Below are 144179 nucleotides of genomic sequence, written 5' to 3'. Positions count from 1 at the left end.
ATATAAAAGTCAAAGCTGTCTTCCAGCTTTCTCTGTTCTGTACACCAGATAACTTCTTTATGCCATTTCGATAGGGATGCATGGTTGTGGCAGTTTGATTATGAAAGATCAAGGAATACATATGTATATATATATATATATATATATATATATATATATATATATGCTATCCCCTTTTATCACGTCAGAAATGTATGTACATTTAGAAATCTGATGGTAGGCCAAAATCACAGTTCTGTATATACCTTAGTTTTAAGGTCATAGCTTTTTGTTTGTTTGTTTGTTTGTTTGTTTGTTTTTGTTTGTTTGTTTTGTTTTGTTTTGTTTTGTTTTTTTAATGTTGAGGGCACACATACAAAACTTAACACTGCTTACCTATGGTGTACACATGAACATGTTTAAAGAAATTTAAAATTAGACCAAGAACAAAAAAGAAAACTGCTTGCAGTAAATTCTCCAATAAAAGGACCTAAACAGATGTATATATATATATATATACAAATATTAATTTAATCTTCAGTTCCATGTTTTCTTTTAAAAGTTAAACTTCAATTGCATGTATGGTTTTTAAAGCTAAAGTTTGGATAATAAAACAATAGTTTGCCTGAGCACACCTTTTTAAGATAAAGTCTGTGTTCAAAGTAAAAACCTTTAAACCATTTTCAATGCTTTTTTACATGATTATCACTTTAGTTGTAATAACCAGTTCAATATTACATAAAATCAGGACCCTAGAAAGTATATAACTGATTTTTGCCGCTCTTTTCCAGTGTCCCTGCCTGGCCCCCTATCAAACTTTTTCTATCTAGACCCACCCCTGTATATCTAAAGTATAGATCCGTTCTACAATCTGTGAGCTACTTTTTTTTTTTAGAAAGGACAGCTCTTATGATTTGTATTTTAGACCCTGTTAATAATTTCTCTCACCACTTTCATGACCCATAAATGATCAGCCCTGTCTCTCCAACATCTTTGTAGCACCAATGATTTTGAGAAGACATCCCCTTGCTTCCATTTTGCTGTTTCACTCTCCCTAGATATCTAAACCTGATCTATCTTCATGGATGTGTGCATAGATGTCTGATGACTAGTAGATTTTACAGCTGTGTCACTAGCTAACTGCTGTTATTAACAGTTTTCATTATTCAGCTTCACGTGACAGCGACATGGGTCTGTTAGACACAAGACTGATACATTTTGCTTACTAGTGCTCGCATGTCCAAAAACAATACTTTAACTCCTAGTTTCTTCCTTCTCAGCTGAACGATAAAAAAATGTAAGAAGAGAGACGGAAAAGCTGGTCAGCTGATCACTGACAGTCGTCATGATTCACAACAGGGAAAAGAAGGAGGAAAGGAAAAGGCTACCACACTGGGCAGGACCAGAATAGTGACACTTTTGCAAAACTAAGTGAACAGTTTTATACATATATATATATATATATGTACATATACATATACAATAAGCGAAAAGTGCGGCCGTTGAACCCTATCACCAGGAAAAAGTGTGGGTGTCACCCCCCACGGGTATGACGCCCTCAAATCCACCCACAGAGCCAGCCGATTCACCTTGCCTCTAGACTCCTCCATGTGTCAGCATCATAAATGATGTATGCTGTACATATATGTATGTATATATATATATATATATATATATATATATATATATATATATGTGTGTGTGTGTGTGTGTGTGTGTGTGTGTTATTCCCTTTTATCATGTCAGAAAAATAAAGTCAAGAGTGCTAATTAGCAAAAGCTAAACCTACTATTGGTTGGCTCTTATTCACATTCTTCTTCATCCCAAGAAAAGTATAGATGTCATCATGCTGGTGTCGATCGATACTGATACTCACTTTGGTAAAAATATTATCGATATTTGGATCGATGCTCCGAGCCCTAATATATATGTGTGTGTGTATTTCCTTTCCATATGTGTTTAAGTGTGGCATTTAGCATGTTCCTGTCCTCAGATCACACATTTAAGAAAACAGCATTTTTTTCTAATTTCAGTTAGAAGACCCAGTCATGATTCAAGCTGTTAGGTGCTTTCCTTCTGGAGTTGCTGTACAGTGTAGGCGAGTGGGTCTAATAAATAGTGTTCAGTGTAAAGTTACTAGGCAGTCAGAGTTCTTTGGCTACTCACCAGACATAAAGCTGTAAATCAGAGGGAGTCAGCAGATTACTGAAGCATGGCATGTGGTTAGATGCTGACTGCAGGTGTGCGTTCTCAACACGAGCAACAGTGGGAGAGAGGAAAAGAGGGAAAACCAGAGCAGAACTGAGAGCGTATTTGGTAGATATGCCCACTTCCCTCAACTCTCCAGGTGCAGGATCTTACTGCAGAGAAACAACAGCTTCCTTCTATTTTTTGCAGATACATGTTCTTTGCCTATATGAGAAATAGAGAACTAATTGTATTGTTTATGCGAATGCGAATGTTAAAACTAACTTCCAAACGTGGTTGCTGTTTTATTTTTTTTCCTTCTTAAACTGATTAGGGTGCAACAATGAGTAGTCTGTTTTTCTTTCTTTTTTTTTTTTTTTATTCTGGGTGTGGGTGTTCGTGCGTGCATGCGTGTGTGTGTGTGTGTGTGTTTAATCTATGTTTATGAAAATGTCCCAGAGGGTACATAATCTTCTATGTTCCATAGTGTTTCATCCCTCATTGTATGTGACTCAAAGACTACTGTTCCCTCCCCCTGATTGAAGCAAACAGAGCCTCATTAGATACAAACACTCACTCATACACACAAATACACAATCACATACATGGATAAAACATAATAAACAGAGGGCCTGAAAGAAGGATGGCATTCTCTCTTCTCTGAGCTCTGAAGGTAAAATTTGACAAAAGTAGTGAGAAATTTCAAGCTCCATCCACTGTCAGCCTTCACATATCACTAAATACTCAAAGGATAATTCAGCTTAGATGACTGAATAGAGTTGCATGTGCTCTAGAATGGAGCACCCTTGTGAGCTGGCTAAAATGTTATTTAATGCACACCTGTACAAAGCAGCACACAAACTTGCAGCCATGTGACTTTCACCTGCACTAGACATAAGCAAACATCTGCTTGGATCTTATAGATTTGCAAGTATTCAGAAAGCTGGTGTTTTCTCAACTTTATCTGAAAGAAGACAGAGTTAAAAAAAAAAGAAAAAAAATCAACACCACCACCATGAACCCATTGGGTTTAAAGAAAGGGTGGGGGAGAGCTTGAAGAGACTGTAGAGGTGAACAGGTGAAAAAGAAAAGCAAGATAGTGCAGCTTTGCCTGCCACCTCTCTGCCCTTCATTGCTCCCCCCATCCCTGCATCACCTTGCCTCAGGGGTTTTAACAACTACACTTGATGGGGGGGCAAGTGTTCTTTCTGTTCTCTCTCAGTGCCTCTGGGTGTACTACCAACTCTCACTACCCTGGCGATCTCCTGCCGCCTCACACTCTCAGAGTTTCACAAACATGGAAACACAAACACGTACAAACACGCAAGCTCTGTGCAACATCTGAACCCTCTTCACTCTCTGCTCCCTCTCATCTTCCTATGTGGGGCTCTTTGTAGCTGCTGTGCTTGAGCTTGCTGAGGAGAACAAGGAGAACAAAGCGAGCGAAAAAACAAGGATGGAGAAAAGAGAACTAAGGTGTTGGAGAGGAGAGGAGAAAATGGGAGGGGATGGATGAGAAAGAGGGGGAAGGAGATAATGTTCAAATCGTTCTGAGACTGCTGTCTGATGTTGCTCACAAAACATCGGTCGGTGTGTGTTTGTGCACCGCAGCTTGATTTGGGGGGTTGTCCCCAGCTGTGTTAGGAGACAGCAGTAAGGAGATGTGCAGAGACTCTAATTAGACGGGCCTAAGTGTGCTGAACTGGGGGAGAACCCTGGAGCGCAAGCAAATGCTGCTCAGCCCCCCTGCAAATATAGCAGGAGGAGACCCCCAGCAGTAATTACAACGTTTCACAAACCAAGCAAGACATCACCAGGAACTTTTCAATAAGAGAAATCCTCACCCACTCACCAGGGAGCTGGAAAGAAGTTGTAGTTTATTAGCCTTCACCACAGGCTCCTTTAAAAGGAAGGGTTGCTGGGTAAGCTTTAAATGGCATGGCCATTCTGATAGGTATGCAGCAATGCACTCAGAATTGTTTGTGAAAATATAGTACACAAAGCATCTTCAGGGGGAATTGTAACATCTTGACAATATCCATAATTTGAAATTAGTTCTTTATTTAATTCTTGCAAAACATGTTTGAGTGAACACTGACATCATGCATGAAAAGTTGTGTTAAAAGAGGCAACTTCCATAAATTCTGGGAAATTAGTGACTATCAACCATTTTGAGTTTTGTTCAGTTCTAGTAACTAATGTTTTCTTCACTTGTCCCTCCCCAGCACTTCTGCTGTCAGTGCCTGTTCTGCTCAACTCTGATGAAGGTTTCTTCTTAATCTAACACACAGCTCCATGTCTTTTATATTGAGCAAAGGAATGCTGCTTGTCAGCTGTGCAGACATGAGCATATATGTAAGTGAAACTGTTTTGAAGAGAGCAGCAATACAACATTGTAAGAACTTCTACAGCATCAGAGACTCTTTAGCAAGCCTCACTGAACTCGAATGAAACAAGTAAATATAGAAAATATGAGCCTTTGGCTATACTACACTGGCTAACAGCTAACAACTTCTTGCTAAATGCCAATCAGTAAAATGTTCAATAAAATGAATGCTAGCCATCAAGCTAGCACCACTTTAGAATTCATACTTGGAAAATTTGTTGGTTTAATCAATCAGTTATTAAGTAGAAATATGTGGAAAAAATGTAATACACAGTTTTAAGTGTCATTAAAAGATAATTTTTAAATGAACTATTTATTAATTTATTGCATATTTTTGCAATAAATAAATTTCTGTCTTTGCAAACCGGTTTTGCTTAATTTGTGTTATTGGATTCTAAACTTTCAATAACATGGGAGGGAATTTTCTTCAATCCTTTGCATGTTTGTTCTTAGCACTATAAATTTAAACTAGGTAAAAGTGCTGTTAATGATGAATTAACCTGATATTTCTTTTTTTCCCAACACTAGTTGTGTCCACACTAATGTCCAATCTGTATTGCTAGATACTGAATAATATAATGTAAGAGCCCTTAATATTAGAAAATAGTTTTTTATTTACACAATAGAGTTTGCCACTGCACTGCCACTGCACTCAGTGTGTGTACTGAGTATGTGAGGATGTTTTTGTATGTGACAAAAATACAACTGCAAAAAAAGGTGTGAAGGCACTCTCACCTGTCTCAAGTCAAAAGCATGCCAAACCTGTGCACAGCAATACACAGATGATTATACACACTGTGTCATGTATCACAAGAAACAGATGTGTGAGGAACAATACTTCATCAATTATACCACCAACCTCACAGAGTCATTTGGAAAGGGATAATTACGTCATACTTATTTTTCCACCGTGTCTATCGCTTTTACTTATTTGGTTTTGGCATGTGTAGTAGCAGATATCATAGAGTGCATGTAAAATCATCTGTGCAGGTAGAAAATGTGTGATCTATGCTTTTCCTGTTGGGATTAGCAAGGAATGTTGTGCTATGGCTGTCACAAATTATTAAGGCAGGAGAAACAGGAACATGAGCAATATGGTACTCAATCATCTTTAAAAAAATAAAAAACTAATAATATATATATATATATATATATATATATATATATATATATATATATATATATATTTGTGTGTGTATGTGTAAAAAAGTCTCTTCAAAAACTAGTTTGAAGTGCATTTTATATTGTGTTGATAATTATTATACAAATTAACATATACTATGCAAGTGCAGCAAATGCAATACTAATGCTCTTTAACATTTTTGTTTGTCATCTAACACTTGAAATATAAATATTTATTAGCTTTATCTTTCCTTCCTCACTAAAATCCACATGCTGTTACTTCACTGCAGACATGATAATTACAATTGCACTAAATAGGCTTGAACCGAATCAAAAATTAATTAATACCACATTTATTTGGGTTATACATTGCTAAAACACTTGGTTTTGGCATGTTAATGCAACATATTTTGAAAGATTTCTGCAATTCAATTACTTGGGAATATCATTAAAGGCACCAAAATTACAGTTTAATTTGTGTGGACTATTTAAGTCGCACCAGAGCTACAGAATCCTCTTCCTCTGTAAGTGGATTAATTAATTTGAATCAATAAAGTCTCTTAGTTGGGTTGTACCACTCCCTTCAAAAAATAACTAACTCCACACAAAGCCTTATCAGCTGTAGCGGAGGTCCAAACCCTCGCTTTTCAGCTCAAGAAGGAAGTTTTACTGAATTACTAGCAGAGGGGTTTTTGCCCTGTCGTGTTGGTCTTTCAGGTTTCTTTTTTTTTTTTTTTGTACAGTAAGTTTGTTCATGTGCAAGTCAAAGAATATTTGCATAGAAACTATTTATATTTAAACTTCTTTTTTCACATTTTGTATGAATTTCAACACATCATTTTAAAACCAGAATCTTGAACCTCTAGTTACTTAAGACTAAATCAATAAATTACCACAATGACAAAACATCAAATTAACCTTAAACCTTAAAAACAGCCAAGATACACACATAAAAAAAAAAAAAAAACATTGGGTAGTAAGCCCTATTTCTTTCATTCACTATTTCATTTTACAGTTAGTGGCATGATCTAAAGGAACTATGGGTAATTATTTAAATTATAATGAACCTTATTAAAGTATTTTTTAATACTTTGGTTTTCATCATATTTGATTTTTTTTTTTTATTTTTATTTATTTTTGTGTGTGTGTGTGTGTGCGTGCGTGTGTGTGTTTAAATGACGCATTTCTGTTTTGATTGGACATTCGACCGGATCAAAAGTGCTCCATGTAAACATAGCTATTGAAAGGGGGTTGTTCAAACCTTTTCATAATCGGATCAGCAGGGAAAAAAATAACCATGTATCCCCTCACTGTGATAGTGGTATGCTTGAACCATATGGGGTTATGTGAGTTTCAGGGAAGACTTTGAAAATGGGGCAGCAAAAAAATAATTAGGTTGTGCTGAGTATCTCAATGGTCAAAAGGTTAAAAAAAAAAAAAATAATAATAATATTCTTCCAAATAGGTACGCATTTTGCATAGTAAATGCATTATAATTGTATACATTTTTTCATCATGTAAACACATCACTGGATTACTATCTAGCGTCTTAGTTAACACGTCAGTTGGAATCTCTGATCAGACTGAATTCAATCAGATAGATTCAGTATTTGTCCATGTAAAAGCAGCTATTGTTATACTAATGACAAGCATGTTTTCTGCTCTATGTCTGGAATATAAGGTAGAAAATGTATCTATGAACAGGAAACAGATCTATGGTGACATAGTAGTTCTAAAATAGATTATAAAATAGATACTGCATTATACAAACCATGCATTGTAGAGATTATACTATTTGTAATTGATTTGTGCTACTTTCTAATTATATAAACCATGACAGCAGAGCTGAAGCTATGATGACCTTACAAAAAAAAAGCAAACTAACAAACAAAAAACATCTTGCCAAAAGTTTGGATAGCCATTTATGCATAAGTTATCTTTATTTTGAGTGGTCTTAGCGCTATCAAGACATAAACTGAGATCTGAATAAAACATTGTAAAAGAATTAATTAAAAAATAAAATAAAATAAATTAAAATAAAAAACTGTTTAAATTGTTTACAGATGTCCCCTTTTGCTTTTCTTACAACTTTGCTAATTCTTGCTATTCTCTCATCCAGCATCATGTGGTGGTAAAGTGTAAAAAACATATTAAAATATGTTAAACATTGTTAAGCCTTAAAGCTAAGTAATGCTATGCTAGGCCTACCTAAAATCAGAATTTCATCGTGTGAATGATTGGTCCAATTCTAAAAGTCTTAAAAACAAAGTGAACATCTATATACATACACAGTTACAATAAGTAAAGGAAATAAGCAAAAAAATTAAACTTTTGATTTGACTGAATGAGAAAAAGAACATTATTTTGCCAATGAATTGAAGTGCAAGTAAGTACGAATGGATTTAAAAAAACTCCCCATTTGTGCTTATCAGCAGGAGACCGAGTTGCTTGATGAGTCAGTATGGCTACACTGCAGTGTAAGATTCATGTAAAGAACAAGATTCAGCCTCCACATGTCAGTGTTAAACATTAGTTTTGCTGTTTTAGTGTCAGTTTACATTATTGGAAGAGCATTAAAGTTCTTTGCTATCATTGAACACAAAAAAACAACCTCAGTGGATTACTTCACGTAGTGCACTTATAAAGGAGCTAATTCATGGTACATTTGATTCCTACTTTCAGTTATGGATTTAGTACAGCTATTTTATGTGATTTCTGCCGACTTTTTGTCCTGGTTTTAAAGAGGAAAGCTCAGTTTAGTTTTGATACTCATTGGACAGTCAGTATGAAAATAAGTTCAGTCATGTTGGTGAGGAATCTGATGCTAAGGTGTTGCATTTTTGTTTGTGTAAGTGTCTGTCAGAAGTCCAGTTGGGACAGCTACACATGTCCTCAAACAGAAAACTGTGTAACATGCTGAACTTACAATATATAACTTTTAACTTTTTTTAAAACAAGAAAAATATGTTTAAATGTGTATTTGATCACTTAATTTGAGCACAAAAGCCATAGAGTGCTACTTTGCGTCATTGTGTTTCCACAGCTGTGAAACATCTACATTGTAAATACGTTGGCAGTTCTTCATTTTAATTTCAGTTTTCTTTTTTAAGAAAAAAAAGAGAAAAGATCCAAATGAAAAGATTTCCTTAGCTGTCTTACATGCTTTTTCCCTTCAAGCAGGACTTTAGGGAAATTACAGTGCCATTCAGAAACATCACAACATTTCTGAGAAAAAAGGAAAATGAGGACAATAAGTATCACATGAAGCACTTGTTTTAAAGACTCTAAACAGATGGTTACAAAAGAAGAGCTGTTCTCTGTTTCTTGCCTTATTAAATTGCCACATCTGTGCTATAAAGCTGCAGCCATCACTATTCTTTGGAATTTAATCAAACTCACAAGGAAATTGAGTTCAGAGAGAGAGTAAAAAAATGCTGTGATGCTGAGATGAGAAGAAATGTTAAGTTCCCTAAAACAATTCCAGTTTTATTGCCTACTTAAATCTGCTTAATTAATCACACACTGAATTTGTTTTATTTATTATCATATATGCTTAATTCCTTATTATCTCTGACAAGACAAATGTATTTGACTCAGTTATAAATGTCTACATATGAGGTGTTACATCAGTTTCTTGCTGAAAGCTTATTGTGGAGGCCTGGGGATATGATTAAACTGTCAACTTTTAAGTTTGGCAAATGTTTTAACACATGGATACAGGGCTATGTGGTTGTTTTTTTATTTATTTTATAATGTATGGAATGTGTGGAGTATTTTGCAGTGGTACAGGGGAATGAAAGATTTTGGCAAACAGACGGTTGTGAATACAGAATTACATTTGCAGGAAATGGCAGAACAAGCAGTAATTAAAATCTTTCTTAATTTATTATTTCTTGAATCAATAATTATGATTGTTAAACATAAATTAAATTAGTCATTGTCTTACCTGCAGTATAGAGGTCAGAGTGCTCTGAGTTTAGAGAATCAGGGAGGAATTCTGGCTGGGGAGCTGAAGTCTGGTTCACATTACAAGATTTAATATCAGGGTACAATGTAGGAACTACAGTATGTATAAGAAACCCAGCAGATTATGGTGAATTGTTGATGAGCGCATTACTGCCTCCTTGATGTTTCCAGTGTGTAATAAATCTTGTAGCTTTTAAGGTCTTGCCTCAGGCCAGCTGCCTAACATGAATGTTACAGAGGAAACATGTCATGTAGTATGTGCAATAAAATGATCTGACAACTCTGAAAATCTTGAAGTCTTGGCTTTACTTAACAGCTACTCCGAAGGAATCTGCAGAATAGAATATTTTCATCGTCCACAGCAACCCAAAGCTCTGTTTACACAAATGCTTTGTATACTGATTTTAAATCCACCTCACTATTAAAGTGTTTGCCTTGTCACAATTTTCTCAACTTTACATCTGTGTTGCCTTGTGTCATTACATGTACAGCTGTTCTGTACTGTATCTCCACTAGAGGTGCTGCTTCATCAAGAATCACTGAAGGCGGGGACAAAACAAACAACAAAGAAAAAAACTGGCTCATCTATTGGACTGTCACCCCCTTTGCGTTGTAGTCTGATTGTAGTTGTAGTTGTAATTTGATTTACTTGAAGCAGACCGAGGCCTGTGATTGTAGGGGGATCAGAGTTTGCATCTTTGGTCCATGTCAGAGTTCATTTGCGCATTCACACCTCCCCAATCAGAACTTCTGTTGTGAATGTGCCCATACGCTGCTGTGATAACTGTGGCCACATGAGAAAAACATGATAAATAAAGCATATTTACATTTATCATCTGCATCACCAAGTGGAAATAAGGTTTAATGAATCCCCATTTCTTGGAAAAGATAGTTTGGTTTGATAAACCCTGACATTTCATGTGTTTCCACAGCCAACTGCATCTTTACCTGATAGGTTGGTTAATAGTCAAATAGTGATAAATCAGAGATGTGCAGAAGTTCTTTTTTTGCAAGTCTAAGTCAAGTATCAAGTCTTATGGCTCAAGTCTCAGACAAGTCACTTTCAGGTGTAATGAGTAATCTGCCATGTGACGCCTGCCATCTGCCATCTGGTCTGCTTAGAGGATTGCATCATGACATCCAAGGAATTTAAAATCTGTAGTCACCCTTTATCTACCAGCTTTTTGTTACAACATTGATCTTTAGCTTTAACTGAGAGATGTTTTGTCCCTCGCCTCTGAACAATTTCTTTACTGAATTTGGAAAACCTATAGATGAACATGGAAATCAGTGTTTTCTCCAGGGTGGGAAACAACACCGACCTATATCCATCCATCAACAAGTAACAGTTAGTCTGTTTCGACTCTTTAGATTCATAGGTGTAACTTGGATACAGGCTTAATGAACAGGGTGTAAACCTCTTCAAATCACCTCTGATGAATCATGTATTTGTGAATTCTGTTGCTATAACAGGTAACCTGCCTGTTAGTGGGAATAAGACACACAATAATAACAAAAGAGCTAAATTTAAACATCATGTGACAGCTAGACTCAGCTGTGTAGTCACGTTTTCAAACTTTATTGCGGACCAATATTCGATAAATGAACAAAAGGCGGGGATAAAAACAAAAATAAAACAAACAAAAAAAGAAAAAACACTCGGCACAGAAAACGATTAAACTTTTTAAATGTCCTGACAGATTGTTTCATTCAGAAGAGCTGGTTTAAATATTCTGTCATGTTCTCTGTCCTGCCTTGGCTCATCAGCTGATTCAGATCACCTGGGCTTAATTGCTACTCTGCCTCTGTTCCTGCTCTGACAGTCTTCCAGCCTAATTCAGCCCACCTGGTTTTTCCCTGATTGCTGCTTGGTTTCTCTGCACTACTTAATCCCTCTTCAGTCTCTCCTTCTCTGCCAGATTATCATTGCCAGCACCTCGCCAAGTTGATATCCAGCATTCAGTTGTTTTCAGATTACCTACTACTTTTGGCCTTGGATTACCCCTCTCGCCTTGCCCTTGTCGGATACCTCTTGCCTGGTTTCTTGGATTTCTGGATTCTGACCCATGCTTTGTTTTTGGACCCCGAGCTTCACCTGACGTCTTGGATTAGTACCCCATCTGTCTCTGTGTGCTGACCATTGCCTGCCTTCTGACCCTGATTTTGGACTTTTTCAGCATTCCTCCTTCCCCCCTCCAGGACTAGATCGCTTCTTCCAGCCTTGCCGGACTCTTGCCCCTTTGCTGAATAAACCTGTGTTTTGTTTTTTTTTTTGTTTTTTTTTTAATACAATCCATCTGCTGTGTGTGGTTGAATTTCTGGGTCCTCAGTCATGCATTACATATTCTTAAAGTTCAGATCATGTGATGATGTAAATAAAACTATAAAAAATATTGGACCTTTGTAGTAATACAACACAGAAATCACAATAATGGTGGTAGAATCAGCTTGATCAGCTGGGCATGACATGAAGTTCTCGACCAAAAACCTGAGTAGGAGAAATACTCCAGTTACACACTAAAAATTTAGTCTGATTTTCAGCTGGCATGTTTTCCAACATTCCTAAATTATCAACAGCTGTACTCTAACAGACTCAGTAAAACCATGTTGCTTACCGTGGGTCTGATCCCACTTTGGTCCCAGTTTGTCATCATGGCAAAGCCAGTTTATGGAAACCGTGTTCATTAAATGTTTCATTCTTCTTCTAAACACATTCAATGAATGCCAGTCTGACGGAGTTGACGTTGGTTAGCCCCTTTAGCTCTGGCCCTGCCTGCCACTGATTATGTGTCTGTCAGGCATGTGTTATACTTGGTATGGATATACTGATACCATTTTTTTCTGTCTAACAAATTCAATATTAAAGTCTAGATCTTAAACGAAAGGTTTCGTTTGTGCCCCCCTTTTCCTGGCCAGTACCCCTTACTGACCCCCCCATCAAAGCTTTTCTAGACTTGCCCCTGGATAGCTGAAGTATAAATCATTTCTACCACCTGTTAACTACTTTGTTAGAGATGGGTCCTGCTCTGATTTGTATCTCATAACCTGTTCATAATTTCTATTATCACCGTTATGGCCCCTAAATAATCAAACATATGTCTCCAGCATCTGCACATTACCAATGACTTAAACCAAAGACATCACCTTGCTTAGTTTTTTGGCTGTGTAACTATCACTAGATAATTGAAACTGATCTGTCTTCATAGATGTGTGCATGGCTGTGTGATGGCTAGTAGATTTTATAGCTGTGTCACTAGCAAACCTCATTAATACTGAAAAGTAAAATAAGCAGTGTTGGGAGTACTTTTTTGGGTAACAAAGTAAAGTAATGCATTACACTTAAAATATCGGTAACAAAATTACTTTACTGGACTACAGTAACATGTTTTTCTGTGTTACTTGAGCCGTGTTTGCCTATGTGAAAAAGTTCTGATCTGTATTAAGTGGTGCGTGCATGATGTTGCTTGCGTGTGTGCTTGCCTGGGCAAGTTGCCATAGAGATCGATTTGCGTAAGGTAGTTGCACCAACTAAGGAAAAAGAAAAATGGAGCTGGAGACAGAGACGGAGACAGGCTTTTGGTCAGTGGCAATATTTGCATTATTTTCAGTTCAGTCCATTTTCAGTCCAAACTTGTGGCGAAAGATCCTGCCCATCGGTCAGTGGAAGGAGTCCTTCAGCAGCATACCCGCCTGAACAAGCTAAGCTTTAACATTTCCTGGAGCGCAGCAGCCAGTAAGACAGAACTTAACAAGCTAGTTGCAGGGTTCATTATAGGAGACATGCTCCCCTTATCGACGATTCCTGGAATCGTCCAGGTTTAGAAAAATACTAGATAAAATAATTATCAGACAAGTGTGCCCATTTCTTCCCACAGACAGGGATGTTGTTTTGGTTTTGAAGCCATTTTGTTTACAATATACAATAAATACTATACAGACAGGTAGTGATGATTCGGCTATGATGTTTGCCCATGTCTACATGGTGAATTAATTAATGGTAAAGTAAAGTAATAAGTAGTGAAGTTACTTTTGAAACACTAAAGTAATTTAACACTGAAACAAAGTAATTTCATTACAGTTTACAGAAGTAACAAGTAACTAGCTAATTACTTTTTTTAGAGTAACTACCCCAACACTGAATATAAGACAGTGACATGGATCTGAATAACAAACTTTTGCTATTGCTAGCGCATCCAATAACAATACTTTGGGGTAGAGATGAAACCACTAGTTTCCTTCTTCTCAGATTAACGATAAATAAGTGCAGAAAAGCCGATCATCTGGCCACGAAACAACAGGAAAAGTGGAGAAGGCGACATATTAGTACAGAACTGTAGGAAAAGTTTTTTTTTCTTCTTCTTCTTCTTTAAATGAAGGAGTGCGAGTGTTGAACCCTCTCACAGGGAGGGGGATGAAAGAGCATTAATTCCGTTTAAAAAAAGAACGCAATTAATTAATATTAATTAATAACAATTAATTACATCAATTAGTTACCACCGTTAATTCATTCTTTTTGATAGGCTTAATATTTATTTATGTAATTCATGTTTTATTAACACATAAAACCATGATTGCCACATGACTTTTTTGACTATTGAGTAAATAAACTCGGATCAAAGAATTTCTGTTAACTATCTGGAAATTAGACCTACTGTGAATGTTTTCCACAAAGAACAGGGGCTGCTAATCAAGGACAATAAATTCTAAAACGTCTGTTACTGCGGTGGCTTTCTGGCTTTCTTCTCCAAAGTCCTCACATTTTTTAAAAGCATTGGACTTTTCCTCCCAGTTTTTCATGGGTTGGGCTTTAAAATGTTACGTTAATGTCTGATGCAAACGTGACATGACATAAAGTTCAATATAAACATGCTTATTGTACAAACTGCTATAAAACTTTTGAGGTTTGAGTCGTTCAGATGACTAGCTTCTGGTGTCCCTGTTAGCTGTTAGCTTCTCTCAGCTGTGGGCAGTGTTGGGCACGTTACTTTAAAAAGTAATTAATTATTGTGATGTCTGTGGCTGCGCACACTGACTTACCAAAGTCAGCCATGAAATTTTACTCATCAATCAAGCATCGCCACTTAGGCTCTGTAGTTGTTTTCCCCTCTAAGCCCCCAGTCAGATGAAGTGAGCCTCAGTGTGTAGTGTAACGATATATGCATCTTCAGCGTTAGCTATTAACTGAATTAGGTAGTAAAAATAATTCAGGGACAACTTCTGGCTCGAATATATGATGCTGCTTCATTCTTAGCTTGCACACCGTCACAACAGATCACAGCTACTCTTCTACTCAAACATTGAGTTTATTCTCCAGTTTTAACCCTATCACTCCGCCTTCACTCAAGCAGAAGAACACTATAGTTCAAACAGATGGGAAACTTCTGTTCACCCAAAACAAAAATGAATCTCATCTCATAATAGTAAGGTGCTGTCAGTAATGTTTTAGAATGATGTAATGATGGAAAAAGTCATTAATTATTTGTAATTACCTGTAACTGAAAAAAAGTAACGCCATCAGTAACATTGTTTATTTTAACACTGTTACTCCCATCACTGGCTGACATCTCAATTCTTGATATCTTATATTCTCCTCTGCCACTGATATAGCGTGGATATTTCTACAACCACATACAATTATGAAAGTGTGCTTTGTGTTGAAATATGCAGATGTGAACTCTATGTTAAACTACAAATAAAAGTGTAATTAGAAATGAAATTTGTATTCATCTGCAGGCCAAAGGTAGTGCTAGAAGCATTATGGTCTGTTTATCCCTTTCCTGTGAACATGACATCTCAGGAAACCCATGTGTAAAAAAATAACAAACACACTGACCCCGTGATGAATTGTCAAGAAAAGAAGATTAATGTAAACTGCAGCTCAGCTGGTTGGTTGCCTAAAGCTTTAGGATAGTAATGCTGTTGGCGTTTTTTGTTTAGTTTTTTTTTTTTTTAATTCACGTTCAGAATAAATCATTTAAACAAATAAATAAAACAGCATTAATCACTAAAGATGGGTGCATTTTGACCAGTTTCTGTCAACATAGAAGTATTTTTGTGATTGAAAGTCAGTCACACTCATATAATCATTTCTCTATTTCTCTAAGGATGTTTCTGAAAGTGTAACTATTTAATGAAATACCTGATTCTCTTGAAAGATGCACGTTCTCTCCATTTGTTTAATTCTATTAATTGTATTTGTCTTGAAAATTGAAGTACTGATAAAACTGATGGATGTATAAATCTATTTGCTATTCATAGTAAGTGAAAACTGTCTTAAAATCAATCCATGCTGTTTATGTTTTAGTTCTATAACTCCATAATTTCAGTTCAATAAATATATAAATAAATAGAAAGCAGGTGGTACATTGCATTCACCGTCCTTTTAGGGGCTTTTTTTCCAGATAGAAGAGTGGTGGGCAGTTGTGCACTTTAATCCAAAAGTACTGTAATGGGTGACGACTCAGGTTATGCCTGCACTCCACATCTATCTACTCAAAACAGCACTACCAGATTCTAAGCTCAACCAAAAGCTACCCTTTCAAAATGCTTTTACCCCCTTACTAGCTTTACACAAAGGTAGTGAGTTATGGACTTGTAAAATGACAGAAAATCAATACTGCAGGCACCAATCATAAATTAGACTGTAATAACTAGTCTGTCTTCACAATCTAAAATACTGTTTAACTTAGTTAACAAATAATTACCAGTCAATATGTACTGTACAAACTAATGGTATATTTTTCTTCCATCTTCTCTTTCATTTCAACTAGTTATAGTAGTCAAATGCAACTGTATTCCACCAGCAGTGTCAGGGCATAGGGGGGAGACATGCTTCTCTATCAATTAGGATCGGCCTTTCAGTCTTTGCTGCTACTTTGCTGCTTTCTCTGGCACATTTGACAACCCCACGCCTCAACTAGATTAGAAAATTACACAAATGTAAGGTTGGAAAGGTGTAATTGAAGATGGCAAAAGGGCTGATTGGGAGACATTTAAATGATTATTCTTCAGCACTCAGCATAGAGGGCGTGTGGCAGAAGCACTGCAGAAAGAACACTTTGAAATTATTACTGCCCCTGACAGGTGGATGACAAGTCTCACTCTCTCTCTCTCTTTGCTTCGGTAATGCATAGAACATACATTTACCGTAGGTGTGCCTGTACTGATTATGTGTGGGGCTATAAGTGTGCTGCATAAAGGTCTATGCATGTCTTCGCAAGCATGCACTCATCAGGATGTGTGAAGCTGCATGTGATATAGCTGGCAGGCATGCCCTGTGGAGTTTCTTAGTCAGAGCCACTACAAAGCAGAGGGTATTTACGTCACACTTGTTACAGCATGGCAATGACAGTATCTAATGGAAGAAATATGACACATTTTAATGAAGATGCTTATTTAAGAAATATCACACCCATCTAAGAAATATAAATCAGAAACACCAATATAAATCAGACAAACAAGCAACAGTAAATGAATTGTGTTTAATATAAGAATGTATCTAATGATGTTCCACTTCATCTATCAAATTATTGCTAAAAATAACAAAAAGGGACGTTTCCTAAATATATAAACAAACATATAATCATTGGGAATTTCACCATATCTCTAGCTAAATATAGGCAAAAGGTGTAATCAGTTGTAATTAGTTGCAATGTGTGCTTCTACAAACTTGTGAACTTACTGTTAAAATAATTACCTCTCATCATGTTCTACAGTCACGTTTGTTCAGTCTACATAATCAACATAATTAACCACGATGGTTTTTTGTTTTGGTTGTGAATACTGCAAATAACCAGGATTTAATCAATGCATTACATAGTTTTTGTAAATTTCAACAAAAACTTTCTTGAAATGTTGTATTCTTTAGCCCGATCATGCCTACCACTCCACTGCTTGCGTGGCATATAATGTATGCCACAGTGAAACAACTGGCATATCATTTTTTCCCTTAACATAGTAAAAGGCTTTCTATCTATGTGGTCTGCATCAGAGTTGTGTTCTGTCATGTTAAATGCAGTTGACAGAGTAGCTGGGCAACACCCTAAACCTCTGGGCTGAGTCTTTGTTTTCCCTGGGCACCAAAGCACTACACTCCCTCAGGCTTTTGTCAGCAAGCTGAAGACTGTGGCTTTTCAACTGCAGTCTCTCATGTCATACATGTTACATAACCTCAAAGGGTGTAGCAAAGTATGGATCTACCTCAGTGAGATTAGTGTAAATACAATAAATACAATACAATACTTTCCTGAAATTTACACAGGCAGTGTTATTACCTCTGCCAAGGGTGATATGTTTTTAGTGGTGTTGATTTGTCTGTCTGTCTTTCTGTCTGTATGTCTGTTAGCAACATAACTCAAAAACTAATGGGCAGATTTACATACAATTTTCATTTCATTTTCATTTTTTATTTTGAACATTAAAAGAATGATTTCAGCAAATGAGAGAAAAAATCTTGAATCTGTTCTTTTTTTTACAATTTCCAAACACCATAATTTTTGTTTTATATAAGTTTAATGTCAGTATATTTCTGTCAAACCATATTTCAATTTTTTCCATTTCTTTTATAACTAAATTTAATAATTCATATTATTTTTCACCAGAACAAAAATGTTGGTGTCATCCGCAAACAACACCATCTTCATTACTTGTGATACAGAACAAATATCGTTAATAAACACAATAAACAATTTTGGTCATAAGACCGACCCTTGTGGGACTCCACAAACTATGTCCTGTTTAGAAGAACAAACATCACCCAGCTTAACATATTACTGTCTAACAGTTAAGTAGCTTTTAATCCATTTTAGTTTGCAATGTCCGGTCCAACATTGACAAAAAAAAATTATTTAATTTGTCAGCCATATCACATCTGTCAGACACCACCTATCAATAAAGCACTCTGGTATGTCAGTATGTTTTGAATTGTTTCTGGTAATACTATTTAAAATGTCCCATGTACGTTTAATATTATTTTTATTATCCTAAAGTATTTTTCTGTAATACTCTTTGTTGCTGATCCTTATGAGTTAACTTATTTTTATACTTTTAATACCTGTTTTCATTCTCTTTACTTCTACATCGTATGTATTCTTTATAAAGACAATTCTTCTTTTTACAGACATTTTGTAATCCTTTTGTTATCCATGCACAATTACTATGTTTCAGTTTCTTAGTGTATTCTTTGATTGGACAATGTTTCTCATATATTATTATAAACACTTCTAAAAATAACTCATAAGCATCATCCACATTATTTTCTTCAAAAGTTGCTTCCCAATTCTGTGCCAGTAATTCCTCCTTAAATTTGTTTATTAAGTCCTCTGTTCTTATTCTTTTGTTTATCCTATGTGTAGTTGTTTTTTGCCTCATAATTATAGTCATAGTTAATAAAAATAGGTAAATGATTTGAGGTTTTAATGTTCTTATTGAAGTCGTCTTCATTATAATAACAACAACAAACAAAAAAATTAATATCAGGGTCTATGTTTTGTTCCAACTCATGTTCATTATAATCAGTGACTTCAAAAGTCCTCATTTGACAGTCATGGTAATGATTATTCCGTTCGTTGAAATCTTCAGAAGTGTTGGATAAGTCAGCTTCATAGATGTGCATCATGTTTGTGTGTAAATGTTTACCTCAAGGCCAGACCATTTCGTTCACTGATATTTTTGCAGCTCCTCCAACTTTCTGATAACCAAAACTTTTTCTTGTGGCCCATACAACTTGATAAAGATTTTGCAATTTGATGTCCACATGCTCAATATTTTCTCCTGCTTTTTCAATTGCCGTGCCTTTTTGGCTATTTCGGCATTTTGTTAAGTAAGATGGTCGTTCATGAAGACATCTGATCCTTTTAGCTTTCTTCCCTGCCTCAGAAGCGCAACCTTATGCTTCCTGTTTATAAATCTCAGAATTATGGCCAGTTTATCAGTTGTGCTTTTCTTGGGCAATGGATGACATGTCTCATTGTTGTTGCAGTCAAGCTATATCCCTTTGGTCTCCAGGAACGCCGCCACTTGCTCCTCGTTCGGCTCCTCTCCTCCGTTACCGCTCACCGCCTTGGCGTATGAACGCGGCTTAATCCGTAGCCCCGTAACGATCACATCATTCAGCCTGGTGTATTGCTCCAGCTCCGCCACTCAGGTATCCAAAAACTGCAGCTTCTTATTCTTCTCTTTACTTTGAATCCGGAGTATCTTCCCCTCCTCAACCAGCTCGAGGATACTTTGTTGCTGTTTGCTAATGATAGATATTTCCTCAGTGAGGAAATCGAGCGACTTTTTGATGTCCTCGACTTCATCAGACATTGGGGATTTCTCTGGTTTCTTTGGTCCCATTGCGCCAGCAATGCAGCTCAAACAACTGTTAGCAGTTAGCTTAGCCACTTGAGCGCTGCGACAACTTGTCAGTAATGTTGTCTGCTAATCTTAGTCTTTGTACTTATTTAAGCAAAGTTCAAACTGTAAATTATAGCTGTCGATCCCATAACCAAAAATCCTATTTCATTGTCAAAATCCAAACTTAGAGATTCTAACTTAGAGCAGCAAAATTCAGCAACAAGTACCGGAAGTCGTCAATTTTATATTATTATCATTAGATTTCATTTGAAGTGATTCAATTTTGGGATGATCGTGATCACTGCCTGGATCCACAATTTTTTTTTTAAATGATTCTTTACAGGCACAGGGCAGGTGCAGACATCTGGGAACATTGGTAAACTTTTTCACAACCAAGTCTTTTGCCAGAAAAAAACAAAAGGTTGCTAACACCATTGGATTTTCAGTGTGGATTGTCATAGATTTATCTTTGATTTTCATAGTGTTTGCTTCAAATATGCCAAAATGTAGAGCTGCCGTTGGCTGCCATGAATGTAGATCCACAGATAAAAAGCTAACTGCTAGTTTGCCAATGGTATTTTCCATAGATATTAGCCTTAGGGTAACTCATCGGTTTTTATACATTTTGATGTGTATTGTTATGTGATTTCACTGAAGCTGCATTGATGTAGAATCGTCCATGTCTGCATTGCGATGCATTGTAGAAACGATTAAATTCAATACCCCTAGATATTACAGTTTGACATTTATGTAGCAATAACAAACATCTGTTGGTGGTTTTTCTGAAGTTCTCTGTGTTTCTTGTCAGCAGCTCCTTCACAAAGTGACGTCCAATAGACATAAAGGCATTTGTTCAGTCCTACTGCCACTAGCTTCACCTCATATAGTTTTCTAGCCTTGACACTGAGGGTATCAATATAACTCTGTGACTTTATGGACAATTTTCATTCAAAAACAGATGGAGAAAACTTAAAACTATGAAAACAAGTTGCACAAGCTCTTCATGGTCACATGATGACCAGGTTGTGATGTAAATCTTCACATGCCCCTTTAGGAGATAGAGATAATTTTGCCATTAGAGCTTCTAACTGTAAAACTAATGCCCACAATGACTGGAAAAATAAATAAATAAATAAAAAATAAAAACAATACAATTTCCTGGCACTCTCTGAGTGCTTCTACTTAAAGAGTGAAAATTTACCAAACCTCATTTTGATTTGTTAATATGCAAATGCTAATTTATGCTAGTTAAAAAGTCTGATTAAATGTTTTAATAAGTCACTTCTTTACAGTTCAACACTGTAGGTGCGTTTCCATCACCCCTAGAATTGTGCAAAAGCTAAATATCGCAATAAAAACCAGGTAATGGAAACACCTACATTTCAAAAAACTCTCAAATATTGCTAAAAAGTTTTTACACTCTCATGAGGTGGTTTTTCAGACGTGCCGATATAGAAGTATACCGCAAAAGTGTAATGGAAACACTTTTCTCGCATTCACGCTTCACCGGAGGTGACGTAGCAGGTCATGTGACCAGTTCATTTCAAATAGAGATGGTGCAGTCTGAGTAGACGCAGGAGGAGACAGAAATCTTTTTACAAATAATTACAGAAAAAAATAAAATCGTCATCCTTGATAGCAAATAAAGACGAAATGCAAGAGTTTTACAAAGATGTAGAAATCTCTATCCTCCGCAAAGTGGAGTCTCACGGGACGAGATTTTACGAGAATAACGGCTTATGCGCTAAACACCATTCAATGGAAACAAATGCAAATCGCAATTACACTTTATCAAAATCTTAGAAATATCGCTTTTATTTTGCAAAATACTGTAGTGGAAACGCAGCTTATGACTAAAAATGATATGTTTTCATAGAATTTGTAGGTAGTAGAATGTCATACTTAATCAAATCAATTAGTTTTTACACATCTTCTTATTTCTCAGATTTGTGTAATGTTTCATGCCACAGCTGGGTTTTGGTCAAGAGAATATGTCTCAATCATATGGAAAAGTTAAGTTGAAATAAAACCACAAAGTTGAGATATGTGTTCAAGAAAGCAGCAATATACAAGCACATATCTTAGAAGTTTATAATGACAAAATATCCCAGCATTTTTTTTTTTTTTTTGTATTGTTATCATACATATTGATAAATTGAAAATGATCTATCAAATTGTTACTGTATATTACAGGAAACTGCAGGTTGGAAAAACTTATAGAGTGTGAATTTCTTGCAAGATGTGTAATAAGGCAGAATATCCAGAGCAAATGATGCAAATGAAAGGAATTCAAAGATTGAAATAGATGGAAGTGATGCAGCACTGATAGATTACCCTATTCCACAAAAGCTATGAGAGCTTTAAAGAAAATAAAAATATTTTCTATGAAATCTAAGATGCGTTGACAGACAAGACACTATTTGTTATTTCTGCAATATTTTTGCCAGTACATGGAAAGACATTCTTGTCCACAGAAGTTGTGTCTATTAATTAATTGTGAAAATAACGTATGTGTAATTGAATGTGACTTTTATTGCTGTTTAAATTTTATGTAACATAAGTCATGATATAAAAGAATCTCCATATATTTTAGAAATTTTAATGTTTCCAATGTCTTCCAACAAACACATTAATCTGTACGGTGCCATAATTGCATGAAAAGTGTAATATATTTTTATGTTACATACATCTAAATCTAAAATAACAGTGCATTTATTTTACTTGAGTTTTGTGAACTCATGCTAAATGTTTGTCAAAATAAATCTATTTTTGACAAACATTTAGCCTGAGTTCATAAATGTTTTTTTTTAAAACAGTCATGTCAACATATATATATATATATATATATATATATATATATATATATATATATATATATATATACACACATAAAGATTTAAAGATTTTTTTGTGTAGTTAAATACATTAATGAAATCTGCCAGTAGCAGAGTATTTAATACTCTAATACAACAAGCTGAGATTCTTTTCTTGCATTAATGTTAAATATAGCCTTACTTAGAATAATGCACTAATAGGCAATTTCTTGCTTGGCATGTTTTCAAAGCAAGTCTTGATCATATACTGAGTTGATATGGTATTATTGGATGGGGTGCAGTGTATAGTTAAGATGGTTTTAAATGCCATCACAAGTTCATCACAGTCTGTTCTTATTGGTTTTGAAGTCAAAACATCTGCCACAGAGATTTAGGGAAGAGGGAAAACACTTAAAGACTAATATGAGAAGAAAATGAGAATATTGAGATTTAATTGAATGATGTGGCTGCACTATGTCAACGATTAATACTTGAAGCGTGAATATTAATCAAGTGCTAATTTGTGATACTTTGAGTTTCATCCAATCTGGTTGCAAAAGCCTTTGAAATGTTGCTAATCAAGAAGTCATTCTCTTTTTTCCTCCCCCTTACTTGATCTTTTGCTAATGCTTTTGACGTTTCTCCCTAAAATGCAGATATGGGCCTAACATTTTAGTTGGACTACATGTCACATAGAAAAATTATGCCTTTAGCTAATTTTATTCACAGTATACAGCAAGGGAGTGAGACCATCTGGTGCCATTTACAGTCATGTTACAAGTTTAGAAAACACCACATTACCTTCTTTTCTTTACTGTTTTTGCAAATAACTGAGCACCATGTGTATGTATATAGGCTGCAGTCATAGGAAAAGAAAAGATAAAGAAAGAACTCTATCCTAATTTGCACCCAGACTATTGGAAACTGGGTGAGAGAAAGGTGTAGGAGCTTGATGTGGAAGTTAAAGCAAATACAGAACATTAAGTGCAAAGGAAATTGCTTCATTTTGTTACCATGGCCACCTAAAAATGCTTTCTGTTATTCTCCAGCACAAGAGAAGATGAACAAGCAGGGAAACTGGCACAAAAGATTTTTTTTTTTTATATACAGCTCTACATGTTAGTTGATTTAATTCTGGATTACTTAGATTATGCACAATATATCTTAATAAATTTTGGGGGATTTTAACATTTTATATTTAAATTTATGCCAGTCATTAATTAATTGATTATACATGGTGTGTGTGTGTGTGTGTGTGTGTGTGTGTGTGTGTGTGTGTGTGTGTGTGTGTGTGTGTGTGTGTGTGTGAGTGAGAGAGAGAGGGACAAATAATTTGAATTCCTTACAGTAGTAACAAGGCTCATATTTATTACCTTAACAACTACCCTTTTGGAAAAATGTCATACTGGACCTACAGAAGGAACAGTGGGGCTAAGGAGTTAGCCATGGCACTAGTCATAATCCACCCTTCAAAAGAGCCAGATGGAAAGGGTAAGGTTTCAGTGAAAATATTGGTTTTGGATGTAGGTGTGTACTCGCTCTCTCTCAGTCTCTGTGTCCTTGTCTATCTCAATCTTTATCCTTTTTTCTCTTTCAAACCCTCCTTCTGCTCCTTTATCAGATCCTGTAATACTGGGACTCCTATAAAACCAACAAAGCTCATCAGGACAAAGCACCCAGAGGACCAGTTAGGTCAAACATTGTTAATCCACTTAGGCCCCGATCGGGTGAGGGTCGAAGCTCATATTTACCAAAAATATCAGATTTGAAGTGCTAATTTTAAGTCAGCACTTCAAATATTTTATATAGAAGAGTGATTTATGCTGAAAGCAAACAGTCCATAGCTTCGTGTCTGAGCTGGAGGGCTGTGGGACAGAAAGGTATGTGCTCAGTAGTGATTGTGTGCTACGGCCTCCCATCGTTCTACAAAGCTGAACACACACAGAGCGGCCTTGTGTGGAGCAGAGGTGGGGGCAGACACGTTGAAGTCAGTTCATTTCTTGCACTGTACTGTTTGGTAAAAGAATAGGTTATCCATTTTGTGCCATTTTGTTCTTACACCCCTCTACATTCCTGAGAAAAATATATCATTTCTATTCCACTACATTTAAAAAAAATATATAGTTGCTGAGGCAGTTAACAGCATCTAAAATTACTGCACATTGTTACAGATTAAACCAAGGATTTCTGATTGGCCTCGAACATATTTCAAAGAGCCGACTGAAGGTATCGTCACATAACAGATATCTGTTACTTAATGGATTTCCCTGTCGTAGTCTTGCATGATTTAATTTAAGTAACTGTAAGAAGAAAGTTCACAAACTGAAAAAAATGCATCAGTAATTTCTGTTTCATTAATCTTTTCATAACCTGTATGATTTACTTGGTGTCCATGTGTATGTGTAAAGTAATTATTAAGTATAATTAAGTAATTATAGTAGTGAAAAAGTTCAATAATAGTGCAATAATATCTCTGGTTGTCCACAATGGTCACCAGCTGAGGGTAGTGACCAAAAGAACTAGATTGTGAATGCATGCAGCCGAAATGAGTTTTATCCGCAGAGTCACCGGGCTGTACCTTAGAGATAGAGAGAGAAGCTCGGTGATCCGGGAGGGCTCAGAGTAGAGTCGCTGCTCCTTCACATCGAGGTGAGTCAGGTGAGGTGGCTCGGGTATCCGGTCAGGATGCCTCCCGGACACCTCCCTGGTGAGGTGTTCTGAGTACGTTCCACTGGGAGGAGGCCCCGGGGAAGACCCAGGACATGCTGGACAGACTACATCTCTCGGCTGACTTGGGAATGCCTCGGGATCCCCATCGGATGATCTGGTGAATGTTGCTGGGGAGAGGGAAGTCTGGGTTTTACTGCTTAGCCCCAGCCCAACCCTGGATAAGTGGCAGAAAATGGATGGATGGATGGATATTAGTAAAAAAAAAAAAAAAAATGACTACAAACATGCAAAATGGCTAGAAGTCACTTTAAAATGCAAAACTCTAAAAAAAAAAAAAAAAAACTTAAGCTTGTTAATTCACATGAAAGCTGCAGTTTTGCTGGTAAAGATGTGAGGGAGGGAACAAAGTGCTTTCTACATGCACTCATGAGGCTGTCCTGGTGATATTTGTCTGCAGAATTTAGTCAAGTTTTGTCCAGTAAATTGTTACATATAAGGCTTATTGCTTGCAGATGTCTTCACTCTTCACCTGCTCAAAATGCAGAGACAAGAAAAAAGCTTGCTCTGTTAAGTTGTCAAAACAGTTTTTGCTGTAATGAAAAGCTTGAGCTTATGCAACCTGGATGCACACAACAGTGATGGAAATCATTAAAAAGATCAATTAAATGACCACTATCACTGCACAGAGAATCGAAGTAGAGATGACTTCTGTATGTGACATAATGTGAATAAAACATTATTTTTTGAAGGACATCTAAGATTGCTTACTTCTTCCTTTTTCCTAATACTGTATTTGTGTTTTATAAAGTGTATTGGATTTTTGAATACATTTTAACAAAATATCATAAATATGCTTTTTGAATAACAAAATATGCTAATTATGTTTACTTGACCTGGATAAAAACTCTACCCTTTCTTAGCACCCCAGAAATGACATTTTGCCTCATCAGGTCCATGACTTTTTCGTTGAAAATTACCATTGGTCCAAATGAAATTTGTAGCCATACCCATAAAACTCCCAGTGAGGTTATAACCACACTCAAACTCACTTAAGTCTCTAGCAAAAGCTTCAGTTCCTCTACAGTCTCCTGTGTTTTTACTTTTACAAATCTAAAAAACTAACATACCAGGACACATGCATGCATTCATACATGATTCTCATAATCAGCAGTTCTGAGCCAGACTGTAGTGCTGTCCCAGACTACTGTGGAGTTGTTATACAAGCACTCATAAATCCACCCAAAGTTACATAAACCTGTCAGTGGGTTCATTATTATAATTATTTTTAATTTTCTGTTGATGATTTAATGATAAACCAACAGAAAAAAAGAAAACAGAGCGCAAGCAGTTTATAGAGGACACGTCACGCCACGTTTCCTGTGGAACTCTTGTCACCTTTTAGCTGACAACACTTTGTGTTGTACCACTGGCATAGCTCACAGTGTTGTGAGCAAGAAGGATACAAAATCTCACCCTGAGTGACACACTTATTTGAAAATACATCCATACTGCAAAATTAAAAAACAACTAAATGGAAGTTATTATACAAGTGTTTCATTATAAAACAAAGATTTTTCTTAATATTTTTCTCTGGTAGGTTTGCAGTTTTGACTGTACTGTTATTGGACTTTTCAAAACCCTATTATTTCTCTCCGTTTGCAACAAACCAGACTATAGTTTTCCTCTCATACTGAGAGCATTTTTCAAAAGGAGCACAATGTCAGTATCCAAGGATGTGAGTTGGAAATGGTCTCAGATTAAAGTTAGATCAATTTAACTAAAATCTACTTTATATTAACAAGATTGCATCACATTTTAAATAGTTCTACTCAGCAAGACCTTCTATCAAAACCAGCAATAAATTCCATAATTGCTTACAGACATCCTCATGTCATGCTTACTGCTAGCAGTTACACATATTAAACCCACATATTAACCACTTATAGAATCAAAAAGATAAAGAAGCATCACTAAGGTAATCAGTGACAGCCAATACACACTTTGAAAGTGTTTTACAGACTTCTGTGGTTCATACATAATAATTCAGTTGAATAGATATTTATTTTCTAGGAGGCATATTTGGGTTGGGTTTGGCTTGATTGGTGTGTCTGAGTTTTTGGTGGCAACTAATTGAAAATCATTTAGGAGATCTAAGCCAACGTCTATTCAAAAACTGCATGCACAATGAGTTGATTCAGGATTGTGAGTGTGTGATCACTTGTCGATGAATTGTCAAAGCACACAGACATTTTTGTTGTTTTTATTGGCTAGGGTTTATCAGGTTTTTTCCACAAAAACTATGACTTGTTTTCGGTTAATTGGACAAACAAATACTTAAGAGACTTTAAAATGTGTTGTTTTCTAAGCAAGGGCAATGGAGACACCTGATGTAGATGCACAAGCTCTGTGGTGTAACAGTAAAACCGAGATACTGGATATTTATTTATATTAAATTTGGTTAGTAGTGACATTCTATGTATATTCTCAGTTCTAGTCTAATGTATGTCATTCTCAGTACACTTCTCATCACTACTTTCCTGGTCCCACAACACTGACATGGACTTTGGTAATCCAGCCAACATCCAAGTCAGCTTAGCTCCTTTTCTGTCTCTCACACACATATTAATATGAGCATTGCTGAAGGGATGCCCTGTCTGGGAATCCAACCACTGAGCTACTTTGCCAGTGGTGATGAAAATATAGCTCATGCCAAATACCAGCTAACGAACAGCAATACAGGTTGAGGTCTACCACTACATTGCAAGTAGGTTCGACATGCATCAAGTGCCAAAACTAAGTGGCTGGTATAGTTTATTGGAGCATCTGCACCAAGTATGGGATGGAAAAACTAAAGTCAAAAGTGGGAGAGATCTCAAAAGGTGGTGGAGAATGACAAATCCAAGATCATGTTGTACTTTGAGATCCAGAATAATAAACTGGCAATGTCTAACCAACTGGACATGGTGGCTGACAAACTACAGAAGAAGGCAGAAGAAGAAGGTGTTGAAAAGTTGTGGTGAGTGAAGGCAACGGTGGTTCCAAAGGTAATCAAAGCACTCAGATTTGTGACCCCCAAACCAGGATAGTGGCAACAATAAACCCCAGATCTCTGCAGTTCAAGAAACAGCTAAGATACTGCATAAAGCCTCCAAATTTCGAACTGGAAGCACCTAAGAGCACAGACCTCCACCAAGCCATAGTAATTTTTTTTTTTTTTTTTTTTTTTTTTGCCAGTGATTGTGGGGGGAATTAGTTTTTGAATTAGAAGCTCTAATGGCAAAATTATCCCTATCTCCCCATAGGCAGGCAACAACCTCTGTCACAACCCAGTGGTCATGTGACCATGAACAGCTTGACCGAAAACAAACCCTGCATCATACCAGTATCCGTGTATGATGGAGTTTTCTCCATAAGTTTTTGATGAACGAATGCCTATATAGTCTACACTCACATCGTGAAGGATCTACTAACAAGAAACATAGAGAACTTCACAAAAACCACCGAAAAAACAACCATAAGTTTTAAACAGCAATATCATAATAAATTTTACTCATCAGCCATAAAATGATCTGAACAAACAGTGAAATGTTTTGAAGGACTCCACGGTGTATCATCACCATTGACACGCTTGATAGCCACTAGCCAGTTATCAGACTTTTCTCAGCTTTTGTGTCTTTTCAGTAGTTTAAAGAACAATCTCTTGTTGTCCGTGGAATAACTATGTATATGGCAACAAACCACAACGCAACTTTCGGCCTATTTAAAGGAAACACAAAGAAAAATCTGTGAGGATCAACACGTAAAATCTAATGGTGTTACGCCTTAGCAACCTGTTGTTTTTACTGTTGAAAGACCCAGTTGTGACAAAGTCCACTGATGTTCCCTGATGTGTACGCCTGCCCTCAGCCTATTAAGATCCAGATCACCCCCAAATCTAATCAGTTGTTTCTTGTTCCATTTCTGAGATTGCCTGTATATTTCATCACAATCCGTCCATAACTTTTTTATTTTTTGTTGCTAACAGACAGACAAACCAACACTGCTGAAAACATAAACTCTGCCATGGCAGAGGTAAAAATTAGAGATATACCAATATCATATTTTTATTATTATTATTTTTTTTTTTATCATGTTTTTTTCTAAATAACATCTAGGTTGTGTATTTCTATGCAGGGTAAAGAAAAGAAGGAAGGTTAATACAGCATGGTATGTGCAAGTCTTATCTGAGTATGCAAGTCATCGGGCATCAGCTAAAATCAGATAATGAAATGTTCACTATCACTACCATCAATAACTGTATTTAGTTATGCAAATGTAAAGCTGATACCTTTCATGCAAATAAACAACCTTTCATTCAAAATAAATTAATAAATATATCCATATCCATAATAAATTCCAAGGCATTCTACAGACCACACTGACATAAGTTTCGTATAAATACATTCCATGATTTTTAACCTTTTTGAATCTTTTTTAGCTGAACCTCTATTTAATCCCTGCCATTACATTTCTGCTGTGAAGTTGCAGATGAACTCTGATCTGGTCAGGCCGCCACTAGAAATGCAATTTATGGATTCAGCATTGCAGTATCACCATGCATGATCAAGACACTGAATCCCTCCCTCATCTAGGTTTGAGATAATTAAATAAACCCTTACCAACATCCATTGATCCAACTCCATTCCCCCCAAAAAGATTAGTGAATTCCTGTCCATGAGGTCATTGTAAATACCAGACAGGGCAAACACTAATTCCTCAGTGTATGGCCTACAGGTAGTCATGGTGACAGAAATTACCCTAAATAAACAGATTAGTTGATTATCTTTGCCCAGAAACATGTAAACAATACAACCAGATCAATACAAAGCATATTTCACTGTCAGCAGTGTGAATACCTATCATCCAGGGCCACTGACACCAATGTTTTATGTCCTCCCTAAGAGGATCCACTCATTTAGATGTATTCTGGGAAAATACCAATCCATATTTTACTCATCTTTCCTTAATATCAACAATATCCACTTAAGTAAATCAGCTGACTTAAGGGGGATATATAAAACACTAATTTGGGTGTATCATACAGTGTCATTATATTAGATTTTGGCATTAGATATATGAGCATGACTGGAAAATATTTAATAAAATTACAGTTACCCCTTTGCCACCCCCACAAAACTCTGCTAAAGTACAAATACTCCCTGAAGATATTATGATTTAAACTTGTTGATTCGTGCACTGTGCTGAATGTATCATTTAGAAGGAAAATGACTTACAGTCATGATGCCAGCAGCTTGGGAAACAGAAGTTTTCCTTTAGATGGATTTTTTTTTATTTTTTTTTTTTTATCATGTATTAAGGACAAAACAACATTTCCTGCTATGGTTGTTTGAAAAAATATAAGACTGTAGGTGGATTCTAGTCATGGATATACAAAAAAAAAAAGAGCTCATAATTACCAAATTATAGGTGTATACTACTGCACCTGGTACATTTGACAAGATGCTATCATTGCTGGATAATTTCTTCCTGTGGCTGATATATTTATGATTCACATAGAGTCCACTGATTCTGGTTATGAAAAGTGTGGGATTATTTGTTACAGCCAGGTTAAGTTATTTTTAATATGTTTTTCAGCTATGATATGATATCCTAGATCTTGAATCTGAAGGGAAAAAGGTTTTGTTTAAATAAGCTCTGACTCAGAGATCTTAGGGTTCTCTCAGTTAATTTACTGTGGCATTTCTTGCTAGTTAACTATGAAAGTTAACTTGCAAGTGAAATAAATATGCAAAATTGCTTCAAAAGAAATACATTTGTTTAAAAAATATAAATGGACACCTAATGAGAAGAATTGTAACCATATAGATGTCAGTTGTCAATGTATAGGGAGAAGGTTAGTCTTTTTTTGCCAGTGTGAAGGTGGCAACATTCTTTCATTGGGGGGTAGCACATATGCCAGTGGTGACAAGGGTCTGGCGCATGTGTGTGTGTGTGTGTGTGTGTGTGTGCGGGTTCGTGATGGAGAGGGTGACACTGATCCCTTGGAAGGCTAAATTTACTCAAGAGTGATGGGGGCAGGTGGATTCAGCTGGGACAGTGGGGTAGGGGTTGTGGGGCTGGTTGGTAAGAACCAGACTTGGTTTCAGTTCAGGCAGAGATAGGGGGAAAACACACTTCCCAGAGTGGGGTTTCAATTCAAAGCCAGCTGGTCTGGCTTTACTTCATGCAGGACATTTATTTTAGACTTTTTGTTGGTCTCTTTGTCTTTTTTAATTTTTCAAATACCTCTTGTTATCCACTTTTTAAAACTTCACTTTTCTTTTTTTACCATTTGAATTGGGCCTCAGCTGGTGCTGCAGGGTGTAACTTCCTGGGGAAGCAGTGAAAAGGCACGGGTGAGTTTTCACGGCACACCTATTCCCTCTTTTTTTTATTTATGTGTTTCTTTTTCTTTTCTTTCTTGTCTGAATGTCATTCTGTAAGTAAACAACCTGAATTTTAGAGCACACTCCGCACAGCAGGTCAGTTTGATGAAATGCATTTTGAAACACTGGTGCCTAATTGTCATTATAGTTTTGTAACATTTTATGTATCAGGTTGCACAGGTTGAGGCTCCTGCACCAGTGTGTTTTGTTTTGAATATATATATGTTTAAGTTTATATGTCTTTGAGTAACTTTTAACTTACTAAAAGACAAAATCTCATAGAATGAGCTGGAATTATGCAGCCGTGTCAGGAAACAGCCAATATAGATAGATAGATAGATAGATAGATAGATAGATAGATAGATAGATAGATAGATAGATAGATAGATAGATAGATAGATAGATAGATAGATATTGGGGTGTAACTTATTACATTGTCTGCTCTTATATAATCTGTGAGCAATTTTTAATGTCTAACATTTACTGAGGTTTTTAAATAATACATCTTGGCAAGGAAAGCAAAAGGAAACATTAGCTGAAACCAAACATGACATTTTAAAGTAAAGATGCTTTAAAATATCACTGGTTGGGAAAAGAGTCAATTTTAAGTCTACAGTTAAACATTAGTGTATAGCACCACCACCAAGCCCCTAAGACTTCCACATGTTTTAAATACTTTGTGTAAAACAAAACACTATTTCATACTTAAGTTTAGACTCTGTTTGAATAAGTGATCTTAAGTTTGATTTTGGAACCTTTGTATTTGAAGTCCATGTTATTTTAGAATCTATAGAATTTTAAGACATATTGAACAAGTATCTGAACTCGTGCCATATTTTCTTTCTTTTTTTCCTTTTTACCCTCCCCATAAAAAAAAAAAAAAAAAAAAAAAGCTGGAAGTTGGAAACTTTGACACAGTTCACAGGAACTGCTTAGTTCTTACTTATTAGCTTTTCTACCCCTGAATTCCACGGCTTTGATGGTCAACGGACTTTAGGAAACTTGTTGTTTTCTTTCTCTGTTGGGTGGCGAGCGCTCACACTTGCCTTTGAAACTCGCCTCATCCTGTCAGTTCACCCTTCAGCTCTGCTATTAGTTTCACTGTTGTTTTCTTTTTTCAATTTGTCTGTTATGAATAGTGAAAAACTGTTTGTTCATTGTTAGTGTTAAAATCATGATTGTGAGTATATATATATATAAGTGTGTGTGTGTGTGTGTGAGAGAGAGAGAGAGAGAGAGAGAGCGAGAGAGAAAGAGAGAGAGTGTATAGAGCCATTACAGCCATGCTCTTCATGTCATCAATAATAAAATAAAAAAGGTGAAATTAGCTAAATGTATGTCTAAAGAGGTTCGTGATTATTGCTTGTTTAGTGTTTAGTGGATTGTAATTAGCCGATACCTTTTTTCTTTTTCTTTTTTTTAAGATTCCCATTAATGTTTGGAAAATACAACAAAGAAGTAATTTGCTTGATTTGTTGTCTTCTTGCTGCAGATGCTGACAGAAGGCATGGCATTAGTTAGTTTCCATGGTTATTTAGTGGGCACCACTGATCCAGATGCTCTTTAGTTACAAAATCCATCACTGTAGAAAGTGCATTTCATTTCGTTTAAAACAAATTATAACAGAAACAAAACCAATTACACATCTGGGAGCAATTTCAATTGCAATGGCATGGAAAGCACCAGTATCTTAGTTCTGTAATGGCTTATAGTAACAGCATGTAATTTGCTTGTATTTTTCCCTTTTATTCACTTTTCCCATTTTTATTATTTAACTTTGGAAGAATTCCAGCAGTGTTACATCCTCCTGTATAACTCTCTTTCTCTCTACCCCCTGAGCACCATGAGGCCAGAAAACAGTATGACGCTCCGCTACCACGATACACTTCTTGTGCGCCTGGGCCGCCTAAATCTACAAAACACGAGCGCTGGCGCTAGGCAGTTCTTTTGATCTGCGGCTAATCTCAGTTGCATGCCTCCCCTCTGATCATGTATGAATAAGAATGAGTCGGGGTGATCCTGGAGGTACAAAGAGCTTTAGACGCTGCCGCTCGTCTGCCAGGTTCCACCATGTAGCACGGGCCTGAGCACATCGTCGCTAGGCCTCGCAATCACACATCTGAGCTGGAGAATCCTCATTTAGACACACATTATACTCCACTGCAGTAGCTTTTTTTCACAGTGAGATGTTATCAGCTGCCTGTTAAGAGTGTGGGAGAAGCTGCATACCCTTGCAGAGTGATCTTTAATTGGTGGAGGGTCAGCAGCTGGAACTTTTGCTGTGTCATGGCTAATATGGTTATTTGAAACACTGCAGACTGTTAACTTCAACTAAACATGTGGGTCAGTTCTAAATAATCAAACACATTATCTGTAAAATACTCACCACAAGAGTGACATACAAAGGAATAGTGCAACAATAACCTTAACAGTTCTATGTAAAGCTTGATCTGAATATGCTTTTAAGATCAAGGGTGCTCTGCTTTAAATACACTATTTACTTCAGTGATAGAAACTACACTTGTTGATATATATATGTGTATCAATGTTACCATTACCAATGTTACTAAAGATGTCAGCATCTTTTACGTAGCCCACACCCATTTACTGTTCATAAGTTTTAAATGAACGGCATGATAGCAGCATATGCATGTTCATGAAGTCATGACTCAAATTTCTAGCTTTTCCTGCACTGGATAACACACTTCTCTCATTTAAAAAAATCTTACAAAAGAAGGGATGTTAATCTATTTAGTCACACAAGTCAATATACGTCAGTTTTTTGAGTGAAGTTGCTGTGCTGACCAGTCACAGTATTAAATTACCACTGCACTACAACCACCATCAGGTCAAATGAATAACATTTATAATTTTATTATACTGCAATGCTTGGGTCCTGGAATTTACCTTTGTGTTAAATGTTGGTGCACAAGCATTGTTAAAAACTAAACACATCCAAACTCTGCATATCGCAAATGTGTCAAGCACCTGCAAGATATACCAGACCAAATCCAATTTATAGAGGCCTAAACCCATATTGGCAGTGTCCCTGTGCCAGTCACACCAGGACACTCTCAGAGTTCCCGTGGCTATGTCTTGATGAGTTAGAGATACTTGCTTAGAAGTACAGTGTATTCCACTTCTACACACGTAACTCTAATAATGCTGTTTCACAAAGCTTTTACAGCTCTTGAGGAAACACTGGTGGGCACACTTTGCACTCCTAAGAAGAAAAAAATGAATCTCCCCGTTTGAGGGCACAATAAGAGAAAGGACTATAAGAACACTGAAATTAATGTGTCTGCACTGGAGCAAGTCATAGGGAATTACTTTCCAAGCATTCAAAAGGAGGAAAAATCATTAGCAGAAAGTGAGTTTCTTTTTTCCCTTCTCAAAGCAATCTAATGGAAACAAAGAGAATGTTTAGCCCTTGATATACAGACAGAAAGCATTGCAGTTATGTTGGTTATTCATCTAGAAGACACAGAAACAAAGGGATGGCTAAAAGAAACACCACGGCAGGAATTAGCAGAAATAAGGAGTAAATAAAAATTAAAATAATTAAAACGTTGGTATGTGAGAGAATAGTTGCTAATATTCAATCCCTATTTGAAATGACCTTTCTTACATTGTTTAGATAATTCCACCAAATGATATTGCATAATGGTATTCAACAAATAACATCATGTGTAAGGTTTAAAGACACTGATTAATCTTTGGAAGAAAAATAGCTCTTGTTAACCCATGTGCAATACCGCTATTATGTACTGAGAAGAGTGCAGACCTCCCCTGCAGGCAGCACTCTTAATTGCAGTGTCTGTGTACAATGTGTAATTCATATTTAACAGATGGCACACTGATGCCATTAATGATGTACATGACATTAAAACATTTTGACTGTAAACAAAAGCAGGAACTAGTCAGCCAGGCCTGATTTATCAAATATGCATGTCAACCTGATCTCTTGTCTTCCAAATATCCAGATGTTATTTGGATGTTTGTCTCATTAGGAACATTCATTAAATTCAAGAAGTAAATTAAGATGTGTTGGTATGTGTCGGTATCTACAAGCACACACACATGTGATAGTATAAGAAAGTGGAGAAGCAACAGGTCTGACCAACAGCTCACCCAACAGTGCTGCACCTGAGCCAGTCAGCGCAGTCACAGGACCACAGGGCTGTTCTTGTGATGTAACAGGAGCTTCAGGCAGAACAAAAGAAGAGCTTGTTGTTCAGCTTGTGCCTCATCCATAATGTAGAAAAGGTGTACAGACAGAATATTGTTGGTTAAACAAAACACATGAAAATCACATGTGCTCTTTCACTTCTTGGAAAGAGGTTATTTTGGAGCCATCACATTTTTAGAGTAAATCTATCTTATTTCATACAAGTTTTTATTTTTACTGTAAAGACTGAGTGGCAGGAGGTGTTTCCCAGGTGTTTTTCATAGCTTAACCACTATGAAAATTTGTGGTTTTGAAATAAATCAGTCATATAGTTTCACTGAAACACAAATGAAGGAAGCAGTAGAAAGCTGGATGAACTTATTGTATTTTTTCTGCATTTTTTTTTTTGCATTCCTTCTTTGTCATGGAAAACAAAGAGAAAATGTGCAATAAATAAACATCTAACTGTTCCCTCTTTGGACCATTTAATGCCATTTTCAAAATCAATTAAATTTATTGTAACTTAATTTAACTCTTTCTTTTTTGCCTATTAAAGGGATTAGACTGTGGTTAATGCAATCAATGCCAGAGATGTGGTAACAATTACATATTATATCTACAAGTCCAAGTAAGAATACACATAAATACTTCCCCATAATCAAAAAGGTCTTTGTTTTTTATATATTTAAAAAATGTAAGAGTGTATGATTTCAATTAATTACAATAGATTTTCTCACCTTTGCTCTCCTAATTATAATATACAGTGGTACAATTCCTGCAGCATAATTACTGGTGATATTGCCCTCTGAGTTTCATTATAAATCTTATTAATAAGAAGCTTCAAATCAGGTATAATAAAAGGCTTTGGATGACTAACACAAAGACTAAATGCAAATCGTCAGGGAAATGTCTGTCTTCCATCCCACATAGTGTGAGATGACTTCTAAAGCAGGAATGTTTTATCCGAGAACTGAACCCAGATGTTTAGGCTGAACATGTACGGAATTGCATGAATATGATCTGTTAAAATGAACAGAGATTGGCTAGAAGATGAAAAAAGAAACATCACACATGTACATCAGACTTTAGTATGATTTATCAGATTTAAGTAACTTCGTTAGGAAAAAAAACAAAACATTTTGAAGCATTCTTGAAATAAAATATGTGCTTCAAAACATCATTTTCTATTCATTTATATTTGTCTTTCCCATCCTCTTGACCAAAATAGTTTTTGGAAAAACATATGAATATACTCATACTTATTAAAAGAATTATCAGCAATATACATTGAGGCTTGAGTCTAAAAATATATTGACACTAAGTATGTTCTTTAGACACCCAAAACTCTAAGGCAGAAAGTACACAACCATCTACACACACACGCACGCGCAAATGTGAAATCTATAGCTTCACAGCTGAGTCTGAGAGTTAAAATAGCCTTCAGGTCTTTCTGTCCCCACTGTGAAAGCTTTGGTCGTGGCGTCGTGTAACATCAATCCACTGTCAAAACACCAAAAGTCTCTGTAATTCATTAGGGAACAAAATCAGAAAGAATAACTAAAATCTGTAAATACCAGATAAAGCTGGGAGCTTCCACAGATATATCTGACATATAACAACTACTCCCCGTGTCTTTCCGTGCTTCTGTAATAGCTGGCTAATTCTCAGGAGCAGTGAGGCAGAGCGCTTGACAACATCATCTACAGTGACAGGCAGATTGTGTTTTCACGTGAGCATGATCGACAACAGATTGCACTGAGCCCGGGCTGTTCCTGTTTGCCCTGGAAATGTGTTTGTGTTTATCTTTTGCTCGAGAGAGGCATTCCTTTCTTTCTCCCTCTCTTACCAAAAACATACATATTTTTAGGCAAGCCATTCTGCGTGTCTCTATGTGTGTGTATGAGAGTTAGAGAGAGAAAAAGAGAGAGAGAGAGAGAGACATGCTGTGAAGTAATTGCCAGGAGAGGCTTAAGAAACAATCCGAGCGAGATCAATATCAGCAAACCGCACTTATGTGTTTGACTTAAGATCCAGTTGCAGTTTCCCCTGTTCCCTTTATATGCCAAACCTCACGATGAATTGCATTTACCCAATAGCCTAAGGAGTGTGTATACACACTGTGACATATTGTAATTGCATAACTGTTTTGGCAAACTGTTAACCAAAATTTTCTTTACCAGTCTTTGATGTGACTGTTTGAACACACTCCTCAGAACATATTCAGAACATACAGAAACATATTCATTGTGAAGGGCAACGCCTAATGAATTGGTCATTTTTTTATTAAAGAGAAAAGTTTTTGTCTTAACACAGATGTCCCAACCTGCAATAACCCACAGCATACTCAATTTGTTTGCATGCATTTTTAATGTACTGAACTCTAATTTGAGCAGGTTTAAATAGCAATGCGACACACCTTAATGTACACAATACATAAATAAACTGGAAATAAAGCTTTTAGCTGTCCTGCCATATTTAGATGTAGTTGTGAAATCCCTACTCTATAGTCCCAAGAACAAAACATACAGAAAGCATTCCCAACTTTGCATTAAATGTACGAGCAGGGAATGAAGCTGTAAGTATGCCTTCACCATAGGTTCGTCCCAGTAGACGAGTCATGTATGAATATGCATGAGCCTCTACTTGCCTCGTTTAATGATTTTTCAACATTCAAATATATTCAATCCTCAGTCTCCAGTTTATTTCACTGTATTTCATACAGTTATTAAGCACACACACACACACACACACACACACACACACACATACACACACACATTACAGTAACGTTAACATAAATTTTACACATACGTACAGACAGTTACCATTTCCCTGGGTAGCACCCTTTGTTTCCTGACACCTTCCTTCTTCACTTCTCCTCCCAGGTGCCAACGAAAGACTGAAAGGACCTTTCCGATGAACTGCTGGCAGAGAGCGGCTGCATAGAGAGCGAGGGAAATAAGACGGAAGACGAAGGAACACCGAATGTGGTAAGATTACATAGAAACACCCATACTTGTCTATATGCCAGTGAAACAATCATCAGTTGCACACATGGATGTCTGAGAGGAAAAAGGTTGTACAGGCTGCATGCTCAGTGTTTCATACATGCTGACATGTAATGCCACTGATATCTGCCATGTTGCATTTATGAACCCACAGTGTCTAACAGACTACACTTTATTGATTATTATAGAAGTCTGGGAACCAGAGGAAATGCTATTAAAGATTAAAGGGTCAGGTGATGTGAAGGTGGTATCCAGAGTCATCAGACACCAGCAGCTTCAGTTACATGCTGTAATGTCCGCCTGTCAAGCAGATTAGCTAGCGTCATTTATTTATTAACTGTTGTCTTGCCATTTCCTTCCCTGACTCGCTGACTGACTGACTAACTGGGTGGTGGTGGACTGCATACATAGTTCATGCTTCACAGGTGAAGAAGAAGGGAAAGAGATGGAAGCCACTGTGTGTTCATTTACACCATGCTTCTTCTGCAGGTGTCTGATGCAATGCAAAGCTCATGAGGGAGGCCTTCACCGTTCATATTTAAACAAAGAAGGTTCAATTCAACTGAAGATAAGACTTCTAAAAACTATCCATGTTAAGCAAAACCAGATATTTTTCTTTTAAGAAGCTAGATTGATAAAAATAATAATTAAAAAAAACTCCAAAATGTGATCTAATTGTGCAGTAAAGTACAACAGACTTCATTCATTAAGACAGCCGTGTAAAATCTTTAAACTGATACAACAACCATATAATGTGAGTATAATAGAACTCTGGTATTACAAGGCCTATCTGGAATACATCTCTCTGCAGAAAGCCACTGCACTGCCTGTCTGTGTCTTATCTGAAGTGGCAAACTTGCTGTTTTAATTGTTATCTTCACACTAATAGAGTGGATGTTTTGAGATCATTTGGTTGGATGGATAAAGGCTTGGTAATTCCCCAGTGCTTACTGTCTGTGTCAGGGCTTATCTGTGTGATATAGCTGGGTCCTGGAGAATGATTGGCGGCAGCATGCAAGAGGTGGAAAGTAACTAGGGTCTGAGAAAGAGGGCACTCAGACAACCAAGCATCCAAGGAACTGAGATTTTTTTTCAGGCACTTTCAAAGTAAGATGTGCCACTTTGTATGACTTTTTATGACAATGCATAAAAGGCATAGAATCTAATTTCCCCTCAAATAAGTGTGGAGTAAGGGGTGTTTCAGTCGTTTCTTGTGTTGTTAAGTGGAGTGTTTGCAATAAAGTGATCCATATTCTTTAACCATTAAATTTTTATTACGCATTTTCTTGGCCATTTGTGTTTATAAAATATGCAGAAACAATTTAAATTGTTTATTTCGAGTAGTTTATATGGCGTAGACTTAAGTTTTTGATATAAATCCCCTCAGCATGCATGAAACAAAGTAAATCTCCTTAAATACAAACTTTCTAAAGTTGGCTACAGATGCGTAACGGGCTCTGCGTTCAAAGCCCCCCAATCATCTTCTTCTAGTGGTCCTCTCTGAGCAGTTAATTGTGTGGCCACTATATCAGGGCTCGGACGACAATAAAGCATTAAGAAGCATGCTTCGTTCATTAAAGCAGAGTTGGGAAACGTGAGACCGCCCCCTTTCAGGAGTCAAAAAAGGAGAGAGAGGAAAAAAATCGATTATTGCTCCACGCAACGGGAGAGTAGAGAGGTTTTAGGGAAACACTCGGTCGGGATTGTGGGAAGGAACAGAAAAAGCGCCTCAACATCACTATCAAGCTTCAGACGTCCAGCACTTCGCCGGCACCGCCTCCACCTCCGCCACAGCCGCTCCACCGAGTCCCACGCGGAGAGAACTACCGAAGCGCCCTCACCGCCTCCAGAGCAGACACTGTCCGATCTCAGAGAGGGAGAGAGATAGAGAGAGAGCGAGAGAGAGAGAGAGAGAGAGAGAGTACTTTTCTCTGACATTATAGAGACTTCCACCACGTACTGTACGTTACTTTTTTTTCCTCGCGGCGCCGTCTTCTGTTAAGTTGCGCTCCTGGATTTTAAGTGCGTCTCAGCGAACTCCGTCCCCATCAGGCAGCGGCTTCAACCTTCCTGTCAAACGGCCGGGACCAAACAACCGGCGGACCGCTTGCTGTTTCTTTCTCATTACCAGGAGAAGATTTCATGCCAAACAAAGTAAGTACCGCACAAACACTTGCTACTCACCAGCACGAGAAACGTTGCATCATGCAATTTTCATTCTTCAGAGGGAAACTTGAGGGTCTATTTTGATGCGCGCTGCCTCGTCAAGAAAGTACAGCAACTGCGTGTATCGATTTGTTGTGACCTCTGTCGACTTAACGCTGGTGACAGCTATGTAATATAATTACAGAGGGACATCAAATAACCGTTTATGGTCTATTAGAAGAGTCAAGATGTGTTTTAGGTTGTATCAGAGCTGTGTCGACCTTGTGCAGCTTGACATTTTCCACATGCAGGCGCACAGTACTAAAGCCACAGACACTGAAAAAGCTGCCGTCTTCAACAGGATAGGCTACACTTTTTCTCTCTTTCGCGTCCAGGCATGACATTAAAAGTTACACTTACATTGGGAAGTGTTGCGGTGTTGTGATATAGGCCTACATTTTTCTTTTAAATGAAGAAAGTGAGAAGAAACTTTAGGTCCAATTAAAGATTTAGTTTTTCTTTCTTTATTTTTCTTTTCTTTTTTTACATAACGTAAATAAAATTTAATGTATTGAACTGATCTAGTTTGAAAGTTTCCAATTTCAAAATAAAGAGGAAGGAAAGCACATGCACATAAAACGCCTTAGTTTGTAGATATAACGGTTTTTAGATGTTTTCTTTTTAGCCTTCGCGAATCAAACTGAGGTGCACCAAAGATGACAATTACCCCGTGTTAAGCAACACATGTTGGCCCCTTTCATACGAATGTGTAAGAAAACGTGAGTTTATGTATTAATCCATGTCCTAACTGCAATACAAGAAAATACATTTTGTTAGATATATTTAGATGCTAAATTATGCAAAGCAGACACACAATTAATAGAAGTGTATATCAGTGTTTTATTAAAGGATTTGGCGTGTTCAGCCTGAGCTATAGTTTCTTCTCCGTGACTTTGTGATTAAAACTGACTTACAAGTAGTGTAATATATTTACAAGGTGAGCTTAGTTCAGTCTCATGAGGCTTAATTGAACCTGTTGCAGTGAGGGGATTAAAAATGACAACATAATTAACCTGTGGCAGCTTTCACAGATTGCAACTTCAGAGCTGAATTATTACTTAAAATATTTGTGTTTTAAATGTGCATACAGGAGGCCCAAAGATGAAACATGCAGGTACATCTCGGATTACTCTTCCTAAAATGTTATTTTTAAAAAAGGAAGAAAAAAAAAAAAAAAAAAAAGAGCTGCCACAGCAAACTTTCTTTTGATTTAAGCCAACTGTGTAACACACAAAGCTGTGGGCACTTAACATATGCTCATTAATATAAACATGAAACTCTCTTTCTGTACTCGTGCTCTTGTGAATTTCCAGTTTTGCTAATAGAATTAATTTAATTTGAAAAGTTTTAAAATAGAGTGGTGATGTAAAGCGAGCTGAAGTTAGGACAATATTCTCCAAACATTTTGAAAATAACTTGATCTATTCAAGCAAAGATACAGATATGCATAAATATATTCAACACAGTCTGAAAAGCCACATTCTAAGTGGTGAAGTGTTGCTTGCTATTACAGCGTATCAGTGTGATGTGTGTGTGTCTAAAGCACACTTCATACATTCACTGCTTAAAATGCTTTTTTAAGTTATTTCAATATGAAGAACAACATCCTCCCCATTTCAAGTATTCATAACATTTAAGATCAATTTTTCATGTTTTAACAGAGTGTAATGTCCTGTACATTGCTCCTTTACCTTTAATAATCTCTTTAAGTCAATGGTTTATTCATTAAAAATATCAGGATGTCAGTCTATTACAAGGATTTCACACATGGCCTTCTCTCTTCTGACCATCGTCAATGAAGTTGTTCTGTGTGGCCTGTCTGGCCTGTTGCTCTCTTGGGATTTAGCGTTAGGTTAATCCGCTCAGAGGAAGGTGAGCACTCGCATGTGGACCCACGATTACACACAGAGGACTCTGTCAGCCAAGCTCTGTAATCTCAGAGACCCTTCAGAAACACACACACATCTACCCATGCAGCAAGCAGACACACACACCAATGGCTATACGAAAGCATATTCCATCTCTGTCTCAGTTTTAAACACACACACGCAATGCATGCACGCATCAACACCCACACTATTTGGCCTGCGCTGCTTTTGTTTCTTATTCTCTTAAGTCCTCTCCCTCTTGACAAATCATTTGGGATTTTGGGCGCTGATTCACAAAAGCAACAGTGACAACACACTCTTACCCTTCTCACAGAGGAGGATTAGAAGGTCACGTGTCCCTGTGATTGGCCGGGGCATTGAGCCGATTGTCAGGGCACTTTGCTGTACACCAGGGGCTCAGTAAAGCTTTAGTTAAGTGAGAGGAAGGGACACATTGTATGCTGTGGTTAGAGTTTTACAGGGTTTTGCCATGTGTTGTAAAAGTACTCAGGCAAAATAAGCACTGGGTAGACTACTGCAAAGATCAATCATACATGTTTTATATATCGCCTATAAATATGATTTTAAAATCAATCATGTTTTATCAAATGATAAAGATACTAATGACCCAAAGGAGAAAGTTTACCTCTGAGTGCTGCAGAATGTTTGCCATCAAGCGTACCTTTTCAAAGAAATTAAATAAAAAATTAGAGATATAAATAAAAGGTCAACTTTACCACCGTGCTGTCTCGTAGACATTTAATACTGCACAGAAAGCAGGTTTCAAGATTTTTTCCTCATGGAAAACCAAATCTTTGAAAACATTATCCTTAATGGAAACATCAAACATTTTTATGTTAAAGCAAATAGTTTTTTTTCTCCACTAATGGTTTAAAATATTTTGGAAGGACTTTGCAGAGTTTGTGCATTTAAACATCAGTAAAACATTCATTTGCAGATTGCCGGTTGGCAAGATCTGGAGGTAGATTTAGAGAAAACTGTAATTGGACTTCATGCCCTTTGGTTTAAATGAGAAGGTAATATAAGAGGCAATTGTAGACAATTCTATTTATATAAGGCCTCTGGATTATGAGAATAATATCCTAAACCTTTGAGAGAAATCCCAGTATAGGATCCAGTATATTCTGGCTTAGTTGTATATGCAGATGTATTTATATAACACAAACAATGATCAAATATGAAATTATTTTAAAATAGTTTTTGTTGTTTCTTTTTTAGTCATTTTGTCTTTTTAGTCAGCAGGTGAAAATCCTTTATAATAAAACAATTTTCAACATAGTCCTTTAAAAAAATAATACAAAGAAAGTTGTTGTTGTCCCAAAAAAAAAAAAAGTGTAGATCTCAACTCATTTTATCCATTATGAACACATCTCTCTTTCATTGTCCAAACTGTTGAGCATGTTAAAAATGTTCATCAAAATGTGTTTTGCCATACAGGAGCAGTCTCTTTACATCTTTATAAGAGCTTCATTTAATCATAGAACTAAGAAAATGATAATAACAATAATAATAATGATGATAATGATAATAACAAAAATATTTCAAAGTAAATAACGCAGTCCTTGAATGGTTTGTGGTGGATAGAATGCATATATTTGAATATGTCCTGGTTTTTGCATAATGATGCAAAGTATTCTTCTGTCTCTATCTAGTAATTAGCAGTGACGTTCAGCAACTTTCTCTGTATGCTGTAAGTGGATGGGGGTGTGTGGGGTATGTTCACTTGGGTGTTAAAGATCACAGAGGAATATATCAGTCTTTGATGTTTAATTGTATTGTAAAACACACTTTAGAATATTTCTGCATAAAGTAGACTTCTGGCTGTGCTGTGCTTTGTGTTTGCTGTTTCTTTGTGTGTTTGTCTGTCAGTATGTGCTGTGTGTCTGGGAGGTGTGTGCGAACGCGTGCGCATGTTCGAGTTTGTGTCTTGTCTCTGTGTTTGTGGGTTAGAATGTTTGTGCTTTTCTTTCTTTCTTTGTTTTTTTTTTGTTTTGTTTTGTTTTTTTTGTCTCAGTTTTTACGAGGTTGTTGCTGGTGTATATTCAAATGAAAATGCATGTTTTTCTTTTCTTTATTCTCACATTGAAGAGGGTTGGATTTGATGTCTAGGATGATGGAGCAGTCTGGAAAACAGTGTCAGTGTGAGGGGCTGAAAAGGCAAACTGAGAAGACAGATGTACTTGAAAACAAAGGAGGATGCTCACAGAGAAAACATTTACCAGAATTTATTTAAGCTGTTGTTGGTTAAGAGCGGAGCAACAAAACAGTTGGCCTCTGATCAGGTATTCTTCATTAAAGAGTGATGCTTCATGATGTCATGCTTAACACACTGATCTAGATGAACAGGATGTCCTGCCTTCTTCATCCTGTTTCCTGTTTCCTGCCTGGCTTGTTGGTCATTATTACAGCAGCTGCCTGCTGGGTGGTCTGTGCTCAGCAGTGCTGACCACACAATCATATCGTCAGCTTCAGTCCACCTAAAAAGACACCCAGAACACCTCACCATACTTGAGGCTTGCTCTCAGAAATATTTGGACTGGGAGGAAGTCTTGGGAGGCAAGAAAGCTGGAGGAGTGCGGCGAGCAGAAGACATAATGATAAAAGAAAGAGAAACATTTAGAGTAGAACAGAGGTACGACTTCTTTATCTAAACATTGGCTAAGTCAGATCAGACTGGATACCTTAACATCATTTAGATGATAAAATGAAGGGTAACATGTTTATAAATTTGTTCGTACAGTGTCTTTCTCAACCAAACACTTGCTTTGGATGTCCATCACAGAGAGTTTTAAGTTCAGATTAACAAATAGAAACTGGCAGTGTTACAAAATAATTTTGAAATACCTGTTTTATATCTTTGAAGGGTCCAGAAGTTATTGGCAATGCCTTAAGGTGAGTTTTAGGGCTCATTTGGAGTAGAACTGCTACAGTAGCTGTCCATTTGCTTAAAAGTAGCAAAAGAATAAAGTGCTGTACCTGACCTGTAAATGTTGAGGGCAACTTTATACACCATAAGAGATTTTCAGAGAGATACCCTCCTTCCATATCCCCTTTCACCATCTCCCTTTGGTGTGGGACACATTTGGAATGCACCCAATGCCAACAAAAAAGAGAAGAGGTGTGGAGAAGGGGGGGAGTGAGTGAGGGAAAAAAATGCAGAAATGTCTTCCAGGGGTTGTAATTTATCTTTGTCACAACTGCAACATAGCCGAGTCATTCTGCAACGGAGTCCAGTGAGACACACAGAGGTAGCTCTGTGCCATGGCCTCACACAAGCTCACATCCATCTGAAATCCCGGCTTACTCGGCTGCCACAATCCGTACCACTGCCGCCGCCACTGCTCCCCGTCCATGCTGCTGCTCAACTTAATGTTGCTATGTATGTGTGTTCACCCTGACTTCACAGGAATTTTACCTAGTCAGGTTTTTGTATAGTGTCACTTTTGTCATGAAACAATGATGCGCAAAAATTGTAATGACCATAAGCAGGTTGATAAATTTATCTTTTTAAATCTTCTCTAAGAAAGAATGTACACTGTTAAATACAGCGCTTAATTTTTCACCTTAATCCCTGCTGTAAAATCAGGAGATTGACTGTTGAACCCCTAGGGAACATCACTGTTGAAAATACTATCCACAAAAAGAACTATCCAAGACAAGGTTACAGAGCACACAGCTAAACCAGACTCTGTCCTGCCAAAGTCCACACGACTGTTCCTTTCCACTGTCATCTGTGCCATTCCCACACCAAAGGCCAGCCTATAAAATAATGTGCAGCACAGGCCTGTTGTGAGTACTTACACCACATAGCTGACCATAAAAATTCAGGAGAAATCAGGACAAAGAAATGCAAGAAAAGATGAGAAAATGCTGGAAAAAAATTAAATGTGTTCAAACTTTGCAGCTAAAACCATATTTGAAATCAAACTTAATAACCACAGTAACATACAGCAATATGAAGGCACCCCGAGGGTGGAGAAGAGTGAAGCAGCGCCTACCCCACACCCTGTCATTTTTTTTCTTTTTCTGCTTCTTTTTTTTTTTCTTCTTCTTCTTCTTTTTTCTTTTTCTCGCCCCGGCTCCTTCCACTGTGATGTATGGCTTTTTCCTACAGTGGCTCCTCCAAAGTGCAGCTCGTGATGTCATTAATTTTATTCATACTTTATGGATGCTCTGTCTGGGGAAAAAAACGAGAGAAAACGAAGAGGGACGAAGCACAAAGAGAGGAAGGAAGATGGAGAGAAAGAGAGAGGTCCAATGAGAAAGACAGAGAGCGAGAGAAAGAAGAAGAGATGGCATTGTGGAAGGAGATTTTCAGTGCAGTTGCATGTATAATGAATGAGGGGGCACTTTGTTTGAAACTCCAGCCCGGCGCTTCACTTCAAGGTTTGCTGGGCAGAGTGGGGCCTTGTGATCTCACACCAGCCACTCTCTTCATCCTGCCAATAGATGCTTTCACCTGGCACTGTGGTTCGACCCAGTGGAAAAACAAATAACCTTGTGTGTGTAGAAAAGACCCCCCCCCCCCCCCACACACACACACACACACACACACACACACACACACAGAGTAGTAACAATGGAGCAGGGGATTGGGTGGAAAGGGTGAGGAGCGGGTGAGAGAGGAAAGAGGTGAGTTTGTATAACAGCACCAATGCAATGACGGCCAGACGATACTGAGGAGAATACTGGCACCGAGCCCACACTTCCTAAATAGTGCTCTCTACAGAAATAGCTCAGCCTCGATATTGACTTTTGTGTTCTATGTATGTGTGTGCATTAGTGTGTGTGTGTGTGTTTGTGTTTGTGTATGTGTGTGCACGCACACGTTTGCTCAATAGGACGACATAGATAGTTTCATTGTCTTGTGAAGACTTTTTCACTTTCAGTTGTTTGGGCACATGGATTTGTTTCTTCTTCTTTTGTGTTTGTGTGTATGTATTTGAATGTGTGAGTATGGGAGTCTTTATTTTCCGTCATCAGTGTTGATAAAAATGGCCCCTGTCTTATTTTTGGACCAGCGCTGGACTCATGCTTTTAAAAATAGCTGAGGAAGTGCGGGGGATACCTGTCGTGGCTCCAGCCTCCCTCCACCAGAGTCCCAGTTCCTCCACGTCACGTCCATGCACCGCCGGCCCACTCTGGGTGACAGCAGAGCTGCCCCCTCAGGGGCCAAGCAAACAGGATGGGATGCAGATTGAGGGTGTGAGAAAATCAGTCTCGGGAGTTAAACACTAAAGGGCTTGTAGTTAAGCATGAGAGGACTTAACCAACTCTGACACGTTTTGTACAGATTAAAAAATCACAGACTTATTTCTCTTCACAAGTACTGAGCCTTGTGTAAGGCTTAAAGTAGAGTGTTAAGATTGAATACAGCAGATTGTCTTCAAAATGAGAACACATAGTCTGTGCAAGTAAGGTCACAGGGTGGTTTCCCTTCTTTTCCACCATCTTTGGTCTGAGGTGTCTTAGTAATTTCATATTTATGTCGCAAGCAAATGCCATAAGAACAGCGCTGCCAGTGTTAACTTTCTGTGCTCCACTTCTGGACACTCTGTCTTTTACATCCTGCTCTCACTCTGTGAACAGATGATTTTAACTCAAAATTTGTGAAGGCTGTGGAAGCTTTGAAATGACAGATCATTTCATAAAAAGATGTTAGCAGCGTGTGTAGACTTGACTTATAACAGCAGAGCCTCTTTACAGTTTGATAGTTATTTATTTTTGAAAAAGGATAACCCGTGGTCAAATTATTTTATTGTCCTAATTAAGTGGGCAAATGACAACGTTGTTGGTTAATCCTGTTATCCTCCACACTCTTTTACCATACTATCTGATTATTGGAGCTACATTATTAACCTCTGATGTTCTTTTATCTGTCATTCTGAAATATGAGTGTCATCTTTACTGCATCCAACCAGAAGACATTCACCATCTAAATGAGTGACACTCTGCTTCTTGGCCACCCATAATAGGAGCTCAATAATCATATTATAAGTGGGCCAGAAAAAGAGAGTGAGAGCCTTTGAAAAGCATTACTGCCCTTGGTGGACTATGTCTTTACACAGCAAATGTTCCCCTCTTTCTTTCTCTCTCTCGCTCTCTCTCTCTCTTTTTTTTTTCTAAAGCCCCCAACCTCCATCCACCCCCACCCACCCTACCACCACCACCACCACCACCACACACAAACACACACACACACACTTTCAGTGTGCAGGGAATTGTGTGTCCTGCCTTTTATTAATGTGCTTTTGACAGCTTAATTTGATAAGCGGGCTACTTTTTTTTTTTTTACAGAAACCTTGGATTGTTCTCATGAAGAACATGCTTTTTTTCCCACCCTCCCATGTTCTTCAACATGCTGCCGCACAATCTGTCGATGACCCAGTTCTGAAAGATGGTCGAAAACAAGGAAGAGCACTGCAAAATCCACAGGGAGTTTGAAAAGAGAGAAAAGAGAGAGTATTGGAAGAGGGGCAGAGAAGGATAGAGTGAGAAAGGATACTATAAGTAAAAGAGGCACTTGTGAGAAGTTAGCTCACATGCAATTTCTTTCTTCTATCTCCCTTTCGCTTCCCTTTCAGTTTACCTCCTCTTGCACTCAGCGGCCTGCCTTCTTGGGCTCCTCTTCCCTGTAGCCTAATCGGAAGAGCAGCGCTGGGAACGATAGTGGGGATTAGCTTCCACTGCTCGCCAGTTCCCCTTGGTTAAGTACACGTGTAATGAGTTGTTTATTTGGGATAATGCACAGTAGGCGCAGCAGAAGCCCAGAGCTGCTCACCTCCCTCCTTCACTGCTTATACAGACACACACACACACACATGCATAAAGTAAATCTATAGCACAGCCAGAAATATACATGTATCATACATGGTGTGAACAGTAATGTGCAGGTATGTGCACATATCCGCATTCTCACACTCAACCCTCCTACAAATACACCCTCCCATAGAAATTCCCACACACAGCTGTGATGCAGGTCACTTGCTAAGGAGAAAAATGGGCAGTTTGTAGTTAAAGGGCTCAGTTAAGTCTGTGTCTGTGTGTGTGTTTGTGGGTGTGTGTATGTTCTCAGGCCTTCCATGGGTCATAAGGCCGGGGAATTTTTCTCAGGGTGAAGAGAAGGGGAAGGAATTGAATGATATGAGAAAAAATGACGGGAAGAACCAGAAGTATGAAAAGGAATAAGCTGTGCCCACCAGCCTGTGCATGTGTCCAGTGCTCTTGTGTGCACGCGCATTGAGTTTGTGTCTATGTACATGAAGTGGAAAAAGCTGTTGGCTTGTGGAGGGGACGTGCTCTGCTATCATTAGCAGGGGGGTTGGGGAAGGAGGGGGGGCAGGCGAGGTTATGTGAACGGTGCAGCTGTGCTTGCAGCAGAGGGATTTGAGTGGGGGGGCTGGACTCCCGGCAGCCAGGTCCTTCACTGAACGACCAGCTTACAAAGCAGATGAGAAGAGCAAAATTTAACCAAGCCGCGAGCCTTGCGAACAAATGCAACTCGCCGCTGCCCCCTCTGTCCATAGTCCCCCCCCCCATAACACACACACACACACACACACACACACTCAGTCACTCCTCCATTCCTCCACTTTAGCCCTTTATTTCCCAAATAGGAAAAATAAATAAATAATGAATGATGTTAGATGGCAAGGATAAGGGGGCAAGAGAGAGGAAAAGGAGGAAAAAGAAACAGTTATGATTTATAAACAGAGCCAAGTCTGCTCTTCTACCAAAGATGGTTGGTTTATTTTTCATTTCCATCTCAGATTTCAGTCATAACAACTTCTCAAGTCTAACAATAACAAATAATAATAATGACAATTGATTATAAGAATATTATATAGATATATATATATATATATATATATATATATATATATATATATATATATATACATATATATTCGGGCTTACAGGGTTTTTGTTCAGGGGATTTCCCCATAACTTGACTTATAATTGTAAAATCACTCAAATTTGTTAAGGTGTCCTCTTTGCCTCTTGTCCTTGCCAAAAAAGCTGGAACCCACGTGGAGAAGGATGGTGAGGCATATGAAAACCCTGAACTTGCTTGTCAACCCGTGTGATCAGTCGCTGCTGAGAGACAAGGCAGAGGTGGCTGAGAGACGACGGAACACAGAATGGCATCGGCGTGCGATGCTAATGCATTCAGCCTGCCACCGTATCCAACAACAAGGCAAAATATCACACGACTCACTTCACAAGATGTTCCTACAACAACAACATCAACAACAGACATACAAACACGCACACTCGCACAAACATGCAGTCATGCAGTCGCATACACATGCATAAATAACTACACACATTGTGTTCAAAATCAACCATGAGGAACAAGAATATGAAAGCAAACAAACAAGTCAGAATGTAAGCAACTTGACTGTGACTTTTTGACAGAAAAATAAATGAAGAATGAAAAAACACCTTTTGTTTCATGAGAAATGGAGTTAAAATGCGGTGGTGCACCAGACGTTCGCATTCTAAGATAAAGGGAAAAAAAAAGGTTGAGAAAAAAAAACTTGTGGTTTCTGGCAGATTTTAGCATAAGTGTGAGCTACATCAAGTACAATGGTGAGTGTTCAACTAAAAATAGACTGTGGCCATCCTGCTTCAGCAGGACGAGTCGTCTGTGTGTGTGTGTGTGTGTGTGTGTGTGATACAGCTGCCTTCACTGTAGCCACATCTTGAGAGTAAAGGCACTCTGCCAAAGCTTGTAGATTCACAGCAGTAATTTAATATTTGTTTGTCTCTATTATTTCATTCTCCCCCATTCTCTTTCCCTAACTCTCTCTTGCTTATGGGGCTTGAGTAACAGTGTGCCTTATCAGATTACTGGGTCTGAGGTCTCTTTCAAACCTCTCTGCCATCTTGATGTTGTGCAGCTGTGCAGACTCTTTAATCACACGCTATCTTTTTTCACTCACCCTCTCCTCCTCTCCTCCCTTCTTTTCGTCCTCCCTCCTCCTCTAACATATGTTAATTGGCTGCTTTCTGTGACAAATTACGAGCGCTCACTTTGATGAGGTCGGGTTGTGATGGTGCTGGGAGTGGAGTACAGTGGAACTGCCAGACCCTCACCAGTTCCCCCTTAACCACTCCAAAAAAGATTGCGGCACCCAGCCGATGACTAATGAGAGGCTTGGACTGGGTCTGGCCTGGCTCTAGTCTTGGTGGGGCCACTCCCCTAAACAGAGGCTGATCTGTAGGTACCGTATGCCGACACACGCCCTCCACACTGCATACAACCTTTTGCCTCATGCAATCCACCACCACCTCTCCTCTGGGAACTGTAACCCACTGTGAGAGTAGAGGAGCTCAGTCCGTGTGTTAGAAAAGATTGAAATTTTTACCACCCGCGCATGTTATATTATTTTATCATTACCTAGTCTAGATGTTTTTAATGCATTTAACTTTTTAATTTAATCACATGTTTGAAGGCACCTAAGATGGACTTGAAACAAAGCACAAAAGCAACATAAATTATAGATGCAGTGCATACAACTTGTGTCTCAAGTTTACACTGTGTGTGTGTGCGTGTGTGTGTGTGTGTATGTCTGTGGTGATGAGACATTGCCTGGAAACATTAAACCACCCTTTCTTAAACAAACACTAACAGTGGAACAATCTCTGTTTAATGGTGCTCAGCGTCAACAGGGAAACAATGCTCACCAATAATCAGCACAATCATCATGTGGTTAAAAAAAATAAAAGGAGTGAAACTGACATCATTTGAGAGGGATTTCTTGTCCTTTTTTACTGTCTATGGTTCAATCTGTTCTGCTGTTCTTTTGCTCATTCTTCTGCTTCTGCCTCTTTTCCTCTGTCACAATCACTCTCTCCCTACTCTGTGATCTAGGTTACTTGGTTTCCTAGCAGAGCACAGGGACCAGAGGAGGAAAAAAAAGCAAGCAAGAAAGAAAAATCAGAAGGTCGAATCTATGAAGGACATCCTTGTTGAAGTGTGTAACCTTCTACTTCTCTGCAAATTACCCACACACTGTGCATAGGCTCAGAGCAGAGCTGTGGCTCTCATTTCAGCCACAGCTCTGCGACCATAACTTGTAATGCTATTCGAGTGTCACAACAGGGGGAAGATGTACAGATGCTCCTTTGTACCTCACCAAAAAAAAAAAAAAAAAAAAAGTAACCTACTATCATTGCATGTTTCTGGGATCTAAACTTTATAAAGGCATGGAAAAATAGTATATTCCTCAACTTCCTCATAGATCTATCACTTGCTGAATTAGTTTCAACAGATAAACCACAAAAGAGAATCATTCCATCTACCTCTTCCCATCAACAAGCATTTAAAATGGATAATAACCTTTAAGCAAACATAAATTCTCATAACCGCTCACAGACATATCTGCACTCATACTGTACATACACATCAAAAAGGGTGGCAAAAGGAACCTGGTGATGAAAAGTGCACCGGGCACCTTGTGGTTGCATGAGGCTTAGCCATGTTAGCATTAGCCTGCGGGTCTTAATTGAGGCCAGGAGGGAGCATTTAATAATTGCTGTCACAAGATCAAATTTAATTCTCCTCTCTTCACCGCCACCACTGCTGTAGGGTAGAGTGAAACAAATTGTCATCAGAGATTTCTAAATGAACAAAGCTTTTAATTAGGGTGATTAGAATACTGTGGCAAAGAAAAAGAGTAAAGGGTGGGGGTGTGATGAAATCATCAGTGAATTGTCTTAACCATGATGTCTTGTAGCGATACAGTGTGGGGTGAGAGTTGGGGCATAAAACTACTGGGAAGCTGTGTCTCATCATAAGTAAGCAACCCTAAATTGTGTCATATAGGACTGTTGCTAAATTGTTTTCCAATTTACATTGTGGTGCCAAAGTCACTGAGCTGTTCATAAGCAGCACATTTTAAATTCATAATTAAAGAGCTGTTTGGAATATAGTTATCAGGGGGTAGATTGATAACAGAATGACAGACACTTGCCTGTCGTTACATTTAGCCAACAAACATGATTTGTTCAATTTTAGGAAAATAAATTGCTTTGAATTTAACCAGGATGATGTTTGCTTTATCAAGTATAACTTTTTAGCTGTTCTCTTTCCTGCATTTTGTTTTATAGCTGTTCAACAAGTCCTTTCAGACAAGTCATTTATTCATGATCTTCAAAACACCACATAATTCTGCCCAGTACCTCCCCTAAAAACGGCAATAGGGAAGTACTTCATATACACATTTTCAGATCAGAGCAGAAGTCGTCTTCTCGAGTATGTCACCCACTAATGTGCATTCCATCATTGGCACATTACTTTAATACAACACTTCTCACTTCCTGGCCATGTTTGATAAAATTAGAAAATGACCATGGTATAAGCCAAAGCAAATTCTTCTTATGAGTCAACGGTCACCTTAATAGACATCATTTTACAGGTTGCAAAGGTTACATATAAATAATTTGTTATTTGTTGGTTGGCTTTAGGCTATAACATCACTTGCTTTCTGTTATGAAGGACCTTACAGAGACAGATTGGATAAACACAGATATTTAATAAATGAACTGATCTCAAACAATAATCTTACTGATGAAGGCAAAACACTGGAGTCCAGGTGAAACCAGGTGAGTTGGGACCGGGAAGGGGAGAGAAGGAAAGTTCATCTATGCTGGAACGAGGTCCGACAAGGAGTGATTGTGGAGCTGGTGCTTATAAAGCCGGATATGTAAATTGGTCACAGGTGTGGATGATCAGTACTCAGGGGATTGACAGTGGGAATGCAGGGAAGGAGTAGGTGTGTCCGTGGCAGAGACTGGTGCGGGTATAACACTTAGGGATTATTATCAGGCCTGAAATACTTTGTTTACAATACTACTGTCATTATGAATGGAAATTTTATTCTTCACATGTAATTCCCCCACCCACCACTACATGTGGAATATCCTTTGGAACATAGTTATATACTGTATCTGCTTAAATGCACGTACACCATATGGATGTATTTTGGGGAAGAGGACAGTCTCAAAAAGTTTGCAGGGTAGGAGGCAGGATGAGCTATAATCAAGGATACACCAATGTAACCTTTGTGGAATTCCTTACGTTATGACATGACATCTAAAGAAGACTTGATAAAATTAACCTCACAATATAAACAACAATTTACAAGTTCATGAACACATTTAAATTTCATCTTACAGAAGAGATTAAAAAGAGATGTGTACTGCAACAAAACAATGATTTGATGTTGTAGCTGTGTTACAACTCATATAAAACTGTTGCTGGTTTAGTCATTTAAAGCAAAGGAGTCTCAGTTAGATAAGGTGCTGTCACCTAGACTCTGCTCACATTGGAGTGAGAAGTAAGGATAAAAATCAAGAGCGTAAATCAAGTTTATGCAAATTAGAAAGAAAAGATTTAAAGCTGCATTTTCCACTTTTCACCAGCTGACAAATCAGCTTACAGCAGGCTTTTCATGAGCAAAGTCTTGAAGAGACAAACTAAAACTAAATTTCAGACAAAAAGTGCCAAAGTAACAAACAATAGAAACTTCTTAGAGTAAACTTTATCATAATTGTAAAATAATGATTTAATCGTGAATTTTTATTAGTAGTATGTCCTCATTTTGGTTGGTATTACGTTTCTTCAGAATGCATTTGGTGTTACAAATTCTCTGTATATGAACAAAACTTCCACGATACAGGGTTGAAGTATAGACACACTGCATGCAGCAACAAGGTCTTGGCTTCATTTTCAAACCTCTGACACAAACACACACACATACACACACACTTTCTGCCCTTCTCCCTCACTGGAGAACATTGCTAACATCCTGAGACATTGTCATACTCGGCAGAGTACATAATTGGGTGAATATGTCAGTGCTTTGTGTTCTTAGTGACATGACTCCCGGCTGTTCCTGTGGGGGCTGGGTATACTTATTGAAGGGTTCATACAGCATTTCCAGTGCATTGGAATATTGTATTTGGGTGTTGCTTGTGTTATGATCATAGATAAGCAGAGAAGTCGATATCTGTGCACCTACATCTTGTCTTGTGTGAGTATGAACATGAACATTTGTGGATTAATTTTCCTGTCCTGTTCCTTCATTGTCAGCAGGTGGGTTACACCTGCACTGTAGATGCAACATGTGTTTAGGCAGCAGTGTACACTGACCATAGAGTTGACCATAGAGCGACAGACAGTGAGGGAGCAACAAAGAGGAAGAAGTGAAAGAAGCTGCGGCAGTGTTGATACTCAAAAACTCAGTGAAATTATTTGTGTTAAAACATCAAATATGCGTATCACCACAATCGGCACCACTTCCATGTTCAAAACAATTTCCATACCTCTTATTTCAATCATTTTTGCCACACTTTTTCCACGCTGCACTCTGTTACGTCTATTAAGATTTTTTTTTTTTTTCTCTATCAACTTTTTATATCTGCTTTATGCTTGGATACATCTATCACCCCTCCTTATGCTCTTGCCACGGAAAGACTGAATGTCCTAAATGGTGATTCATTCCAGCCTTTCCGGGGCCTCTTTTAATCGTGACTCGCATTTGCTTCTTCTTTTTCTTCTGTTCTCCTTTTTTTCTGGTACAATTTTTTCCAGTTTGGCACAAGGGTCCTTGTGTATTTGTGATCATCTATGTTTACTTGTTTATCACTTATGGCTATAAGCAGCTAAAATAACAAAAATCTGCTGACAATTATGTGAAAAAAGTCTTTTTCACCATTAAAACTACTCTTTCTTCATATCAGTGTTTGTTCTCTGTGCTTTATGTGTGGCCTCTTGCATGTCTGCCTTTGGCCTAGCAGCTGCAGCTTTACAGCTCTTGGCCTCCTTTCAAAGACTGGGGTTGACGCATTGTGTCAAGTCACTTTGTCCTTGGGGAAGTCAGCATTGGGTTATGGAAAGATAGCTCTCACCTGTCTCTATTCTGGCTCTGACGGATGGCTACCTGTCTCTGTTGCTGCTCTGATGGCCCAAGGCCTGTGTTTCCTGGTGCTGAGTGAAGGGCACAGCTGCCCAAACGAAGAGCAGACCTCTGTGCTCTTCTACCCCCTCACCATGTTTACCTGACACTACAAAGGTGTAGGCAAAACTCTTTGTGCATAATTCAGTATCTACAACTATGATGCATCCTTGAGTGAATTATGGAAAATTTAATTATCCCAAAATCAGAAAATGTTTTAAAATTGTCAGGAAATCTTAAAAGTAAACAACAATTGAGCTGTAAAAATATATTTCTTCCATTTATATGGAAAAGGATAAAACTATTTGCTGGCTGAACCTTCAAATTCATATTAGAAGCTCTTCATATGATGAAACAGTGATAGCTGATGAAAATGCATAACATTATATTTCACAAAAAAAAAACAGATTTGCACAACATTTTACATAAATGTTGTCATTATGTTATTTCTGCAGTATGAACACTTTTTATTTATTTTTATATTTTTTTTATTTCTCTTCGACTGATTTTATTTGGTTTAGAAATGCTCATCCTGGCTGCATAGTAAGTGGAGACAAGAATGTTGTTAAATTCTAACCACTAAGGACTGTTGCATCATGGAAAATGTTAACTTATTTTGTTATATAAATAATTAATGACTTGTGAAACCAGTAATATGATTTCATAGCCATATAAAAAGAAGAAAGCTTTTTAAAGGAACTAGAATGTAGATCTAAAGCATGACATATTCAGGCAGCTTAGTACTTAGTACTGTTTATTTGTCCTCATCATCTGCCAGTGGAGATAAAAAGAGAAAGTGACAGGCTGGTTTTGATTCCCGATTCATGCTTTCTGAACAGACTGATTTAGGGAAGGAAACACCTTTAGCACCTTTGATTGTCTATGTCTGCTGTTGTCACATCCTTCCCCTGAGCTCTACATTTGTGTGTGTTTCCTGCCCTTCTGTCCTCCAAATAGAGGGGGAGATCTGCTGGACTGCAGGATTAGGGGGGGGGGGGGGGCAGCAGAGGAATCGCAAGATGTTAATCAATTCAAAGTTGAAATATGAAGTCAAGATACTGGTTAAACAGGGGTTGATGAGGAATTTAGAGCTCATCTTGCAGCGCTGGAGCTGCTACTTATAACAGTGTACTTTGTTCCATAGTGTCAATCACATTTATGAGTGCCTGGCAGAATATATGAAATGTGTGCCAACCACAGGCTATTGGCTCACTTTTCTGCTCATCAATAGACAGGTAGCTCAGTTCTAGGGCACATGGAGATTGAAAATAGAATATATGTGAAACCGTCTCTGTCTCACTAATGATCCAACTAAACCGTGATCTAATAGAGAGAGACAGGTGAAGACATATCCTCCAACGCACTCATAGAAACACACACATACACACGCGTACACACACATACTGTAGCATCTGAATTTCAAGTTGCGGTAGAATCCACATTGTGAAAGAAAAGGAATGAACACATTATGAGATGATCCACCACTATCACTCTAATCCCCAGATGTACATGTTGCTAATCTCCTTAGCTGCTAACATGTTAAATTAGCCCTAATATCTGCTGAGATTCAGATCCATGGAGGCCCACCTACGTGTGGGCTACCACCCAGGTTTAGGTCACTTTTCTCTACCAGCTCTCAAAAAAGATACAGACATTGGAGTGAGATGGGGGCGGTGGGGGTTGAGAGAAGTAGCACTGATAGCCATTCGTCACCCTGCCTATCTCACTCTGACAGATGGGGAGTGCAGCGTGCCACATAGAGGAGTCACTGCCTGTAATGACATTAGAGGCACAATGAGACTTGGTACACATTTTTCTGTTCCATCCCGCTCGACCATTGACTTGCTCCTTTGCTTGATCCTTCTCTTCGTCTTATTTGTGCTGGTACATCTCCATCCACCCTTACTGGAGATAAAGTGCTGCTGCGCACCACTATTTCCAAAATAAAAACAAAAGCATAAACACACATAACTGCACTCACAAGCACATACACATTTATTAAATCAAACATGCACACAGCTTCAGCTTAAAAAAAACTATGCATGTGAAAAGAAATGTTCTTGAGCAAAAATAAATAAATAAAAATACACAAATGAATAGATAAATTAAGAGAGAAAAAAAAACATTAAATGGAAGAATACTCTGTTAAAAATGGAGTCTTATGCGTGTGTTCCCTGACACTCATAATGTATTTGAAAAACTATATTAAAACACTTTTTTTCTTTTTCCTCCTCTTCAAGGAAACAGAAGTTTATTTTAAAAGAGAGGGAGCGTTTATTTAATGTACCGTACACCTACTAAAAGGTTTACATGCAGCAGTGTAATATGTTATTTAAAATTCTCACAACCACATTTCCTTAGAGGATAGAGGATACTGGTACTTTATATATATTTGAAATACCAGATGAGTAACTGTTTAAGGGAAAAACCAACATAAAATGTATTAGTGAGATGTTGAGACACTATTTGCTGTATAAATAGCCTTAGTTCACATTCAGCGCCCCCCTTGCCTCTAATGGATAAGGGTCACCATTGACGAGGGAACAATTAATAATATAGGAATGCATTATTGTTAGACTATGACTGAAGATCTTATTTGCATTGATCAGCAGTGATCTCTTCAAAAGAAGGCTCAAACTATGCCATAAAAATGTCCTATAACGTATAAGAGAGTAACTAGATTGCCTCACTGTAAAAAGATTTCTTTTTCTCTTAGATTATATGAACATATTCTATTTTTATATGAAAACATACTCTAGGATGGAATGTGTTACAGATGTACCGAGTGTATCGAGGTGGGGTTTCTAGGAAAAACATTGCCAATTCTGTCATGATAAATCACCTTCCCCAATTTGCTCTAACATGTAGAATTAGGGTCTCAGAACAGCAGCATCAGCAGAATCCTGCACGCAGTACACAAGTGCTGCTTTCGTTCTTAAAATTTTCCTCCACAGTTCTCCGAAAGTAGAAATGACTTTACCAGTGACTGAACTCAACTTTTGTTTTCGGTATGGCTCATGTAGATTTCTTGTCATGTCCATTTTTCTCATTCACAGATGAAACTCAGCAGCTGTCTTTAAAATGATGAATAGGTGCTGAGCAGGACTCAAACTTTAAGATCATTTAGTTTTAGTTGCCTTTGTGAATTAAAGGAGTTGTCTTCATTGTATGTCCTTAATAGCAAAGCCACTTTTACAAGCACCCTACAGACGTCTATTAGAATGTGAAAAAGCACCATGTGGTGTATATTAGTTTTTAGTGACTAAACACTTGGGAGAGAGGCGACCTAGAATCAAGCCTTGTGGTGCTCTGAGTGTATATGTTCTCATTGTCCTCTCAGCTACACTTCTGAGACAGAGAGAAAACACTCATTAGATCTATGTGCTGAATCTCTGCTCCCTCTCCATCTCTCCCATCCTCCCTCAGTCTTCATCTCTCTCTCTCATACACACAGTCCCTCTCTTTCTTTCTATCTCTATCCGTCTGCTTAACAGATGGGAGGGTCGTGGGTACAGCTTTTACCCTCCCCCTAGAGAGGCATGGTGCCTGTTCAAAAGATCCTTCTTTATGCTTCACTCCATTTCTCTGTTTTCCTCTCACCCCTCTACTTCTCTTTCATTGTCACCTCTCCAACTGAAAGCTCAAGGATGTAAAGCAAGCAGAGGAGCAACTGTTGTCCTTCAGGCTGTTTGTTGTCATTCTGCTCTCTGACCTTAGCAATTGCCCACACAGGCCTTCCTCCAATTACCGGACTAGTGTTAATACAGACATACCATTAGTCAGAGTCCACACAGTAGAAAATAAGTCTCTTTTGTGCATTCTTCATTTTCCATTCTGCTTTCTCCTCCTGCTTTTGGGATTAGTAAATTGGCTTAATGTGTAAAATCTTGTTATTTTTTTTTCTTCCTCACTGGATGCCTTTTCTTTTCTTCTTCTTTTTTTCCCTTTTTTTCTCTCACCTTATTTGCTTACCTCAGGTCAGGTGTCATTGTCTGTGGTCTGCAAAACATTCCAGCTGGGGACCATTGTGTTGTGACACTTGACCATGTTCAATAAGCTCTGCTTGTTTTCTGCAATTGCCTTTAGTTTCTGTCGTGGCGTCATGAGGCCAAATTGGATTTAGTGAGTCAGTGGTAATCTGTTAAGTTAAATGGTGCTCTGTCCACCACAAGGGGAGGAAAGGGAAAGGAGGCTGATGAGGAGGTGGGTACTCACTTCTCAAGCAGGAGCTTCCTGGCTTTCATATGGGATGGGGGTGGGTGTGAGGAAAAGTGGGGGGTTGGTGGCGAGATCAGGGGAGAGGGATTGGAGAGGGAATGGAGGGAAGGCAACTTGCCTTGTTGTGTAGGAGGAGGTAGATGAAGCAGGGATGAAAAGGGATGGGAGGGGAGGGGGGGGGGGGGGGGGGGGGCGTGGAAGCTTGGAAGCCATCAACACGGGGCTAAGTGGCAACAGAACCTCACCTCAGGGAGTGTTGGCTGGTGCCAAGAGCCAGAATCTGGGATTAAATGTTCAGGACACAGGCTTAATCTTAGTGTTAACGTTACGTAAGGCCTAAGGTGTTGCCCCAGCGGGTGTTGACATTCAGAGGTTCAGCTTTGCTTAGTGAGCTGCGGGAGGAACAAGGAGGAGGTGGAGGCTACGAGGCAGGGATCATGGAGGTAACACCTCCTTGTTTGGAGCAGTGCCCGCGCTGGGTAATGTTGAGTACAAACACTGGGAGGGGATGATGCTGTCAGCCTGTGATTGAGGTATGCTGACTTGATTGATATCCTTGTCTGGCTGTGCCAAGCGCCTTAGTGTTGGCTTCTAATCCGAGTTTGTCTGACAACATCCTTTTTTGTTTTGTTTCAGAGGGCAGCTCATTGTTTTTCTGTCTGTGGATGGGTGTGTTTGCACAGAGCAATGCTAAAATGTTTTGGATAGCCTCCTCAGAGCTGCCACTGAGTTATTTTAGATCTTGTTATTATTATGATGGTGCAGTCTGCTTGCTGTCCTAACTGCCAAATGATGCATTTATGTTTGCATCTCAGTTCTTCCATAAGTGGGTGTATTCCAAGCCATCATCTCAGGAAGTTTTTTTTTTCTTTGTCTTGTTTTTCATTATTGTTAAAGACTGCATTGTCTCACATTGTTTTCAGTTTTCATGTGATGGAAGCTTTTGAGAGGCAGTCTTGTAAAATACACAATAATCAATGCAATGCTGTTTCTTAAAAATATTAATTTATCTTCCATCTTTTATATTTTGCATATTGACTTACAGAATTTTTTTCTAATTTGTTGTACTTTAAATTGGAACAGAGCTAAGAATGCAGTACACAGCCTGCGTTTTCTGTTGCACATGAAAAATATCTACAGTCATGCGCTGTTGCCACAGGCCTTGGTCTGTCACTAGGAGCCACATTATCCCAGGATATCTCTATTACAGCTTTCATTATCAATGTCCTACTCCCTAGCACAAAAAGGTCAAGTGCATAGCAATGTGCTGCACTCACCTCAAGGGTTTAGATCTTTCTTGTGGTTTCTCTTGCATGTTGCTCAATATATACATGGATTCAGGATAGGGGAAGTTAAAAAGTAAAGGAAGTGCATTACAATGTGCAGGTATGTGTACAGCAGTGTGCAAAGCGGAGAAAGAACAAGTGAGGAAAAGAGCAAGGGTGTTTGAGAAAAGAGAGGCAGAGAGTGATAGAGAGAGAGACTGAGACTGACATGTCTTTTGGTGAAGCGGTGTCGTCTTCCACATCAATGTCTGATGCTTCTGCTGCCAGGTGCCGGAAATCTGGTTCAGAAAGGAGAGAAGAGAGAAGAAGGGGAAAGTAGAGAAAAAAAGGCAGGGTAGATGGAGGATTTTTTTTTTTTTTTTTTTTTTTTTATGTGACGGCGCTGACAGCTCCCCTGCATTGCACTGAGCTTAAATAATGGGATGCTCATTTGCATAACGAGGGACGTTATCACCTCTACTGTCAAAAGAAAACACAACAACAGTTCTTCTGCTCCTCCCTGAGATAGATTGGGTTGGCCTACTTTAGCACTCTGGAGAGATGCACTGGAGCTCTGGCTTAACCAAGCTCGAACAAGAATGCACACTCACACATGTACACACACATGCATGCATATGCACATGGACATTCAGTCACTCAAACTTTTTGGAGCGCAGTTTTCTGCTTTGCACATACAGTTCACCATATCAGCTGATGGCCTCTCTTGATACACAAGTTCCTACACAAACGCATACACAAGTGCAGGTATTCACTGTTACTCAGGTGCTGTCACTGATATGCCGAGTCTCCAGCTGGATTAGGTTCATGTTAGAGCTCTGTTTGATTTCTGTCTCTAAGAAACATCCTTTTCCTGTGCTTCAAAAGATCACTCTTGGCACCTTTTTCTTATTCGTCTTTAGGCTTTGTATTGCGTGAACATGGCAAGACTGAGCTCAGATTTTACATCTGTATTTTATCCTGCAGCTCACATCTGCCTTTTTGGAAATGGGCTGCAGATAGAGAAGAAAAAGTTGTGGCTGCCAGTTTCACTGTCAATGCAGTGCAGTTTCATGGGAAGAAACAAAATGTATTTCTCAGTGCGGCAGCAATGTTACAGTGTTGGTGATTAGAGCGTTTAAGTTAGCGGCACATCCAAAACACTGTCAAAGTCTCTGTGAACGAGGTAAGATCCTGACAGCGCTGTCTCCTCTCATAGTCAATGCTTGGGAAAAAAATGCAAAAAGTGATTTGCATGATATCGACAGTGAAAAACACAGTGGTTCTCACAACATTGTTGACAGATTCTTTGTCTTTCTTCACCCTCCCTTGTGGCTGCCATGATGCCACTTTTATTATGTTTTTTTCTCTCAGTATTTTGCCATATTTCATTTCATTTAATGCTTATTCTCCTCCACCCCTCCCTTCTGTCTTGCAGGTACAGATGCTGGAATCTTTGAGCTGATTGGAACAAATAGAAAGCAGAAGAAAAGACAGATAAAGGAAGAGCAGAAGAGTGAAGAAAACGAGGAGATAGAAGAAGAAAGAGGAGAGAAAAGAAAGCTTCAAGTTCTTTAGACAGAGGAGAGAAAGAAAGAGACGGGGACGATGGGGAGGAAAAAGATTCAGATCACGCGGATTATGGATGAACGCAACAGACAGGTAAGTCCCTGGGGGATGGGACGATGGATGAGTATGAGAATGGGCGAGAGAAAGGGTGGAGGAGGGAGGAAGGAGAAACACCCTACACCCCGCATAGCCCTCAACAATAAAGGTCTTCAGGGAGTCTGGGCAAAATATGAACTGAGGAACAAAAAGGTGCATGCAAGAAAAGCACATCTATTGCTTTGGGTGAAAGAGTTCCATGGACTTAGAATAGTGTGTTTGTCTCAGTCTAATAAGCCAGTCTGAGGGCCCCGGGAGCATATTTATAAATATTAAAAAAAACAAAAAGTGTGCTAAAAACATTAATAACTTTTAAAAAAATTTATTTTTCACTACTGTTCAGTTAGATGGGTGCAGCCTACATCCATCTGAAACACCCTTCACACAAGGCCCTCATGCCATGCCACCCAGTTTAGCTCTCTGCTAGTGGAATTAACAGAAAGAGGGTGGTGGTAGCACTAGAGAGGTAGGGTGGAGGAACATATAAACAAACAACCTAACAGAGATGGAATGGTTTAAACTGATATATGGGGAAACAAATACTGAAACAGTAATTTTCTTGAGTCAAATCAGCACTTGGGAACTTTCCTATGCACAGACTATAAACCAAATGTCCAAATTACAACTATAATAAAAGATAGTAATTAAAATAAATAGATAAATTACCCAGATAAACAACAAATCTAACAAAGGAATTTTTGCTTTTTAACAACAGCTGGCATCACTTGAGTGAGACTTAATGAACAGTGGACAACAAGATTCAAGCAGACACTACCGTCTGTGGCAGGAAATAGATAGAGACAGAGTTCTCTCACTGCCCTTGAGGCCTACAATCGATCACTTCCTGTGGCATGGCTGACCACTGACACTTTGTCAGCTTCCTGGCAGCCCAATTGGATCCATACGCTGCTAACATGGCCCTTGGATCACAGGTCAAACATATGCACAGACCTGTTTCATTGCTTTTGAGACAAATTTTTTATTATCTGGCATCTAGAAAAATATTTCTGGATCAGTTCACTGTACACTTTATCACACACAGCCATTTGTGACCAGAGTTTAGGAACTCTGAAGGAGTAACTGAATGAGATTTTGGATGTGGGAAACTGAGTGCTCCTTAGTTAAACCACTTATATAATTGTAAAATTGTCTGCATGCTCCTTTCAGAAACAGGATGCTTTTAAAGTCACATGTGTGACAGCAAAGGACAAGAGACATTTTTAAAAAGTTCAGAAGATATTTCACTGCATGTTCTCATTTTCCAAAATGTTTTTGTTTTCAAGAGACAGGCAGAGAAGTGGAGAAACAAAGCAAGAGCATGGAGGAGGTCAAAGAGTTCAACATGAGGACTAAGACTATCGTGTTGCAGCAGAACCCACTCTTCCTCCTTAGTGTTATCTCAGCCTCTCTCCCTCATTCCACCTTAGACTGGGCCTGCAAGCTGCACCAGGCTCTCTGACTCCTGAGGATAAGGAGGGAAAAAGAGAGACAGGAAGGACACCTGAGGGGAATCAATGCATGAGATATCTGGGCTTTACTTACAGGGAGAGGAGGATAGAGGAGAGAAAACCAAGCAGAGAGAAAGGGTTCACGGAAAAGAAAATCAATATATCACTGGAGTTTGTTGTTTTGATCTTAAAATGATAGATTTCCCATTTAGCTGTTGTTGTATTGAAAGAGCTATTCTTCCTGACATGACATCACCAAGTCATGTGGAAAACACCACATACTCTGGTTCAGTGTCATTCAACCTACAGCATATATAAATGACATCACTTCATTCTGAGGAGGCGGACATCATGAGACTGGGACAGAAACAGACACAGAAACTTTTTTTTTCTTTAAAGGAAAAAAAAAAAAAAAAAAACAGAAGCTTTGGCTTTGCATATTTTCACTTCCTTTTTGAGGAAATGTCCCAGAGGCCTTACCAAATAAACACCAAAAGACCTAGTATAGTGTTGCTTTGAACCTCACATTCTTGACACACATAAACTGTTTTATGTAAAAGAAATTCTTAGAACTAGAACTCAATCTACTTAGAACTTAAAACCATATATAAAATCATTATCCAACTATGTTTGTGTGGGAAAAAACATGGTAAAAATCCTGCTTCACTTATGAAAATACTATAACATTTTCTTGATTCCTACACACCATAATGCAGCACTCTTTGTAGTGGCACCACTCTGTGTAGCTGTCAACGCTACCTTACCACCTACAGGGTAGTACTGCCCACGCCCTCCTCCTCTTGCCTCTCCTTGAAGCAGCACCATCATACTGGGCACAGAGCCTGGCTCTCTCTGGGCGGCCACTTCAGCCTGCCACCCCCAGCCCCCGAAACACTTCCCTAGAGCAGTGGCAGAAGGGCTAGGCCTCCCTGGCGTTGACTGGCTGCCCGGAGCTCTGGACAGTGGGCAGCAGTGTGTGAACCCTGGCTCCATGCCGCCCGACCACTCATACCCTCTCCCAGCCTCGGGCACATGAAAGAGCCCCCTGTGTCATAAACTCATGGGTTGTGCACAGAAAGCAGACTCTCTTGATCCATCTAGCAAACAAACACACACACATACACAGATAGGCATGCACATACACTTTTTCTATGAGTTATGCATATAGGTGTGTGTGTGTGTATACACGTGCTGGCATAGATTTGACACTCAGCAGAAACATACTTAAGATGGTACATTTATTTTGTCCTTGTTTATGCAGAATTTACAAACGCAGGTTTCAACTCAATGTTGACATCTAAACTTATCTATCATTTTAGAGCCCATCTTGGGGATCAACTAATTTACTGCAATTGGCTCTAATTAGTGTTAGTTCCCCAACCAGTACACTCGGCTTAATTTAGAACAGCTTGTTTGTGTGAATTTTTGTGGATGTGTGTGTGTGCATCTTTGTGTGGGACATGTGGGCTCTGAGGGGAAAGGACCCAGGGCCAAAGGTTAAATGTGGATCAGGTCATCAGTGACAGGAAGTAAAACAACAAAATCGCCCAGCTCCCACAAACAACAGTCACCCCATCACATACTTGGCTGCAGGAAGATTTAGAAAGTGTTTTAAATGTCTCTTTGTGCATGCTTTCTCTTTTCCCTCGCCATGTTAGCTGCTGAAGCTGAAATAGGGGGTCTTTTTGTTTCTGCGACAAAGCATTCTTTCCTCCAATCAACAGCACTGGGGTGAGAAAATGTGTGAGAAAAATTAACAGCAGGAAAATAATGAGGCCCACAGGGTAGCTCCTCACCCCTGAACCCCTCCTCTAATTCCCTGTTTCCCACCTTCTACTATCTCCTTCTCTAACCACATCGAGTAACACCCCTCTGTCATATGTTCAGCACTGCAAGACCTCACCTAAGAGGAGCTCACCTTTCTCAGATTGATTTTTTTCCTGCATTCTCAATTTCTTTTTGTTTCTTTTCTCAGTTGTTATGTTCTTCAGTTGTTCCAGCATGATCAGTCAGTACACTCTTATTTTACCACCTCACTAGATTCATCATAGTTTTGTCTTTTTTTTTCTTTTGCTTTTTGTAATGGGACTTATTTAAACAATAAAAAAAATTAATGAGATTTTTTAATAACTCTGTTGCTCATTTTTGAAGACCTGACTTGAATAATTTATCACTTTTTCATCATTTTTAAAAAAAATATATTTAAGCTCCCTAATCTGTAGGTCATTACTTTCAGTTTTTCTTCTCTTGTCATGATTGCCGGGTTAATAGGATTTTATTTAAGCAAACACATCACTTAACTTTTCAGCATGTGAGAACATCTTAACTCTTTTTGTTTTGGTTAAAATTAATTAGAAAGTGAAAATAATTTTACTTGCGTATTCAGTGTCGGCTTTGGTGCTACACCAAGAGTTTATACACCTAAAATGAATGACGGCAAAGTTATTTTTGTCATTCCGACCACTAACTTGGGCCTTGCAATGTAACATCCACTTTTTTAGTCGTCCTTTTCCAGTTGCGGTTTTTCAGCATAAACAGGAACCTACAGAGGAGAACAGCCATTTCAGAGCTGGACTGAAAAGTAATTACTAGCTCTGATAAGAATAATCTAGTCTGACTTGTATTTTAAGATCTAAAACTAAAACTTGCATATTAAAACATCAGTCTTGCACAGGTTAGCGTTAATTTATGTACCGAATGAAGAAATGGTTAGAGTCTGTGTTTTCCAGTTCCTGCTTAACAACAGAGACACTTTAAATGAGGATGAAGTGGGGTTTGAAGAGAGAGAAGAGCATAGCATATATTAGAGGCGGGACAAAGCCTCTTCTGTTGTAATGTCTCTCTTTAACAGCTTCTTTGGCTGTGAGGCAGAGTTCAGACGAAGGTCTTGGGCTCCTCTTATTCCTTTTGTGTAAGTTCGTGTCTTCCTGCTTTGCTTTGACAATGGGATAAGTGTTTGTCTCAAGACAAATCATGCTGCTCCATAGGTGACTGACATCTGTGTGTGTGTGAGTGTGTGTGTCCTCACATGGCCATGTTTGGTTTACTAACCAGCAGTTTTTGGTGCCTGTCTCTCCACTCCTCTTCCTTCACCTCCTCCTCCCCCAGGGAAGCAAGCAGGAGGTGGGAAGCAGAAGCGAAGCCATTGTGAAGGGGAAGCCACTGGCCTCTTCCTGTTATGAGAGGAAATGCATACAAATGTGCTTCCTGTTCGTCCACCCCCTCTTTTCTCCCTCCCCTTCCCTCTTGTCTTTTTCTCGTTCCTGTAGTAGAGAATCAGTGTCTATCCCGACTTTCTCTGGGTCCCAAAGTTTTTTTTTTCTTCCTGCCTGCCAGGGAAAAAGAATAAATCTGATAGGTCAATTATACAAACTTGAGCTGATTTATTTTTTATGTTATTATACTTATTGCTCTAATTGGAGCAAACATTTAATTAAATGTAGACTCACAATCATACAAAGAGATAGAAAGAAGGGGGGGGGGAGCTTTTTTCTCACTAATTTAGTGATCTCTTAGAGAGGTAAACTATTCTTTAAATTAGTGTTAGTAGTTTTGAGGAAGACATATAGATATGTAGTTCAAAAGTCTCGATTATTTCCTGTTGTAAATGGGGAGCCAAAATTCATAAAATGGACAGATTTGGTTTGAGTTAGCCCAATAAACATGTTTGACTTGTTTTTTAAGGGACAAATTTATATACACAGAATTTTACTTTGACTTTTTCACTAATGTTTATCATAGAGGAGCACAGTATGAGTTTAACATGTTTCTGTTATGCTCCATTAGTTCAAGTCTGTACTGAGTTGAAAAATGCTCAAAAAACTTTCCCTGTGTGTTTCTGTGAAATTTGTGTGTGTGTGAGGATAGTTTTCACACCCTGGTTTGCAATACACCGTGAAAAACACAGTTGGGTTCACACTCACTATTTTACCAGCTCTTTCAGTGCTGTAATGTCAGGGTAACTGTTATTAACATAGCAGTGTGTCTAACACCACTCACTGACCAAACAAACAAAAATTACAGCCACAATGACATACGGGTGGTTTTTCACAGTTTTTTGTATTTTTTTTTCTCATAGTTTAGCATAAAAGAAATATAACAAACAAATATTGTCCATATTAACATCCAAGGCGAATAACTATAGGGTCTTAAAACAATCTAATCGTAAATATCTCCAGGTGCACCACTGACAGCATTACTTTTTACCCACTGAACTGAAACTCTTCTAAAAGAGTTTCAGTGCCAGTTCCTAGCTTATGTGTGAGGCAAATGAGCTGTTTTGAGTTTGCACAGGAAAGGCCAGTGGTGACATCATCCACTTGGATGGTGATGTGCAGAAAGGATCACATGATGGCATCACATGCCCTGAAGTCAGCACTGCTTCCTCAAGCAGTTACAAAGAAAACTGAATGTAAAATTGTATGGATGAGATGTAGAACAAATTAGTGCATCCCACATGATGTGATTAAACCAGTATTCTCCATCTATGCTGCATTAAGGCCCATTTATGCTCCCTTATGTACGTAAATCAGGACATCCGTTTCAAACGTTCTGTCCTCATACGTCTTTTACGTTGCCATGGTTGTTAAGTCAATTTCTCCATTAGTGATCAGTGTTGAGTTCAGAGTTCACTCCTGTGATTCGACGTCAGTTTCAGACACCAAATTGGTGGCGGTTTTGTATCACAATGAAGTTGTTTCCAACCACCTAACATGCCCTAACACTCACACAGCCTTTCTTTAAGCTTGCGCACTTTCTACAGTTGTTGTCCTTGTCTTCATTTGTCTGCCTTTTCTTTTTTTCTCCCTGTTCCTCTTCTTCTCAGGTTTGTTTCTTTCACTGGTCAATGTAAGCTATTCTGCTCAGCGCTGCCCTCACATTTTCTGGTGATAGTGCTCCGTTTAACGCATCAAGCAATGGATGGCTAAGCTACGTGAAAATTGACCAAATTACGCATGTAAACAAAACTGTCTGTCCATCTGCGTGTCCTTCTACTGTGTCGAGCATAAATGGACCTTTAGGGTACAAGCCAATGTCTTTTAAATTGAATGTGCTTCTGTTTAAGTTAAAATGCACCTTGCGAATGCCTGTGTGTATGGATGTAGATTCATAGTGTTTGTTATATACGTGTGTTGGAGGTAGCAGGTTGTACGTGTCAGGTTGAGATATGTGGGGGTTGGTGTGATATTTATGTAGGTGTTATTGTTTGGTCAGTTAAGGCTTTTCAAAATCACACTTAGTCTCTTCCTGCAGTGCTGTTACAGTCAGTCTATGTGTGAATTATAATATGTGGGAAAAGCATGCTCACAGTTCCGCATTTAAAGTGTGAGGCTCAAGACAATTTGAATGAGTTCTGCTCCTGTTTTTACTACTAAAATTAACAGCATTGAATTAATGTCATCTAGGTTACTTGTTACACTGATCGTTTGTATGTGTGCTTAGTGATATATGAGTGATCTTAGTCTGCATGTGGACCTTCTCTGTTAGATTACAGGCTCTGGACCTCTGAGATTGTGCCACGTGCCACCTTTTGAAACATTAACAGCTGCAGCAGAATGAGTGACTGACTGATTGGATGATAACGGAGCTGGGGAGACAGCAAGCTCTGTCCTACACTTGCCCCTTGTGCCCCTTTGCATTGAAACTTCAGGGGAAGACAACACCCTACATGCCCTGCTCTTGATTAGTCCATTTTGACCTTATGTTCTACAGTCCTGTTGTCTTATTGACTGGATCATGCACGATTTGTTCTGTAGCCCCACTGCGGCAAGACCTCCAGACCCCTTGAGGTACTCATATTTCAGCTGTAGATGATATAGGTCAGAGTGGGTTGAATATGAAATTAATCTTATAGTCATAAAATGCATTTTGATTTCACACCGTGACAAAGAGGCTTGTTTTCTTTTACATTTTCGTACAACTGTGTAAATGTCAGCATGGTATTTAGAGCCCAAGGGAGCGTTCTCGCCTTATGCCGTGAGTGAATCAGATGAATGTGCTGAGGTACAGAACCTGGTTTGTCAGGAGTTAGAACGCTGTTCATGTCTCCGGTTTCAGCCTCTGTTGTCTGACAGATAGCTCGGCACGATGCAGTGACATCACTGGAAAACTTTTAGAAGAGGAGGGGGTCCAGGATATGGCAGTTCATGCAAGGTTTTACCCACTTTAAGTTATGAGGGAGACGGAAAGAAAGACAGGATGGAGTTTGATATTCAGTTTCCCTGGTGCATCCTGGGAGATATGATTTCAGGAAATTCAAAACTATCAATATCTGTTCAAGCTTATCTCCTTTTACAGTTGTAAAGACAAAATGTGAAGGGTAGTGTTTATAGATAAATGCTGAAAAAAAATCTATTTATGGACACGAAGAACCACAAAGTTTTTTTTTTGTTTGTTTTTTTTATTTGTAAGGGTCTTTATACTCATGATTGTTGTCATGTATTAATTTTTAATTTATTTTCTTTGCTTTTGGCTTGCTTTAGTGTCATAATAAAATGGGCAAACATGCAGTAAATTAACAAACTAAGATGGGTAGGTACCAGCTGGGCACAGTTCTGGCAACATTTCATCTCTGTAAAAAGCTTTGTCAAGACAGATCTCCAATGTAATTAATACACACAATCACAGAACAAAATTAAAGAATTTCCTATAAGAACATGCAGGGAAGCTGGCAGTGGCACTTTTTTTCTTTCTTTATTTATTTTCCATGCAGCTGAAGAGCTTGCACACGTGGCTTGGAAAGGAAACCAGGTGCAGCTCACTGGAATTAACTCACTTTCACTGCTCTAGTTTTGATCCAAACAATAGAGGAATAGAGGCTGTTCTATTTTGACAGTGTGGGCACTTGTATGCTTGGGTAGCTAAGGGTACTGATCTTACAGCTCTCGCATACACAGATGTACTTGCATATACCCACAAACAGAGAAAGAGAGATTAAAAAGGCCACATTACATGAGAAATTTAGTGGTTTAAACTGATTCAGAAACAGCTTTGAGGACAATCATCTTTTATTGATTTCAATAGCATAAAAAGTGGTTCACTGGACATCTCAACAGTTGAAAAAGAACAGTATTTTCTTTGTGTCAAAGGAGCAGGAAAGTAAATAAGTACACTTGGACATATTTGGGTGACACTTTAACTTGACACATGTTCCACAATGAACCGCTGTGGGCTTTGATGTTCAAGCAATAACTGATTTTCTTTACCGTTATCGGACTGAGACAGAGTATTTTCAGTTCCTTAAATGCAAACCAAGCTTCTTTTTTTTCTTTTTTCCTGGTATAATGGATGGACTGTTACAGTCAGGGGTTGTTGAACCCTCTGCAGACATAATTTTCCTTTAATGATGTTTCCATGAGAGCTTATAATTTTAAAAAAGAAAATTCATGACATCAAAATTCCTCTTTATTTACTCATTTTGTGCCCTCATTACTACTGAATAGGTCAAGAGTTGGGGATTTTATTTATTTTGCTATAATTATTACTGCAAGCCAGATTTGCTGTAATAGTGCCCCTAAATTATTTTTTAATTTTAGCTCTGAACATACTGCAAATCTCTTTTCTCTTTTTCTTGTGAATAAGAACAATTATTAACAGCTTGCCTCGGCTTCTCTTTATCTGCTAATTTGTTTTTCATCTCTTCTCTCACCCAGGTGACATTTACAAAGCGAAAGTTTGGCCTGATGAAGAAGGCGTATGAGCTGAGCGTGCTGTGTGACTGCGAGATTGCCCTGATCATCTTCAACAGCACCAACAAGCTGTTCCAGTATGCCAGCACAGACATGGACAAGGTCCTCCTTAAATACACTGAGTACAATGAGCCCCATGAGAGTAGGACCAACTCTGATATTGTGGAGGTAAGTTACAAGAAAACACAGACGGCAAACATGCACTCGTACACAGATGCACAGGAGCACACACACGTGCTCGAACACACACGCTCATGCAAAAGCACAAGCAGACAGATGGTTACTGCGTTTGTGACTCATTCAGCAACCCTTACTTCTCTCTTTTAGTCTTCGCACCTAACGCAGTGCAAGAAATAATTGCTCCCATAGCTTGTCAGTCTTTCCCAAGGGTTCAGTCGCAGTATCAATCACTTTTAGAAAAGGTATTTTAAGACTCACAATATGGCATTAATTTTAATAAAAGATGTTTATTCAAAATGCCTCCTTGCGTTGTTATACTTTACAATGTAAAAGAGGAAGCCTATCATTGATCTGGTCCTTACAGACTGTCCCCTGTGGTGTGTAATCACCACCCCCAGCCCTTGGTGTCTTGTCACCATTGATGTACCCCTAAGAGAAGGATGTTGATCTGACTTGCTTTGGACACATGTAGCTTGAGTGGCTCATGTTAAAGAGCGCTGTCAGCCCAACCTCTAGGCAGGTAGATAAAGCAGGAAATTACGCTTACACCCTCCTGGAGCCTTAAGCTTTCAACGTGAACCGTTATGCAACATTCACTCTGGAGCTCTGACAGACCTGGTGGGCCACACACACAGACATGACTGCATTCATGCAGAGTTTATCCCTCTCACTGCTTTCCCCTTGTCTCTCTGTTTCACTGTGCTGTCATTTAACAACATCAGGCCTACAAAGTTGTTTTGATTGAGTCATCTTTCTAAATATATGAAAATGTCACAAACATTATATTGAGTGTTTCACAGAGCAATTATTGAATCTCTGAATACAAAGATTGTAAACCTAAATTACATTAAATTGAAAATAGGCTCAATTTTATGCACATTTACCTTTCATTCAGCACTAAAATGTTTATTTCATTGCTTCATGTATCTAAGCTTAAACACAAATGTAATGATTTTTAAGCATGTAGCTTACATAGCCTACCTATTTGTTTAAATCTAAACTACGCTTTCATTTTTACAGTATTTATGATGGTAAGTTGATGAACCTGTCCTGTTATCTTTTAAAAATTATCCAGACCTATGTAAAAATGACACATAATTAATTTCTCCAAAGAGATTTATGAAACTCGACTTAAATCTTGCTAGAAAAAAGATATACAGACCAACATCTGAGCTCTCATCATGGTGGAGGAATAATGTTGGAGGCTCAGAGTTCACTCAAAGCATCAGTTCTCTCCATCCATTTTTTTCTTTTTTGGTAATATATCATTAATGTGTGCTCAGTTTGTAATTCAGCCAACACCTGACTGCAGCACACTGTTAATATTTCTAGACCAACCTGGTCATAATTCATGTAATTCATGCATAAATCTGTAAATCTGTTATTGTGGGATCAGCATTTAAAAAACATGAAAAGCACCAAGGGAAACATAGTGATCAATGACATGTAATGAATGAATGCAACATATGGTCCTGTGGCCTGACCATTCTGACATGGGATCAAACAGCATGAAGCATGTTTTTATCTTTTCATATGGTTGTTATTGGGCTGATTGCCCAGTTAGGTTGGAAGGACCCACAAAATTCTCTATTGCTGTTCCAGATTACACTCTGCACCTGACAACAAACCAACTAACATACTAACATGAAATGTCTTTAGATCTAACAGAGTTTGTCCTACCTTATCCCCACCATTTATACAATTCTATTATGTCTGGAGGTTAAAACCAGCTTAAATAAATGTATTGCACTGAGTGGTTTGATGATTTCTTTGCTATTTCCATTTGGTGCAGAAGTGTGTTGATGAAGTTCATACATTTAGTGATGCAGCACTTAACCACAATGATAAAAACAAAGAGCTAGGCTCGGTGCATTATCCTGGACCGTATTGAGAGGCAGCAAAACTTATTAACTTATGCAGCACACCCTTTAATTCATACTATTGAGCTTTTATTTTTTTATATATAAAAGCTCTACTCTATATAAAAGCTTTGTTTAGCTTAGTTAAAATAAGCTGTGCAAGTTTAAAACATTACATAAACATTAGGAAACTATTATGCATCTATGCTGTAGCTTCAAAGCAGTTAGTACACAATTAATATCTATGGTAGATGAGAAAATGTATAGAAACATTAATTTGTGCGTTTTGTAAATCAGATTTATCAGAATAGCTTATGCTTTTGTGGCTAGCAAACCTTTAAGTGCTGTTGTCTTTTGCGCACCAAGCACTTCAATCCTTGTACAGTCAGTGAATAAACCTGCCCCAGCTGAACCCATGAAGAGAGTTGTCACATGTTTCAGCAAGTGCCTATGATGAGAGCTATGGCTGTAGCGCTTTCTTTAACATTGTCTCCATTAGGGAGCTAAGGATGGCTAGCGTGTAAACAGCCATATCAAGGGAAAGATGCTAAAGAGCCTAGTGGGGGAGAGTGCTGTGGATCACTATCTACAATTTGATCCCCACAGGACTCTGTGCTTTCTGAGCAACTCACTGCAGGAGAAATCGATCTGAAGAGGCCTTCAGCTCTGGCGTTCTGAAGCGATTGGCTGCAGGGCTGACACTAACACATTTGGCATGGGTGGGAGGAAGGTGTGGAGAGGGGTGGGAGAAGAGGAGGGTCGTAACTCTCCCTGGAAACCTCATGTGCTGCTGTTAAGCAACGTCACAGGTGCAGAAACGTGGGTGGATTGTAGAGTTAGTAGGGAGAAAAGAGTACAGTGGACCTCCTGTTGAGACAACAGGTTGATTGTGGTTGAGGGAAAGGAGGGGGGTCAAGAACAAGAAGTTTCTCCATGTAGGACTAAAAGGATCTTAAATATGGCATTTGATCCATGTCGTTTCTAATGTAAAATTTGTAGCTCTTGTATTTACCATGCTGAAAAGCATGCATCATTCTCCCTCTATTACTGCTGTGCCTGAAGGTGTAGTGGGAGGAGAAGCAGAGGTAGGGGAGCAGAGCTCAGAGTGTGGGCGGCTGGCATAGAGGCCTGCTACATTAGCAATAAAGCTCTATGTAATTAGCATGTCTTTGGTTGATAATTAGCGTTGTTGAGAGAGTGGCACTGAGTGTGTTGCACTGCCTCTCTAGCAACAGCATGTTTACAAGAGGCTGGAGGGCTTTTTTCTCAACCTTTCATTTTTTCTGTTTTCTATGTTCAGTTTTTTATTGAACATGCAGCATTTCTAAGTTTGTTGTTTGGTGTTCTTTATTTTGTATCTATGTATGGGTCAACAAATGAATGTATATGGGAACAAATTGGGGGATGCAAAGGGAGAAATATAGAGAAAAGATCAAAACTCACTTTATATCCATCTCTGAAATGACATTTCCACAAATATGTAAAAGCAAAAAAAAAAAAAAAAAAAAGGAATATTAATGAGTCATCTTTCATGTAGGACAGTAATACCTCAAACACCCCAGGTAATTTAAAAAAAGAAAAAAAAAGAAGATGAATACATGTTGTTATTGGGTTTTACATAAGCAAGAGGGAATGTACTCTTAATTAATGATAAGTGAGATATCCAAACCCATCTAGGCTCTCGTAGTTTGATAAAAGCAAACACAGAGGTAGATCCTTCATCAGTGAATTTCCATCGAGGGTCCATGTGTGTCATCCTGGCAGGTCTACAGCACATTCTGAGTCTGGCTACAGATAAAACAGTCAAACATGCAGATGGATTTCCTATACTCTCTGTGGGCCAGGCCGGTTTCCTGGACATGTGAACAGTATTAAAGGAGAAATAGTCAACTGTGTTGGGAAATGACAAGAGAATAGATCCATCTCTCACTTTTCCTCTAACTTTCTTCTAGCTTAAGAACAATCACCTTGAGTCATTGTTGATGATTTTTTTATTGTATGGTGGATGTCAATTGCAATAGCACTTGATTGCAGTTCTATCCCAAACCTAATCAGCATTGGCTGGATGTGATTGAAAGGCCTCAAATCCAACAACACACGTGGGCTTTCCCAAATCCCTGCTCCACAATGTGCTTGTTCTTCCCACTGCTGAAACAAAGAACACAGGTTTGCTTAAAAAAAAAAAAAAAACTAAATGGTTAGTGAGCGTGGTTAGAAATATAATTTAACTGCCTGAAATCTGATCTAATAGGCGCAATGGTGAATTTATTTATTTCTTGTTTATTTGACAGGGATACTAAATTAAAGCAAGGTTACATAAAAAAAACATACAAAAACCATATGTGTACATTGTATTTAGCTAATGTCCTTACACACAAAGAGTGCTTGACCTGTGCAGGCATGGCTTATCTACATGTGTTCTTGCATGTGAACATACGTGGTGACAATTGGCTTGAACCCTGCAGAGCTAAGGGCATTGTGATGACCCTCAGGCAGGACCACACACACACACACACGCACTCTCGTGTCATTGGCTCAAGTATCACATGGAATGGCACATGCCTTTTGGTTCTGAACTGACCAGCCTGCCTGCCTACCTGCCAGAGAAGGGTCGTTGGCCAATCCCATTTCCAGCAGATTAACCTAATCTGAAAGTTCAGTTCACCCTGTAATCTTAAACAGCAGCAGCAGGCACTTGACTCACCACTTTACCTCAACTTTTTTTTTCTTTTCAATCCCTCCATCCTCACTAAGAAGGAACTATTGAATGAGAGTGAGACAGGAGGGACAGAGGGATAGATGAGTGTGAGAAGCAAAAAGGGGAGGGAGAGAGAGAGGGATGGAGTGAGAAAGGCTGGTAATTATTTCCAAAGGTCATTCTGTTAATGACTACCTGCTTGGCTAATGAGATTCAGCAAAGCTCTCTCACCATGTTTCACCCTGCGTATGTTTCACCCGTGTGCCGAGATGTGTGAGAAGCACAGGTGTGATTTCATCCCAGTGACAGTCCACTGGAGGGGGAAGTGTGAGGGAGGGGGTGGTGCAGGTGGAGGGGTGTAAATGAAGAAATGTAAAGGGAAAGTACATTAAGTCGGTATGTCTGAGAGATAGCATATCTACTCTAGTTTGCCAGCATAACATTTGGGAATAAAACATGATTTTTCCACACATTCTAAATGCTGTAGAGACTAATTTGGGTTATTTTGCTCATTCATTTTTTTTTTCTTTTCCCTAATATTCTTACAAGTCAACAGGACATGTGATCTCTGAAGTGCCAGTGTGCTCGTGCTCTACCACGCTCTTGCGAAAATATTTTCCAACATGTGTGTTATTCTATGTTCTTATTTGGTTTCTAAACAGCGTAGAGAACATTAGCCTTGAGGAGTTTTCTCTGTTGATCAGCTCACTGAATGACTTCTTCTCATGACTCTCAGAGACTTCATAATTACTTGGACTTGAATGTAATTTATCATCTATTAATTTAATATGTGTTAGCATTCACGAAAATAAGGGAGTCATATAATATCTTCTGTACTTCAGTGCTCCACCGTAATTTTGTGTGCAATCGTTTTGTGGTTTAAGAAGAAGGCACATGTGATGTAGCATTGGGTGGAGATAAGAGGTGTGGTTGTCAAGGCAATCACAGTACCTCAGTGTTTACTAGGGATCGACAACATGGCTTGTTTTTCTCAGTGAGCTGTGGATTAAGATCTGAAGCTGCTTTGACCGACTAAGTAAATTAACCTTGTGACACTGGCAAGCTAATAGTATAGCAGTTTGTGAAAACAAAGAATCAGATTATAGTTTTCTTGCATACTATCACACACTGGCAAATGGAGAAAAAAAGTCACTTATGTAAGGTTGAATGCATGTTAATTATCAGAAGCAAATGTGGGAAAGACCGATTGTACCACTTACTCACATTTTGAGGAGTACAACAACATTATTTATTTTCAATATTTAGGCCTCCATTAATTATGAGACCGGTTAAAAAAAAACAAAAAAACAAACAAAAAAAAACAGCTGTCATTTGCACAACGATGCCCTCATTTTGCCCTGTGTTGCAAATACAGTTCATTCTTTTATAGTGATTTACAGCTGCACTCCCTGCCTACCTATAGTATGTTTAATATAAAACAAAGACACAAAAAAAGACTTGTCAATGTGTTTTCACAGGACACAAGCAGCAAACACAAGAACGCAAAATAAAAAGATGTTTCTATTTGCACATAAGTAGTATAAGTATTCAACATTTATGAATACTTTTGTAAATGCAGCAAAGTTATTCAAAAGTTCAATCTTTAAACTGTACTTGGACAGTATATATTGTGTTTGTGTGTGACCCACACTCCAGCTTCACTTCTGAACATCACGCTTCAGACACAAAATTGTTTGTTCCTCTACAGTAAATATATGCTTTATTTCCATGGGACTGGCATCATGTACTGAACTCACCACAAATTGCACCACCCCTAAAACAACCACCATGTTATTTGATGTACTCCTTTTCTAATAAATGTCTCAAAAAGTGGTAGCACTCTAAAAATAGTAGGATGAAGCTAAATATAGCGAGCTATGCCGAGTGTGGATTGAAGAATAGGACTGGGATCGTTTTCTCTCTTTATTTCTCCCCCTCCTTGTGTTTTAAAATGAGTGTGTGTGGTGGTGGTGGGAGGGGGGGGGGGGGGGGGGGGTGTAGGAGCAGAAGGAGTGAGTAAGCAAAGTGTCAGGGTATTCAGTCAGCCTCTCATCTCTTAGCCTCTGAAGACTGACCAAGAAGAGTTGCCCCTGACCACATGCAGAAGACCGTCAGTGTAGGACCCTGCGGTGCCTAGAAACATTTTATCCTTTGAATAAAGAAGTCTATTATTTATTTCTCATGTTGATCTGCTCCCACACTTCATCAAACAGAGCCTTCCTGTGTGGCTGTTTTAAAAACCTTTTTCATTACAGAAAAAGAAAACACATTTGTGGACTGGTATATCATCTTTGTCAGCTAAAGAGTTAAATATTAGGATAAAAGTGACAAACTCAGAGAGCACATATGTCTGTGGCGCCAGCCTCAACATTAAGAGAACGAGTTTACTGAGTTCCTATTTTATAGACTATGCGCCTTTTCCAACATTTAAAGAGGGGTTAAAAACAAGATGGCAGATAATATATGTGATGTACAGGCTCAGCACTTTTTTCCACATCAGATGCTCGCTGACCAAAAAAGCAGAACCTCAGACAAGAAATTATACCACTTGGATCTCTTTCAGAGGTGTTTTTTAAGGTCAGTACTAAAGCGGAAGTCTGAGGTACTCACACAACAACAAAAGACGGTTTTAAAAATAGACTGTTTGAAATGTGCCAATATGTGGTCCCTGTGGTGAGGAGCAGTGAAATAGGCAGGCCACTTCTGAGGCCATGCTGCCAAAAGGCAAGGTTTTCCACTACACAGCCCAAAACAATTCACGCCAGCCATTAAGATGAAATGATGCCTTGTTCTTTTAAACTATTTGTGGAAAATTCTGAATAATGAAGATCTATTTTTATCGATGGCATTCCCTGCCTAGAGCTTTCCCCCTCTGGCTCCCCCCCTCCCCCCCAGCTATGATTGCTGCTTTGGATAGAGTGTGGAAACTCAAGGTCACAGTATAGAGGTCAACCGGCTGGTCATTGTTACTTATGGCCTCCCCCCAGCTCCCTTTTCCTGCTGTGGTACCACGCGATAAGAGACAGAGAGACAAAAGACGCTAAGTGACGATAAATGGTGGTGGAGGTTGGTGGGGGGAATGAAGAAGGAACAGAGGGTGGCTTCAATGGGTCTTGAGGTTTTTAATCCGTAGCGAACAAGAGTTTGTCAAAACTCACTATATAGCATTGCTTTCAAAGTGGTAAATTATAGCGTGGATGATAAGTGTATCACAGTGCAGTCACATGTGCTGTAATATCTATGACATAAACAGGTCATATCTCATTTCAGTGTAAAAAGCATGTAAAGCTAGAGGAGTGTGGAAAACACACACAGTTCAGCCTTGCCAAATTGATTTTTATGCTGCTCCAGTAGCACATATAGACCCATTCTCATTTCTCTCATTTGAATAGAGAAGTATTTTACAACTGGAGTGTAGATAGGATGAAAGATGGCTAGGCTAAGGGTGAACACATAAGTGCCCTCTTTATGCAGTTTCACTGAGCTGGCATTGTGGGTCATAATGTCTATCTGGCTAATTATACAGTGTAGTGACAAGTCTGAATGACCACTTTGTTCCCAGGGTAGGGATGCTGCTGCAGCAAACAGTGTTGGATTCTGACATGTGCTTAGTGTGTGTCTCTTCCATATGGGGAGCACTGCACCATCTGGTATTCTGCTGTGTACTGGCTAGCTACGATTGTGTGCTTGTGAGTGGGCTCTCGTCTGCAGTGGGCTCTTCTTAATAGTGTTTTTAGCACATGTACCATCACAATGACACAGTTTGAAGAAATGTGGAGGAACATTGTTGCGTACAGTACCCTTTCTCTCTGTCTAGCTTTCTGTTTCTCTCACTTATTTTAACACTTTTTTCTTTTTTTTTCTTTTTGCTGCACTTTCCACTCCTGTCTCTAAATCTTTTAGTTAATGTAAGAGTCCATTTGACAGCTTAAAAACCACAAAAATTGACAGTTTTATTACTAAACACCACCATTTTGCAAAGGAATGGTAGATCCCAGATGTCAGCTTCTGATTCCTGATTATATTCCAGTAGGGCACCAGAGGTAAAGGGGCTTCAAATCCACTAAATCACAAAAAAGCCATTGATGCAATTGTCATCTCAACCAATGAATAAAGGATGTACAGATGAATAAAAAAAAAGACAGACATTCTGTGATTAGCTCCTATTCATCTGACTAGTAACCTACTAAATCACCCCCCACCACCACCACCACAAAAAAAAAAAAAAAAATCACACACATACACACACCATGTAGCCATCATCTATGGTATGGGCATGCCCCTCGACATGGTCCTGGCATGTTCAAACTACGCTTCATGAAACTGTGGCCCTCTTGCCTTTGGTCTGCCATCTGCTTCCAATAAACTAAGCCAGCCTGATCCCTCTGATGTTCCCTCCACTCTGAAAAGCAGAGAAAAGAAAGAGTGAGCCGTAGAGACAGAGTAAGGGACAGATACAAAAATGAGAGCAAAAAGAGTGAGCCAGACACGCCCAAAAATAAATAGAAATACAGGCAATAAGAGCACATCTTAACCATATTGTTACCCATTTTCTGCTGCCAGCAAGGCCACCCTGATTGGTCAAATAAGTCACCAGTGCTGGAACTTCTTAATCCTTTTCATGACAATGACCCATGTTATTTGTTATAGGAAAGGACAATGTTTATCTTCCTCGACTCACCCCTACAAACACTAAATGACATTGCACTTTACCAATATGCTCTGGTAAAGAAACTAAAAAAATTAAATTTGTCAGCTGTCAAGAAAACATGCTTCTTGTGGTTTTACAGGCTTGTCTCATACCACCGTTCTAGCAAAAAGGACAAAGAAAGTGAACATGATCTAAATTTTGAATTTGTAAGAGCATTTTTGCATTGCCTGTAGATTTTTGTAGCTGTACCTTCAAATTGTTTACATGACACCAATTAAAGATGGCTGTAAAATGTTTTGAGCAAACATTTCATAGTACAGTGGTGAAAAAATGTTTTCAGACATCCTTAACATTTTACACAATCTCAAATTTTATCATGACATATTTTAAGATGAAAAAAATTGAAGTATTTGTGGCTTTTTAAAGATGTTTTAGTATTTTGGTTGTGACTGGACTAAGAGTTTTACAATACAAAGGACCATTCAAATACTTTCATGTCTTCAAGTAGTATTTTCATCGGGTAAATCAGTCTGTTTCTGTCCCAGTTTTAACAAGGCAACAAAAAAAGGCTGTGACCTTGCTAGACAAGAGCTGATTTCAGTGCCATTTCATTATAGCGTAGTTTAAAAGCACAGCAATCATGATTAACCATAAGTGGCACAGTTATTGATGCTTTTATATTGTGTCTGTGTGTCAGCAGTTTTTTTCCACCCACTTATGAAATATGCTGCAAATCCATGAACTGGACCATTTACTAGAAAAAAAATCCAGTTATTATCTTCCCTCTTGGTTTTGCTTAAAATAGTGGGTAAACAGAAGATCACACTATGTAGCCAGAGGATATAAAAGGCCTATTATAATGGTCTGTTTCTATAGAGTGTTTTTTCACTGACGCTGTCAGTCACTGGGTTGAAAACATTGAGAAACATTCACTGGCCTGGCTGTCACCAATAGCTATAAACACAATATTGAATGTGTCATACCCTTCAGCCACTGCCAAGATAACTGCAGAGGGGAATGGTCAGCACTGAAGCTCTTCCCAAACACAACCCATCGACTAGCCAAAGTCTATCAGAAATAAAGATTAACCCATCAAGCCATCAGTGTTTTGATTCAGATTCTGGTGAAATATGATAGTACTGTAGACAATGTGGGGAACAGAATGATAGTGAGGCTGAGACAGACTGAATAGCAGACTGAGACAGAAAGATGGGGGGTAGAAAGACGGATAGAGGGATAGAGAGGGTGAGCAGGGTGGCAGAATGCCGAGCAGACGGATCCTGGTATGGAAGGAGCTCTGGGCAGGCGTCAGCTGTCCCTAGTAGACCCCCTGGGGCCACCCAGAATTCACACCCAAATATGCTCTGCTGTTTTTTGTCAAGAGCTACACGAAGTTGTCACCAACAATCCAAACTATGAAATTAATATAATCCTGAATGACTTCTGTCCCTGCTATTGCAACTCTGCAAAACTCTAAGCGTGTTGCAATGTGAACCAGTTTGTTTGTCGTACAGGCCTGCTTCTGATTTCCTCAGTCTAACTTTGGATACTTAAGTCAGTTTTCTCAATGCTGTCCAGTAGTTCTTATTAGACCAGCACAGTCTAGGCCAGCTTAGCTGAGGGTGCAAAGCTGAAGGGTACCAATGAGACGGGTGTCTCAATATGTAGGACACCTTGTCTATGCTGTGCCTGCTTCACATAGGCCCTGTGAGCGGAATCATAAGGGAGCATCATGAAGAAGGAGTTTAATTAGGAGCAAGCCTCCAAAGGGGCCACAGAGAAAGACACAAAGTAAAGCTAGAAGACAGCTATTCTGCCATCTTTCCTCCTCATCATTCTTCTTTCAACTGCTCTCACATTTTCTCTCATGACAGCCGAATTTTCACAGAGCAGTAGTTTGTGACTTGGTGATTTATTTCTGCTCATTTCTGAACAGTTTTCTGACCTCATGGTATGTCCAAATTTGGTAATTTCCCTCTACTGTGTTCAGAGTACAGCGGGTAAGGTGCAAATACAGAGAAGTTAAATGTAATTTTAAAACAATGACCTAATTTAATTTATTCTTCTTTATGCCAGCCATTTTTCTAAATTACAAAACATGACTGGAAATTATAGTTTTCTGGAAAACGGAATTATTGTTAACCAAGCTTAAAAGTTTAGGTAAACATGCTGTGTATTAAATACTTGGTACAAGTGAAGAACACCAAAGTATTTTGTTTACTTCTTTACTTACTCCTCATCATATTACCATACTCCCTAAGGACTCTATATCCATGCCAGGTTATCATATCCACACTGTGTCTCACAGTAACAGTTCTTTCTCTAAATGATCATTATTTTTCCTAATATTTTCCAAAATAAATTGTGGCTGTGCCTTGTTTAACTATCGTGTCACCAAATACCAAACTTAAAACATGGAGCAGTATTTGTTGGCTCCATGGAGCACAAAGATGAAATATCTAACACATTCAAGGAAAGATAGAATACAGGCTTCTTGGAGAAGAGCAAACTATGTGCAATTGCTAACATATGTTCATATGGCAATGACATGGAAAGCCCAAGAGTGAGAGGTCCATTTATGGCCACATAAGCACTGCAGCAGATCTAATTGGTTGTTGGGTTGTGTGTCAGTGTTTGGCAACAGGTGTGATGTCTTTGAACAGGTGGGCATTACTAGCATAAGTGACATAGCATCCTTGTACTGCACTCTAAATATGTTGAGCCTTGCTGGAGAGCTAAGCCTGGGTCACATGCCTTATAGTCATATAACACTCATGGCTCCTGCACCCCATCAATGCCTAGTTTAAAAACTACTGCCCAACCCCCTGACAGACAACCAGCTCAGTTACCCCATATGGGTGTCACCTTTAGGCCAGCCCTTGTTCTCATCTCCCAGCAATGCTCCGCTGCTGTTCTTCCTAGAATGGAAGTGAATCTTTCACGCACGTTGTGCTGGCATCAGTAGGTGGAAATATGTACAAGTAGGAAGAAAGGTTGTTTTTACTTGTGTGCATTCTCATGTGAACTGAGAAAGGCCAGCAGTTCATCTCTTCTCAGTTCGATATGATGCATCGCCGAGGCCAGAATGAAACTACGCAAAAGGAATAGCAAACTTTTACATCTTTGCCAAAAGAGACAGCGTGCTCAACCTCTGCAACCCCTTTGTTCTCTTGACTCATCCTCCTCTATTACAGCCCGATTCCTGTAGGTCTGTTGGAAGTCAGATCTCCTGCATCGCCTTGGTTGATTTGTTTGGTGTGATTTCCTAAAGACTGTCAAAGATATGAGAGACGCTTTGAAATTCAGAATTCCAGATTTCCACTCTAGGGGCCAAGTGAGGATTCAGAGAAAGAAACAGAGAGCCAGCAAATGTTGACACACTTACAGTAGCTGCCTCGCCACGAGACGCCTTAGGAATCAAACAGTTATCACACACACACAAAAGAGGCCCTCTAAGTTCACTAAAACCACACTCAAAACAGGCCTTTGTTGTGCTGACATGAGAGATGACTGGATTTTTATTTGTTTTCTAAGCAGGCAGATTGCTCCCTGTCACTTCTGCTGCTGGTTGTGATGGAGTAGCTTGCATTGTATCTCTTCTGTGAGTGAGAACTGACGGAGACAAACAAATGAGAGGGAGAAGTTCACTGAGATTAACTTATCTTGGCATCTATCTTCCTCCTTTCTCCTGCTCAGTTGCTTTTTCTTTTTTTTTTCTTGACTCGGTAACACCCACTCTCACACACCCACATATGCACACGCAAACACAGACTCATTCCCCTCTTTCCCCTCCCACACACAAACACACACACACACACACACATACACACACTTGATCAGCATCAAATACAGGGTGTGCTAAAGTAAATTTAATTACGTCTGTCTGATATGGAGCTTCAGATGAAAGTAGGAGAGCGCAGTGTGAAGCGACGACTGCACAGACAGGAGCAGGCCCGTGATATTCCTCCTGTAGACTAATCTCCCTTTATTAAAGCCAGGAGGAGAGGGAAGGGGGGGTGGGGGGGTGGGTGGAGAGGAGTAGGAGGAGGGGGTGTCTTTGATGAGATCTCTAACTGTCAGCTACTGTACTTTTCTTCTCTCCTGCTCAGTCTTTGTCTCTCACTTTACGAGGCAAATGAACATAGCACCTTATCGTTACATACGCACTTGCTCAGGCAAACAAATCCTCATGCTATCACACACAGTAATGTACTTTGAAACATATCCCTGTTGTTAAAGTTGTCAACAATACCTTAAAAAGGACGGATGCAGCTCTCCCTCTCCCCTTTTTAAAGCTCCCTTTGTCTTTGTCTTTGCTCTGGTTAGAGGGAGTTGTGAGTGAGTGAAGAGTGTGGTTTACTGCTATTTTCAGCCCAGTCTAATGGGGACAGGTGGCCATCAGGTGGCCAAAACAGAAACTGCCTTGTTTCTAGCACTTAAACCACAGCCATGCACCTCTTCTGTATTTTAAATTTATTTCAACGTTCCATGCTTTTTCATTTGTTCAAGACTGTGATCATTTGTTATGTCGCGTTGTTGGGTGTAGTAAATCATCTGTGCCATCTTGAATGTTTACTTGTATGTTTACTTGTTCACAAAACATCCATGTTAATAGATGCCAGAAAGGAGCTTTCCAAAACAACTGATTTAGAAAAGCTTAAGATCTGTTGAATGAGAAATTCCAAAAGAAACAGAGCCAGTTTTATTATAGATGAAAAATGCCTTAAAAATGTATGTATTTGATATAAACAAAGCTATAGGCCTTTTAATTGGACTTGTCTTTTCCCTAATTTTCTTCTAAAAACATACTTCGTCACACTTCATTATCATTTGCCCCTCCCAAGCTTTTCACCTGGGTTTATGTTCCCTACTCCAAACCCCTCCAACTATATTGTGCAACTGCTCTGTTTGCAGACATTGAGAAAGAAGGGCCTAAACGGCTGTGACAGCCCAGACCCCGACGCAGACGACTCGGTTGGTCACAGCCCCGAGTCTGAGGACAAGTACAGGAAAATAAACGAGGACATTGATCTGATGATCAGCAGACAGAGACTGTGTGTAAGTACTTCTCGCTGAACCCAGAGCCTTCCTCTTACCTTTCTTTCCTCTCTTTTCCTTTTCTCCCCCATGCCTCATGTCGCGTCACCCTTGTCTCCTTGTCATCTGTTCCTTCCATCCATCTCTCCATCCCTTCATGTGTGTGTTTCCCACCCTTTTTCTGTGGTTGTGGGACCTGGCAGGCATTAAGCAAGAAGGAGAACAAGGGTGGTGAGAGCCCGGAGCTCGAGTCTGCTCTCATCCTCACCCCACGCACTGAGGAGAAATACAAACAGATTAACGAGGAGTTTGATCACATGATAAAAACTCATAAGATACCTGTAAGTACTGAGTGAACACAATGACGCCTCCTCAGCAGGCTAACAAAATTCTGACTGGCAACTGTTAAGCTAACTCTGCTAACCACAATTGTTTGCCACTAGACTAATTTCACAAAGAGAGAGTGAGAGTAAGCCCAGAGTGAGTTTATAGTGTGTACTTACAGTGAATAAATTACAGGTCTTTGACTTTGCTTGCTTACATTTGAGGAACAGTCCTCTAATCTGACTGAACTGTAACCATAACTAGCAGGCATTTTTCCTGTATTGATTGCAGACTTTCTCTTATGAGAAATTTTAACCTTACCCAGTTTCCACCTTGAACCCATGCTACCCATAATGCCTTGCCCAGCTCTCAGGGGAGGTGTGGTCTGTATCTGCTTTTTTCTTTCCTGCCCCAAAACACAGTGCTCAGTCACCTGCAACATCAGGGACAGGAGGCTCTGTGGCAATGAAATAGCAGTAGTAACAAACTCAAATGCATGTCTTCTTAATTCCCAAAACTTAGTATGCTCAAATAACTGAAGGCATAGTCATATTTCCCAGTGTCTCTAAAAGGGACACATGTGTCAAGGCATGCCAGCTGCTGGATTTATTTGATGTAGCCTTTTGTTAATTCTACAAAATCTGTCAGAAACCACAAAATAGAGACTTGATCTTATGTAAACTGTGACTGCTCCAAATTCAGAAAGCAGTATATTGACATGATTAGTGCTCTAGCATTACAGACAATTCCATGGTAGATAAGTAATAGAAGAACAGTAGTGTCTAAGCCACGTGGAGCAGAAGGCAGTGTGGTTAGAAATAAGGCAGGGGTTGCTGAGCTGAGGTGGGGTGGTTTTGGGATAGTAGCTGGGGGGGGGGGACTGCACACAACAAGTGGCAGTTCAGTGTGTGGTCAGGGTGGCTGCCAAGCACTGGGCCTCTGGATTGCAGGGACTGTTGGAGGGGACTGTGGGGAAAGGCAGAGGAGGAAGATGAATGAAAACAGGAAGGATGGCACCAGTTAAAAGACAGCTTATAAACGGGGCCCTTACACATGGTAGTGGGCTGAGTGTATGCTCAAATGTGCACAGGCAGACAGCTTCCACTATAACAATCATAAGATTTAAAAACTCCAACAAGGAATCTAAGATGGAAGAAATTATAGGGTGGGTGGGGGTATATAAAACAGAACCAGAGACAGCCCCTTACTGGTTACAAAAGAAAGCACCCCTAGGTTTTGGCTAACCCACTCCTTCATGAAGTTGCAGTTAAAGCGGAAACGTACAGTACAACCCACAGTGAAATATGGTTAAATTAACCATCTTTGTATGTTGAAATAATATTTAGCCTGCTAAAAGAGCATTAGTGAATGGAGGGAAATCGTAGAAGTGGAAGCAGTGTTAAGGCACCTAGCCCATTTCCACGTAAGCCATGCTGATGATCTCCCTGATGCATTCCCTCCACAGCTCTGAGACACATGGCAGTAATTTAGAACCCTATTTTCTACTTCCTAAAACTAACATGCAGGATCAACCACTTCCAGGGCACTCCCAAGGTTAAGCCCCTCTGCCAAATGACACAATAAATATGACAAACTAGATGCCTGAGGCTGTCTGACTAACTCTACTCATGTTCCTGATGAGACTCCTGACTGATCTGTGTCCACCATTTAAAACACTTTACATCGGCCCTATGTAACAGAAAAATAAAGCATTCCTAATAAATCCTATTCCTCAATCTTGAAGCTTCTATTTTTTATAGAGTAAAGCTTTTCCAGGAGGTGAAGACAGACAGAATCGTGCCCTTGAATTATTTCTAGTGAATAGCCCATTTTTTTTTTTTTTTTTTTTTTAATAAACCAGAAATCTTTTTGGGAACGTAAATGCATGTCCAGAGCTCAATGAGTGCATTTCTTTAGGTCAACCTTTTTACCTCACAATGCCAGATGTCAGAACATGTCAGGATTTATAACTATGTCCTTAACAAAAAATAGCAGTCTCTGAAGTAACTTACTTAAGCTAGATTAAGTTGGGATAATAAAATCTCACTCGCTCAGATATTGTGGGGATGATTGGACTACCTTTTATTTCGTTTTCTTATCTGTGTATCCCTCCTTATTCTTCCACCTTCATTACTGTCCTGTATTTTTATTGTTTGTTTGTTTGTATCTATCATCATCACTTATCCCCTGGCTGTTTTTGTCTTTATTTTTTTCTTTAAACAACATTGCCTTTATATTTTTTGCATTGCTAAAATGTTTCTAATTGTTTTCTCTCTTTGTCGATACATTATTTCAAGCCTTTTTTTTATCTTTACTCTAATCACATTTGTGTCTGTCTTTTTCTCCTCTCTTTCTCAGCAGGCTGTGCCCCCATCGAACTACGACATGCCTGTGTCCATTCCCGTTAGCAACCAGAACAATCTAATCTACAGCCATCCCGGCGGGTCCCTAGGCAACCACAATCTGTTGCCTCTGGCACACCATGGTTTACAGAGAAACAGCATGTCTCCTGGAGTGACACACAGACCCCCCAGTGCAGGTAACACAGGTAGGGCCTTACATGCATTTAGGAGCCCATGTACATGCTGTTATCCCATCTGTCTATCTTCTCAAGTGTGTAGGTGTACCTGTCTGTCATGCTAATAGACCCAGACTGATCAAATGTGTGATTTAATTCATGACAGCTACCCACAATATTCCACCTTAAGGCAGTCAGCGGGCCTCAAGTCTTCTCCTTTTAAGTGTATTTTCATATTCCCTGCTTAGTATCTTTCAAAAGTAACAGTAAAATGAAATAAAACAATATTAAAACCCAGCCCGCAGTTCTATTTATTTAGTGTGAGACTATACACTTGGGATGTCTGGCCCTACTTATAAGCACTGAGTTGCTGGTGACATAAGCAAATTGGGCCTGTTGGTTTGTTATTGTTGTCCAAAGTCCTTTTTCTGTCCCTATGGTCTGAAGGCTTTTACCACACCCTCACCCTGTCATTACAACTGGATGTTAGAAACGCCAGCACAAACTAAATATGAGTTTTGGCGCTTGCAGCATCCACACCAAACCGCACACGATCTTGACCCTCCCACTCTTCCACCTCACATGTTTTAAAAATAATAATGTGTCATTTTTCTTGGACAGCAGCTTATTGTCCAGTTGCTCAGCATGTTAAGGTTTGAGTTGGGAGTAGCATTACTTCGGGTATCAGTGTACAGTAATGTACTGCCACACGGTGCATTGTGATTAAAATGAGTGAGAGACTAGAGGCAGAATGGATGATATGTGGGTGTCTATCCTCTAATGGTTTTTCTCGCTTTTGCTTTGCTCGTTATTTCATCTTACAGGTGGCCTCATGGGTGCTGACCTCACCACTGGCGCAGGCACCAGTGCTGGTAAGAATGGCCTCCTCTGCTAACACACATATGTCTGCTACGAGACACACCTCCACACACAAACACACTTGCATACATGGCACCCACTCACCCATTTGGGACCATAAAATGCATGACTAACGCTAACCCAAACCCAAGTGGAGATTTTGTCCATGATGTGCTGAAGCTAGTGGTCGTGGAGTTCATCTGGGAATGTTTGCTCAGTGGCTCAGCTGTGACACATCCTGCCTGCTTTCAGCTATAAAATGGTAGAACAAGTGGGGAGAAACAGAAGTAAATTTGCTTTGTATACAGAAGCAGCAGTTTGCCCGGTGGGCCTTTTGAACAAATGCAGGACTTATGAGTGTACAGTTAAATTTTATCTTGTTTTTAAAGGCTTTTTATTTGTGTCTGCAACCATAATTATTCAGTGTTTTGAGTTACTTGCTATGCCATAGCGTTCCTGTGGAAAGTGGAGCAGCCCACATTTAGAAAACATGTGTAAGAAATCTTATGCTTTAGCTTCTGTTTGTCCATGAGTTTGCCCCTGAGGACATGTCAAGCTCAAGTTTATTGCAAAGAGACTCCCCTTTAAAGGGTTAAATTTTACAGCCGGTGCATATAGTGCACAGTGTAAAAATGGAGAATTGGGGACGTTAGTCGGGCACAGCTGGGTAGCTATGTCTGGCCCCCTGAGGCTTCATCACAAGGGGTCAGTGCCTGGTTTCTCTGTCTGGTCACTCATCACACACACAAACACATACACACGCACAACAGGACCGTTTGTTGTGGCGTGTGTTCCATTGACGGCGTTTTGCAGTGCATGCTTCAAATGTAGCCTTTGTGTCACCATGCTGGAGGAACAGAGGCGCTCTGTGAGAGCTGTGCATCGCTCGGCAGCCGTGAAAAACACAACGTGGAGAGAAAGTCATGTGGCAGCTGAAAGATTCCATTCAATGCTCTCTTAAATCTCATCTGGGGGGGTAGAAAGAGAGACTTTGAGGGGGGGAACCCAGTGATAAATATCCAGTGATGGTGGAAGCATGTGTGCAAAGGAGAAACTGTGGGGGAACACAGATGGAAGTGTTCTAGGAACTTGGTCAGCCATTTTAATGATGTTCGTCTAACTTCATCAGTATGATGTCTCCCAGCCGCCATGACAGCATAAGGAGTGTTTTATTGTTTCTATTTTTCTCTTATAATTTTGATCAAGTGATTGTACAAGTAGCTACCAAGCCTCTGCGTATGTTTTTTTTTATTACCTAGTGTGGACTAAGTAACACAAGCAGGGCCCTGTGTGTGTACCTACGGATGTTCATCTTTCAAGCGTGCATGTGAATACATCACCTCTTTTGTACCACATTCTGCAAAGACAGTAAATAGGGACCTTGGTAGTTCTTTTTTTGAGCAACATATCATGCTTTAAAGCAGAATATGTTTCAATCGTATCTGCGGTTAATCCTTGAACCATGGCTTGTAAATTTAACAGTTTTGCAAATGTGCTACATGAAACCCAGATGTGAGAGTATATTCAAAATCACAAACGATCCCCAGGTAATTGTAGTCCAGTGTAAATGGAGCATGTCACTGAAAGGCTTAGTCATCACAGCTTCTCTATGGAAATATTGCAGGTGATTTGTATGCACGTGGATGTTTGCTTATTTGTACAGTATGTATTCAGTCTGTCACTTCCTTTCCTATCTAGGAGATAGTACTATGTGCTGAAAGAGACAGAAAGCAAGAGGAAGAGATCTGGTGAAGGAAGCTCTAGATTAAGGCCCCAGCTTGTGAATACCTTTTCCACTTCCATTTGTGTAATTAAGTAGCTGTCATTTGTGTTCACTCTCCTCACCAAAGTTCTGTGAGGAGTTAACAAGAAAGTCCTGTCACCTCTCACCTTGATCACACACCAATTACTTCTTTAAATGAGATACATGAAGGGTACATCGGTCCGACATCTCCAGTCAAAATCACATTGAAATGTAAGTAAAACAGTACACGTATAGTAACTGACAAAAGGTCATGTTTAACTGATTCAACTGATTAAACATCTGCCTCGGTCTTGGCACCGCTTTGCCCCAAGTGCACAAGTTGTAAGCGTGAACGTGACACCTTAGTTCAGTTGGAGAATTCAGGGTTGAATGCACATTTGGCCAAACCGCAACGGAAGAGTGTGTGTGTATGGGGAATAGAATGGAGCGCGCCTGTTAGACCACAACAGGACATCAGAAATTTGTTCAGTAACAGTAAAATGTACATGAGTTTAACCACACCTTTTTTGTGTGTTTGTGTGTGTATGTGATGTGTGTAAGAGGGAAAGAAAGAAAAAATGAAGACAACCCCCTACACACATGCATCTTGAAATGCCCTAGCAAACCGTAGAACTAACCAACATTGACCTTGGCCGTCCCCCTACACTGCAGAAATAGCATAAAGCTGTTTATCTGAATCTCAGATCAGATGTTCTCAATATGTGAGTTTTACACAGCAACAAAGACTCCTCACTGAGCTGCGTTTAATTTTGGTACTTCCTCTGAACAGTTGACACCAGTCTTTGCTGCAACTACACTGTGCAAAGAAGCTCTTGAGGAGGAGAATGGAAATGAACTCAGAGTATCTTGTCTTCAGCTGATGTAATAGTTGAGTGTCTGTTGAATGCAACCATCCTAAAAATCGGGGTGATCGCACTGCAGAATAGAAAGATTTCAGTCACAGTTCTTGCTTCATTAACGTAATTGGCCTGTGATTTTGCTTTTGAAGTGCTTAAGGACTGGCCTATGCCACTCATGATTATAGTCATCTAGCATATAATTGACTGGACTGCAGCCATCTCCACAGGGTAGCAATACACAGATGTCTGATTAACTGTCACCAAAAAGAAGTCCGTGTCATGTTGACCAAAGTGTGTATTAATGTCCCTCTATGGCTCGGTGTCTTTTTTATTCATCTGTACAGAAACACTGCTGTACTTCCTGCTGGGTTATTTACCAAAGCATGTGTATGCGTGTGTGTTTTATGTGTGTGTGAGGACTCATTCATCAATCTCCACATGCACCCACTCAGTCTCACAAAGGGCCAGCCATCAGAATGAGAAAGCAGGAAAAGTGAAGAGGCAGCTGCCTCTTTGCTAATGTGAGAATGACATTGGAACTAAGAGAGTCCAATACAAAACACGTGCATCCATATGCATGGCTTGGGGATAAGGACTCAAACAGTGCGGCATATCTCAGAGTAATATTGTGTTAATGTATTCCTAATTTGCCTGAAAAATAGTGCGTATGTGGTGTCATGAAGATGCTGAACTTTACACAGCATAACATTTACAGTGACACTCAGTCTATGTTAGCAGCAGCTTTTGCTTGCATATACATCACATACATCAGGCCACTAATGACACAAAGGCACACACCAACAATAATGTGCACTGTTTTTCCCATCTTGTCGGCTTCATTTTCTCTCACCACTAGCAGTCGTTTACTTTTCAGATTGTTCAAGCTCAGCTTTTGAGACTTTTCATTTCCAAACAACAAAAACCTCGCTCTCAAATTAAACAAAGATCAGCAAGGGAAATTGCCCAGGAAGACATCTGCAACTCATTTTCCCCTGGAGTATATGATTAGGAAATTCATTTATGTCTAACGTATAATTCCTGCCTGTCTTTCAAGTGGGAACGTCCACACAGTGCCCTGTGTTCTGCCCCATGGAAGAAGGAAGGAGAAGTAAGGGTAAAAACAGCCCAGGGGAGAAACAAAGACTTGCTTGCAAATATGCTCCACTTTTAGTTTCTTTAATGATGTTGCTATGGCTTTACCTCACCAGATTTTAAGGGAGAAATGGGTGCTGCATTAGGGCCTGCATTCACAGGGAATGTGAATTGGTTGCAACACCAAGGCGGGTTTTTATTTTTTTTTTTTTTGTCAGGAAGAACCACAGAACAGTGCTGAGCTGCGATGGCCAAATGAGCTGTCTCATCCCTCTGTGGTCCCATAATTAGATGTTTTTACAAGATTTGCTGGCTGTTACAGAGCATATACGGTCTTCGTTGATAGTGACAGAGGTAGTGTGTGGATGCCTTCATTGTACAACTTCCTAACAAGCAGTTGGAGCCTTGGAAGCAGGAATAGTACATGTGTTTGACTATCTGCTCTAGCACTACGCACTGCTTCCGTGAGTCTCCTTGCAAGTACATAAATAAAATTCCGACCATGGGGAAGTGGAAATGAAACAGATACACTGAAGAAAAAGCACAAAGTGAAAATAGATTTAATTAAGCTGCACTTTCATGGACAAGAGGATTTTCAAGATCCCTTACATCACTTTTAAAACCTGCTTGGTAACATATTGTTGAGTCTTTTGATTCAAATATCATTCAACATTACTGGTTAATGTTTCTATTTTTTTTTCTTTTTCCCCCTCTTTTTTTTGCTCTTCTAGGAAATGGTTATGGGAACCACCGCAACTCACCTGGGCTGCTGGTTTCTCCAGGTGGAATGAACAAAAACATGCAGGCTAAGTCTCCCCCACCCATGAACTTAGGCATGAACAACCGCAAACCTGACCTACGTGTGCTCATCCCACCTGGCGCCAAGAACAACATGCCCTCCATCGTGAGTAATCTTTGCATCCGTCATTTCATTTAAATGTTCTTCGATTCCACATCAACCTTCCTCATTCTCTCTTATGACCTGTTTGAGGATCCGTTATAGTTCCTTCATGCCTTTTCTGCTGCTTTTATATCTTCATATCAGACTTGGGTTGATAAAGTTAGTAATGGTGACAAACTCAACTTCCAAACAACAAATTTCTTTCAAATTTACTCCTGGCCCAAGACTGATGTGTCTCTCTATGTACGCATATACTCTAGGCCCTGGTATCTCTTCCTCGTCTCTTTATGATATAGTGTTTTAAGTTAGTATAGTTAGAATAGTTCTTAGCGTCTTCTTTTTCTGTTTTTTTTTCCTTTGGTTCAATCCTAAAGTAATTCCATCCCTAGATCCACGCCTTAGAGCTCCTTTAATATGCTCACTCGTACTCACTAATTTGAATTTATTACCCTCCCCTTTTAATGCCATCAGTCTGAGGATGTTGACCTGCTATTGGTAAGTCAGACTGCCACTCAAATTTAGAAACCATAACAGTCCTAAAAGGGTCTAAAGAATCAGAAACTTTCAGGGTTTTTGATCATATGCTTGTCAAGATTATTCTTGAGAGCACAGTGTGCCCTATATAGCTGACAGTGTAACCTTCTTAATTTGTGTCCAAATGTGTATCTCACTGCAGAGATTGTTATCACATAGATAGTTTTATTTCTCTTTTTGTCTCTATTTTTTTTTTATTAAGAAAAGCAACTCTTACTCTGGAGTAAGTTCCACCTTTATTGTTGCTGACTCTGCTGAGCACTTGAATCTTACCAGATGTGACATTTTATGAGGACATATAGTGCCATCAAGTGGTATGTTGGAGTAAAAGCAGCCTGGCCTCTTTCCTGGCACATCTTTTATTTTTGCCATCTCTCTTTCATCTTTTTATGTTTTTACCAGTGTGAAAAATTTTGTGTCAAAACTAAACAACACACATTTTTAATTTCTCAGAATGTTGAAATAAGGGAATCAAAGAGCACACTTTCACTTTGCATTCAAGCCTCCATTGTTTTCTGACAGACCCTCCCATCTTCCTCGATAAAGTCCCTTTCCTCTTGCCTTTGCTTCCATGGGTTGTCGTGGAAACTGATGGTGTTACTATAGCGACTGTGGGCCCTCAGAAAAAAGGGTGGTAAATGATAGGGCTGGCAGGGTTCAGTCGAGCCTCATGTCAAGTGATTAATTTTCCCTGAAGTTGGCATCACGTTCACTCTCTCAGCATCTGTTGACTGAGAAAGATTTGACAGAAAGTAAAATTGCAATTAAAAAAAAAAAACTTTCTTGATTTACTGCAGTTCTGTCTTTGTTTAGTCTGAGAGTCGATTTTGTGTACTCAAGCCTCTCCTATCACTTGTCTTTCTCTGTGTGTTCCCTTCTTGTCACAGAACCAGAGAATAAACAACTCTCAGTCTGCTCAGTCTTTGGCCACCCCTGTGGTATCAGTAGCAACTCCCACTCTACCAGGACAAGGCATGGGCGGTTACCCATCTGCCATCTCTACTTCTTACGGTACTGGTATGTACCAGTGTCTTTACAACTTGCTTTTGTTCTCTTCTGAATTATTATTTGTTTTTTTTGTTTGTTTGTTTGTTTGTTTTTTTTGTTTTGTTTTGTTTTGTTTTGTTTTTTTCAATTCAATAAAAGACATCACTTTGTATATTTTTCAGCTAATGCATGATCATAGTCATATGAACATAGTCAAATCATTTATATTTTATCTATATTTGTTCAGATGTCAATCTAATTGCAGATGCGTTCCATTTTAAAATATTTAGTGTTATACAACCAATAAACAGCAGAGGGTGCTATCGTCCCACCTACTGACATAAAACACATAGGAGTTGGTTTTCAAAAAAACTGTGCTCATTTTGCAATTTTAAACTTCTGTGAGCATCATCCTCCTCATCTTTTCCCTGTATGTTTACACACAGAGTATTCCCTGAATAGTGCAGACCTGTCCTCGCTGTCTGGCTTCAACAGTGGCAGCTCCCTACACCTCAGCTCCATGAGCGGGTGGCAACAGCAACACCTTCAGAACATGCAGCACTCAGCCCTCGGACAGCTAGGGTGAGAAAACTTGCCTTCAGTTGTTGTTGGGAAATGCATGATAACACATGGTTTATTAACAGAAATAATTTCTCGAGATACCAACCCTAAGAAATCTAAGACTTCTTCACTGTTCTTCACTTGCAAGGTCCAACATAAATGACACTTTGCTGTTTCACATGTGTGTGCGTGCCTGCATGCATGTTGACGTGTGAGACTGACTTTAAAAAATCACTTTGTCTCTTGCTCTGTAACTCTGTAACCCCTTGCGTTTCCTTTCCTTCCAACAGAAATTGCTCTAGCTCTCACTTATGTCAGGGTTCAAATCTCTCGCTGCCCTCTGCTCAAAGCCTGCACATCAAGTCCGAACCTGTTTCTCCTCCTAGAGATCGCACCAGCAGCACACCGGGGGGGTATGGTGGTGGGGTACCACCTCCCCAGAACCCCTCGTCCCGCCAGGACTCGGGACGCTCCCCTGTTGATAGCCTGAGCAGTTGTAGCAGCTCCCATGAGGGCAGCGACCGTGATGAGCACAGGAATGAATTCCACTCACCTCTGGGACTGGCCCGGCCCGCCCTGGATGAGCGTGAAAGCCCCTCCATCAAACGGGTGCGCCTTTCAGAAGGATGGGCGACATGATAGCTCTGCCTCCTCCCTGGCAGTGCCCCAAGTTGCCCTGAGCGCCCAACAATGCAGCATTGCAATGCCCCTAAGTCAGCTCTCTCCTCCTCCTCCTCTCACTTGATATCACGAGTCAATCACCACCCAACCCCACAGCCTCTCTCCTTTTATCTCTTTAATGCTGAAGGAAAGAAAAGGGACAACCCCTTTTAAAAATCTGTTTGTAATTTCTTTTCCTTTTTTTTATTTTCAGTTTTCTTTTTTGCTGAGTGTGTGTGTGTGTGTGTGTGTGTGTGCTATACATATTGACATTATATAAACCAGTGAGGTGTTGTAATGGGGTTTTGGGGGGGTGGGTGTCTGTTGGGATGGGTTCTTGGGGTATTTTTGTTGGGGAACTATGCATAAACTGTATTGTGTGTGGATTAAAAAAAAAACATATGCATATATCTTTACACGTGTGTAACGTGTGTATGTGTATGTATATGCATATCAGCAAAAAAAAAAAAAAAAAAAAAAAATAAAAAAAGTCAGGTACTCTGTCTCATAAAATGTACTTACAATTTGCCTCAGCGATATATCAGTAACTAGAGACAAAAATTAAAAAAAAAATACAAAAAAAACCCAAATATATTAACATGAGAGCGAGTGTGTCCAGTGGAAAACACTTTAGCACTTGAGTTGGACAAACAGTATGTGTGTACAGTATCAGTTTGATCGCTAAATACTTTCTCTGCAGTTCTCCCTTGCAAAAATGTGTGTTATCATTAGATGATGTCATGTTGCAGGTTCAACGTATTTATGTAAATAGTGGGTGGGTGGGGGATGGGCAGGGGGTCAAAAATTGCCAGACATTTCAAGATTTATTAACTCACTAAATGAAAAGCTATTATGCAACATTTGAAGGATTGTACAGGTAAACCCAGTGTCAGGTGTGTGGCGCCTTTGATAATTTCAGCGCTCCCCTTAAAGAACGGAGTCAGGACCACCTTTTGATCTAAGAGCTGCGTTGTAATCAAGAAAACTCTGGATCTAGTATTAACTACTCAGTATTGATAAACAAAAAAGGAAAAATTAAAAAAAACAATTGTACGATACACTTGCTTATATTTTCATATGAAAGGAATACAATGCAAAGCATTTTTGTGGCTTTTTGTAGTTTCTATAAGCCAGAATGTGTTTTTTGATAGCTTTGCTAATAAGAGACGGATAGTTCACCCAGAGGGGAAATGACAGGGCTACGAAGCCCCAAGCCATGAAAACCAGACTGAAATCCAATGCTTTGCTGAACTGTTTTAACTTTGTAGAGGTTTGTTTTTAACGTGTATTTCTAATTATATATGATAATGGTAATATTAAGAATCTTTAAAAAAAAAATCTGTGAAATTAACATGCTTGTGTATAGCTTTCTAATATATAAATATATATAATAATGATTTTTTTCTTTTGGTTTCTTAGTGGAGTTTCTATGTGCAGTTGCACATGTTGTCTGGTTTGTTTCATTTAAATTCTGAACTATGCTGTTCAGACGTTTTAGACTAATCTTAAAAACCAGCTGGGAAGCATTGTGACATAGAAAAGATGGGCCTGAAAGCTGTAAACCAATATGCTGGTGGAAAATGTCAAAGACTTGAACTGGGGATGACCTGATAATAAAAAATAATAAATAAATAAAATAAAACAACACATGATGAACATTATTGCTTCACTGATGAGGAAATATGACTGACCCTTAGAGTCTAGATGCATTTTTCTGCATCAGATAATTCATAATGAATTCAAATCGCTTAAATTGAATCTATTTAAAACCATGAAGCATATTTCTCAACATCATAGACTTTTCTATTCCACCTTGAGTCTTTTCTAATTTTATCTCGTGAGCAAAATTTTTCATAAGCTCACATAAACTGTACAATGTTCCTTTGAATTAAATTTCCATAATGCAATTTTTGCAAGTGCATTGTGATAAATTACTACAGAACATTTCCAGGCCTAATTTGATTTCCTATTACACAGTCACTCCTCATGTTCCAGTCTTCAAAACAGGGTTCCACAGCACATCGCTTACAGTTGAGCTAAAGATACAAAAGGACAACCTGATCATGCTGGTATGGGAGAAGCACAATAGTTTATTTTAGATGGATAATTCATTTGATTTTTCTCTTTTTTTAAACATTAAAACTAGCCACATACAGGTCTCTCTCTGCCTCCCACTCCCGTATCTGCTGTCACTTAAGTGTTATAATATTTCTATGTGCATATTTCATGCAGGTTCACAATGTTGTTACTGTATACAGTCTGTGTAGTCAAAGGGGGCAGAGCCTCTTTAATGGTGTTCTCTCTTTTTATTTTTTAAACTTCAGTACAAAAAGTTTGAGAAAAAAATAAACATGATGTTTCAGGCAGCAAGTGTGGAGAAACCAAAGCCAGTGGCATTTCTGTGTTGTAAAATCAACATTTATTTTCACATTTGTTTATGGTTTTTGCAAGCATTGAAACAAGATAATAAAAGAATTTGCTCAAATGTACAATTGTTTTCACATTTCAATTAGTCAGTTGATTGTAGCTTTAGCTTTCAAGCTGCATTGTCCATACCAAACACAATGATTGACCTGTTTTGTTGCTTCCTTGTCCCCCTGTGCATTGCACTCAAAAGCTTTCATGCAAATGCTTATTTTGTTTACATTTTTTTCTTTTTATCTGAATCAAGAGGATCATTCAGGCCTATCATGTGAAACATGTGCTCATTGTCCTCTTCAGTAAACCAGATTACAGACTACCTGATTACTGAAACCAACACATTAATGCCAATATTTGCTGCCAGAGCTATAGTTAGAACAATCATTTTAACCAAAGACATAGAGAATTTTTTTTCAGAATTTTGTGTTTGTTTTTTGGTGTTTGCTAAATTTAAAGCCATTTTTTTTTTTTATCATAAGATGATCAGTTGTTCTTTTTCAGTATTACAAAGATTTAATGTTGGTACCTCAAAATTGACCCAGCAGTACCTCAGCTGATCTTTTGATAAGTCACTTGCAGTGCAAAGGGGAGACCACACCTGTACAGCCATGTGTAATAACATACAATTGCTTGAGGTCCCAAAATTCATATGGGATTCTTTGTTACTCCACTGTGTTTGTGGTTTATTTAAGTTGTGCTCAAAATCTGAAAACGTATTGAAAAAAAAAAGTAATATGTTAAAATAATTCAAAAGTCAGTCTGTAGTATCAATGTAGCTTGTATAAACCTGAAAAATGAGAAATGTTTGGAACAATTGTTTTCTGGAACGCAAGAGCGACTTTAAGCGGCATAAGCTGGCCTTTGTCGCCACTTGAGACTAGGATGGTATTGAATTAAATCACATCTCTGTAACTCAAGGGACTTGATTCAGCTGTATGTAGTGAAAACGTATGGAGATGGAATAAAAAGTCGCCTCTGCTGGAGGGAAAGGCTATTTGTATTTTGCAGAGATTTCAGTAAAGTTACTGGCTTTCTTAGTTATCCTGATGTGACTCAGTGTGGTTTCATTGTGTTTGACTTGTTTCCACATACATCCCAAACAGTTATACCTTCATAGCCTCCACAAAAGAAAAAAGAAAAGAAAAACATGTTATGATTTAAAAATGAGAGTCTGTATATTGCTCTTGAAAGGACTCTTTAAGACTGCATGGCACTAAAATATGAAATGAGTAACATCAACTTATTAACATTTCCATTTTAATAAATGTTATTTTTAAGACATTTTTTAAAGTTTTATTTAGTTTAAATCACAGTGACAGTGTTTTTTTAATCCAATACACATGTGTTCAATGCTCTTTATTCACAGTGTAAACATCATTTAAAAATATATATATTAAATACAGTGACATGCTCCAAAAACTAAAACATAAAAAAAAGATTATTTATCAATAAATAAATCCCCAGATGCAAACACACACATACACAAGGCCTAGGCCAATTTAAAGACCAAATCCATTCAAGTCATTCAGTATAATCCAACCTTTTTTTTTTATGGTTTAATTTCTAGCTTTAAATGTTGTCGCCTTTTACTTTAATTTGAATGAGACTTTAAATAGTAAAATATAATAGGCCAAATAATATTACTTAAACATTTATATTAAATAATGACGTTGCAAAGACAAGAAAAAACGTCAGAGGCTAATCGTGTTTTGCTGCGTCTCCACGTTGTTTCCCCTCAAAATTATTACAAGGAAATAAATAGGCTACATAAAACTGTCGGGTTTTTATATAAGTTCTAATTCATTTACAAAAAAAAAAAAAAACAATTTGGCAAAAAGATAAGTGGCCTAAATTCGTAGAATCCGTTCATAAAGTAGTGACACATCACGCTTTTTTAATCTCTTGTGCTTGTTGGGTAAATTTATTAAAGAAAATAAACTCGTTTAAAATATTAACCTGGAAATAAATATTAATGGGATTTGTTTTATATCACTGTAGAAGATTGCTTCCAAATGCATTCTTGCTTCAAAAAAATTCTTTCTTTTTTTTTTTTTTTTTTTTTTTTTTTTTTTACAAAAGACTCCATTTTCTTTGGCTTTTCCTCCGGTTATTTTCTTTAAATAGGTCTTAAAATGAACAGCTCAATCAATAAAAAAGAAAAGAAGAAAGAAACCAATTAGAAGCAAGTATCGTGTGGTGTGATTAAAAAAAAAGACTCAACACGTATTGGCTGGGTTTTATTCAAAAAGTTGCCTCAGCGGTCAAACAGCTGTTTTCCTCCAACAGCAACAAAAACACAACATCGAAGCTTCACTGAAAAAGCTGAATGCACACATATTTTTTATTGTACATTATTCTTTTTCTTTACAGAATCAACAATTTATGAACTCAGTGATTGACACTCAGCGGGAGTTGCTGCTATCTTTCTCTAACAGTTTAATTATTTATTATACATTTTTTCGATGTTGTTTGATAGAAGCATATAGATTGAATCTAAATGCATTTTCAAATATTATCTCATTAATCACGTAATGTCTGCTACATCGCTACATAATACATTTTATGTGGTCATTTCTAAAGCAACACCACGTTTTTTTGTTTGTTTCTCTCAATACCTAAGCATGTTCACATGTATTTTTATATATTCTCAAGAGACAGTCTTAAAATAAGGAACGTCAATGTCTTATTAGATTTTAAGAACAGATGGATAAAATGAGCAAAATCTCTTCTAAAAAGCGACATAAACAGAAAAGGCGTGTGGATGTTTGTTAGACTGCAACAGAATGAACGATTACAGTGTATAATGAAACAAAACAAAGAAACAAAACATAAAGTAAACGTTTAAAATATATTTCCTATTAAGTCAAAGGAGGCAGCTTTTTTATTTGCTCAGATTTATTGCCACATTTTCTGATAAGCGCGAAATTATTGTGTATTAAGTGTGTTTTTGTAGGTTTTTCTTTAACTTTCAGGATAAAAACGTTGCTTAACTGCATTATCACACAGCATGTTCGTGATTTTTTTAATTTGTTTATTTTTAACTTTTTTTATTTATTATTATTATTATTTTTTATAAATTTGAATGAAGGAAAGAACAAAGTGTTCTTGGCCGATTCATTCTCGTCGTCAGTATTCTCCAAAACCACCACTAGATGTCACCGTTTAGTCATCTTGGTGACAACAGCTCACCCTTGAGCGTCATCATTCTCGTCCTCCGCTTTAAATTTCTTTCTTTTTTTTTCTTCTTTTTTTTTAATCTCATGGAATAACCTAAAGGAGCCTTATCTTTTCATCAGCGTTGCAGAGAGGTGACGATAACGCATTTATCATCAATTAAATGTGAACGGTGTTAGGTGACATCCGTTGGTGAAAGCAATGACACTTTAGACTGTAGCCTAATGTAAAAACACAAATTGTTTATTAATAATAATAATAATAATAATAATAATAATAATTTTGTTTAGTTCTGTCTTGCTAAACAGGGCAAGCTTAGATAGTCTTCAAAGGGTTTCATTATAATACTATCAGCAAAATTTCTGAAAAAAATTTCTGAGCCAGACGAGATTCTCTTGTTCCCATTAACTACTATATTACAGTCTGCTGTTTAAGCAAGAAATGAGGGGGGAAAGGTAAGAAAACTGGAAAAATCGCATGGTTCTCTCACTCTTCTGCTTGTTTTAAATTTTAGTCTCCCACGACTCAGTAACCGAGTTGTTGATCAGATCAATTGGTGTATATATATATATATATATATATATATATATATATATATATATATAATACACTATCTCTCTATCTCTAGCTCTCGTTCATTTATTTATTTACGCGACCTGATAACTCCATTATCCATTTCATTAACAGAGACAGTGACCATCCACAGCTTTTAAATCTTAATCTTCCTTATAAAATCCCAGTTCAGATCACGTAATGTCGCTCTGCCTTTGTAAGAACACACAGGCGAGAAGTTGCACACAAAGTAAAATAAACAAACAAACAGGCGTTCGTTGGTTTCTGCGCGTAAAAAGGATTAATGGGCTTATGTAAATTCATCCTGAAAATCTTTGCTGTCAACCTTTAACGAATTACAAGCGTGTCTCTATAATAGCAGCCAGCTATCACAACTCGAAGAAAAACAGGCTGACTTTGTTCAGATATCTGAAAAATACTTTTTTTCTGGATTTCTTTATCTACGGAGCTGCAAGAAAGTAATTTTCTTTTTAAACCAACAGAGTAAAATACTTATCAGACTTAACGCTATACTTCTAATTAATGGATTCATATATGCATTTTTGTAAGGAGGCGCTAAGGTGCAATGGTAGTACTAATGAAAAAATGGGCGATGCAACAGAGCATGACTGACTTTAAAAGCTCCTACAGAGTGACCTCTGAGTAACCTGCTACTCTAGTATTTAACAATAAAAAAAAGCCAAATATCTTGGTACTTTTTTTTAGGATGAGAAGCCCAGCATAGGTGGGGTAGCAGACTCCCGTGGCTTTGAATATGTTTACGTGAGTCAGTCTGACCACTGGTGTTGAGTCACGAGCAGTTTAAGAATAGGGTCCATTGACGAGGGGAGCAGCCTATAGGCTGCGTTTGCTTTGGCTGCAAGAGGAAAGTTTTTACTCCTGGACCAAGTTGATCCATATGTCGCATGTCACCAAGCAGCATCTAACATCTGGAGCCTTTTGTTACCAAAGGGTAAGTATTTATTTATTTATTTATTTATTTACTTATTTATTTATTTTATTTCCCATTGATTTATTTCTCTATCAATGCAGACTAACAGAGGGATTTTGAAAAGAAAAAGATCTATGGCCAGTTTATTTTGGAGAAAAAACGGGAAAAGATACTTAACACAACATTTAGTTATTATTTAACTATTTTAGATTGTATTTATTTATTTATTTATTTTTATAGCGCTGCATTTACATTCGCGCACTCGCCCTTGGCATCCCTCGGCGCGTGCACAAACACATGGGGAAAACAGTCTGAGCGATTGCAGCTGAAATTGTAACGCTGCGTCACTTTTTTCCCCCCCACAAACTGGGCACTGGACTTTTTGGTTAGTTTTTTTTTTAACAGACTGTACTTCTTATTAGAAAATCGCACCACCTCCTCGGTGTTACCTCTGAATCTCCTCTGTTGTTTTCCCACTAAAGAGCTCTTTGTTTACGCATGCTGTACATAAGCGTTGAAAGAATCTCACTGATTTACATTATTCACATTTAAACCAATGTTGATTGAGAGAAGCAATACAGTTAATATCATGTTACTGTGCTCAAAATAGCATCCGTCAATTTCTGCAAGAAATTTAAGACAATAAATGTTGCCACAAAAGGATTTACCCTCGCTTTGAACAGTTTAAATGGTGAAAAAAAGGTCGGACTAAAGAGTATGCCATAAGTATAAAAATGCTAATCTACCCACTGAATATGCATCAATATTAAAAACAATACGCACACCAGAGCCAACGGCGTCGGAGAATTGAGAATGGCGGACAGGGTCGTCTCATTACGCATGGGCGGTTTTCCATGCAGGAGCCACGGTTTTCCTTCTCTTCGCGTTTCCCTTCTGTCCCGCTCGCATTAAGGAAGCTTCTTGGTAGAACAAACAATTCTATGTTAGCTTTCAAAGCGGCAATCAAACACCCAAGAACAGGCTAGAGGGAAAATTACTCCGACTGCGGCTGGGCGGACTATGTAGTAAGAGGGATTTGCATATTTTGATGCACTAATTGCCTTGATGTATTTAAATATGGCTGCACGTAGCCGATATGCTTGTCTACGTCACTGAACGTGCCCTCGTAGTTAAACTAAAAACGTGAATCCGGTAGACACTAATGGATGCGCCTGCAATTAGGCAAGGGTGGGAGGGCTAGGGGGTAAAATGAGAGAGGAAGCTTGGAGCTCCCTTTGCACTTGCTGTGCAAAGAAAGAAAGAAAGAAAGAAAGAAAGAAAGAAAGAAAGAAAGAAAGAAAGAAAGAAAGAAAGAAGGAATTAAGAAAGAAAGGAAGAAAGAAAGAAAGAAAGAAAGAAAGAAAGAAAGAAAGAAAGAAAGAAAGAAAGATTTTGTCTTAAAATTGTTATTTTTTTTAGCAAATAATAGAGCAGGTTTCCTGAGGAAAAACAAAGGAAAAGTGGTGATGACCTACTATACTGATTTAAAAAATCAATAGGTCTACAATATCATTCATAAAGGCAACAAGCATGTTAGGCCATGTTAGGCCACGAGAACTATCTGACAGCATACCCGCAGGCTGCAAATAGGGCACCGCATGACAACTACATTTTAACTTAAAAGTCTCATTTCTCGTGCTGTAGCTCTCTCTCTCTCTCCAAATTATGTGTGTGTCCAGCCTAAGAGGTGCAAGCTAGTGTGTGGTTTATAAGATAACTTTTTACTGGGGATACTGGGAGCAATGTGAATTCATAAGCGTGGTAGTATGGATCCAATCAATACATCCTGACTGAAGTTTCTAGTTATACCCATGTCTCTCCATTTTCCTTTTCATAATTGACCTCATTCCAGACTTAGTTTGGGAATTGCATGTAGCAAATCATTTCCTCTCTGTCTGGAAAGCAGTAAATGCGTTCCGTTTGTCAAAGCGTGTTAGCGAGGCGCCTGCAGCAAATTCATTACCATCCAACTGCGAGGCTCACTTCGCAACCTGGTCGGGAGAGAGGAGGGAGAGGTCCACGCCAAACCGCGAACAATGCTGCCTTAGTTCGTGCGTGCAACAAAAGAACCGAGGGAACTTGTTTGAATTTCAGAGCACGTCCTCCCTCACACAGAAGGATGGACTTTACCACCCCCCCAACACACACACACACACACACCACCACCCCTTCTCCTCATCATCATCATCATCATCACCCACTCCCTCCTCATCCGACCCCACCATCAACAGGAAAGAAAAAAAGAAAGAAAAAAAACTTGCACTCTGAGAGCATGCACTTTTCTATTTGCTGCTTGTAGACGTTATGGGAAAGTTGTGTCTCTCCCTCTCCCCATCCCTCCCTCTTTCTCCTTGTCTTCGTCTGTCATGTGCTTGGGATATGCTCATACTTTGCACAGAGCAGCTGTAGAACGCCTAATGCAGGCTACAGAATGGTAGCGGCAATTTTAAAGTCCCCCCACCAAATAATACGGCTGGGATTTTTTTAAGGGGAACATATACTATGTCACGGTACACGAGGACCTCACTGTTCTCCTTGCCGCCCTGGGATGCTTTCTGATTGCTGGCAGTGATTTGACTCGCCGTTAGGAAGTAAGTGCAACTTTTGTGCCTAAAGGTTTGCTGGTAAGCAAAAGTTAAAGCTGGGTATACGGTAGGAAGTAGATAGCGTTGTTGTTTTCTTAGAATTTGACATTAGTTTTAAGATCCCACTAACTTAAGTGATTTATCTGAAGTTTGTGAGTTTTCTCACTCTGGTTAGATTTAGAGCGCTCACACAAGGGTATCTATTGTAGAGGAAACATGCTTTGAATGTGATTACCTAAATTGCTTTAGACTCATTTTAAATTTATAAATCGTCTTTATCTTTTCCGTTGAAAGATGTTTTTTTTCTTTCAAGATTTCCGGAAAAAACAGAATCACTATTTGTCTGTTATTTTTGTTATTTTGCCTTGTTTGAAATTATGTTTCACTTAAAATATTATTAATCATGTTATTAATATTCATATGAAAGGCACAGTTCCCTGTGTGTGAAGTGGTGTAGCTGTAGTTTGTGTGGACTGGATGTGAAACGTGTGATTTCGGAGGCAATGAATGTGAGAGTTTCTGAGAATAAAATATATGCAGGACCTTCCTATGTAAATGGCTAAAAGCAAATCAGTCTTCCGGAATATTTTATTTGGCTACAAAAGGAGTTGGCTTTTGTTCTGAAATAATAAAGTTACATTATGCATTGAAGGTATAACGTCACCAAAATCGTCACGCCGTGTCTGAAAAACAAAGCCCTCACTGAGCAGTATTACTTATGCACGTGTTATACTTGTTTATTTAAACATTCACGCTACCATCAGCCCTTGGGCTATATTCACATTTCTCGAGATTGTTTTATTAGTTGTGAAGAAGTGCAGTAAATTATGTTTTCAGACAAATGGGTAAGCAGGTTGTGCGTTTTTGTATTTATTTACTTTCATTTTTTTAAGATGTGCAGTAATTAAAACTGGGCCTTTGTGTGGGAGGCCCATTCCCAAGCCTCTTTCATCCTAATCAGGTGACCACAGTGTTGTTGATCATATTGATCTGAAGATGACATTTGCAATTAATCTGATACCTAACAGGGGGGAATTGAGATGACGATTATGGAAAATTGGCAATACATTGCCAAAAACCAAGAAATTATCACTGTACGCATAAATGAGGGGATTATGGCTGTTCGCGACAGTATGATATGGACATCTGAACACTGAGGCCCCTATAATATGGGAGCCTATATGTTGCAGGTGGAGTTTATTTAGAAACTAAAGGCTGGTAAATTAAAATGTAGAAGCAATAGTTGTGTCTGTCAACAGTTAAGAAACAACGTGGTGTGCACAGTATTCCTTTAATGAAATGCACAGCCTCGTGACTTTTTTGCTAATTAAAACACCTCCAGTTTGCCCCTCCTACCGACATAGTAAACTTGAGGGGCAGGTCTAAAACTGATCCAAGTGAACAAAACACCTGATAGAAAAGAAAAGAAAAAAAAAAGAAAAAGAAGAAGAAGAAAAAGAAAAAGAAAAAGAAAACGAGAAAGCTGATGAAGCCACGATTTGGTCTAAATTTGTCACCACCTGTTTGTCATCAGCTCTCTCCTCCTGCCATACACACACGCGCCATATAAACAAGTCAATCACTGTCAGCGACTAACTTTTGTCTTGAATTTTAACTATTTTCAGTACAACATAAAAGTTGAGCAAAAGCTACCTTGGACGCACTGGATGACCTGAAGCTGAACGCTCTTGCGCATGATCCATCACATGTTCCCTTGCTTGTTATTGTTGACTCAGTTACAAAGATCCCACATTTTGACCCATTTGAGCTGAGCTGTTGGTCAGATACTTACATTTCTGTTGAAAAGTGAGCGGGTGAACATCCGCACAGTCAAGCACAGGGGCTTTATTTCGTGTGAGGCGACATTGCCAGCCCACCTGAATACCACTGTACTCTACCCATCGGATGCGACGATGGCAAAAACACACAGGAGCCTATAAAGGATTTTCGACGCAAAATCGAGCACGTGAGAGCGATTTAACTTATACAGTTGCAGCTCGTGTGAGAAGGAACGCAATAAGCAAACGGCGATCGTAAATCGCGAATATTAAACGTTGTATAGACAGAAGAAGCTGGCGCTATGCAGCTCCGGGATGCTCTTGTCACTGACTTGGTTCGTTTTTATGGTTTAATAATGTGCTATTTCTGGTCGTATCTTCCATGAAAAAACACTTGAATCGCTCCCACTCTGTGTAAAAACAAACATATGCTTTCCCTGTCATCCATTTTCATTCCTATGAGAGAGGAGAGGGGACTGCTCGCTGAGAGGCGGACTTATTCCGACGCGATCGGTGTAATGGATGAAGATTGTACATTGAAAAGGAGGGCGCATTTGCGATTTTTTTTATGACATCACCGTAGTTACTTGGTCGTGGTCCAAGGCCTTTGACCTCACCGGGGTTGGTCCATATTTTGGCCACCCCCAGCCCCCCTATCCTTCAGGGATGGCCCCTATTCCCCACTCTTTTCAGACTGATCGACCATGCAGCCTGCAGAACGGACCCTCTGGCTCAGAAGCATCTTTTCTTTTTTTTTTTTTTTAATCTTTCTCTAAGTACCTACATACTGGATACGAACGGACAACTTGACACTCTGACTGAAAAGAAAAAAGGAAAGAAAAGAACCAGCTCCTGTCTTCATAATCCGAAACATTTGCGTCGTAATTCCCTGTGCCGTTACTGCACTTTCCACAGGAAACCGGATTTTCCCCCCTTCTCTGCCGTGTTTCTTCTCCGCCGGCCTCACAGGATATCTATTCCGACTGCCACAACGACTTAATAGAGGCGAAAGAGCCTTTTGTGGGATTGAGGCTATTTGCATTGCAAATTAGGGCCCCCGTGCAAGGATGAATGCACCTTACCGCGATTTTCAAGGCCTACGTTAACTCAGTAATACTGGCTAATGTCAAGTGAATGTGACATTAATATTGGAAATATATAATCCTTTTTCTGAAGAATTTTCGCCTTTTACATTGGGTATATAACTGTTCGGACTGTGCTATAGGGGTCCTCTACAGCTACTGTAAAAGGAAATATAAGGGATACATAGTGCACAATGTGATTTGGAAATTGACACTTTTTTTCAAGTATGTTCGAGTGCTGAGAGCTGGAAACTTGGAGACCAGAAGATCAAATGTTCAAGTTGGATTATTGCTGAAGACTGGGGAGTGGGTTGTTATCTTTGGTTATCTAGCTGTATGAGTGTTCTGCTCGTCATAAAGCTAGATAACCGAAAGTAAAAACTACTTCCAGACTCGTCGAGGACTTTTGGACGACACACTGATTTCCCACGGACCCAAGATTGTTGAAGCAAATGTTTTATGTTATTTTTGTGCTATTTTGTTTTCCTTTTCCCTACAATGTTTAAGTGTATAAGTTTAAATGGGATCCTATCTTTTTACGTTAGACTACTTAATTTAATCAATGACATTTTCAGGGAGTGTTATGTCTACACTCCTTCACACGCGTGCGCGCTCACACACGTTGAAACACACTCACACACACACACACACACACACACACACACACACACACACACACACACACACACACACATACATTCGCACATACACACACTTTTATACACGCACACACATAACTTAACAGGTTAGATATAGCACGTAAATATTTGCAATCTATTACGCACGATTTTTGTTTGATAGGTAAAATTTCTGCACAGGCCCAATGAAAGCATGGAAGAGTGACAGTTGGAGCTTCTGTGGGAGACCCACGTGTGCTCCTCCATGCTCTTTATTTCAGCATGATAGGGTCCGGCCAGGAAACGGCGCTGGTATTCCAAACAGTAATAATTAGGACGTATACTGAACTGACAAAAATGGAGAGAAAGAGAGAGGGAGGTGGGGACAGGGTTAGGAGAAGGAGGGAGGTGGCAGAAGAGTGAGAAGAGGAGGGGAGGGAGGGAGTGAGTGGATTGGGAAAGATGTTGGGGTGGAGTGTGTGTTTGTGTGTGTGTGTGCTGGGGGGTCGGGCCTGCTTAATTGATTCCGTTAACCGCAGTGCAGGAGATGTGAACGACTGGACGATCCCATTCCCACGCTCGGTGGGGCAAGTGGCAATGCCGTGCCCAGGCCCAATATGACAGACAGCGCCGTGAGGGCCAGGAGGGGCTGGGTGGGGGGATGGGGGCCGACAGGGGTCATGAAAAGACGTCAAGTGCACCAGACTCATCTGCATCCCCAAAGAAAGAGGCGACGTTTCCCAGCTCCAGCCGACGCGGCGCTCCTAAACTTGGAGTAGTAACGGTCTTGTATTCGTTAATGTCTCGCCAATTGTAGGCTACTGATAATGAGGACTTGGGGTCATTATCTTAAAACTATGCGGGTTTATGAATGTGAAAGGGTTGTGGTGCAACTCTAATCCTCCATGGCCCCACTAGAGCGCGCGAATGCAGGCGTTGCCGCTACTGTGATAGACATTGTTGCGTTAAGGCAACTGGGGTATTTGAATAGAGGACACCTCCTGCACAGTTTGAAGCTGAACTTGACCATTAACTGTCCAAATTCAGTGTAAGAAAATACCATACAGCATATATATTAAAATACATCATGAAACTTAATACGATCATTCAGATTTAGTTGAACATGTTTGCTTTAATATAGATTTAAAATAATGAATTACTCATTTATTACGCCAACAGCTGAACTATGAACCTTTGTGAAACATATAAGAGGCAGCTTTTGACAACTGCTATATCTGTCTCACGAATTGTATTTTTCCCAGCAGATCACGTGTTTTAAGCCAGTTCGACAATTCGTTGGCAATTTAGGTTAATTTCTATTTAATTCTTGGGAGAAGCCTTTCTTATTTTTAAGCCCATTTTCAGGGTTTAAAACACCCGATTAAGTCATGCGAGTTTAGCTCAGAAAACTGACTTTTCTCTTTTTTTTAAACAACAAAGCGTCATTCACGTGCTGTGTTAAACAGAGCCACAGTGGTTGATTTCAGCACCGCCTTTGAGTAGAAAGGTATGTTGGAGACTTTCTCACACCATCAGGCAAAAATAGTGTCTCTTATTCCCGAGTCCTTTCAAAGACATCACACAATACTTGGTCAGTTGCCAGAAGGATATCTGAGAATACAGTTTGGCCTGAGCAGCGATGAATGAAGCAAGACTTGGTGTCCTCGGTTAAGTCAATTGAAATCGTCGTCAAGCTCTATGAAAGAGAATACTTTTTTTTAGGTCTGCGGGGCGTACACTAAATGTCAAAGCAGAGAGAGAGAGAGAGAGAGAGAGAGAGAGAAATTTGGTCTTTAACTAAGCCACCATCTCATCATTAACCCAAATTAACCGTGCTCCTCTCACAGAACACAGCCTACCGCTCAGTGTAAAGTGTTTTTTTTAAACCTAATTGAGATTAAATCTGTTCTATATTTATGTTTACTCTAAGTTTTTTAGATTCATTGTGCACAGAATTGTGAGCGTTTGACGGTGTTATTTGATTCTTGGCATACTGATGGAAAGTTCAACTTTAAGAGAATCATAGGATTAAATAATAAAATAAGATATTTTTCCATGACATGTCAGAGGGATTTGTAATGGAATGCTGAGTTGTGTTATTACCAGAAGAGAGCAGCACCACGTCTCAGACAGTTACAAATAATACTTGCTTGCATCTCTACTTTTATCAAGAGCTGCTGTATGACTGACAGTGATTTTAATGGTGTTTATGGCTTGTGTATTTTAATAACTTGGTTCACAGTAGTGCTTTGTATTAACCCTACCACCCTCTGCTGTCTTAACTCCAAAAATAGCGAGATTATAAAATAATCTGCAATTTCTTTCTAATCTAAAATGTACTTTTATTGTATAGATAGTGCATTCCTGCTTTCCTGTCTCTAGAAATCAGGACAAATAAGGCTATGTATTGTGAGGAAACACACACACACACAAAAAAAGCAAATGTGTCTATATTTTCACATATGAATGAACATATCTCTATTTTTTTATATTTGTGTAATTTGACTATGTGTGTAAGCAGTTATAGTCCACCTATGGCTGTGCCCTGGCTGTGCCCTTTTTATATGCTTTCACATGCAGTGCTCTGTAGCCATTTTTGCCACGTGATTTGTTGAGTAACAAAACCATGACGCCCATGGAGAGGTTTTATATTCATTGGTTAAACAATCAGCACATTTTATGTGAGTGTGTTTGTGGTTTTTATGTGAATCTGCTGCGCTTGTGTGTGCGTATGTATGGCAGGTGCAGTAGCAGGTTTGTAATACATATGGGCTAAGGGCTGTTTCTGTGCTAAACAAATGATGTGAATATAGCTGTCATACATGTGTTATTTTTTAATATCTGTATGGCATGGCTGTAATTTTTCTCATTCATCATAGACTACTTCCATATTGTTTTGTTCTGGAAGAGTGGTTGCGTATATGGTTTACACTAATACTTTCGGAATGGATGTCATATTAAGAGCTGCAATGTAGTATCATTTGCAGTATTAGCAAGTTACAGTCAAATCTGTTCCGTCCAGTTTGGCTGAGGAGAATATTGTCTTTCTGCTGAGATTTTGTGACAGGGCAAAAGGCTTTTTGTGCATTTGCACTTGTACGTCTCAGTTTGTATAAGTGTATGCTTTCTTCTGTGTTTGTCTCTGTGATTAACTGACCCTGGCATCTTGGATAGAGAGTGGGGCTACTACAATCATGTTGATGAAAGGGAACAATGGCTGTGTCTCAGTCAACAACGTCTGTCTGTCTGGCTTGGGCCATGTCTCACTCTTTTTGTGTGTGTGCGTGTGTGTCTCCTGGACATGAACTTGAACTTGAGACAGGCAGCCAGACACCATCTGTGCACCAGGGGTAATGAATTCACTGCATTCATGGCTGTGGAGCAAACCTAGGCCATCAGCACCCATTGATGAGCAGATGACCCCCATAGCCTGAGTTAGCTCTTCATCACTAATAGAATTCAGCAATACCAGCTGGTAGTGAGGGAGTTTATTTTGCCTGGTTTCCCAAAGACAAATGTAAAGACTGCCAGTATGTTGACGCTTACATGTATGTTAGCAGTATGCATGCTTGGCTGTATCTGTATGTTTGTCTGAGCTTGTATGCGCAAATTCTTCCATGCTTTTGTGTTGATCTTCGTCTTAGCTTACACATATTAATCAGCATACACACTTTTGTTTATCACATACATGTTATTTCTTTAATAAAACAGCATCTTGTTATTTTACTAACATACTTAACTTATAACTTTTATAACTGAATGGACCCGTTCAGGATTTCCCTTGATAAAGGGGAGTAAATGAAAGAGGCATAAACCTTAAACAAGCCAAGCACAATGTGAATTCCTGCAGGCCCTCCTCCTATTTCTCCCTCTCTTCTTTCAGCTCAAGCTTCTGTCACAAGCACACACATATACACACATGGACGCATGCGCACACATAATAAGACTTTTCCCTCTGGTTGGTGTCGCCATGGCAACGGTAGGTGAGATCACCTTGCGCATGGCAGCATCAGTCCTTGCCAGTGCAGGACAGGTTCCTGTTTTCTGAGTGTTCGAGGGCGAGTGCATGTATATGTAGAAATATGATTGTCAAGCACGGTCTGTGGTACAGTTTACACACATATCAGTGGTTTGTGTGTAAAGTAAAGGTGCTTGTATCTGTCAATATTTGTTTATTGATTTAGGTTTTACACACACACGCACACACACACATATATATTTATATATAAATGTGTGTGTCTTTGTGTAGGTGTATGGTATTAGATATAATAAGTATGGAATTAGCTCATATTTCATACACATGCCAACACTCAAGGTGCTTCTGCGCTCAGTAATGGTGTCATTGTCAATTAACAAGAATCCGATCAACCTCCCTCCATAGCAGACCAGCCAGCCATAACTTCCCAATAATCCACTGAGGAATGTCATGGCTCGGCCCTTTTTAATGACATCATGCATGGCCACTTGAGCGTCTTGTGGAGATCAGCGGGCATGCTGCGCTCTGCCACACTGTATGGCCCTCCCCTTAGCTAGCTGTGTTGATATGCGTACGCAATATGGTTGTCAGGTACTTTAGGCTACTTCTAAAGTGTTAAATATCTATTCTATGTAATATAATTGGACTGTGTTTGGATGTCAGCAATTCATGTTAACTGCATGGTGAGGGTTTGCTGTTGTCAGATTTTATGAGATTGTTCATGTCTGCTTGTATAGTCTTTAGTATGACATGCAGAAAAATATGCATTTGGAAAGTGCATTGCAAAACATGTATAATTTTACCACTGATAGTTAGACCCTATAACTAAAATTCTAGAAGATTAGTACAGTAATAAAGCAGATGCTCCTCAACTAAGCTTATCCTAAAATGTAGATATTGCTGTTCTATTTAAAATGTTATTCTTTTGATTAAGCATAAAGCTGACAGTCAGGGCAATTTTCAAGTGAAGCTTATTTTGGTTACCTTCAAACTAACCGTGCTAATATCTTATATGTCTTATTAATGTAAAAGCACAAAGGTTGCTCAATCCCTCAATAACACACCTGCAACTCATAGATCTTAAATGTTACTTTCTGTATCAGTTATTATAAAAATCTAAACCTGGGAACAACAAAATTAATAAAACAGAGAGAAAAAATTTTAAAGGCTCAAATCAGCCTTTAGACATGACTCATGTGGATGATTTTTTTAAATATATTTACATATTATTTTCATTTAAACGATACATATAGGTCCTCTGAGTTTATTCACATGTCAAATCACAATGTTCGGTGCAGTAAGTGGTGTGTGAACTGATAAGATTTTCTTTGTGTTCAAGACAATAACAGCTAACTAGTACAGAATACTCTCAGCTTCCTATACACATGATAAAATATCAATGTTGTGACCACAGCTGTATACACTGAGGCTGTGTACACATGTAGTATATCTGCTCTAAAAGTCCAAAGCTAGCTGTCACCCTGCCTTCAAGGATTTCTGCGCTTCTGGCTTTTGATTATGCAAATACTTTGCACTATAAATGAATTAATGGACTTGCATCAGAAATGTGCTTCCTTGAAGATGAAAGGGTGTAAATAATATATTTTGTGTCACTGCATTATTCATCCCCTATTAATTACCACACCAGTTTCAGTCTCAGCATAACCCTTCATGCTACATTCAAGTGGTGTGGGTGTTATTTTCCATACAGTGCACGGTATGTAAATCCACAATCAGTCAATATCAAAGAACTTGTTTCAGAAGTATAATCATAATTTTTTTTCATGATATCCACTCACAATTTGTCTTTATTAAACTCCACTTGGACTGATCCAGTTAAAGCTCATTTGGCTGTTATTGTAAAACTGGTAATTCATGTTTAAATGTGCTTTTTAAATATAGATGTGCTGTCAGACACAGAAAACCTGTGTATTCCTTGTCTAAATGTTAAGAATTGTTCTTTTTCATGGTAAGCATAAACCCGTCTATTATGTATGAGAAGAGGAGCTGCAGAGACATTAAGAACAGCATAAATACTGGAGACGTGCCCCTACCACAATTAGAATACGACCATCTTTTTACTCTTTGTAAAGCGTATGGCATTGAGGCCGGCTTACAATTTGAATATGGCGAATCGTTTAAAAAAATATATGCTTTATAGCAATTAAATTATATGGGCCCTTGGACCAGGGAGTCAGTGCCAGTGCATATAGAATAGTGAGTGGTTGCTATGCTCGCATTAGCATCTGGTCCTTTTATGTAAATTTGATGAGAAAGGACTCATGCATACACGCCAGGGTTGGGGTGTACTCGCCTAATATCCTTATTAGAGAGGAGTAAATTAAATATTTATTAGGGGGGTAAGGGTTAGGAAGGGGAAGAGTGGGGGGTGTCGTCTGTCCTGTGTTGTCATGAGGACCTGAGGTGGAAGAAGGGGGAAAGGGAGGAGGAGATTGGCTTTCTGTATGAGTGTCTCTCTCTGCCTCAAGGTGCCACCATCTTAAGGCGTTTGGCAGTACTGAGGAGTGTGGGGAGGGTAGACCTAAAATGTCCGCTGGCATAGACACGCGCACGCATACACATTAGCGCATACAAATTTTCGTGCAGTGTGGACAGGGCAGAGATTTGAATGTCTGTCATTTAGTTACTGTCGTCAGCAGCTTTGCATGCTAAGAATTTCATTTGCATGTATTAATTCCTTTGATAAATGTCATTTAGTACCCAATCAACCTTTCTTTGGCTCCTTAACGTACGCTGCAAATGAAGCGCTAATTCTGCTACCACGGCAATCAGAACTTAACAGCTTTTTACTAATATTTTGCGAATTTTTCTTGTCTTATATTTTGTTTTTATTTCCCAGAAAGAATAGCTGAGGCATGATTGACAAAGCATTGTAATAGTACACCAAAACTATTTACACATATCCATGTTTTTACACATATAATATCAAACAGCATATTTCATTTTTTTTTATTTAATTCTCAGATTGTTGCAGCTTTAAATTTCACAAATTATAGAAATCAAACTGTATTATTGTATAGATGACAAATGCTTCAGTGTGCTATTTTAAAGTGTAATAATGTGCAGGTTTTACATTTGTTACTGATAACTTTTGCTTCCTTGAGAGCATACATGCTTCTTTTTTTTTAAACTGTTATACCTACAATGAAAATATAAAAGCTGTTAAGCAGAGAAAGGAAGTTGGTGACAGTATTGCTAGTTTGTGCAAATCAGACGTGTTCATCCTATCATTTTCTGTCTGCTTGTCTCTAACTCACTCTCCCCATCATATACACACATTGTAGCTGACCTCTCCTATCTGTTAATTATCATAAATGTGCTTAGTGAGGTGGCATACACATGGGCACACACACACTTCTAGCATGCAAACAGACATTGTTCAGTGAGATACAGACACAGCATTAGCATTCCCTTTCATCGTGAAGTGCTCCTGAGCATGAAAAAGAACGTGCAGGAAATTATTCAAGACGAATTATACCACACATCATCTCCAGTTTTCGGGCATCAACACACACGCGCACTTGTGTCCTTCACACATGCGTGTGTGGTTCACAAGTTTAGGAAAGTATGTTAATGTCATTATTTGTCTCTAGTAACAATTTAGAGATTAGCTGTTGTGTAAATCTGTAGATACATAAGTGTTGCTGAGAGTGTATTCTCCTTGTGTGCTAGAATTATGTTTATAACTATTTTGAATTATGTGAGCTGTGCATCCTTGAATATTCAGTCGTCCCTTTTTTATATGCATATAGTATACACACAAAATCCACTGTTCCTGTCCCTGCCTCCCTGTTTCTTCTGATGAGTGGTACGCCCCGACATGCTGCCAAAGAAGTGCGAATAATTAAACGGCTGTGAGTTTGAGCCTGGTGTTGGCTAATGGATTGTTACTGAGAGGAAATGAGACGGGCAGCATGGGGGAGCTAGGTGGCAAAACAGACCTCGACTTTGGATAATGAAACACTGTAAGCTACCGCGGTGGAGAGAAGACACACCTCACGTAGAAAACGCTTTTGTTCTATGCCTTCCTCCTCTTGTCATATAGGTAGGTGCAATAGGTGAGGAGTCTCACATTGTGAGAGAGGCAAGATCACAACTGCATCACTCCGGTCTAGATCTGTGGTGATTCCAGTTTTAAATTGCACTTTGTTTCAAATCAGTGCAGCAGGAAAAACAGAAAAAAAAAACCATCTTTTTTATTTTTCTTGTGTTTCTTTTTTTCTTGTTTTTCCACCTGTGCAATTTGCATTACATTTTGCATCTTGTGCATCACCACAGTGCAGCTTTAGAGAAAGAAAGGGTTGATTGTTGGCACCCGTTGCTGCCAGCAAGGTCCCCACCTCCCTCCCACCACCACCAACTCCATCCCTCTGCTTACCCACCTTACACACATGTGGGCTAGAAGTGAGGTGGAGGGGAGTGGAGTGGAGGAGGGAGACAGAGGAGCAGGAGTGAGATGGGATGCGACAAGCCACACAAGCCGCAAAGGGAACAAAGTGAAGGTGGAGGAGGGAGTGCTGTATAGTTACCCTAAACTCTGCCGTAGGGCTTAAAACACACACGCACACACACACATTGGTTTGCCACACAACCACAAGACACTTTCAGATGTGTAAAACATTGCAGAGGCTAAAACCACAGTGTACCCTGTATAAAGATCACCTAGTTTTTTTATTGGTTATTCTGAAGTATCAATTAAGGTTTTTGACATGTGTTTTTTAAGGTTCTTGATTGTCTTGTTGCTGCTTATATTTAATGTAAACAAAAAATAAAGGCAACTAAATTCAAATAGACTCTTGTGTGTGTTTATTATTAATTATTGTCTTACAGCACGCTGACTTTGTGAGTACATGTGAGTTTATGGTTATGTATGTGTGTGAGAGCGTTGATGTTGAGCTCTAATAAAATGTGGCATCTGTCAGTTTGATACTGACATAGCTGAAGATTTTTACAATCACTTGGGAGCACACCAGTACAAGAAAACAGAGCAAAGAAGATGTCTACAGTATGCCCTGTACATTTCTGTACTCTCATCATGAATGAATTGAATGAAAACATAAGAAACTGCTTTAAAAATATGAACCAAAGACATTTAAAAAGGAAAGGCCGAGTTTTCTCTTTCATGTCTAAAGTGCATCTTTTGTCATTCATGTTTGATATTGTTGACATCTGACCAGTGTTTGACTGCACTCTCTTTGACCTTTCTATGTTTATGTGGGGGGAATGTCAGCAGTCAGATTTATTTATGGGGTTAACAGATCAAAATCAAATGAAAAACTATTACCAAAAAGAAAGTTTTTCAGTTTATCACATTGCCTTTTCCTATTTTGATCATGGTTTGTTCAGGAATGCCAGTAATGTAACTACACATTACTAAATAAACTTTTAAAGAAAGTTTTTCTTTATTGCAATTTTAAAGTATATATATATATATATATATATCAGGTTTGAGTTGCTATTTGTGGCAATGTGTAAAGGTTAAGAAGACGTTTGCACAAAGTTATTACCATTTTGAATTCCTTCAAGTAAACAGTTATAGTATTAATACTAACTCTACTCTCCTGCTTTGCTGTGTGTTTACAGACATTTCTTTCTTTAAATCTGTTATGTGGAAACATATTAATTGTGATTTGCTCTAGAAGAGGTTTTCAACCTGTAAAGGTTACCTCTTTTAACATATTCACTTGCTGCCTGTGTGTGTTTTATTCCTGCAGTGATGGAAAAAGGGAGCTATGAAGAGCTGCAGCTAGCAGGAAGTACACATCATCACAAGATCTCTGGGATTTTGCTCTCCACTGGACCCGTATGAGGTGAGATTTGGTTAATAACCACATTGTATGTTTGTCCATGCATATATTAGCACAAGCTGTCAGCACAGACAAGCGACATATAATAATTCAGTATCCAGCAGAAAGAACCTGCCACATTGTATCCAACAACTATCAATTTCTAGAAGTTGTCAATAGTAAATTATTGATAGAATGTGTCAAAAATAGAATAATTTCTTTGTGAGCAGAGGGTTTTTACTCTTTCTGTTCTCTGTACTTATCTGTGCTGATGTGTGAATTTTGCGTCTGTTTGCCTGCAGCAAATTTAGCCAGTGTGTGTTGGATGAAGGCATAGACGTTAGTAGTGGTCCAGAGGACACAACAAACAGAAAAGCAGTGGTTTGAAAGGAGTTCAGGCAATGTGATCGTGGGCAATATCAAATCCCATGACCCATTCTTTGCCCTGTGGTTCATACTAAAGACAATGAGCACAGGAGAAACAAAGGTTACTGCTCACAATTCATCATCACAACACACACACATGCACAAACGGTAGCTTTATACAGGATGTAATCTTTGTAATCTTCTCTAGCTACTGAAATCCATGCAGCAGTAATTGCTCTCCACCCTGGCAGCACTGGATTTGTGTGCAGGACATGTAGCTCTATCAATTAGACCTCCCACCATTATTACATGTGACATTTTATCTTATTGAAGTCAGGAAAACATTTTAATGAGCTGAGCTTGCTCTCTAAGAGAGGAAATGCTAACTATTTATTAGGTGATTTTCATCTGTGATTTTATTTATTTCAGCTTTGAAACCTTTTTTTACGAGTCAGAGACCTCTTGAGAGGACCTGTGAAAAGGGGGGGATGGAAGATGAACACACTGGGCACGACAATCAGAATGACTGACGTTTTTCACTGTAAGCAAAAAGAAAAGAAGAAAAATGCACCTGAACCATGGGATCCTCTAAATGACACACACCAAATATTAAATAAATAAATACATGAGTGTTGAAAAGTTTATGTCTTGATGACAAATCAACAAATAAATAGATTAAAACATAAAAACAAAAGCAGGAGGAAAACCTAAGGAAAACGTAAGGGACTGAAGAGGAGAGACGACGGTATGTCAGCACCCTTGAGCTTCACCGTACCATTATATTATAGTTTTAATTACCCCCACTACTAGATTGGTGAACTTCTCAAAAGGGCCAATTAGAAGGGCATTGAAGGTCACTCACTAGCAAAATTCAGTGCTAAACTCTGTACCCATCTAAAGTATTCCAAAGAAGAACTCCACATTATACAACAATTTACATTTCTCTAGAGAGTTAAGGCTTCAGCTCCAGTTCTTATTCATTATCCTAAAGTTTTAACATTGGTGGTGGTGTTTTTTTCTGTACTGTATCGATTTTTAACAGAACGAACCTTCAGTGGCCATGTTTTAGTGACAGCTGAGATGGAATTAATGTCAATAGTACTGATCAGGTTCAACCAACATGTGAAGGAAAAGAGAATTTGTATAAAAGAAGCAGGTCAACAGCTTTTAGAGAGTACGGTAGTTTTTACTAACTGTGGAGAGTCTTTGTGAATATTTTTCTACATTTTCAATATATACAAAGTCATAACCCTCCCTCTTTGACCAAAAAGCCCAGTCCTTACTGTGTGCCAGGATCTTTAGACATCTTCATATGATTCTGCATTATTTAGTTAGAAAGGCAGGCTTTTTTGTTTCATGAAAAACATCTAAACATCAGCTATTTCTGTATGGGTGCAGGGCAAGGTCATCAGTGTAGGTGCCGAAACAGGAAACCAGGTCACCTCACCATCTTTGCAGATAGTCTTGTGTCTTAAAAGTAACAGATGTTTTCACTTCAAATAAGGACAAAGATTTATCTAAGTGTATAACTCTCTTTTTATATTAGGTATGCACTGCATATATAATGCATATGGCATATATGTCTGTTATATAGATTTTGCGGCTCAGACAATATAAAACACTAAATTTTGCTGTCGTCCTGTTTGCTAAATATTAGAATAAGCATCTGCAGGAGGGTGTCTTCAAAGTATACGTTTTTTTATGCTCCATCTCTTCATTTACTATGCTATTGCTATAATCATCTATCAGACATGCAGATTTGCAGTTCAGCTGCTTTGTGCTGGAGCGCCAGCGGGAGTAAGTATTTATAATGTAGCACCCGCATTCTCTGAATATAAACCCTCCAGCCTTGGAGGCCAGCTTCTGTGCCATCGGTGCTAGCCCACAGCGATTAATGAAGTCATCTGCATGTGTCTGTATGATTAAAGAGTGCTAAAGTGTCAGTGTGTGAGTTTATGTGTGTGTGTGTGTATATGTGTGTGTGTGAGAGTGTTGTCTGGTCTGCACAGATAAAACAACAGAGAACAAAAGATGCAAGCTTACAGGAAGGCAGTCCATTCCTAAACAACAAAATAACATTTATATACAGATAGCATAAAAATGCAAAGGCTTAATTCTTTATGATCAAGTAGATAGCTGATAGCTATAAAAGATAACTAAAACTAGGCAGGAAACTGAGGGAGAAAATGATGAATTATTTACAAAAATATTGTAAAATTTGTGAAAGGGTCTTTTCAGTGATTTAGTTTCCATCTATAATTTTCCTATTTGTCAAGTTATTCCATATTTCATGCTTGGATGCAGTCCTTTTCCTGTGCTATATATTGCAGATGCTCGTGCCTCTTAGCGATAGCACAATATGTCTTTTCCTCGGTTGTTCAAAAATTCAACAAAACTAGATTTCAGTCATCATGAATTTTTGGAAATCTCGTTGTATCAATCCATAATTAAAATATATAAAGCCTTTTTTTCATCATCATATCTCCAAGTAGCTTTCATTGAGCTGTATAATAGCGCTTTGTCGTAATGGTTTCTTCAGCATCATCATACAGTCAGAACAAAGGATATGCACATTGTGAAAATCATGCAAATAAATGCAAATTGCTGGCTGGAGGAAATAATGGTGAGGCAGGGGGGATTTTGTATGAAGAGAGGAATGCCAAGGACTTATATGCAACACATGCTGGACAGCCTTTCTTTAAAATACTGGAACATAACGTCATATAAAGCTACACATACTGCTTTTGAATATTATTCAAAATCTCTCCAACTATTTCTTTCTTCTTGAAAATATTGATATCATCTGTTTGCTCACAGTGCCTAAGAATATACAGCTTTGCATTTTTTTCTTTTATGCAAAACGTCAGGCTATATTCTTTTTATGATGCAACATAATACACAGAGCTCACTGAAGTCTCTAAAATGCAATGAATGCAAATGTGATACACTACCAGCAAACAACTATGTATAACGTGTGTATACATTTTGGGATGATGCAACACTTTGATGGTGCTGCTTCAGAGAAATGCAGAACAGATATTAGTGACAAAGACACTAGTAACAGTTACACCTCCCTTGCCTTCTTAGCATAAATTCAGTCTTTATCATTAGAGACGTTTTGATGAGTGTTCCGTAATCCCTGGCATTAGGTAACAAAACCACAAGTAATTTTTCTCTAGTTCTAAAAAAGAATATGTGCTTATGCAATTTTCTTGATGTTAGATTTTGCTCTCGTTGTCAATATTTTAAGCACTTCTAGGATTACTGCAGATTAGTCAATAAAGGATGTGCTAAAAGTTTCACTTTTTTCTCACAAACAATTGCTTTTGTTTCAAATTACTTATTTATTTTTTATCATATTTTTATTTAAAATACAGTTTTGCCCATTCAATGTTTTTGTCATGCAACATTCTCTAGTGTGTTTGTCTCATCACAGATAATTTGAAAGTGAGATTTTAACCTAAGATCAATTAGCATAGTAATGCCCTTAAACATGAATTAAATGATTTAGGAAACTATAAATATTTCTTGCAATGAATTTTTGCTTCACATCCACAACAACAAAAACCTAATATTAATTTAAATATGGACTACATGGTATCCAATAGTTAGATTTAGAAACAACCAATCATTTGTTTAAATGATTAAAAATAAATGTTAAAAAAAAAAGAAAAAAAAAGGTGGTGGTGGTGGTGGTGGGAGGTCCATTTAAATCATAACACCCTCTTTCTTTCAGAAAGCATAGACACACTGACAAACCCACAGACACAATCTGGTAGGGGAGAAAAGGGGGAGGGCACAAGCAGACAGACATTCACAATTGTGCATAATAATGTTAACATTCCTGCATGTCTAATGCAGGGGGTATTGAGACAGACACTAGCTGGTCCGCTGTCTCGCTGTATGCTGTATTTGTACAAGGCTCTAAATAGTAGGAGAGCATAATGATGTATTAATTTTGGCCTGCATTCACTTGTAGTGTTTGGACTCCTTGCTGATGTTACTAACAGGCAATTAATGCAATCTTTAATCTTATGCAAGATCACGTTTTACTCTCTAGTCTGATTGCATGAAACTGTAGGCGTACCATTACTTAAGTAAACCAGTAACCTGTTGTTGCTCGTAATGTGTGTAAACAATTAAGCATTTTATTTTTCATTTTCTTAAATGGCTATTTATTTTATGATAGTTATTTAGACTTACAGACTCAACAATGATATATCAGAGTAAATAAGGCACTATGATTTTATATGGAGAACTAAGAAACAACGATGCAAAGACTCAATGTTTTATCATTTATCATATTCAAAGGTAATTACTTTAATGGTGTAACATGATTTCAAATGCATTTGCCTTTAAGTGATCCTCCAGTGTTGTGACGCATATTTTTTCAGGGGCCTTCCAAAAAGAAAAGCACAAATAGGGGAAGCGAATATGAAAATAGAGTACCGGCATCATAAAAGATGGAAACAAAGAGGGACAGACAGCATATATGCTGACAAGGACAGGCAAAAGATGAAGCTCATTTTTTTGTGAGCACCCAGTGGCGTCTGCATTGCAGATCACTGAAATCCCCCTCGAGTGCGTTCCTTGGCTTAAGGGTGGTGCAGTGGGGAAGGGTGAACAAGGGATGGGTTTATCCTATTTTTGCTATGGTACACTTTGTTTTATTTATTTATTTAATTTTTTCTTAACTCCTTCCCCCCACCAAAATATATATTTTGTCTGTCTGCATCAAATGTCAAGATAATTTCCTGGGTGCTATGAGGGATGTGTCTTCCAATTCGGTATGTGTGGCTGGGTGGTGGATTGTGGCGGCGTGTGTGTTTATGTGTGTGTGTGTGGATGTGTAAGAGTGAATGGGGAAAAGGAAAGGGGCATGGTGAGGCAAAGAGAGAAACCAGAGGTTGTGCGGGGGTTCAGTACAGTATGGTTAAATTGGTTCTCTCTGAAGAGCAACAGCGGTGTGTTGAAGCCGTGCACACTTCTCTGTGTGTGTTTGGTCTGGTTAAAAAGAACATGATCCAATTATTAATAGATGCTTTTGGCTGGGTGCGCACGGACACGTACCTATCCTCATTTGTGAATTCACATGTTCAGGTCTTTTGAAAGTTCAGCTGAACTGAATAGCATAAAAGAGAACAAAACACACCATATATTGCAATAGATGCTCAATGATTCAATGTCAATGAAGAAGAAAATGACAAAAGTCCTGCTATTTTTACAGGTATTTCAGATATGCACACACAAAAGTTAAATGTATAGGTGTCAGTAAAAAGATTTTTTGTGTTGGTTGACAAAAATGTCTGACTCTCATTACTAAAAGATATCTTTAAAGTTACACATTTTTGTATATCAGCCCTTAGTTAACATCTTTTCCGTCCTACTTTGATGTCCTGCCTTCCAAGTCTGTATTTTTTTCTTTTTTTTTTAATTTCACGTTTCCCTCATTATCATTGAGTATCCGTGCCTCCCTTTTATTCCCCATGTTTAGTACCTTTAGATAGACATAACCTTTCTTTCTTTCTTTCTTTCTTTCTTTCTTTCTTTCTTTCTTTCTTTCTTTCTTTCTTTCTTTCTTTCTTTCTTAATACACAGTTGTCCTTTTTATGTTGCTGTTACTGCACAGTTTTTTTTTAGAAAAGGCCCTGCATAAAATCTCTTGTGTTCTTATTTTTTATGTACAGATGAAACTGAAAATATTTTATCTCTGCATGTCTATGTTCAACTGTGTAGATTTGCACCTATAAATGTACCTATGTGTTCATTTGAATAGTTTTCTGTATTTTGTTTGCAGCTATATTTTACGTGCATGAAGGCAAACTGTGTGTTTTTTTGCAAAATGCAAAAAAAAAGTCTTATTGTAGAGAAAGGGATTTGCATTCGTCAGTCGTGCATACACTGATGTATGTTCCTGCCCCACAAATGTCACTTTCCATAACCCAGAAAAATTACACCAGTCCCACCTAATTACGCATATTCATGATGCTGTTTTGCATAGTGCTGGTAGCATACGTCTGTTACAGGCCGCAGAGCAGAAGGATGTGGTTGAGTGAGAAGGCTTTCAATCCACTGATTCAGCGCGTCTCTGCCACAAGCATCAGCTTGATAACAGCACCTCCATGCCATTTTTTTTATTATCTGAGACCATTATGGAAAGAGAGCTTTCTGTTATTTCTTGCAGTCAGTCATATATCCACTGCCTGCAGCATGTTCAATCCAAGTGGGAATTTTTAATAAAGAAATTAGGTTTTGTCCTAGATTATGAAGGTCATTTTGAGAATAGATCAGATTCAACTAATGATCTTTGAAATACTTTGTCATTTGTACTCCATCTTTTCTGTGTTTCCTTTTGCTTTCTCTGCTTCTTTATATCTTTTATCCTCCTCCAATAGATGTGGTTCTCTTGGTCACTGGTAATGGCTATGCAAATCAGAAGGAGATCGAGGATAGTAAATGGAAACAGCCAAAGTTATGACTTAGAAGACAGAGGAAGTGGATCAGTGTTAGCGACAGGCTCAGTGGCTTATTGTAGCACTTGCAGAACAGACTTAATCAGACTTCGCCCAGCTGTAATGAAGAAGCGAGGGTCCAAGCTTTGGAACTGCTTGTGTAAACAGCAATTGTTTCAGTGCAGGGTTCCAACCATGAACAACAATGTTACTGTTGTCCCGCCAGCAATCATTAAGAGGTGAACAAAAGCAGTGGTGAGGAGTAGTGGGGATGGGAGGTGGGTGAAAAAAGGGCATGAAGGGAGGAGAAGGGGGAGGATGAGGGTGTAAAAAAGAGGTACTAAGGAGAGTAGGAGCAGGTGGGAACCTGGCAGGAACAGAAGATGGGGTGATTGGGGGAGCAGAGAAAGCGACTTGGTGAGAGGTGCTTCTCTGAACCATAGATTTTCCTACTCTTTAATTGTGCTTTTTTTTTATTACAATGCTGTGTCTCCTTTCCATTTTCCGTTGTCTGATTGCAGCTTTCCTTTCTTCTCGTCCCTCTATCAGCAATTCCTTCTTTCACCATCCCATCAGCCATCTACTCAATTCCTTCTGTCTGCCCTTTATTCCTCATCCTCTTCTTTTTTTCTTTTCTTTTTTTGCACTGAGGGTGGTGAGGGATGTTTTGCTTGTCATTCTACCTTTGAACCACCTTTCCCATCCAGCACCAGAGTGAAAATGGGGCTGGAAAGGGAGGGAAGATAAAAAACAAGGAAAACTGTGTGTGTGTGTGTGTGTGTGTGTGTGTGTGGGTGGGTGGGTGTGTGTTGGGAGGGGGGGCATGCTGCTTCCTGGCTTAATGAACATGGGCAAAGTATGATTACAATAGAATGCCTTACGCTCCTGTTAGTAGAAGCAATCAATTAGCAGAGAGCACACTGCTGGCACACCATCTTTCCTGCTTGGCCACTGGCTCATTTACAGCCCAAACGAGTGACCAAAGGAACTCCCTTGCCTCACTGGTTTTCCCACCCTTAATGCCTAGTGGACACAAAGGATTTAATTTCAGTGCCGTGATGTGAAAAAAGGGACAGCATTGAATTTGCATTTCTACTACAATTCACTCCACATTATTTGGAATATTACTTAGGTTTTACAATAATTGAAAGATTTACTGTAGTAAAATGTATCTGTGTGTGTGTGTGCGTGCATGTGTGTGTGTGTGTGGTAATGTTGGAATGAATGCATTTAAACAATTCAAAGTTAATCCCTAAACCAAATTTAGTTCTCATATCTATAAAATGATAGGATGTTGATTTGATAGTTGAAAATAGTCTGTGGCAACATATTGTACCTACTAAAGGTTGGTTCCACAAGATGGAAATCAGACATCACAATGAATCTGTGAGTGACACTGACAATTGCATACCAAATTGTCACTCGGGTTCCATCAGCAATTCATGCAGCAGTTGGGTGAAATTCCTTCATGCTCTTCCCCTCCATGTTTTCTTCCTCTTTTTGTAGCATCTAGCACCAGATAATGGCAGCAATCTTTATAGTGAAAAAGGCAAAGAATATTTCTGCCTTAACACGGGTACAAATCACCACTGCCTGGATGAGGATCTGCAGAAGTGTCTGTGATGAGTAGAACAGTCTGCTTTCAATGAGGATCTTAGCTGTGATTCTAGTCACAGGCTGGAAATGGAGGAAACAAAAGGAAATGAAAGAGTAGAGGAGAAAAAATGTATAAAGAATTGAGATACTCCCTTTTTAGTTGTATATAGCTATATATATATATATATATATATATATATATATATATATATATATATATAGAGAGAGAGAGAGAGAGAGAGAGAGAGAGAGAGAGAGAGAGAACCAAGGTGGCTTCAGGTTTGGGCTCAGGGAATCTGCTGTTGCGTTTTCTGTTATAAGTTTCAATGAGGAAATGAATTTATAAATTCTTCAATTCCTCATTAAATTAAATTTCCAGTTTGTTTCAAATGTCAGGCAGCAATAGATTGAGAAATGTTTATTCTACAGAGCAAATGGGGGACATTTTGAAATTAATCTAACACTTTATTATGTTTATCGCGAGAAAAATTGCACAGCAGTTCAGCTTCTACAATCATTAATTACTTTATATATAAAAATTTGACACCTCAATATCACAAATCAGTATCACCAAAAGATCCGTACAGACGCTTTAAGAGTGCATGCTCATCAAGTCCATCAAAAAGTATCTAAACTAAAATATGTTTGTGCCTCAAATAGTATGCACTTGAATCTATTTACTCAACTAATGAAACCATTTTGTTCCAAGAACCAATAAGCTGTGTACCACTAAGGATCCCAAATAAACATATGGCTTCACATGACTGACGCTAGCTGGAAGCTAAATTATCAAAGCAGACAAAAAAGGTTTCCCATGTCCACAAAACTGACATGTATTTAGACATGCAAATGCCAATGATTTAATATAATTTTATGAAAGTCAGTTTTGGTCTACAGAAAAGTTCTAGTTTTGCAAATATGACTTGGCACAATGTAAATGATTTTAGCACCAGTTAAGATTATATCAGGACACACTTGCTCATTCAGAATGAATATATGAGACAACATATAATCATGTTCAAAGAATATGCAACCAATTGTGGTTGTAAGAGCAGCTGTATGTTCAGAGTAAAAACATGACAACCCTAAATAAGTGACCCTACTTTTCATCCTTACTTTTGTATAAAGCATCTTATGTACCTTCTTTGGACTGTTATAGGTGTTCCTCCTCTCTTATCTATTTCTCCTTGATCATCTACTGTGCTTTGCTCACTGCTGGGTCTCTGTGTACAGGTAGTCATGCCGCTGACATTTGTGTCCAAGTAGAGCCCAGTGGCATGGCCTTTAGCACCCCTTGCTGGTTCTCCCTTCACCATGAGTACCCCCTACCACCATTCTTAACCCACCGACTCTTCTTCATCTCTGTGCACACCAGTCTGAGTGTGTGTGTGTGTGTGTGTGTGTGTTCGTGTGCTTTGGGACCATCCTGTGTGTACAGTGTCTGTGTATTTAAGCCATGTCCAGATCAACCACGTTCATGCTTGCCTTTAGCCTGTGTGCACAGTAGGTGACATGGTATGGAGCAGGCCTCTTTCTCTGCTGGATGCAGGGTGAGCAAATACAGTTACTATGTGCTAGGGGAAGGTGGGACTGCCATACACACATGTGAATGAAGATGGTTACCTCAAAAGTGATCAAGATATCAGATCTTTTCTCTTTAAGACAATAACTTGAGAAAATATCTAGAATTTGTTGCCTTTGATTAAAAAGTAAGAAAGAAAGACAAACATCCATTTTTTCTATTACAGATCATTTTAAAGTGTTTAAATCTCACTATATTTTTTTCATTTTTGTAGCACTGGGATGTGCACATTGAAAAAATTGTAAAGGCTCATTGTTCATTCTCAGAAACACACACTCACATGTGCAAATATAAAGACAGGTTCCCTGCAGCCATGGGAAAGGAGAATGCTGAGGTTCAAGGTCATTTCAAGTGTTCTGCACCCTGGGGCAATCCATTGTCAATGCACCACATCCTTCAGCTCACAGCTCTTAAATTCACATACAGGATATTGTGAGCAGGTTCTTATTTTACAGACAATATTGAAAAAAAGGACACATCAGCGGCAGGAAATGTTTGTCAGGTGTGAACATAACTACTATAGTCCACTTGCATGTACAAAGTTCTGCATGTGTAGCAGGAGAGGCACAATTATCCATGTTTGTTTCTGTATCATATTTTGTATAGACAGAAAAGAATAAAATGTATGACTTTGATTGTTTGTCACCATCCTTTAGCTTTTCTTTAAGAGTTACCACTGTTTGGCATCAACAGAATAATAATTGTATTTGTTTTGTTTTTGTTTGGTAACGGAAATGACAGCGGCAGAGATTCTAGATGCAGTGAAGGTAAGGAAGAGGGAAGGAGCAGCAGTGGGTGTGATTAGCTCCTTTGTTGGAGGTCTGTTTAGCTTCATTGGTTCCAGAGAATAGGTTCCTAATGAACCCAGCCAAGCTTGGGCCAAACTTTGTGCTGTAGACAAACTAAGTTATGGTGGTCTGGCAGAGCGCTGGGGGTGAGCTGACTGATATACAACGCCTGGACATATGGTCTCCCCATCAGGGCCTCTCCAAGCCACTTTCTCATGTCCTGGCTTCTGTGTGAGTGTGTGTTTTTGTGTGTGTTAACATCAGAGGGGATACACGCAGAAAGAATATTTATAGTGCACATTTTTGTATTTGTTTGCTAACTCACTGAGCAGAGAAACAGGAGAGAAGAAAAAGAGGGATTTCTGGGGGTATGAGGGGAGAGGGTAAGAGAGGCTGGTTGATGCTTACTGAAAGCGACAGAGGAGAGAGGGCTGCAGGCTTTGTCTTTACAGCTGACCCCAATACAGAATCCTTTCTGACACGTCCTACAAGACATAGAGTAACTGAGTAAATCAGGCCAACTTGGCTTTGTTGTGGCGATGGCTCCACCAGAACAGATGGATAACAGATTGAGGATATGAAGGAAAAGGGTTTGAGGACTTTTTGCGCCTCAAAATTCATGACAACAGCTAATTACATTAGTTGTAAAGTGGAACATTGGAAAGCAAGTTTTTGCATAGATTCTGTGTGTGTATTTATCTTTGCATTTGGATGTACAGATGAACCTCACTGTGGTTATCGGCTTATTGTTTGGGTCAGGTTGGAAGACGGATATCTTCACTGTCCCACCTACAAGGCTTGTGGTAACTGAGCTGGCGAAGGGGAGAATGGGCCCACTACAGGGCCACACAGCAGGCTCAAACAACACTTATTCTACTGGCCAAACTGTCAGCCAGAACAGCTTCATTGTGCCCAAAATTAGAGTTGAAAGCAACGCAGAGACTCAGTAGGGGAGGGGGCTTGGGAAAGTAGGGAGAAAGATGGTGGATGCAATGGCGGAGAAATGAGGGAGGCAGTCTGTGGGAAATCGGGTGACTGGAAAAGGGGGAGTCCCAGAGAAAGTGCACTCTCTGGGATGAATAGGGTCAGACTGTGTGAGTTCATTTCAGTGAGGAGAATTCACATAGATCCTACAAGAGGGGCACACAGCCCGGAGCAAGGCAGGAGCCTTGGATGGAATTGTATTAAAATGTTTTTGGGATAATGGAGGGAAGTGTACCAATTTTGTCTTCTACTGTCTGTATTGTTGCTGTATTTAATCACACCATTCAACCACTAATAAACACTACTTAAACAATGGCATTACAGCTGATTTGCTGTACATTTAAAAAATACATATCTAGTATGGCTGCTTTGATTTCCCCTTCTCTATTGTCAAAATTAGATTGAGAGTTTGATAAAAATGTCAAATATGTATTATAAGTAACTGTCACACTTAGACCCACACAGGTAACCCACAGGCATTAGACACTTCCATGTAAGCTTCTACATGACGGACTGCAGTCACAAGCTTTGAACTGTGGCCTGTATGTGGTACAACAAAAAGCCCCTTTAGACTGACACTAAACCACCTTAAATCAGTCCAGCACAGCTTTACGTCACCATTCTCCCCTTTGTCTCTCCATTCTTCTGCTATAGCTATTTCAAATTCATCTTCCTGCCCTCTGTAACGATTGCAAAGGGGTGACAGAGTTTACTTAGTCACACTGAGTTAAGGGAGATGAGGAAAGTCTGTCATTTTGTGTGTGTGAGTGTGTGTGTGGGACACACAAAACAAAATGCAGAATGGTATATACACACACACACACACACACACACATGCACACCAACCCCGTTTGATCCAGAGCTAGCCCTGCAGCTCCCAGAGACTCAACAAAAGGCCTCCTCTATCCATTGTATGAGCTGTGTGTTTCCCAGGAGAGCTTGAGCTCAGTGAGAGAAGGACCCCAGATCGCTTTCGCCTGACATGGATGTTTATTCGCTCCATGGTCCAGCAGAACACCCTCAAAAGGGCTGGCCTGAGCATTTTGACGTGCATGACATACAGTTTTCAAAAAACAGAGAGGGGCTAGAGGGTGTGAGAGAGAAAAAAGTGAAGTGAACATCTTGACAGATGAACAGACGTACGAGACAGACAGATCGTGAACAGGCCTGTCTAAGAAGGTGTTCACAGTGCACTCATATGAAAAAGAATATTCAGGGTGTTCTTCGCCATTTTATTTGCTTCTTGTCTTTCTAGTCAGATTCCTTGTCAACCTTGTTCATGAATGTAGATCCACCCAGTGGGTGGGTAGAGATTTCTTCCTGATCTTGACAAGCCCTTCCATCCCTGACTGCATACTAATTTCTCCAGAACTACTGTGCCAATGCAAAACAAATACAAACTGCCAAGGCTACTGTTCATTGCTGCAGAAGCAAGGTTTCAGAAGGCTAGCAGATAGTAACTGTCTGTTGTGGGTATGCGATTATTCAGGAAGTCAGCTGTAATAAGGGAAGCTTACAAAGACGGCTTTTGTAGTTGGCATATTGGTGTCTTTAGGAGTCTGTCAATATGTCTTTATCATAAATCCCAAATTAAATGGACAGAATTCATCCACCAGTGAATTAAAAGGTCTTCAAATGTTTAACTTGAATTCTGGTGATATCCAATTTTGACAGTTGCTGGTTTCAGATTTCAAAGTTTTCATGGTATATACCAATATCTTTCCTTAGCTGCTCCAATTTCTCTTGTAGTCTTTATCAAAGAGGTTTGAATATTATCTATCAGCATACCTCAGTTTCTCTGACAATATCTTAAGGTTTCCTTCAGATTGAGCGGGCCTGCAGGGTTGATCATGGATCTCAGTAGAGCTGCAGAAGCCGAGAGTTGAAAACAAACATGGTAGACTGATACCATCTAATCTGCTGAACACCATTATCGTCTAAGATATCGCTATACTCCCTTCCATACCCGTACAAACTCACCCTCAACACCACACTCTCCCCCCCTCTACCCCCTTTGAGGTAAAAGCTTATGTGTTGAAGCTCAGAGTGAATGTAAGCTATTGTTATGGTGTAACCGGACTCTACAGCAGGTTGTTTGATCCTGTTTTGGGCCTGAAAAGGCTTTTTCTTACTTGAACTGCCACATCAGCTGAGAGGGTCAGACAGCAGAGTCTATTTGTAGAGTCCTCTGTCTGTCTGCATCTTTCTTTTTTTCATCCTCACTTTGTCTCTCTTTGTTGGCCTAACTTTCTCACCCAGATTCAGGTTTGAGTACATAGTTTTAATTACAATCAAGTGGAATGTGCACTCATTCACTGGCTGTTCTTTGACAAGGATATGTGCTTTTAGGGACACTCTGCTCTACTTTTCTATTTTTTCCTTCTTTTTCTTTAAACAGGAACATCTTGTATATCAACCTCTGTGCAGACATTGGGATTATATTCATTGCTTACCTCTGGTATAGCAACAGCTAAAGAGAATGTTACTGTGTTTAGATGACAAAAGCTTTTGTAGATTGTTTTGTTCACCCACAGTGCTTCCCATGATACATCCAAGCTCTTACGTGTTCCTGTTTACCCAAAATGATTTCATTATTTACGTTACAACATAGAATCATGCTGCTGTATTGTCAAATGTTTTTAGAGGCTGACTTGCACTTCTGTGCCTTTGTTCCTGTTTTAACACTGTATTCTCGATTCATGATCTGTTTGGCGTTCAGTGTGGACAATGTGCATGCAAATATCTTCATCCCATTATACTGACCCTCTTTGTATTCCAGCTAAGAGCTATAGATGAAGAGTTGGGGAGGGGGTGGAATTATGCTGTATGTTTTTTACCCTTTTTTTTGGAACCCATTTGAAATGTGAGAAACTGTATCTTAATTTGCATAAGAATAATTGACACTTCAAATTAGCCTTCCAATCAAAGAGGATTATTTTTCTCAGCATATGTGCAGGCAGTGAACACTGCCATACTGGAGAATATGAAGGAGAGGGCAAAGAGAGTAGGAGCAGGAGGGGGCATGTCATAGAAGATTAACCCTTTTATTTTCTCAGCTAAAAGTGGGGTATTTGATGTGCCTTTTTTATTGCAAATATAATTCGATATACAGTAAAACAAACATTTGTAGGGGAATAAATTATTTGTTCCCTAAATCAAATGATATAGTTGGGAAAAATGTTTCTGATTTATTGGTATGTTGCCTTTGGACACTTTTAGTGTGCTTACTGTGTCTTGTGTAGGTTTACACATATATATATATTGACCACAGTGGCACTGGGTACAGGCCAAGAGGGTGAGTGCTATTAAATGGAGTGTAAGGCTGTGTGTCAACTGGATGGATGTGTGCAGATTGAGGGTTTGTCTACATTAAACCATTAAGGCAAGTGCAATGTTGAATTATTGATAATAGCTAATGAAAAGGATCAGTTCAGGATGAACCACACCCCAGAGGCTAACACACTCATGGTCACACATATACACACATTTTCTTGGTTCAAAAATCTAGTTTAGCTTTGTACAGGGTAGAGTCAAACTATTATCCCTGTGTTATTTCTCTGGTCGAAGCTCAGTCTTCATTGTTTCATTATGTCTAACACACATTATAATCCATTCCACTTGAGAGCAAGAATGGCTGCAAAACAGCATGAAGATAGTGTCTGTGTGTTTTCAGGCCTACCCAGCTGACAAGAAGAGAGCCTGTTTTTTAAGACTGAGCTGGGTTTCAGGGAGAATAAACAACCAAGATTCCTTTTGGGGGAAGGGGCAGAGATTGAGGGCTGAGGGTTTGGGGTAGGTGGGGGGAAAGCCTCGGCGCCAGCCCCTCTGGAGCGCTCAGCATCCCCCCGCTTCTGGGATGGCGGATGTGTCTGGGTGTATCCATGACAACCTTGCTGCATGCAGGGATATACCACGGCAACATGGCCATGGAAAGTTGATGTAGATATGTGTGTGTGTGCAGACCTATTATGCCCCACAAATCTGACTGATATTAATATTCACTCAGTCAGGCTTAAGCTGCTGAGGCCTCAGTCGCCTGGCTGGTAGGAAGGCATGCATCCCTCCTTCATTTTAATCTATTACTGATTATGTCTTCTGTAAACATAGTCTCATGTAAATAAATGTAAGCTGGTTTTCATAGCAGTATGTGAAAACTGACTTGCTTATGGCTCATTGAAGCACAGTCCTGCGTTATCTCATACTTTCACAGAAACAAAGAGGTGCTCCCTCACATACACTCAGGTCAGGATTCACTTACTGTCCAATCCACTCACTCTGATGCACGTTGTCACACACAAACTTGCACATTCACACTCATAGCTCTTGCACAGATCAAGCTGTGTTATAATAATCCCATCTGGGATGGCCTGGTTTCTCACTCAGAAAGTACCCACATAATCATGCTCTGATGAATTCTTGTGTGTACATGTGTGTGTGTGTGTGTGTGTGTGTGTTTCTGTAAGAGAGAAATAGACAGAGAGAATGATGCTTTATGTGACATGGGTTATATACTGTTTTATATTTTAAACCCACCTCTGTGACTGCACACGTGCACACATTCTCTAAAGCTCACACATGGATGTAGAGTCAAGCTAAGATCCTGTGGGAGTGTATTTTTAACCCAGGCTGCCTGTGCATTTTCTAAGAGGTTAAAGGGCTGAATGGTGAATCAAGTAAATAATTCACAATAGCTGAAACTCTTTCAATGTAACCTCAGAATGAAAAGGGGGGGGAGACCTAAGAGACTTAGTTATGTAGTGGCACACCACAGTCCAACCCAATTCTACTTACAGTTTTGATTTAATTGTACAAAGAATCCAGAAACAAGTTTTGAGGCATGACTCTCATCTTCTGGTAGTCTGATTCTATGAATTATCACTGAAATCTGTACAGCCATACTTATGCATTTACACCACTTAACAGTACACCTATCCTGTGTTTTCAGGCTGGATGAAGATCATAACCCATAAATGACTGGAGCCTCCACACCGAGGATGTCAAGCCAATTCAGCTGACCTCAGAGGTGACTGAGCTTTCTTTCGTGCAGCTTTACTGTTTTTCTCTTCACATGAGCTATATTTCTGCAATGAACCGGGAAAATTTGGATTATTTTTTTTAGAGAATGGTATGTAAAAGTTTCTGTGAGACATTTTGAGTGACATTGCTTTTGTCAAATGGTTGATTGAAGTAGATGCAATGAGTAATGCTGTGCTAATGAAATCATCTGACCCACATCCAATAGTGCTATCCATTTCTCTAGAGACACAGAAAGGGCATTTATACAGGTAAACCATGACTGGTCCCTAAAGTGAAAGAAGGTTTTTTCAGAAGGAAGAGAAGCATCCATTATTTACCATACTGTGGTTGCTAGACACTTAGGAGATAATGCAGTGCTTCAAGCATACAAAACACAGAGCCTCCTTGGTGCTGGCAAGGCCATTGTTGTATGTTTTGAGCATGTCTGTTTCCATCCATACTGACAGATGAAAAAGAATATGTCTCCCAAAGGTTCAGAAGCATGGACAGAGACAGAAAAAGGAGAAGCAGAGAATGGGATAGGGGAGATATGTGTTTGTTTGTGTCACTACTTTGTGCAGGTATTGTGCTCATGTCTGTGCACTAGTGCACCGAATAAGTGTGTCTGGTTACAACCATCTATGTGTAAAGTTGTGTGTCTCAAAACTTACAGTTCCTACAGTCTTGCACTGTTTATTCTGCAAATATAGTAATCTTACCTCAGTTCTTTACCTCTACATGCACAAAATCTTTATAAGTAGTTATGCTTCAGTCAAGTCTTATTCTCTGCAGATCAACGGCATCAGTTTCCTCTTCTTGGCAAGTTGTAGCATATGACTGCTGTCTACTGGGAATAGTTAGCAATAGGAGACAAAGACATACAACTCCTCCACCCTGTTTTCAGACTTGGGGCAACACCAGACACTACTTTGTGCCTTTGTCAATTTCCTGAGGGACACTTTGACATCAAATCATTTTTTGTGGATGAGTGGATAGCACTCCCAAAAATTCTTGTATTTTTCCACTTAAATGCGCATTGTGATGAAATGCATAACTATCTTTTTTTCCTTCTTCTTTTAATATGGGCCTGCTGTCAAACTTTTTTGTTAAATCTCTGCACACAAAGATATAGTAAAATGCAGAAAGTTAAAAAAGACTTAACAAAAAGAAAGGAGAAAAGTAGGCAAAAAAGAAGACCAGACAGTTTTAATCAATCCAATTTAACTGGGTAAATCTGGTTATTGCAGTGCCATTGTAATTCTTTATTTCTAATGGTTTGGATCATTAAAACTAACAAAGAAACTTGACAAACTGGTCACAGCGCCCTTTTTTATAAGGTGTTATGAGCTGTCTTGAAATGTTTATCTCTGTAGAACAAATTAATTAAATTTGATGAAAACTCATAAAATTGAGGCAAAACTGGCAGAAATTTAATTTTACTTTCATGCTCATCACTCTGCTTTGAGAACATGGCTTGTGTGAAACATCATGTTCAACACACCATCTCCAAAACATGCACCCTTGGCTTGATTGCCTACATGCCAATAGAGAGCCGTTCCCCAGGTGTGCTGGATATGTCAAGATATTTTGACTGAAAAAATAAAACCAAAGAATCAAAAAACTACATCACTGAATATAAGAAAAAATGGTAATACAAAAACTAAATTAATCTATTTTAATAATGACTGCATGCTAATCCTAAAAGTTTCACGACTGACCTGCAAATAATCTTAATTTAACTGTTGTTTGTGCAGCAGAGTGCTGAAGGATATTTAAGGTTCAGTAATGTAAGATGTTATGATCAAGTTGGCTACAGTTATGAGCTAAACTGTGGTGGAAGATGCATTTTTGCACACTTTTTGCACCTCTGTTCCAAATTTTAAAAACAAAAGTATTTAAACCGATTAACTTGTTCATCCTAAATATGTCTTGTCTCATCTGCTTTTGTTTTCTCTTACTTTTAAATACAAATTCAATATGCCACAACCATCATCATACTGCATATTCCAAAGTACCAATTATTTTTCTGAATTTAGCCACCGCATTAGCCACTCTATTAGCCACTCTATTAGCCACACATTAGCCACTCTGGCCGTGGCAGTATGATGTAAGCCAACTACAGATAATGCAGATCAATGGGTGGGTTACATTTACAGTGTAGGAAATGATGAAGCACCAGTAAAAGTTAAGTACCAGTGGTGCTGACGTGATCTGTCGGGGGCCCCCCCAAATCAAATTCTGCTTGGAGCCCCATGAAGGTTCAGACTGGCCCTGGATTGTTTATTTATGGAATAATGATCTTCAAATATTTTATGAGGCTCTTTGTGGTTGTCAGAACAGTTGCATGTGAAGTGTCTAATGGCGTCCAATAAAGTGATGGAGGTGTAGTAGAAGGAAATGACTTTAATCCTACCAATAATCATTTTTTTAATCCTTACCAGGAAATCTTATTTTGTTATCATGAACAGGAAAAAATATATGTGTTCTAATAAACAACTGCCTGATAATAAACCAGAAAGGAGAAAACAGTTGTATTTTGGCCTCAATACGGTAGCCTGTGCTTGAAAGTCTTATGCTTAAAGTTGCGATCCACCCAGAATATGCATGTCCTTTTAAAGAAACAGGTGAAAATGATGAGAAAATGTTTGTATTTATGAGATTCAACAAACATCTTTCATAGACCGGTAGTTCAAAGATCTGCATTAGTTTCTGCTGCCTGTTGGAGTTCTAGTTTAGAGGACACTGCTGTGTGTCTGTCATGTGTAAGAGTATGAACAAATCACTCATGAGGAAGTCATGATTTGTTTGTTCAATGGTTTTTAAACAACTTTCAATACTTAGACAATTAACATGAAATGCAAAGTGCCATTATAGATTTTTTCACACCCTTTATTGTACTTTTTTTCTTTGTCTTTAGTAACTAAAACCTTCCCAGGATGCAGACATCCTCTTAACGTAAACTGCAGTGTCAGTGGAGCCGATCAGGAGTGTGCATAGAAAGGGACATGTAGTTTATTCTGCAATCAGCTGCCATTCATAGACAGCAAGGCAGTGTGTGTCTTTTGAGGTGCTGTGAGCAGACAGGGTGGTGTGCTTGAATTGTCTGAATCTACGTCCCTTCATCTTTTGAGTTGGGCTGTGTTTGACTGCTCATGGTCTAGGAACCCCCAGGGCCAATCCAGCACTGATCTGTATTGTCAGCCAAGCATCAGAAAAGATTGTTGATGGATACAGCCTGACCAAATAAAGTTATTCCATATATTCTGAATTCTCTAAGACACAGGAGAGTTAGTGACAGCACCTTGGAAAGAAGTCGTCTACTTTTAAACCATTTCAAGTGTCTGACTAGATATGTTAGCAAACAGATGTAGAGTACACTTCTGTTCAAGTAATTGGATCCTAATTTGACATGCTGCTCTGTTTTTGTTGTCTGATGCTGACAATGACACCACATAGTGAAGCTTTAACTGAGACAGTCAGCCATCCTTGCTATCTCAAATAGCCCCAGCTGTTTTGTTCAGCCTACACAACCATGTTGGACTCCACAGCTTGCCAATGAGTGCTGTAATTACAGTGAAATTTAATATCATAATGCCTTTTTGGAGGAAAGGAGTGTTGAGTACACCAGAAGTAATGCAGTAAGGGCTGAAGGTACAGGTAACTCAGGTTAGAGTACAGGGGAACCGATAAGGCGTTCCTCAGTCCTTATAGTTTCCCAGTCTCCTCAATGAGAGAATAATATGCAGCTGTAACCCTGAGACACTCTCAGGCCTGTGTCCTCTGCTACAAAAACCTTTGCTGGGTGTCTTATCAGGTTCTAAGGATATCGTGTAAGGCAATACATGTGAGAAGTGCAGAGGGAACAATGGGAGGAAAGTGCAGTGTGATATGAGGGTACTAGTGTTGGCGGATACTGCTTAGGCCTTTGTCGCCTTCAAGTACACTGGGAACTTACAGCTTACTGTGTTCCTTTGATTCAAGGCTTGTGCTCTTGGATGTGGTGTAATTCTTCAACAAGCACCTCCCCTCATTCTTTAGCAATGACAAACTGTACACATACAGGTGTGTGTTTGTGCTGGATAAAGTGTAACTAACTTTTGCTCCACCTCCTTTTGAATGTTCATTTACACCTGTAAATGTTTGTTTCGTTTATTCAGGGTTTTACTTTTTCAATCAAAGTATAATAATCTTTGTTGTAATAAAATGTCATACAGTTTGAGTCATAAGCTGAGATTTAAGGAAATAATTGTCATGTTTCTTTTTTTAGGTGGATCGGCCATCCAGATGTGCAAGACAGAGGCCTGAATTTCAGCAAAACAGAGGCTTCAAGATCTCAGTTTATACTGTCAACCTATTTCTTTGTGTCTGACAACCATTTCTATAAGATTGTTGACTAAACTGACAAATGCTCTCATCTCCATTCTGAAAATAGAAACCTCATAACCCACTGTGACTTTGTTTTAATAGGCATCAGCGTGTTCATTTTATTTTCTGTTTTTTGGGAGAACACTTCTCAAAATAGATGTTCTGCACATTAAAATTTTTATCCCATGTAAATGATTGAGTTTTATCAAGTATATTTTTGACAGCTAAATAAAGACTTTCTTGACTTTAGATAATGTTTTAAGTGTGAGTTATTTCCTCATTTCTGTGCGGTGTTGTGCCACTCCAGGTAAAGAACAGTGTGCTTGACATAATTGGGTCCTGTTTGGCTGTGAAAAAAGAGCATGAAAGCTGATAAAAGCTGGCGGTGTGATCAAAGCACCATGCCTCACAATCAGAGTTATACACCAGACACAGATGTAGTTTATCCCGGTAAACTAACAACATTTGAGGAAACAAATTTCAAAAAGCACCAAGAAGCTGTCCTATTTCAAATCTGTTTCATTTTGGAGCGCTGATGTGTGTCGGTTAAAATGCAAGTGTTTCTGCAACAATGAAAATCACAATATTCTTGTTATTTAATTATTTTTTAAAAGAAAAAGTACAAAAAAAAGTTTGCTTGATTCACATATAATTGGATGGATATAAATGAGGATCATAACCTCTACTGACAAATAGTTTCTTATGGAAAAAAAGTCTCTTTTTTGTCTTCTTTCTCTCTTTTATTATGCATTTATTACTCATTCATCTTAATGTGCTTCTCCATTTTCTCTTTTCCTTCCTAATCCTATTAATTCTCCCTTTCCCTCCCTACTTAACATTCATTTTTACTATATTTCAAACACTCACCCCATCTTCATTTCCTTTACCGGCATCACTCTTCCCATCTTCTCTACATCTGTCTTTCAGGCTCATCTATTCATGCTTCTCCACTCCCAGGCCATACTCATTCTTTTTCTACCCCCCTCGCTGTTTCGTCCTGTCCCTCCCTTGTATTTCTTTGCCTCTCAGATCTCAGATCACAGTCTAGTCTTCCGCTTGTCCTGTCATCACATTTTTCACACAGCCTCATCTCTTAATTGGGCCTGTGTCATCATATCATACCATGTAGAATACCTGATCACAGTAAGACATGAAAGATGGCCTCCACCTATCCCTGTACAGCTAGATAGACACACATACACACACATGCACACATATCAT

The 144179-nt window shown here is 38.8% G+C and overlaps 1 protein-coding gene and 2 long non-coding RNA genes across 14 annotated transcripts; 2 read left to right on the top strand and 1 right to left on the bottom strand.

Annotated features, from left to right (window-relative positions):
- The first annotated feature begins 31613 nt into the window (after positions 1-31613).
- Positions 31614-103346, top strand: mef2cb (myocyte enhancer factor 2cb). Of its 11 annotated transcripts, none has more exons than XM_041998535.1 (11): positions 31614-31856; positions 38940-39044; positions 64039-64262; positions 73366-73569; positions 87704-87847; positions 90509-90698; positions 91493-91540; positions 95954-96126; positions 97545-97674; positions 98091-98226; positions 98496-103346. In XM_041998535.1, the coding sequence occupies exons 3-11, from the start codon at positions 64209-64211 to the stop codon at positions 98842-98844; spliced, it is 1428 nt and encodes a 475-aa protein (XP_041854469.1). In that variant the 5' UTR covers positions 31614-31856; positions 38940-39044; positions 64039-64208; the 3' UTR covers positions 98845-103346. The 11 variants fall into 11 exon arrangements, with proteins under 11 accessions (XP_041854469.1, XP_041854478.1, XP_041854476.1 ...); XM_041998544.1 differs by lacking the exons at positions 31614-31856; positions 38940-39044 and adding exons at positions 40721-41216; positions 88030-88167 and having other exon boundaries at positions 87704-87763; positions 90512-90698; XM_041998542.1 differs by lacking the exons at positions 31614-31856; positions 38940-39044; positions 87704-87847 and adding exons at positions 40722-41216; positions 88030-88167 and having other exon boundaries at positions 90512-90689.
- LOC121648442 lies at positions 77521-88251 on the bottom strand. Its single transcript, XR_006011978.1, has 4 exons — positions 88166-88251; positions 87886-88022; positions 82388-82540; positions 77521-77588 (listed from the first exon to the last, which is right to left on the bottom strand). It is a non-coding gene; the product is annotated as an uncharacterized LOC121648442 (long non-coding RNA).
- Positions 103347-105074: 1728 nt separating the features above from the next.
- Positions 105075-143186, top strand: LOC121648440. Of its 2 annotated transcripts, none has more exons than XR_006011977.1 (4): positions 105075-105985; positions 121738-121833; positions 138523-138600; positions 142861-143186. It is a non-coding gene; the product is annotated as an uncharacterized LOC121648440 (long non-coding RNA). The 2 variants fall into 2 exon arrangements; XR_006011976.1 differs by lacking the exon at positions 105075-105985 and adding an exon at positions 108191-108555.
- Positions 143187-144179: the final 993 nt, after the last annotated feature.

This window comes from Melanotaenia boesemani, chromosome 11 (genome assembly GCF_017639745.1).
Source record: "Melanotaenia boesemani isolate fMelBoe1 chromosome 11, fMelBoe1.pri, whole genome shotgun sequence".
In the NCBI taxonomy this organism is placed as follows: Eukaryota; Metazoa; Chordata; class Actinopteri; order Atheriniformes; family Melanotaeniidae; genus Melanotaenia; species Melanotaenia boesemani.
This window is presented reverse-complemented; position numbering and strand designations above follow the sequence as displayed.

What these genes read in the sequence shown, in the direction of transcription:
- mef2cb (XM_041998544.1), top strand. Translation starts at nt 64,209, where the DNA reads ATGGGGAGGAAAAAGATTCAGATCACGCGGATTATGGATGAACGCAAC. An exon ending in CCAACTCTGATATTGTGGAG is followed by an intron (nt 73,570 to 87,703) that starts GTAAGTTACAAG and finishes CTCTGTTTGCAG; the next exon opens with ACATTGAGAAAGAAGGGCCT. An exon ending in ACCCCGACGCAGACGACTCG is followed by an intron (nt 87,764 to 88,029) that starts GTTGGTCACAGC and finishes GGGACCTGGCAG; the next exon opens with GCATTAAGCAAGAAGGAGAA.